This window comes from Odocoileus virginianus, unplaced genomic scaffold, assembly GCF_023699985.2.
Source record: "Odocoileus virginianus isolate 20LAN1187 ecotype Illinois unplaced genomic scaffold, Ovbor_1.2 Unplaced_Contig_38, whole genome shotgun sequence".
NCBI classification, from domain to species: Eukaryota; Metazoa; Chordata; class Mammalia; order Artiodactyla; family Cervidae; genus Odocoileus; species Odocoileus virginianus.
This window is the reverse complement of record NW_027224355.1, coordinates 1-144,179: the sequence shown is the minus strand read 5'-3', so window position 1 is coordinate 144,179 and position 144,179 is coordinate 1. Positions and strand designations below refer to the sequence as shown.

General features: G+C 41.7%; 2 protein-coding genes, 1 non-coding gene and 1 pseudogene across 7 annotated transcripts in view; 1 reads left to right on the top strand and 3 right to left on the bottom strand.

The window, feature by feature from the left end:
- The window catches only part of PPEF1 (protein phosphatase with EF-hand domain 1), a 140,443-nt gene extending 93,782 nt beyond the window's left edge, over nt 1–46,661 (top strand). For 4 of the 5 annotated variants that reach the window (XM_070464633.1, XM_020891255.2, XM_020891256.2 and 1 more), the window contains 10 exons: nt 10,562–10,728; nt 13,552–13,588; nt 14,660–14,809; nt 18,982–19,122; nt 29,114–29,299; nt 30,680–30,822; nt 38,522–38,628; nt 41,894–42,057; nt 44,869–44,953; nt 46,037–46,661. In XM_070464633.1, coding sequence (XP_070320734.1) covers nt 10,562–10,728; nt 13,552–13,588; nt 14,660–14,809; nt 18,982–19,122; nt 29,114–29,299; nt 30,680–30,822; nt 38,522–38,628; nt 41,894–42,057; nt 44,869–44,953; nt 46,037–46,245 — 1,389 coding nt within the window. In that variant the 3' untranslated portion in view covers nt 46,246–46,661. The remainder of the gene's footprint in view (nt 1–10,561; nt 10,729–13,551; nt 13,589–14,659; nt 14,810–18,981; nt 19,123–29,113; nt 29,300–30,679; nt 30,823–38,521; nt 38,629–41,893; nt 42,058–44,868; nt 44,954–46,036) is intronic. The other variant, XM_070464634.1, reaches the window with a different exon arrangement.
- Nucleotides 46,662–52,693: 6,032 nt separating this feature from the next.
- LOC110135910 (ubiquitin-conjugating enzyme E2 N-like) lies at nt 52,694–53,332 on the bottom strand (annotated as a pseudogene).
- A 1,923-nt stretch (nt 53,333–55,255) lies between these two features.
- On the bottom strand, nt 55,256–55,327 carry TRNAG-ACC (transfer RNA glycine (anticodon ACC)). Its single transcript has one exon. It is a non-coding gene; the product is annotated as a tRNA-Gly (tRNA).
- Nucleotides 55,328–93,687: 38,360 nt separating this feature from the next.
- Nucleotides 93,688–137,927, bottom strand: PHKA2 (phosphorylase kinase regulatory subunit alpha 2; the record flags this gene model as incomplete). Its single annotated transcript, XM_070464637.1, has 23 exons — nt 93,688–94,349; nt 94,710–94,910; nt 95,758–95,811; nt 97,007–97,177; nt 98,636–98,689; nt 99,747–99,776; nt 100,510–100,628; nt 104,980–105,081; nt 105,184–105,313; nt 105,398–105,476; nt 105,674–105,753; nt 106,460–106,616; nt 106,984–107,117; nt 108,059–108,147; nt 116,114–116,287; nt 117,176–117,345; nt 121,966–122,044; nt 122,302–122,446; nt 123,576–123,685; nt 124,351–124,485; nt 126,746–126,824; nt 133,232–133,339; nt 137,832–137,927. Coding segments are annotated over 23 exons (2,667 nt in total), but the record flags the coding sequence as incomplete, so codon positions are not given.
- Between the last annotated feature and the right edge of the window lie 6,252 nt (nt 137,928–144,179).

Genomic DNA, 144,179 nt, shown 5'->3' with positions numbered 1-144,179 from the left:
TGAATATTCAGGGTTGATTTCCTTTAGGATTGACTGGTTTGATCTCCTTGCAGTCCAAGGAACTCTCAAGAGTCTTCTCCAGCACCACAATTCGAAAGCATCAATTCTTTGGCATTCAGCCTTCTTTATGGTCCAGCTCTCATATCTGTACATGACTACTGGAAAAACCATAGCTTTGACTATACAACCTTTGTCAGCAAAGTGATGTCTCTGCTTTTTAATATGCTGTCTAGATTTGTCATAGCTTTTCTTCCAAGGAGCAAGCGTCTTTTAATTTCATGGCTACAGTCACCATCCATAGTGATTTTGGAGCCTAAGAAAATAAAATCAGTCAGTTTCCACTGGCATTAGTTAGGTCCTATTTTTAGACTTTATTTCCTGAAAAGGTTAATTTTAATCAGCCACTCTTGCTTAATTGAAGTGACCAATTTGGAATTCTTCATTCAGAACTGTAGCCTTGGTAAAATTACAAGACACTTTTCCTCATTGAATAGAAAGCTGGAAATTTTAGACTAAGTATTGGCAAGTTAGTTTGTTAAATTGATGCTTTAGGTGGAGACCTCCTGCAGTTGAAAGAGAGGTGCACATGGACAGAGAGAAGCTAATTACTTCTCAACCCTGTGGGTGTCATACTGATGCTGTCCGTGGGAGCCACACGGCCTTGTTTTCCTTTTCTTTCTCTCTTCCCCACCATCCTCTATCCCACCCCTTATGACCCAAATTTGCCAGCTGTGAAGGTCATTAAATATTTTCTTTTTTCTCTGTTGCTGATATTCTTCCTATTGCCACAGCAGTCAATTCTTTTCCCTTTAAAATTAAGGCAGTATGTTACATTCGGAACAGACCTCTAAATAGAGTTTGCAGACAAAATAAAAATTAAAATAATGTGGAGTTGAGGTCCAGAGATTATTTGATGTGCTTTGGGAAAATGTTCAAAAAAATTGCAGTTACTTCTAGATGTCTTATGTAAAATATATCAGTGGGAAATAGGAGTCTTTATCTCTACTCAAGTTGGGTAATTGTGGTCTGCTACTTTTCCCCCTGAAGGTCATCTGATGCTGTGTGCAGAGTTGTAGTTTACCCTGGGTTTTCTATATTTGTCAACTGTATCACCATAACATAGATGGTTTGTTGTGTATCAGCTGTGGAATAAGCCAGAGAGTTTGGTTTACTGGAACTGAGTGAAGGATGGGTTCACTCAGCAGCAGTGAGTCCTTTTTTGAAAGAAATCCAGAGAAACCTCAGTAACCAGAAGTCTAAATATCCTAGAGACCCATGTCCCAGAAGACTTAGGTCATCTTTTTATCTATTTTCCAATTCTCTTATTATTCTAAGACTAAAATGTATTTGAACTCAGACTATGTAAAGTAATACAACTAGTCCTGGACCAACAGTGCAGATCTTATACACCCAAATAAATCTTGCCTTTGCTTTCAGAGGCTCAACACTTACAGAAGTTCAGTATATATTTAGGACTCCTTTTAGAATCACTTTCAGAGACAGTGACATTTTCTACTGAATGAGCTTCATTATCACAAATCTTATTCTTTTGAAGACATGTGATTTTTTTTGAAAAGGTTAAAGCTTATTGGGTGTCAAGTGTGCTATGTAAGGTATATGGCTTAGCTGATCATTACTATTTGGGTCTTAAAATTAGGTTTGACTAAAGAAATTCACTATTCATGGTTCATAAAAGAGGTGAAATACCTATAAACAAAGTTGATTTAACTGGAGATGAATTCTACTACCAGAAAATTGGTCATCCCGGTGAAAAATAGTTTACATCTTTGTTCAAATTTTGGCTGCTGTTTTTCTCAAAATTTGATACTAAGGTTATACTGATCTTATGAGATAAATTGGAGAGATTTATATCTTTGTCTATGGTTTAGAACTTAAATCCCTTGTGCTCAAACTTGGCTATACATTGTAATCACCCAAGGAAATAGGAAAAAAAAAAACAAAAAAACAAACTACTGAGTTCCACTTCCAGAGATTTTGATGGACACCTAGGAATCATCATGTGATTCTAATATGCAGCCAAGGATGGGAATCATTAGTTGAAAGAACCTCAAAACTATTTGCTTAAAAAAAACCCACAATTATTTGCTTTTGAAAATGGAAAGAGAGCTCTACTATAAAGCCACATGCAAGTCTGTTCTCTATGTCTGCATCTCCATTGCTGCCCTGCAAATAGGTTCATCAGTACCATCTTTCTAGATTCCATATATATGCATTAATATACGATATTTGTTTTTCTCTTTCTGACTTACTTCACTCTGTATAATAGGCTCTAGGTTCATCCACCTCATTAGAACTGACTCAAATGTGTTCCTTTTTATAGCTGGAGAAAGAAAGGATGGGACAAATTGAGAGAGTAGCATGGAAACATATACATTACCATATGTAAAATAGATAGCCAGTGGGAATTTGCTGTATGACACAGGAAGCTCAAATCTGGTGCTCTGTGACCACTTGAAAGGGTGGGATGGGGTGGCAGGTGGAGGGAGGTTCAAGAGGGAGGGGACATATATATATACCTATGGCTGATTCATGTTGATGTATGGCAGAAGCCAACACAATATTGTAAAGCAATTATCTTCTAGTTAAAAATAAATAAAAAAGTAGACCAAAAAATTCTTTTAAAAATGGGAAAAAAAAAAGCTGTATGCAGACAATGCACTTTTTTAGTGTTCTACTTCTTTTGAATCAGTTTTCAGTCAGTTCAGTTCAGTTGCTCAGTTGCATCCAACTCCTTGCGACCCCGTGGACTGCAGGACACCAGGCTTCCCTGTCCACCACCAACTCACGGAGCCTACTCAAACTCATGTCCATTGAGTCGGTGATGCCATCCAACCATCTCATCCTCTGTCGTCCCCTTCTCCTCCTGCCCTCAATCTTTCCCAGAATCAGGGTCTTTTCCAATGAGTTGGTTCTTCGCATCAGGTGGCCAAAGTATTGGAGTTTCAGCTTCAGCATCAGTCCTTCCAATGAATATTCAGGACTGATTTCCTTTAGGATAGACTGGTTGGATCTCCTTGCAGTCCAAGGGACTCTCAAGAGTCTTCTCCAACACCACAGTTCAAAAGCATCAATTCTTCAGTGCTCAGCCTTCTTTATAGTCCAACTCTCACATCCATACATGACTACTGAAAAAAAGGCCATAGCTTTGACTAGATGGACCTTTGTTGGTAAAGTAATGTCTCTGCTTTTTAATATGCTGTCTAGGTTGATCATAGCTTTTCTTCCAAGGAGCAAGTGTCTTTTAATTTCATGGCTGCAGTCACCATCTGCAGTGATTTTGGAGCCCCCCAAAATAAAGTCTCTTACTGTTTCCATTGTTTCCCCATTTATTTGCCATGAAGTGATGGGACCAGATGCCATGATCTTAGTTTTCTGAATGTTGAGTTTTAAACCAACTTTTTCACTCTCCTCTTTCATGTTCATCAAGAGGCTCTTTAGTTCTTCTTCACTTTCTGCCATAAGGGTGGTGTCATCTGCATATCTGAGGTTATTGATATTTCTCCCGGCAATCTTGATTCCAGCTTGTGCTTCATCCAGTCTGGCATTTTGCATGATGTACTCTGCATATAAGTTAAATAAGCAGGGTGACAATATACAGCCTTGACGTACTCCTTTCCCGATTTGGAACCAGTCTGTTGTTCCATGTCTGTCAGTTCTAACTGTTGCTTCTTGACCTGCATACAGATTTCTCAAGAGGCAGGTCAGGTGGTCTGGTATTCCCATCTCTTTAAGAATTTTCTGCAGTTTGTTGTGATCCACACAGTCAGAGGCTTTGGCGTAGTCAATAAAGCAAAAGTAGATGTTTTTTCTGGAACTCTCTTGCTTTTTCGATGATCCAGCAGATATTGGCAATTTGATCTCTGGTTCCTCTGCCTTTTCTGAATCCAACTTGAACATCTGGAAGTTCACGGTTCATGTACTATTGAAGCCTGGCTTGGAGAATTTTGAGCATTACTTTGCTAGTGTGTGAGATGAGTGCAATTGTGCAGTAGTTTGAACATTCTTTGGCATTGCCTTTCTTTGGAATTGGAATGAAAACTGACCTTTTCCAGTCCTGTGGCCACTGCTGAGTTTTCCAGATTTGCTGGCATATTGAGTGCACTTTCACAGCATCATCTTTTAGGATTTGAAATAGCTCAGCTGGAATTCCATCACCTCCACTAGCTTTGTTCGTAGTGATGCTTCCTAAGGCCCACTTGACTTTGCATTCCAGGATGTCTGGCTCTAGGTGAGTGATCACACCATCGTGGTTATCTGGGTCATGAAGATCTTTTTTGTATAGTTCTTCTGTGTATTCTTGCCACCTCTTCTTAATATCTTCTGCTTCTGTTAGGTCCATACTGTTTCTGTCCTTTATTGTGCCCATCTTTGCATGAAATTTTCCCTTGGTATCTCTAGTTTTCTTGAAGAGATCTCTAGTCTTTCCCATTCTATTGTTTTCCTCTATTTCTTTGCATTGATCACTGAGGAAGGCTTTCTTATCTCTCCTTGCTATTCTTTGGAACTCTGCATTCAAATGGGTATATCTTTCCTTTTCTCCTTTGCCTTTAGCTTCTCTTCTTTTCTCAGCTATTTGTAAGGCCTCCTCAGACAACCATTTTGCCTTTTTGCATTTCTTTTTCTTGGGGATGGTCTTGATCACTGCCTCCTGTACAGTGTCACGAACCTCCATCCATAGTTCTTCAGGCACTATCAGATCTAATCCCTTGAATCTATTTGTCACCTCCACTGTATAATCATAAGGGATTTGATTTAGGTCATACCTGAATGGTCTAGTGGTTTTCCCTATTTTCTTCAATTTAAGTCTGAATTTGGCAATAAGGAGTTCATGATCTGAGCCACAGTCAGCTCCCGGTCTTGTTTTTGCTGACTGTGTAGAGCTTCTCCATCTTTGGCTGCAAAGAATATAATCAGTCTGATTTCAGTATTGACCATCTGGTGATGTCCATGTGTAGAGTCTTCTCTTGTGTTGTTGGAAGAGGGTGTTTGCTATGACCAGTGCATTCTCTTGGAAAAACTCTGTTAGCCTTTGCCCTGCTTCATTTTGTACTCCAAGGCCAAATTTGCCTGTTACTCCAGGTATCTCTTGACTTCCTACTTTTGCATTCCAGTCCCCTATAATGAAGAAGACATTGTTTTGGGGTGTTAGTTCTAGAAAGTCTTGTGGGTCTTCAGAGAACTGTTCAACTTCAGCTTCTTCAGCATTACTGGTCGGAGCATAGACTTGGATTACTGTGATATTGAATGGTTTGCCTTGGAAATGAACAGAGATCATTCTGTCGTTTCTGAGATTGCATCCAAGTACTGCATTTTGGACCCTTTTGTTGACGAAGGGCTACACCATTTCTTCTTAGGGATTCTTAACCACAGTAGTAGATGTAATGGTCATATGAGTTAAATTCACCCATTCCAGTTTTAGGATCAGTTTTAGTATCTTTAGTATCTTTACTAGAATCAGTTTTAGTAGCTTCTAATTTTCAAGAAAATCCTCCATTTCTCTTGATTGTCAAAGTATATTGCCACAAGTTCCAACATTATATTCTCTTTTTATATATATAATGTTAAAACTAACTTCTCTATATCTTTGCCTTTTTTCTAATCTTTAATCTTACATGTTTTTCATTATCTTTTTTTACTTATCCTTAATCAGGCTTATGATGAGTTTTATCATCAATTTTATTAGTTCTTTCAAAGAATCACTCTTTGGATTATATAGCTTTCATTTTTTTCATTTTCCATTTCATTAATTTCAGCTTTTATCTTTATCTAATTGATTTTATTTTTCTAATGTGTTAAGGTGAATATAGTCTTTCATGTGCTTCTTTAATAATGAAGGCATTTAAGACTACACATTTTTTCTTACTTTAGTTGTTACTGAGCCTTCTATCAAATTTATAATATTACTGTTAATTTCCTCTTTGATCCAATGGTTATGAAGACTATAATTTTTAATTTCCAAGGACCTTAATTCAAAAAGCTAGAATTTTTTGCATTATATTATTTGCTTCAGGTTTTATTGGATTATGATATGAGAATGTGTCCTTTGAAATGTTTATTATTTTGAATTTTTTTAGGATTTCTTTGAAATCAAGTATATGATAGATGCTCATGAAACTGCTGTGGACAAATGAAAAATTAATTGTATCTGCTATTCATAGGTTGTAGAGTTCTTCATATTTCTGTTTATTAAGTTCATTAGTTATACAGTTGATCCTTGAACAATACAAGAGTTAGTCCATGTATAAGTGATTGTTGGCCCTCCTCATCTGCAGTTCCTCTGTATCCAAAGAGTCAACCAACAATGGACCATGTAGTAGTGTAGTATTTACTACACTAAAAATTTGTGTTTAAGTGGACCCTTGCAGCTCAAACCCTCAGTGTTCAAGGGTAAACTGTACATTCAATTTTTTCCATTTGTATCTTTTTATTTTTTTTATTTTTATTTTTTTGTATCTTTTTAAATATGTGTATTATATATTTCTGTATAACAAATTACCCCAGTACTTACTGACTTAAAACTGCAAATGTTTAGTATCAGTTTCTGTGGTTCAGAAATCTGAGTACAGCTTAGCTGGGTGGTTCTGCCTGAAGGTCTCTCATGAGCTAGCAATCAAGCAGTTGGCTAGGGCTGCAGTCATTTGTAAGGTTAACTGGACCTGGTGGACCCATTTCCAAGATTGCCGACTCACATGGCTGCAGACACAGCTTTTCAGTTCCTTGCTGGCTGTTGACAGAACAGCCACATGGTCCTCTCCACAGGGTACCTGAGTGTTCTCATGACAGAGCAGTAGCTTTTCCCAGAGTGAGTGATCCAAGAGAGCAGATAGGAGGCTGCAGTCTCTTTTATGACTTAGTCTCCACAGTTGTACAACAGCACTCCTGCTTTTGTTTCTTATTCCTTCCTTAGAAGCAAATCACAAAGTCCAGCTCACATTCAGGGAGTGGTGTTAGGCTTCACCTTTTAAAAGGAGTATCAGATAATTTGTGGACATTATTTTAAACCAATAAATATGTTTGAATAATTTACTATGTGTTTTTTAAAATTTTCTTCTTGCATTTATAGTAAATATATGAAGCAAAAACTTGTTCTTTCGTTTATTGAATACAAGTTTATAAATTGAACCTTCTTCATAAAGTGGCCATTATTATGATATAATGTTGCTTTGTGATAATTTTTAGCACTTTGAATATTAAATTCCACTTTGTCAAATATTAATATTTTCATTTTTACCTTTTCTTTGTTACATTTACCTTGCTTTCAGTCTCTCTTTATTTTTTTCATGTGTATTTCTCACAAACTATAGATACTTGGAGTTTTGTGCTTTTAAGTAGTCTTTTTTTGCTGTTTTGGTGAAGTTTTTTAAATTATTGTTTTCTTTGGCATTTTTACCATGCTTTCCTATTCATTAGTTGTTATCTTCCTATTCCTGACATTTCTAATAAATGATGTATGTGTGTATACTTCCCAAATAGCTATAACTTTATTCCTTCTTCATTATCCTCTCTCTCCTCCAGTAAGGTAAATATATTTGTTTTCACACTTTCCATGTACATTCCCCATTCAGATGAGATTTGTAGAGAATTTTGCTTTTCTCCCTTTACATCCCCTACAAATCCTTAGTTTTGGTTCATGCCAGATTTTTAGTTCTTGACGATTATCAGATTTCCTTCATAATCTCTTCTGTTTCTTGAATCCTTGTTTTGTATTGGGTTGGCCAAAAAGTTCATTTAGGTTTTTCTGTTAGCTGTTTCAGAGAACACAATTTATACATTATTGCTATTGATTTATATTTAATTATGTATTGCAAGGTTTATTGTTCACAACTCTGATCTTTTCTCTTAGTCCTTCCCAGGCTTAAGGACTTTTTATTGTTACTGCTGTTATTTGGTTAAAATATGTTCTTGAGTGTTTTCCTCTGTGGGGCATGTGGATGCTAGGTTCTTTAAATGCATGTTCTTTGAATGCAGGGACTTCTATGTTTCTAACACCTAAAACTATGTCTGGTACATAACAAGCAATCAGTACACGTTCATTGAAAACAGGAGTCATGAGCTCTTTCAAACTTCAGGGTGAAGTCTCGTTTTAAACTGTAGAAAATTCCCTCTCTTATTTATGTAATTATTGCCTCTTCTCCATCTGTTCCTTTTTCCTGATTCTTGAATGCTTATTGTTGGCATATTAGTTCTCTTGGCTCTGAACTCTAATCTCTTATTCATTCCTCATGATTTCCATCATTTTGCCTTTTGCTCTTTGTGAGAGATTTTTCATCTGCTTGCTCTTTCAGGTCAGCAATGTATTTTTCAACCATTCTATCTTTTAGTTATCACTAGTCTATTGATATTTTAAATTTCAATAGCATATTTTTAATGCCAGGAATTACTGACTTTCTGTTCTTTATTTCATGATACTCTCATTTTTCAAAAAGGTGGGCCCCTGTCTCCTCCAGCACTGTTACCTCATTAGGGGATGGTACTTTAGTAGGGCTGATTGGTCTGCCTCTGTGGTTACTGGATCCTCTTAAATATGATGTTATTTCCATTTTAAATTTTCTGCTTAAGCTAGGCCAAGCTTCTCCATAGTTGGAGGCACAACAACACTTTCTGCTTCTGCATCAAGAGTGTGAGAGGAAGTCTCTGTGTTCCTAGGTGTCTCTAAATGCATGTGTTAGTATTCTTTTAGTTTCAGAGATGTGAAAGTTCTTCTGCCTTTCCTGTAAGATCCAGATCCCTCCCCCCTCAACCAAGACCACACACATGCTCTGAGACAAAGTGTCCCCTTAATCACAGAGTCTACATGTCCCCTCAGGCCTAGTTCTTCCACAGCTCTCTGCTGCTCCTTAAGCCCCCTTCAGTCCTGGACATCTCGATAAAATCTATAGCCTCCAGCATTCCTAAGACTTCACCAGGTTACTCATGGCAGCCAGGTGAAGTCTGGGGGGAGGAAGAGTATTAGAGATGCAGAATCACTCCTTTTTGCTTTATGTTTTGATGAACAATAGCCTATATTTTTATAATTGGCTCACACTATCTAAGCCCAGTGTGAATAGGTTATGTGAATTCATGTATAAGAAAATATAAAGTGGTGGGGTTGTAAAGTTAGAAATAACATGGAGGTCATAATAAAATGAATCTCTTAGTTTGTGTGGTGCTTTATAGTTTTTACACACTATAGTAAAAGCACACTGTAGTTTTTACATACTACAGTCTCATGTGAGTTCCAAAGTAGCCCTGTATGATAAGCATGGAAGTTATCATTTAACATATGAGGAAACTAGAGTTCATAATGATCAAATAACTTGCCCAGGGACACATGGGTAATAGTGGAGCTGAATTAGAGAATAAGTCTTCTGGCCCAGAACACTACACCACTGCTTGCTCTTTTCCAGTTGCCTTCAGAACATGTTTTGTTGCATAGTTACTTCTGGAATTCCCAAGTTATATGCTACAACTTGTATTTTATTTTTTCAACTATTTTTGTCATATTGATATGAACAATTTAAAATGTATATAAATACTAGGTGGTGAGTATAAAGTAATAATATTTTCTTACATAATTTGAAACCTAACAAAAGAGAAAATCGAAAATCATTTGAAAAAAATTAATATAACTAGAATATGTGAATTACTTCTCGAAGGTAACTTTTTTGAAAGAGGACATATATTAGAATATATGAGTACTTAAAATTTTCTTTTTGTAATGTATTTTTTAGACATTTGAATTATCTTACTATGCAATAAAAATGCACTCAACCATTTCTCTACCAGGCATGGTATGTTTTATCTTAGAGTTTACTAGTACAGAAGTAAAGGAAAGAATAGCTGCCATAAAGACCAGACCTTTGTCTTAATCCCAGTCCTTTTTTATGTGAACACTATATTTTAAAGTATTATGCTCAGGAGTGGTAATCAACATATTAAACAACAAATACGGCTCTGGTTGGTGAGCAGTCAAGAACACATGCCTCCAACACCTGGTGTAATTGTATCAGAGTGGACCAATGGTATATGAGCTCTGCTCACAGTTGGACAGTACCTTACACTTCCCTGAGTACTTTCATATCCTGTCTCTCATTTTTGATCTGGGATGGGGTTCTTTTTACAAATTGAGAAAATCACAGCCTCGAGAAATTAAACAGAGGGTCCCTTAGAATGAACGACTTCTGGCTCTTAGTTCAATGTTTTTCCTTCTTCTACCCAAGGAAGAGATGAAAGAATCCATTTTTAATAGGATAATTATCAGGTCCTTTCAGAGAAAACTCATAGTTTTCATGTGCAGAAGTGAGTAGGATGAACCATCCCCCCGGTGTACCTGTCCCAAGCTAATTCTTTACTTCCAAAAGGTCTCTTGCAGGAGAAGAGTGAAACCTTTCACTCTTGCCCTGGAAAAGTAAAATTGGCTTGAGTGGGTGAGCAGATTTTTCCCAGTGGAAGAACTGACTCAGCCTCTTTTCTCCATATCCACGTGAACGTTAAATACAAAACCTTACTTTTAAAAGTACATTCTTTTAACTGCTCCTTTCCCCCCCTCTTCCTTCCACAGAATGGTCTCCCCTCAGCGAGCAACCCATATGTTTTTAACGGTGATTTTGTAGATCGAGGAAAAAATTCCATGGAGATCCTAATGATCCTGTTTGTGAGTTTTCTTGTGTACCCAAATGACCTGCACTTGAACAGAGGCAACCATGAGGATTTTATGATGAATATGAGGTAACCTAGCCCTGTAGATTTCCTCTTTTGTTTCCTGTTTTGGAAGATGCTACCGTGTTTAGTTCCTAGCAGAGAGTTAGAAGTGAGTGTAGAGAAATAGGGATGAGAATCTCAAGGAAGATCTCAGTTCTTACCCCAGTTTACCTCCCTCAATCCTCTACTGTGTGAGTATAAATTGCTCTAAAATTCCCTTCCTATCTTTTCTTCCAATCCTTCCTTTTCCCTTCTATTTTGTTCTTCCTCCCATGCCCACCCTTCCCAAGCCAAATTATGTGCTTTCTAGACGTGTTAGGCCAGGTTTGGAGGTGTGGTTGAGCAGGTTTAGATGGACTCATTCTCTCGATACTCTTTTGGCTTCCCTCAGAAGTTGTCTCGGAAACTAGTACTGTGTTTTTCACTAATGTGTATATTTTTTTTATGACATGGTGATTGCTTCTGGCATAGTTGTTCATAAACATATTTGAGAACAGCTGTAACATAGCATTTCAGCTATCTGACTCACTGGAAGTTTGGGGAATAAAGATTGGTTAAGTGGTTTACCAGTTTTTGCTGTGAAAGGCACAGTAAGTGACAAATGTTCTTCTTTCCTTTCTTTCCTCCTCCTCCTCTCTTCTTTCCCTTCCTCCCCTTCTTCCTCTCCTCCTTTTGTTTCTTGTTTTATGAAAAAACAATCCAGTTTGCACTAGGGAAGTAGAAGGCATGGCATGTTAGATGCTTCAGTCCTGGGCTTTTGAGTGCCTGAATCAGAGCTCAGCAACTGATGAGTTTTCTCTTTAGGGGAGTTTTGGCACTTGGCCTGAAAACAAGAGTTTCAATTCTAACCCTCAGGTTTGGAAGAAAATGCTAAATATGAAGGAAAAAAATCCCAAGGCTATTTTCAGAGGCTATACATATATATACACAATATAGCTCAATACATATATGTAATATAGCTCAAAACATTTATTTGGGCATGCCATTTATTCTTCCATTTATTTAGCTATTCAGTTCTATTTGTTGTTGTTGCTGTTCAGTCGCTAAGTTGTCCGACTCTTTGTGACCCTATGAACTGTAGCATGCCAGGCTTCCCTGTCCTTCACCATTTCTCAGAGTTTGCTCAGACTCATGTCCATTGAGTCGGTGATGCCATCCAACCATCTTATCTCCCGTCACCCCCTTCTCCTTCTGCCCTCAATCTTTGCCAGCATCAGGGACTTTTCCAGTGAGTTACCTCTATGCATCAGGTGGCCAAAGTGTTGGAGCTTCAGCTTCAGCATCTAGTGCTGAATGGTTACTGAAAGAGACATGGCTCCTGCCCTCCTAGAATTTACATCTAGCAGGGAAGACACAAGTTGAGCAGGTTTTTCAAGTGTGATGAATTTGTAAAGAGGGAGATCCAGCCTGTCTGAGGGGTGGTTGGAAGGTTCTCCCGTAGAAATATGGCATTAGCCTGAGACCTGAAGGATGAATTAGGAAACCAAGAGAGGACCATGGCAGGAGTGGATGGGAAACAGTGTTCCACAGTGAAGACAATTTAGGCAGAGCTTGAGAAAGGACTTTTTAGACTTGAGAGAAGTTCAGAATAGGAGAAGCATAAACTGAAGAACAGGATGGTACCTGATAGGGCTGGAGACGTAAGAAATTATTGCAGAGGAATTTGAGCTTTCTTCTGAGGACAGGAGAAAATCATTGAAGAGTATTATAAAATTTGTGTTGTAAGATGCAGCAATAAGAGTAGTTTGGTGAGGGACAAGAATGGATATGGGAATGCCAGTAGGAAATATAAGAGTTGAAGAGATAGATGATGGGTTCTAACTTAGACTGGGAGATGGAGACACAAAGAAGTAGATAGATTCAAGAGGAGTTTAGGCATTTTTTAAGGCTTGGTAACATGATATGGAGGACTTGAAAGAAGAGAGAATCAAGATGACCTCCAGGTTCCTAGGTTGAATTTGCAATATCACTGATATTGGGGACATGATAAGAGCAGAAAGGTGGGCTGAGGGAGAATGATGAGTTCAGTTGGGGGTAAGCTGATTTGAGGTGCTGTTGAATAGGCAGGACTGAGTTCATTTTAGGAAACATCACTTACACTGTAGAAGCTTCACATGACATGATTTGTGTGGAAACCTGGAGTGAGTATGCTGCATTCTGACTTCACTTTGTTGGGTATATATTATTCAAGATATATTATTATACTTCAAGATATATATTATTATCTTAAGGCAAAGAAAGTATTGGGAAAAAATCTCATCATTAAATCCCTTTTAGTGACTGCTATTCAGGCATTAAACTTCCTGATACTTTTTATTAAAACCTTCAATACCATTACATGAGCTATGTCAGAGAGAGTATTAAGAACCAACTTATTACCTTCTAGGCTTTTCTTTGTTTGGTCTTTTTTCCCTCCTAATCATTCATTTACCATAAGGTATAGGATGTCTGAGAAATTCTATATAAATGAAAAGCATTCTCCCACACACCTTCCCTCAGTGGCCACAGCACACTGTGGATACTTGCAGTACTTAGACACCAGTGCCTACCACATATTTCTTAAGTTGTCTTGTATTGGTTTCATGAAAATTTATCTTCTTTTCCCAGCTATACTCTAAACTCCTTGAGGGTAGGGATGACATCATCAGCTGCCTTTGTTCTTTCCCATAGTGCCTAGCAAAGACTTGAGTAAGTAATAGTTCCAACTGAAGTCTAGTTGCTTGAGTTCTTGATACTTGTGATAGATGTTAAGGACTTGCTTTTTTGCATGACTTGACTCACGTAAGTGGGAGTTACAGGGAACTCTTTCAGCATTCAGTGACAGAGTTGAAATCCCATTGTTTTTTTCAGGTATGGCTTCACGAAAGAAATTTTACATAAATATAAGGTAAGACTCATCTACTTTTTTTTTTTACATCCTCTTTGCTGTTTATACATAGAAGTTTAAAAAAGGAAAAGCTTCAAGAAGGATGATGGGAGAATTAATCAGAATCTGGGCCAATAAAAGCACAAAAGGAAGCCCTGGCCATGGTGAAGACCTGTTTTTCTTTCTGGACTAAACCAAGCTTTTTCATTGTAACTTCTGTGTGAGTTTTAACACAGATACAAACTCTGTTATTTCAAAGATACCTGGGATTTGTTTTACTCAGGTTTGGTAAAACATGGAAATGACTGTCATGAAGGGAAAAGTTTTTACTCACAATTCCTTAGAAACTGAAGTCAGTGGTACACCACACCATATGGGGCTGCACCTCAGGGTCAGTCAGAGGCAGTGGCAAGAGTCTTTATTGTGGTTTTCTCAGGAAGAAATGGGTGAGGCAGTGTAAGCAGATGTAGAATTGGCTCATTTGAGTAATTTCAGCAGGCTCTGGGACTTACAAGCTGTCCACAGTTGCCTGGTATCTGGCTGGCCCTGGGGTGATTGGAGCAGGAAATAGTGGCCCTGGGTGTGCTGTACTCAGTTGTCTGACTCTTTGTGACCCCATGGACTGTAGCCCACCAGGCTCCTCTGTCTGTGGGATTCTCCAGGCAAGAATACTGGAGTGGGTTGCCATGCCCTCCTCCAGGGGAATCTTCCTGACCCAGGGATGGAACCCACGTCTCTCATGTCTCCTGCATTGGCAGGCTGGTTAAATCTGTAAAGGACTAGTTGGGAGGATGGGCTCTGGGTAGGTTGATTTGCATATAAAAGGCACCCCCTTTTACATACAAAAGACAACTTCTTACTATCTCTAGGAATTAACTAGTCTTGGGAGGGGCAGTCTCTTCCCCTGGGTCAGCAAGTCAAAGTATCAAAAAAAATTTAAAAGACGTGATTAATGCATGCTTGTTGGTTAGTGTGTCCATCCTGACCTAGTTTGGGTGGCATGAAAACTGTTGGTTTTTGTCCATATGTTGGGACTATTCAGTAAAATTGAAGCTATCAGAAAAACAAACTTACTCAAGCTCTTACTTACAGCTGCACGGAAAAAAAATCTTACAAATCTTGGAAGAGGTTTATACCTGGCTCCCAATTGGTACAATCATTGACAATGAAGTCCTGGTCATACATGGAGGGATATCAGAGTCCACAGACTTGAATTTACTCCACCGTTTAGAAAGAAACAAAGTAAGAAACAATGTTTGCATGAATGTCGTCTCAGAGATTTACAAAGGGATACATACCTCCTTTCATGTATTGTTTTATATAGATCCGTGTTTTAATGATTGCTGTAACTCTGAAAAAATGAGTAAAAATTTTAAGAAAATCCATGATTGCATGATAAAGAACTAAATTGACAACGTCTATATATGGAAAATATATTTTTAAAAATTCATGGTGAAAGTGGGAAAATATTGGCATTTCATAATAGTTTCTAAAAGTGAAAAATCCTGATTTTTGAAAAGTTAAAATTTCTAATTAATTAATGTTTTAAAATATACCAACATAAAGTTTACCCCTTTAACGATTTTTAAGTGTGCAGTTCAGTGGCATTAAGTACTTTCACATTATTGTGCAACCGTCACTACTGTCACCACCATCTATTTCTAAAACTTTCCATTTTCCCAAACTGAAACTACCCATTAAACACTAATTCCCAGTTCCACCTTCCCCAGCCCTTGGCAGCCACCATTCTGTGTTATAGCTCTAAGAATTTGACTCCTCTAGGAGCCTTATAGAAGTAGAATCATACAGCAGTTTGTGAATTGGTGTGATTTCCCATATATATTCCAAATGGCTCAGGATATTTTTTTGGGGGGGGGTAGTTTAATATTTTAATCCTAAGTAACGATATTCAATACAGCAGAAGCAGAGCAGGAATATGTATCGACCCTCTGAGGGAAATGGCTGTGTGGGGCCTGAAGCTCTGAGGCTTGGTGAAAGGCTTCTTTGGTGGGGCTTTGCAGAGTGACTGGAATTGCCTTCCGCATGTCAAGAGCCCAGCCAATGCCCCCAGACTAGGGGAACCACCTGGGCATGACAACCAGTGGCAGCTCTGAGCCCGGTGATCATGTGCAGTCCTAGTGAGAAACCTGAACCTTGCTCCTCAGGACTGTTAAGCAGATTCCTACCAATCTATGCAAGGGGAATCTAGAACTAGAATTTAATTTGATGTGGACATGTGATTCCTGTTCACCTTGAGTTTTCAAGAGTCCTTATACCTTTAAATACCTATGAATGATTATATTGTCGCCAACTCCTTCTCATTCTTCTAATTTCAGCTTAAACATACCCCTCCCCTGGAAAGCCCTCCATGACCTCCAGACTAGATCAGGTCCCCGTCCGTATGCTCTCAAGCCCCTTGTACCTATCCTTCATAACAGTTAGCAAAATTAAATAAGCAATTGTGGTACTATTTGTTTACCACCTTCCCCTGCTTCTCTAGTTCACTGATATAACTCCAGCACCTAAGATGTAGTCAGTATTAATGTTTGTTGAATATTTCCTAAGAGATTTAAGACTGAGGTAGGGCAAACCTAAGGTAAAACTGGATAAAAACTTTTTTTACAACTCCTTTCCTGATTCTGTACTGATTTTACATACCCCCTCCCCAGCCTCACCCAGTGATGACCATACTTCCTGGTTTACACCTGTTGTCTTGGTGTAGGTGTTAATACCACCTCCCTTTACTCTCAGAAGTATCCCAGTTGCAATAAATTTTAAGGCCACCCGAATTTAAGGTACCTTTCTTAGGATCTCAGCAAATAGTCAAGCCAATAAGATGTTTGAATCAACATGAGACAGTAATTGTTAACATAATGAGTGGATATGATTCTAGCCAAGAGCAAGGGAACATGATGTTTTTGTCAGTCAAATATTGGCAAGCGCATGGTGGGAAGGCGGCAATCCACCACCACTGGCCCTGTGACAACAGCACTAATCAGCCGTGGCAGCCACTACTAATTGATCAGATTGAAAACTTTTCCTTTCCTGAGGTTAGCCTGAGAAGCCAGTCCTCTCTCGGGCTTTTTGAGATATTAACAGCGTTTCTCTGAAATGTCCATTACTATTTCTGTGGAGACCCTAAAGTGAGAGCCACCTTAACCTACTAAACACTGTGAAGCTCTGACATCAGACAGATGTAGCTAACATTACATCTATTACATACTGCTTCTACCCCTTCCTGGCTGGGTGACTGGGTAAGGTACCAATGATTTTTAAGCCTCAGTTCCCACATCTATGCACTAAAGCTAAAAAATACCTACCATATTGGATTGCTGGGAAGATTAAATATAACCACCTAGATGAAAAATATGGCAGAGAGTAAGCTCTGAACATAAAGCTCTCTTCTCCAACTCCGTCCTCTTTTTCATGATACTTAAAACTGAGGTTTAAATTTCAGTCACCAAGAGAGACCTTGGGGAGAAATTTTGAGGCCAGAAATTTTCCCAGGATACCTCACATTTCACCCACTTCGGGGATCATTGTTCCACATACTGTTAAGACTGGCTTTAAAGGTAGAAATTTGACTTGTATGTTTTTTGTCTACCCTGCTAGAATGAAGTTGAACTGGTAGCACATGTTCTTTGTGTGAAATATAATTGAACTGTAATGAAAGTAGTAGGTTTAAGCCTTTTGGAACTCTACCAGATGAGATACAAAAACAGATTTTCAAGTTAGTTTTATAACCCCCACTTGCCCGTCTGTTTGGACCTCCAAATATAGGGATGAACATGCTTCCTGGTTCACACCTGCTGTATGATTTAGTTGTTCATGGGGGAGGGGTAGAATTGGGGGAACTCAATGACAACCTCCACTGCAGGTTCATTAAAGGTATTTTGTAAGGTGGGCAGGTTGGGAAGGGGGGATGGTGAATGCAGAGGGACAGAGAAGGAAGACTATAATACTTAAGCCTCTGGTTTAGTATTCTTCAAACTCCTTGGCAGAGGTTATGGGAAGAGATGGCTAGTAGGACCCCCAGGAGAAAATGATGATGTGGCACCCAGTAGGGACTGGGCAAAGTGTCCTGATCCCACATGGCCTTGAAAACAGAAGAGCCACAGTACTTAAGAGACTGTGTGGCTTTGTCCTGCCCGATGACCTTATCAGAAGTGAGTTGTGTAGACCTAAGTCCAGAGTGTCCTCCCAAAATACTTTGCTCTGCCTAAGACCTGGAGACATTTGCTGGGGGGGAGACAGGGAGGTAGGCTGTGAAGTGAAGTGAAGTCGCTTAGTCGTGTCTGACTCTTTGCGACCCCATGGACTGTAGCCCACCAGGCTCCTCCATCCATGGGATTCTCCAGGCGAGAATACTGGAGTGGGTTGCCATTTCCTTCTCCAGGGGATCTTCCCGACCCAGGGATCGAACCCAGGTCTCCCGCATTGCAGGCAGACGCTTTAACCTCTGAGCCATCAGGGAAGCCCAGCTCACTAATAATAGCTGAAATTGAATTCCAGCCATCTCAATGAGATAGGACCTCAGAATATGGTTTGCTTTTATTTTTGAAAAATAAAGGTAAGATTTTATATACACCTTAGTTTATAGAAGAAACTTAAGTGCCTACCTCAGAGAATTATTCATCACTGAACTAAGGCTTCCAATGTGATAGAACCATTGCTTCAAATTGTTTTGTATAAAGGTGTGGTGCTACAAAGAAACAAGTATAAAATTGCAGTCTCAAATTATGTAAGGGAACATAGAAGGGATTATAGTAATTGATGTACTATCAGAAAGACATTTTGTTTCCAGAGAAATACATCACCTTTGTTACTAGGATTAGATGTAATGTTCAGTTGTTGGCAGGTCAGACTGAGAACCCAGTGCACTTGTCAGAAGGCTTCCAAAGTTTTCAATTTATGTCCCCTTTGTGAACTTCCTTGGACATAGATGTACTTTCTCTCATTTCTCCTGGAAAACACAACAAAAAGAAAAGCAGTCATCCTCTTAAGAGGTGTTTCTGAACTCCAAGCCTATTAGTTCTCTCTTAGGTCCATGTATAGATAAAGGGTCAGAGGGAGACTAGTTTTCCCTTAGCATCTTCCATTTCCCGTCATAACGCCAAAGAACATGTCTCCACTGACATCTGTGCCTCTGGGGTCTTTCAGAAACTCTAATGGGGAACTTTCCCTGTAAGACAGTGTCTCTAGTTGAAAAATGTACAAACAGAGCTTAACAGGCTCAGTTTATAGAGATCAGTGCATCAGTAAGATGAAGGAGGTAGGTGAGATGGAACAGGTGGTCATGTATTTTCCATTGAGTTGAGGCACAATAATATAGACAAAATAGCAACTAGTGCTGAAGTTTCTACATGTAGCACACTAAGCATAGGGTTTGGCCAAAGCATGAATTTATTTTGTAGATGAGATCTGTGCTGATGCCACCAATTCCAATGGATGGAGACTGTGCTGAGAAGAAAAATAAACTGGGTACAACCAGTTTATTGGGAATCAGAACAAGTGGATCCTTTTCTGAACAATTAACAAAGCAGGAATGGGAGCAGGTAAGTAATCAGACTGTTCACTAAAGTGGCAGTGAAGATGCAGTGTAGATGATTTTGTCCCTAATGATATATAAGTGACTTACCTTTCTAAGCAGATCATATCCTTTTCTCTAAATCCATTACTATATTTAACAGCTTAATTGAAATATCATTCAAATACCATATAATTCACTCACTTAAAGTATATAATTCATTGAATTTGGTATATTCAAAATGTACAACTATCCCCACAATCTAAATTTAGAATATTTTCATCACCTGAAAAAGGAACTTCACATACCTATTACCAGTCACTTCCCATTCTCTTCCCATCCCCGCAGATTAGACATTTTGGTCTTAGTAGATTTGTCTATTCTGGACATTTATAGAAAAGGACTCATACAGTGTGTGATCTTTTGTCTCTGGCTCCTTTTACTCAGTCAGAATAAAAGATTAATGCTTTTGCTTTGAGTTTTGGTGTTGTATCTAAGAAGCCATTGCCTAACCCCAAACTGTGAAGATTTATTCCTGTGTTTTCCTCTGAAAATTTTATAGTTTCAGCTCTTACATTTAGGTGTCTGATCCATTTTGAATTAATTTTTGTGGATAGTGTGCGGTAGGTGTCCAAATTCATTTTATTGCATGTGGCTATCTAATTATCCCAGCACCATTTGTTAAAAAGACTTCCTCTCATTGAGTTTTCTTGGCACCCTTATGAAAAATCAATTGACCATAAATATGAAGGTTTATTTCTAAACTCTTGATTCTATCCAATGATCTATATGTCTATCCTTATATCAGGATGACACAGTTTTGATCAATATAGCTTTGTAGAAAGCTTTGAAACTGGAAAGTGTGAGTTCTCCAGCTTTCTTCATTTTCAAGATTGTTGTGACTATTCTGGGTCCCTTGAATTTCCATATGAATTTTAGAATCAGCTTGTCAATTTCTACCAAAAAAAAAGAGCTGGAATTTTGGTAGGGATTGCCTTGAGTTTGTGGATCAATTTAGTTACTATTGCAATCTTAACAATATTGCATCTTTAATTCCATGAATGTGTGATGTCTTTCCATTTGTTTAGATCTTTCATTTCAACAGTGCTTTGTAATAACATACATGGAAATACTTGTTAAAGTTATTCCTAATTTATTCCCAAATACTTTTGACACTATATTAAATAGAATTGTTTTCTCAATTGCATTTTGGATTGTTCATTGCTTGTATATATTGACTTTTATATACTGATCTCATGTTGTGAACCTTGATAAACTTGTTTATTTTAATGGTTTTTAGTGGATTCCCTGGGACTTTGTATTAAATATAAACAAGAACATGCTTCTTTCTTTCCAATCTGGCTACCTTTTTTTTCTTTTTCTTGCTTCATTGTCCTGTCTAGAACCTCTAATACAGTGTTGAAAAATAGAAGTGGTCAGAGTAGACATCTTTGTCTAATTCCTAATATTAGGGGGAAGCATTCAGTCTTTTCCCATTAAGTATATTAGTTGTTTGTTTATGTGTTAACTATCCCTCATCAAATTGAGGAATTTCTCTTCTGTGCCTACTTTCTTGGGTGTTTTTTTACCATGAAAGAGTGTTGGACTTTTGTCAAATGCTTTTCTGTATCTGTTAGGATGATCATGTTATTGTTTGTTCTTTATTCTACTAATGTGGTGTATTACATTGATTGATTTCAGATGTTAAACCAATCTTACATTTCTGGGATAAATCCCACTTGGTCATGGCATATAATCCATTTTATCTGTTGTTGGCTTCATTTTGCTACTTTTTGAGGATTTTTATATTTATATTCATAAAGGATATTAGTCTGTAGTTTTCTTTCTTGTGATGTCTTTGGTATTATTTTAAAATCGACCTCATAGGATGAGATAGGAAGTATTATCTCCTCTTCTATTTTGTGGAGGAGTTTGTGTGAAGGATTGATGTTAATTCTTCAAATGTGTAGTAGAATTCATCAGTGAAACCATCTGAGCCTGGGCTTTTTTCTTTGTAGGCAGTTTTAAAATGACTAATTCAGTCTTCTTTCTTGCTATAGTTCTATTCAGATTTTTTACTTCTTGAGTAGTTGTATCGTGGTATCCTTGATAGTTTGTGTCTTTCTTGAAACTTGTCCATTCATCTAGTTTATCTAATTTGTTAGCCTAAAGTTGATTGTAACATATACATATATATGAAATATATTTATTAAAAAAATATTTTGAAATTTCTTTGTTAGCGATGCATCCTTTTATTTCTGATTTTAGTAATTTGAGTCTCTTTTTGCTTGGTCAGTCTCACTAAGATTTTCTGTTTTATTGGTCTCTTCAAAGAATCAATTTTTTTTTTTTTTACTTTCTCTATTGTTTTCTGTTCTTTCCATTTATTTCTGCTTTAGTCTTTATTTTTTCCTTGCCTTCTGATTTAGATTTATTTTGGTCTTCTTTTTCTAGTTTCCTAAGGTGAAAGTGTTATTCATTTGAACTCTTTATCCTTTGCTAATGAAGCTATAGATTTCCCTGTGAGTACTGCTTTAGTTCCATCTTGTGAGTTTTGCTATGTTGTGCTTTTGTTTTCAGTCATCTCAAAGAATTTTCTAATTATACTTTTTAACATATATGTCATTTAGGAATATGTTGTTTAATTTCTGCTTATTTGTGAGTTTCTCATATTTCCTTCTCTTAATTATTCCTACTTGAATTTGTGGTTGAAGGACATACTTAGCATGATTGCAATCCTTTTAAAACTTATTGAGGCTTTTTTTTTTTTTTAATGCTCTAGCATATGGTTTGTCTTGAAAAATGCTCTGTGTGCTCTTGAGAAGAAAATGTATTCTGTTCTTATTCAGTGAAGTGTTTTATATATATGTATAATAATTGATTTGAAATACTTGTCTGCTAGTTCGGTTCAGTTCAGTCACTCAGTCGTGTTCAGCTCTTTGCCACCCCATGGACTACAGCACGCCAGGCCTCCCTGTCCATCACCTTCTCCCGGTGATGGACTCAAATTCATTTCCGTTGAGTCGGTGATGCCATCCAACCATCTCATCCTCTGTCATCCCCTTCTCCTCCTGCCTTCAATCTTTCCCAGCATCAGGGTCTTTTTAAATGAGTCAGTTCTTCCCATCAGGTGGCCAAAGTATTGGAGTTTCAGCTTCAGCATCAGTCCTTCCAATGAATATTCAGGACTGATTTCCTTTAGGATGGACTGGTTGGATCTCCTTGCAGTCCAAGGGACTCTCAAGAATCTTCTCCAACACCACAGTTCAAAAGCATCAGTTCTTCGGCGCTCAGCTTTCTTTATAGTCCAACTCTCACATCCATACATGATTACTGGAAAAACCATAGCTTTGACTAGACAGACCTTTGTTGGCAAAGTAATGTCTCTGCTTTTTAATATGCTGTCTAGGTTGGTCATAACTTTTCTTCCAAGGAGTAAGCATCTTTTAATTTCATGGCTGCAATCACCATCTGCAGTGATTTTGGAGTCCAAAAAAATAGTCTCACTGTTTCCACTGTTTCCCCATCTATTTGCCATGAAGTGATGGGACCCAGATGCCATGATCTTAGTTTTCTGAATGTTGAGTTTTAAGCCAACTTTTTCACTCTCCTCTTTCACTTTCATCAAGAGGCTCTTTAGTTCTTCTTTGCTTTCTGCCATAAGAGTGGTGTCATCTGCATATCTGAGGTTATTGATATTTCTCCCGGCAATCTTGATTCCAGCTTGTGCTTCATCCAGCCCAGCCTTTCTCATGATGTACTCTGCATGTAAGTTAAATAAGCAGGGTGACAGTATACAGCCTTGACGTACTCCTTTTCCTATTTGGAACCAGTCTGTTGTTCCATGTCCAGTTCTAACTGTTGCTTCCTGGCCTGCATACAGGTTTCTCAAGAGGCAGGTCAGGTGGTCTGGTATTCCCATCTCTTTAAGAATTTCCCACAGTTTGTTGTCTACTCTTAATCCTCAAAGGCAATTTCTATTGTCTGCTTAGTTTTCCCTGTGAATTTTTTTTTTTTTTTGCATGTGTTGTAATTTTTTGTTGAAAACTGGATATTTTAGGCAATATAGTAACTTTAATTTTTCCCATGCTCCTCTGGGGCTTGTTGTTGCTTGTTGTTTTTTTTTTTTTTGCTCATTTATTTGTTTACTGGCTTGTCGGGACTAATTTGGTGAAGTCTGTTCCTCGGTATGTAGCTTCTGATGTCATGCATCACGAGGTCCTGCCTTGGGCATGCATAGTTTCCCTGACTGCCACAGATGGTTGTAGCTTTAACTAGGCTGTCTTCAACTATCTTTTCCCCTGATTTCTCCTTTAAGCTTTGGTCCATCTGCCTCTTTTTGTATCAGACCCAGTATTAGCCTTCACTAATTGCTAGCTGATTATGCTATTGTTTTTAATAATGCCCTGAGGCTCACAAAATAGCTCCACAATCTGATTACATTAAAATTGAACTTTGCAGGAAAGACAGTGTTGACAATCTTCAAGGCTTGTTCTGGCCCTCAGAAGGTTCTTTCTCATCTGTTCGTTTCCCTGATTCTATCAATTAAACATCTAGCTGGTCTCTTCTTGCTACTAGTATTATGAAACTGCTAGCCGCCTTCTAATTGCTTACCTCCAAGAAGTCTTCATTTCTTGATTCTGTACCCTTATACCTTGATTGCTGAAAATGTTGAACTAAAATATGATTTCTGAAAATGTGATTTTTAGAAAATGTAAAACACAGTCTAATCAATAAGGAGAAGGAGAAGAGGGAGGATAGAGAGGGAGAGGGAAGAGATGGTAAGGGAGAAATAGAATTCATCACTGACTTGTGCATCCAAAATATTTAAAAGTCAGACCAAGTATAAGAGGCATCCTACAGCAAGTAGGAAAGGATGCCTTCTTAAATTTTGATATCCATAATCCAAAGAACAAAGGTTATGTTGAATAAAAAGGATGATGCCAAAAAGATTGGAGTTGCACAAGAAGAAAATCATGGCATCTGGAAGTCTGGATGAGTTAGAATTATAGAGGGATGGAGCCTTAAGAAGTGAAAGGGAGGAAACTGATGGCCATTATTCTATAATAGAACCTCCTCTCATTCCAACAACGTAGATGAGGTGTCTTACAGACTCAGTGTACATGACTGGAACTGACACAGGGTAAAATTGACCAGGATTTCATTCCCAATATTTTAATAATTTCAATTGTACCTTTAATTTTTTCCCCTCATTTGTTAGTATGTCATGGTCATGCACACTTTAGTTAGAGTTGAAATTTTCCGATTAAAAACACAGTTGTTTTATTTCTTAATATCTATGAGCTATATTGCAATAAAGATCATAGGCTGTTTGTTCCATAATCATGGAAGTGCATGATTCCTGGCAGAGGACTATAACATAAGTTTCATCTTATATTCCCTGAGATGTAGGGGGAATATGTGTACTCAAAGCTGAGTCATTGTATAGAAACAAGCGTAACCTCTTTCTTTAGGACAGATGTGTAAGAAGGAGGCCAGAAAGGTTTAAAAAATAATTTTAATTATTTATATCCTGAGTGACTCCCATCTCTTAATTTGCTTAACAAGTATTTGTTGAGTACCTACTATGTGTCAGGGACTGTTCTAAGCTTTTGAGAAAGTAAACTCAGATCTATTCCCTCATGGAGTTCATGTTCTAGGCATAGGAGCTAAATAACATAAATATATATGTATATATGAAGTCATGTTATTTATATTACATTTATAATTATATAATAGTAAGAAAATATGTTAAGTGAGACGTTCTATGGAAAAAATTAAAACTAGAACAAGGTTAGGAGAAACCATGAACTTGAGGTGTAGGGGACAGAGTTGTAATTTTAAACAGTTGCAATTTAAATTTTGTAGTCACTTGGCTAGTCACTGAATGATAGAGCAGGATTTGATCCCAGGCCTGACTTTAATGCCCAAGCTCTTTTTCTGAAGGGAAAGATGACAAGAGTGGTAGGAGGTCTCAGGAAAGAAATGAACTAGTCTAGTCTCCCCTTGTTCAACAAGGTGATAGGTAGACAGGAGTAGGCCTCTGAAGACATCCAGGTACCTGCTGGAAGGTTTGCGCTGAGCACAGCTTTTATTTATTTATTTATTTTTCTTTTTTTTTCCATTTATTTTTATTAGTTGGAGGCTAATTACAATATTGTAGTGGTTTTTGCCATACATTGACATGAATCAGCCATGGATTTACATGTGTTCCCCATCCTGATCCCCCCTCCCACCTCCCTCTCCATCCCATCCCTCTGGGTCTTCCCAATTGAGCACAGCTTTTAAAATGACATGTTCAAAAGCTGGAAGGAAGACACATAACTAACGGAACATACAGAAGTGAATCTACACTATAAGTGACTTAGAAGAGAAGCATTTCAACATATCTTTCAGAGTTAGTATCTCTCCCCAAAGCATACTTTTGGAAACAGGATTACTTAAAACTGTAGACAGGCATGGGACACTTCTTGCAGGATTTATTTTGGATTTAAGAGGTTTAAAGGCTGAGACACAAATAGAGTTTTGTTGACCAGGTCATATAAAAGTTGTCATTCAGTAAAACCTTTCCAATTTTTGGCCTGAAAATTTTCAGGAAGAGATGTTGTAAATACTCTTTCATGCCCTCACCACCCCAAAGGCCCTTGCATTTCAGAGGAGAGGGTGTTGTTGAGAAGACAGAGGAATTTGTTTCACCAGCAAAGGGCCCTTTATAGCATTCTTTGTGAGCCTCAGAATTAGATCTGTATTGTGGTCATGGACTGGGTAAACCTAGTCAAGTGGATGAATTCTGGACAAAGAAAAGAATTGCAGAATTCATTGAATGGATGATTCTAAAGAAGCTCACTTTTATAAAATTAATACCCCTTTTGACCCTTTATGACTTTGAACCAAAGAAAAGTGAATGTTACCTATATCTTCCTCATTTCGTTGAGGAGTCAGCTAAGGCCCGAGTAGGTTCCCAGGTGACACATACCTGAAGAGCTTTTCATGGCCAGTGCTTATTCTAGTTCAACAGAGTTCCAGCATATGTACATTTAATTTATGTAGATTTCAACTATATGCATCTGGCAAAAAGGAGAAAAAAGTGTAAAATTTTAGTTTCATATAATTCATATATTGTACATTATCACATATATAAAATGTTCACACATCCCTATGCTTGTATAATGTTTCGTATACAAAATCATGTATAATGTGCTTCAAGAGTAATTTAGAATGTTTTCCTGGGGTAATTTTGGCTGTAAATGGCTTGCATCTCATGTAGGAATTTAGAAGTTAATTCTCTCCTTATAAAATGCACCTCCTTGTGTTCCATGTTTTCACTTTCATTTTATTAAAGGTCAAATCATGTCTCCAAAACATGAATTCATGGTGTAAAATTCAGATATGACTCAGTTTCAAATGCAAATGTTATTTTTGTTATGAACACCAGCAAAATAAATGGATTTCATTGTATTTATTTGTAGGGTAGGGTTCTGCCCATGTTAGAATTTGATGGGGGAGAAAGGGGAATCCTGATACTACTTTTCTTTGTGTGGTTTTAATTTTCACTGAAATCAGTCATCAAAAAATCAGTCATCTTCAAGTGTTTGGGATATGCCCGGTGCAAGGTTTCTCCAGTTCTGACGAGATAGTTAGCATTCCAGAACAGTTTTTCTTTTCTCTCCACCTCACTGTCTTTCCCCTCACTTATTTCTAGCTCCCCTTCAATACCAAACCTGTAAATGGGTCAGGTTTAGTGGGACAGCCATTTCTGGTCTTTTTTTTCTTTTTTAAGATTACTTAATTTATTTTAATTGGAGGATAATTACTTTACATATTGTGGTGGTTTTTGCCATACATCGACATGAATCAGCCATGGGTGTACATGTGTCCCCCATCCTGAACCCCCTCTCCCACCTCCCTCCCCACCCCATCCCTCTGGGTTGTCCCAGAGCACTGGCTTTGAGTGCCCTGCTTCATGCATCAAACTTGCACTGGTCATCTATTTTACATATGGTAATATACATGTTTCAATGCTATTCTCTCAAATCATCCCACCCTCTTCTCCCACATAGTCCAAAAGTCTGTTCTTTACATCTGTGTCTCTTTTTGCTGCCTTGCATATAGGATCATCTAAATTCCATATATATATGTTAATATATAGTATTTGTGTTTCTCTTTATGACTTACTTCACTCTGTATAATAGGCTCCTAGTTTCATCCACCTCATTAGAACTGACTCAAATGTATTCCATTGTCTGTATGTACCACAACTTCCTTATCCATTTGTCTGCTGATGAACATCTAGGTTGCTTCCATGTCCTAGCTATTGTAAACAGTGCTGCAGTGAACATTGGGGTACATGTGTCTCTTTCAATTCTGGTTTCCTCTGTGTGTATGCCCAGCAGTGGGATTGCTGGGTCGTATGGCAGTTCTATTTCCAGTTTTTTAAGGAATCTCCACACTGTTCTCCATAGTGGCTGTACCAGTTTGCATTCCCACCAGCAGTGTAAGAGGGTTCCCTTTTCTCCACACCTTCTCTAGCATTTATTGTTTGTAGACTTTTTGATGGTGCCATTCTGACTGGTGTGAGATGGTCTTCTTTTTAAGATCTGACTTGGATTCACTGGAATAACCACACAACTTAAAATACATGCTTCTTCATGCCCTCCAAGGAAACATGTGGAAAATACAGTCTATTTGACTATGAAAAATTAGAAAATAAAGTCTGTTAGAACTTTGCAATACTTTACAAATCATCTGGCCCAAACCTCTGATTTTAAAGAAAATGAGGCCCAGAGATTTTTTTCAAGGTTGCATCAGTCAGTTCAGTCACTCAGTTGTGTCTGACTCTTTGCGACCCCATGGACTGCAGCACGCCAGGCTTCCCTGTCCATCACCAACTCCTGGAGCTTGCTCAAACTCATGTCCATCAAGTCGGTGATGCCATCCAACCATCTCATCCTCTGTCATCCCCTTCTCCTCCCACCTTCAATCTTTCCCAGCATCAGGGTCTTTTCAGATGAGTCAGTTCTTTGCATCAGGTGGCCAAAGTATTGGAGTTTCAGCTTCAGCATCAGTCCTTCAGTGAATATTCAGGACTGATTTCCTTTAGGATTGACTGGTTTGATCTCCAAGGTTGCATAGCTTTAGCTCTAAATCTAGTTTTTCACACTACTGCTGAAGCTCCCGTAGGAGATGTTTAAATAAAGAAATGTTTTATGTAGATCAGAGGTTCAAACAGGGAGCCCCCAAATTTTATGAAAAATTCTTAGAAACTTGGGTCTTCAGTCCTGAGCATCATGCAGCCTGCATTTTCTGTTTCAACTCGAAAAGGAAATATTATACTAATAACATACTTGTGGATTCAAGAGAATACATTGTGGAAACCAGTTAGTGGCTAAATATAGTGCTGAAGCTGAGAATGAACTCATCAAGGAGGGGCGGGGCAAAAAGTGAAGGCGATGCTCTAGAAGCTATTCTTGGATGAACAGTTGACTATATCTGTGATGGAGAAAGGCCTTCTCATGCTGTTTATTCAACAGGACGAAAACCAGGGCCAAAACCATAGCTGGGAGACCTAGCATATCTGTTTGAACATACTGAAAACAACAAATAAATGTGTGTTCATTGTGGGAAATGACTTTCTCCTTTGAACATGGCATTGAAGTTCTTTTTAAGAGAAAAGAGCTTGTAGATTCAGCAATTATGAAATAATGGAGATAGAATTTTTAAAATGTAGATTTTAAAAAAGTCCAAAGGCTGATTCTTCATGATTACTAAATATTGCTGTGTTGGTTACTGGGGATGAGTAGAATGGGATTGTGGTGGCTATGGGCATTGAAATTATTTTGGAAAAGATTCATGGAGGAGATGAATATGAAACAGTTTTGAAAGAGGATTAGAGTTAGGAAATGGTGAGAAATAGTAGATTTTGTGATAACTTGGGTTAATGTTTCTGGAAAAGAAGTTGAACTATAGAAAGATAAACTCTCACTTGTCAGTGACAGCCTAATCTGGTTTGTTGTTCCTAGGTTGTCGATATCCTTTGGAGTGATCCCAGAGGCAAAAGAGGCTGCTACCCAAACACGAACCGAGGAGGAGGCTGCTACTTTGGACCAGACGTCACCGCCAAGATTCTTAATAAATACCATTTGAAGATGCTTGTTAGATCTCATGAATGTAAGCCTGATGGGTATGAAATCTGCCACGATGGGAAGGTAAGCTAACAGTGTGGGTGACCTCCTCACCGACATCCCTCCCCCGAGGCCTAGTCTTTCTTTACAGGATGTGTCTGACCTCAAGGCCATGGGAAGATGTCTTCCCTAGTCCCAGAACAGAACTCCATGCTTTGGTAGGCAAGAACAGGAGACTGTCAGGTTCACAGAGGTTGTTTGAAGGAGGTTCATTGTCCCTTACCCCAAGAGATACTTGGTTTATTTCCCTGATCTTCCTAATCCCAGCGATAGAAACTGACACAGGACCCTAAGTACACACACAAAGGCTTTGTTTCATGCTGATCGCAAGACAAGTCTCCAGTAGTGGGGTGAAGAGTGTCTGTATCCTCCCAGAACACAGAAAGGTGGCAGTGAATCTCCTTTGCTCTCTTTTATTTTTGTGCTTGCCTGTGCGGGACAGAGCCACAAAACACACCACCCTTCTGTTCCCTGACTGGGGAGCTCTACCGAGTCCCTCACTGGGCGCAGTTTGGCAGCAGCCACTGAAATGGAGTGTGTTCTCCTTCTTCAGTGGTGTCTGATAGGCTAGAGAGGTAGGCCTGAGGAGCTGGTTTCTGGTCCCAAGTTGTCCTGGGGTGCCCCCCCTTTCTCTTAGTGAACAGCAGTAATTAAAAAGGAATACCAAATTTCTTGGCCTTTCCTTCTGTTTTATCACTTGCACTTTTCTTAACTCTTAATTCATTGGAGTCTCATCCTTTGCGAGATGGTAAGGCAAGTATTCTTTAGGGTTTATTTGTAATTAAAAGAGAAAAAAGCAGTGGCTTGTCTGAAGTGACTTGCACATTCGGGCAGGACTAGGTCTAAAGCAGCTTTCCTGTCACTAAGAAGTATTATGCTCCCAAGACTCCTCATCTTCCATCACACCCCCAAGACTTGTTCCTTCCCAACAGAGTGATCATGGTCCCTTATCTAGCCACTATTTCTCTGACCTTGAAGCACTGGTTTGATGGGGGCCCTGAGCCCTGTAAATCAGCCAGCTACAGACAAAAGGACTGTGATATTACACAAGTTTTATTTTGGATGCTCAAATATCATAAGGAAAGAAAAATAAAAGCTTTACCCTGCTGGAAAATCGAAATTTACAAAACTGAGCAGTAAGGAACTGAAATTGAACATAGGATTGCAAGGCCATGCACTGTGGGGATGAGTGGCTAGAAGTTAGTACTCATGGGGACAATGATTTAAAAACCTTACTTCTATTCCTGTGGATTCACAGGAAATCCCATTAGACTTTGATAATTTATACGAATTTTGAACTTCGTATGATTTTCGGTTTTTAAGAATTAAGCTGTTTCTGACTTTACTGAAGGACCTTTTGAGAACTAACTGTATGTGAACCTGACATTCTTTTTCTTTAACCAGGTTATTACTATATTTTCTGCGTCTAATTATTACGAAGAAGGTAGCAATCGAGGAGCTTACATCAGAATGAGTTATGGTACGACCCCCCGATTTTTCCAGTACCAAATAACTAGGGCAACGTGCTTCAGGCCTCTTTACCAAAGGTGTGTATACTCTAAGGAGCTTTCTGAGCTCTGGTACTGGTGACTATGTAGAACCAGTCCAGAGGGCCTAAGAGCAGGCTTGGGATTGAAGAAAACAACTTACCTGTTACTCACTGGTATAAACAAGATGAAATAATTCCAGAAACCAAGTGGTGAATGTGCTCTTCTTTGAAACCAAGAGCAGTAGTTCTAAAGCAGTCAGCATCCATGAACTGTCCCTAATTGAATGTAAGGAAAAGAAGGTGTCTGCACTTACCCAGTCCCGCAAGCTCTCGCCTTTTCTGCCCCCAGTCACAACCCAGTTGGCTCTGACCTCCTTGTCCCATCTCTACCCAAAAGTGTGTATGATGGAGTTGAGTGTGTCTCCCTGTGTGATGGCATTCATACCTTACCTTTATTTTCCCCCTTTGACATTATCTTTTTAATATTTTTGTATTCTAAAACAAATAAATTTGTTGTTAGGTGAGCTAAAACAAAGTTGTATAAAGAAAATGTTAATGATCTCTCCCAGTACTTCTCAGTAATTTTTTTCTGCAGAGGCAGCTGAAATTAATAGCCTGGAGGGGACCCTTCCACCCTCTTCTCCTTGCTCCTACAAAAATAGACGAGCAATTTCTCATTCATTGAACTTAAATGTTGAGCACCTACTATATGTCAGACACTGTTTTAGGCACAGGTGATATTGAAATAAAAAAAATAGGCAAAAGTCTTTTTCATCATCAAAGCATATCCCAGTGGAAGGAGAAAGGCACTAACAACATACATACTTTTTTTTTTTTTTTAACAAAGAGAGAATCACACTGCTCAGTCTATTCTGCAACTGACTGTTTCCCTAAAGATTATATTGTGAATATCACTCCAAGTCATACATGTAGACATAACTCATTCTTTGTAGTAGATGCAAAGTATTCTATACTATATGTATGCCATAACAATTATGGATAGCTAAATCATATTCAATTGATGGCCATCCAGATTGGTTTCAGGGTGTTGTACTTAAAAGCAGTACTGTAACAAATATTCCTCTGTGTGTATATGTGTACATACATATATATACATATTCATAAGTTTTTAGTGCTTGTTCTAAACATAAAATTTAAAATGTGGAATTTATATGTTTGAAATTTTGCTAGGTACTCCAAAAAAGTTGTAACAGTTAACAATCTGGAAAACAGCATATTAATTTCTCTACATCCTCATTAATCTCCAATTTTATTACCCTTCTTCATTTTGACAAATGGATGGATAAAAATGGTAAATCTCATTCATTTTAATTAGCATTTTTTTAGACAGCTGAGTTTATCCATCTTGTTTTTGGACATTGCATTTTCTTTTCTTTGAATTTCCTGTTTATCATATTCCCCCATTTTATATTGGACTGTTTGTCATTTTCTAATAAATTTTTAGGAATTTTTTGCATTTGAGGGATGGAGGACTTTTACAGGCATGTTGCATATATTTTGTTGATGTCTTGGTATTGCTTTAGTTCTATGAAATCACATTTTTATAATTTCATTATAACTTTTGGATTTTCACCTGTGGTAAAAAATTATCTCCATATTAATTATGTGTGTGTGTGTGTGTGTGTGTATACACATATAATTTATTTTAACAGTTTTGTTGACAGTTTACTAGGTTAAAGTATACAATCCAGTGATATTTAGTATATTTACCCCGTTGTGTAACACCACCATAATGTAATTGTTGAACGTTTGTTCCATCCTGTAAAGACAACTTGTATCCATTAGCAGTCATTCATCATTATCACCTCCCTCATCACAACTCTAGTCAACTACCAGTCTATTTTCTCTCTGTATAGATTTGCCTATTCTGGATATGTCATGTAAATGAAATTAAATAATATGTGGTCTTTGTGACTAGCGTCTTTTACTTAGCACACTGCTTTTGGGGTTCATTCACACTGTGTGCATGTGCTTATCACTTCAGTCATGTCTGACTCTTTGCGACCCCATGGACTATATAGCCTGCCAGGCTCCTCTGTTCATGGGATTCTCCAGGCAAGAATGCTGGAGTGGGTTGCCATACACTCCTCCGGGGCATTCCCTTTGTAACATGTATCAATCTTTTTTTTAATGGCTGAATAACATTTCATTGTATCAGTAGGCCTCATTTTCTTTGTCCATTTATCAGCTAATAAAAATGTGGATTAGGACTTCCTGGTGGTCCAGTGGTTGGGACTCTGAGCTCCCAATGCAGGGGGCATGGGTTTGATCCCTGGTTGGGGAACTAAGATTCCACATGCCATGTGGCCAATATATAAATAAATGAAATATTTCTTTTAAAAAGAAGAAATGTAGATTGTTTCTACTTTTTGACTACTATGAGTAATGTTTTGAACTTTGGTGGACAAGGTTTTGTTATATATTTGTTTTCATTTCTTTTGGTTATATACCTGAAAGTAGAATTACTGGATTATATAATAACTCTTATGTTTAATATTTTGAGGAGCTTGAAAGCTCTTTTCCAGGGGGATGCATGATTTTACATTCCCATCAGCAGTGTATGTGGATTCCAATTTCTCCACATAACCCTTGTTATGATCTTTTTGATTATAGCCATCTTAGTGGATGTGAGGTCTTGATTTTAATTTGTATTTCCTTACCTACCAGTAACTTTGAGGATCTTTTTGGTTCTTATTGGACATTTGTATATGGTCTTTGGAGAAATGTCTGTTTCAGATCCTTTTCCCATTTTTTTTTTTGACTGTTCCATGTGACTTATGGGATTTCAGATCCCTGACCAGGGATTGAACCCAAGCCCCATCAATGAAAGAACCAGAGTCCTAACCACTGTACTGCCAGGGAATTCCCACCTTTTTTCATTCTTAATTGAGTTATTACACTTTTTACTATTGCATTGTTAGAGTTGTTTATATATCGTATATTTATGTCACTTATTAGATATTGTGGTTATTCAGTTGCTAAGTTATATACAACTCTTTGCAACCCTAAGGGGTGCAGCATGCTAGGCTGCTCTGTCCTCCACAATCACCTGGACTTTGCTCAAACTCATGTCCTCTGAGTCGGTGATTTCATCCAGCCATCTCATCCTATGTCACCCCCCTTCTCCTCCTGTCCTCAGTCTTTCCCAGCATCAGGGTCTTTTCCAATGAGTCAGCTCTTTGCATCATGTGGCCAAAGTATTGGAGCTTCAGTTTCAGCATTAGTCCTTCCAGTTCAGGGTTGATTTCCTTTAGGATGGACTGGTTGGATCTCCTTGCAGTCCAAGGGACTCTCAAGAGTCTTCTCCAACACCACAGTTTGAAAGCATCAATTCTTCGGTGCTCAGCCTTCTTTATGGTCCAAACTCTCACATCCGTACATGACTACTGGAAAACCATAGCTTTGACTATATGGACCTTTGTCGGCAAAGTGATGTCTCTGCTTTTTAATATGCTGTCTAGGTTTGTCATAGCTTTCTTCCAAGGAGCGTCTTTTAATTTCATGGCTGCAGTCACCATCTGCAGTGATTCTGGAGCCCAAGAAAATAAAATCTGTCACTGCTTCCACTTTTCCCCCATCTATTTGCCATGAAGTGATGGGACCAGATGCCATGATCTTAGTTTTTTGAATGTTGAGTTTTAAGCCAGCTTTTTTACTCTCCTCTTTCACCCTCATCAAGAGGCTCTTTAGTTCCTCTTCACTTTCTGCCATTAAGAGTGGTATCATCTGCATATCTGAGGCTATTGATACTTCTCCTGGCAATCTTGATTCCAGCTTGTGCTTCATCCAGCCCAGCATTTTGCATGATATACTCTGCATATAAGTTAAATAAGCAGGGTGACAATATACAACCTTGTCATACTCCTTTCCCAATTTTGAACCAGTCCATTGTTTCATGTCCAGTTTCTAACTGTTGCTTTCTTGACCTGCATACAGGTTTTTCAGGAGACAGGTAAGGTGGTCTGGTATTCCCATCTCTTTAAGAATTTTCCAGTTTGTTGTGATCCACACAGTCAAAGGCTTTAGCATGGCCAGTGAAGCAGAAGTAGATGTTTTTCTGGAATTCCCTTGCTTTCTCTGTGATCCAATGAATGTTGGCAATTTGATCTCTGGTTCCTCTGCCTCTTCAAAACCCAACTTTGTGCATCTAGAAGTTCTTAGTTCACATACTACTGAAATCTAGCTTGATGGATACTGAGCTTAACCTTTCTAGCACGTGAAATGAGCGCCGTTGTCCTGTAGTTTGAACATTCCTTGACATTGCCCTTCTTTGGGATTGTAATGAAAACTGACCTTTCCCAGCCTTTGGCAGCTGCTGAGTTTTCCAAATTTACTGACATATTGAGTGTAGCACTTTCACAGCATCATCTTTTAGGATTTGAAATAGCTAACCTGGAATTCTATCACCTCTACTAGCTTTGTTTGTAGTAGTAATGCTTCCTAAGGCCCACTTGACTTCACACTCCAGGATGTCTGGTCTGGGTGAGTGACCGTACCATCGTGGTTATCTGGGTCATTAAGACCTGTTTTGTGTAGTTCTTCTGTGTATTTTTGCCACCTGTTTTTAATCTCTTCTCCTTCTGGTAGGTACTTACTGTTTCTGTTCTTTATTGTGTCTGTCTTTAGATGAAATGTTCCCTTGATATCTCCAGTTTTCTTGAAGAGATCTCTAGTCTTCCCCATTCTGTTGTTTCCCTCTATTTCTTTGCATTGTTCACTAAGAAGACCTTATTTCTCCTTGCTGTTCTCTGGAACTCTGCTTTCAGAGTTTCTTTCCCTTTCTCCCTTGCCTTTTTCTTTTCTTCTTTTCTCAGCTATTTGTAAAGCCTCCTCAGACAACCACTTTGTCCTCCCACATTTCTTATTTCTTGGGTATGGTTTTGGTCACTACCTCCTGTACAGTGTTATGAAACCTCCATCCATAGTTTTTCAGGCACTCTTGTCTACCAGATCTAATCCCTTGAATCTATTTGTCACCTCCACTGTATAATCATAAGAGATTTGATTTAGGTCATATCTGAATGGCCTAGTGGCTTTCCCTACTTTAAGTCTGAATTTTGTAATAAGGAGCTCATGATCTGAGCCACAGTCAGCTCCCAGTCTTGTTTTTGCTGACTATATAGAGCTTCTTCATCTTTGGCTGCAAAGAACATAATCAATCTGATTTCAATATTGACCATTTGATGATGTCCATGCGTAGAGTCCTCCTAGGTGTTGTTGGAAGAGGGTGTTTCCTGTGAATAGTATGTTCTTTTGACAAAACTCTGTTAGCCTTTGCCCTGCTTCATTTTGTACTCCAAGGCCAAACTTGCCTGTTACTCTGGGTAATCTCTTGACTTCCTGCTTTGCATTCCAATCCCTAGGATGAAAAGGACATCTTTTTTGGGTGTTAGTTCTAGAAGGTCTTGTAGGTCTTCATTGAACTGGTCAACTTCAGCTTTTGGCGTCAGTGGTTGGGGCATAGATTTGGATTACTGTGATGCTGAATGGTTTGCCTTGGAAATGAACTGAGATCATTCTGTTGTTTTTGAGGTTGCACCCAAGTACTGCATTTCAGACTCTTTTGTTGACTATGAGGGCTACTCCATTTCTTCTAAGGGATTCTTGCCCACAATAGTAGATATAATGGTCATCTGAATTAAATTTGCCCATTCCCGTCCATTTTAGTTCACTGATTCCTAAGATGTCAATGTTCATTCTTGCCATCTCCTGCTTGACCACATCCAATTTACCTTGATTCATGGACCTAACATTCCAGGTTCCTATGTAGTATTGTTCTTTACAGCATTGGACTTTACTTTCACCACCAGACACATCCACAACTGAGCATCATTTCTGCTTTGGCCCAGCTGCTTCATTCTTTCCTGGAGCTATTAGTAATTGCCCTCTGCTTTTCCCCAGTAGCATATTGGACACCTTCTGACCTGGGGGGCTCATCTTCTGGTGTCATATCTTTTTGCCTTTTCATACTGTTCATGGAATTCTCATGGCAATGGTTTGCCATAGCAGTGGTTTGCCATCCCCTCCTCCAGTGGACCACGTTTTGTCAGAACTCTCCACTATGACCTGTCTGTCTTGGGTGGCCCTGCACAGCGTGGCTCATAGCTTCATTGAGTTATGCAAGTCCCTTCACCACAACAAGGCTGTGATCCATGAAGGAATTTTAGATAGAAGGTTTGTAAATTGTCTCTCCTATTCTGTAGGATGTATTTTTACCTTCTTGATGTTATTATTTGCAGCACCAAAGTTTTAAATTTTGATGAAATCAAATATATCTATTTTCTCTTCTTTGCTTGTGATGATGTATGTAAGAAGATATTGCCTAACTCAGTCGTGAAAATTTATTCTATGTTTTCTTCCAATAATTTTATAAATTATCTTTATAAATTAAGCTCTTACATTTGATTTATATTTGACTCATTTTGAGTTTATTTTTGTGTGTGGTATGAGGTAGGGGTCCAACTTTATTCTTTAAAATACAGATATTTAATTGTCCCAGCAACATCAGTTAGAAAGACTATCCCTTCCCTATTTGACTGTCTTGACACACTTGTCCAAAATCAATTGACCATAAAGGTATAGGTTTATTTCTGGACTTTAAGTTGTATTCCATTGACCTATGTATCTGTCCTAATGTGAGTGACACACTGTCTTGATTAGTAAAGATTTTTTGTAAGTTTGAAATTGGGAAATGTGAGTTGAATTTGGCTCTTCTTTTTTAATTGTTTTCCATGTGAATTTTAGAATCAGCTTGTCAACTGCAAAAATGCCCACTGGGATTTTGATAGGGATTATTTTGAATCTGTAGATCAATTTGGAGCTATTGCCATTTTCTTGACTGATTGGTTCTTTTATCATTATAAAATATCCCTCTTTATCTCTAGTAATAGGTTTTGTCTTAAAATCTATTTTGTTTACTATTAATTTGGCCTCTAACTCTCTTATGGTCAGTGTGTACATGGTATACTTTTTCCTTTCAAACTCTTTGCATCTTTGAAGCTAAAGTGTGTCTCCTATAGACAACATATAGTTGTATCTTTTTTTTAAATCCAGTCTCACAATCTGTTTTTTTTTAAATTTATTTATCCATTCACCTATGATGTCATTTTTGATATGGTTGGATTTGCGTATGCCATTTTGCTTTTTTGAGGGATATGTGACTGATAACTAGTTTGTTCCTCTGTTCTTCCTTTATTGTAAATTTATTTTTGTAAATGGTCTGAGGTAGAAATTTAGCATCTAGACATTGAGTTAATTATGCTAGCCCCCGTTTTAAAAAACTGTCCTTTTCTACTGAATTTTAATACTTGCTTCATCATATATATTGTTCCCATATATAGTTAGCTGTATTTACAAAAATTCCATTATATTCTATTCAGGTATGTATCTGTCTTCTCTTGTGTCAATGCCTGCTCTTTAAGTAAGTTAAGATAAATTCGAACATCTTCTATAGCAAGTCCCTCTGTTTTCCTTCTTGTCTTGGACATTCTCATGCACTAATTGTTCATGTGAATCTTTGAAACCAAAAAGAAAACACCAGTGATAATCCTTTTAAAATTTCACAAAACATGTGCACACATACATATAAACACATTCACCACCTAATAATATGTTATGTGTGAGGTTAAGCAACTTATTTAATGTAGAATCTGGTAAGTGGCAACACAGTATATTAAAATGAAACAGAACAGAATGACTTATGTAACTTTCACCTAACAGTTATTTTCTTAACATAGGGTGAATGCTATTGAAAGTAGTGCCATCAGGATGTTAAAAGAGAGAATGATTTCACGAAAAACTGACCTCACTCGAGCTTTCCAACTTCAAGACCGCAATAAATCAGGTAAAAAAAAAAACGTAATGCTTACCATTTCTTAACATATCAGGTTCTATACACATTCATTTTCTTTGCTGTCTTAAAAGTTCAGTTTTCTACTTTTACCAGTGAAGGATGATAGAGATAAAATATAATCCATTATATGCTTGGAAAAAAGCATATTTTTCCTTTTCAATAAGCATCTTTCAACTTAACAGCAACAACCCTAAATTAGACTTCAGTTCTGGTAGTATGTTAGACTAGATACTCTGGAAAGTTCTCCTGTTAAGAGACAGCTAGATTCTAGAGGGTGCAGGATTTTAATGCATTTACCAGCCTCACAGTAATTAAAATAAATCTCTAGCCTATGTTTCCTCTCCCTGCTAGTGGATTTTTGAAGCTGCATGTTGGAGCATGGAGCAGCAAGCAAGCATTATAGGCTCGATTGTCTTGGGCGCAAATGCTAATATTGTTGTAGCAGTCAATCTTGGGATTAACTGTAGGATAGTAGAAAAGATGAGTAAGCTGAATTTGAGACTTCCAACATTAAGGCTAGATCCTCAAAGTGACCAGAGTAAGCCTAGGTCTGTAGTGCCCTGACTCCTAGCAAGCAAATGCAAATGCATGTTCATGGGAATTGTCCCTAATTTGTGCCACTAATATATCCAGAGAGTGAGATCAATTAATATGAGGTCGCAACCAAAGATCCCCAAACAAACAAGGAGAGCATGAGTGAGAGTCGGCAGAAACAATAAGCAACAGATTAGTTTCCCGAGGATATCATATATTGGGATTATCAAATGCAAAGTAAAAATTACTAGGAAAGAAAATGTCTAAAAAAAAAAAAAAGAAAATGTCTAAAGAAATGAAAAATGGAGTCACAAGTATGCATTTTAAAATGATTTAAAGAACCATTTTTATTTTATATAGATATAAAAATAACTTGTTAAAAAACATAACAAGTGGGTTAAATACAAGATTAGATATTGCTAAAAAAATTAGAAAGATTAAGAATAAAATGTTTAACATACATCTAATCAGGGTCCCAGGAAGAGAGACTGTAAGAGAGAATATATTTTGCGTGATAATGGCTGAGACTTTTCCAGAATTGTTGAAAGAACTCATACTCACAGGTAAAGAGGAACAGTGATTCTCAAATAGGATAAATAAAATCAAATTCACACCTACACACACTTGTGGTGAAACTGCAGCACACCAACAGCAAAAAGAAAATCTTAGAAGCAAGCAGAGGAAACACACATTGCTCAAGAGACAACAGTTAGAGTGACATCAGCCTTCTCAAAAGTTACGACAGAAGCCAGTAGACAGTGGAATCATTTGTACAGGTAGTCCCCAATTTATGGTGGTTTGACTTACGAGTTTTTGACTTTAAAACTGTATGAAAGCCATATGCGTTGAGGAGAAACATATTTTGAATTTTGACCTTTTCCCAGACGAGCAATATATATAGTATGATGCTCTCTCATGCTGGGTGGTAGCATTGAACCACAGTTCCCAGCCATCCAGGTGATCACAAAGGTAAACAACTGATACATTTACAACTATCCCGTACTCATACAGCCATTCTATTTTTCACTTTCAGTACATTATTCAATAAATTACATGAGATAGTCAACACTTTATTATAAAATAGGCTTTGTATTAGATGATTTTGCCCAACTCTAGGTTAATGTGTTTTGAGCACATTAAGGTAGGCTAGGCTAAGCTATGTTGTTCAGTAGGTTAAATGTGTTAAACGCATTTTTTACTTATGATATCTTTGACTAATTATAGGTTTATTGGGCTATGACCTCATTTTAAGTCTAGAAAGATCTATATAAAACATTAGAAACAAACAAAGTGGGAACAACTCTACTAATATCAGACAAAGTAGACTTCAAGGAGATACACATTACTAGAACTATAAAGAGATATTTTATAATAATAAAATACTCAGTTTTCTAATTGAATCCATTTTAAATGTGCATGTACCTATTTTTGTAGTCTCCCTAAAAACTATGTAAAACAGAAATGGACTGAACAAGTAGAAGTTGAAAAATCTACTGTCACAGTGGGAGATTTTAACACTCTTCTCTCAGGAACTGAAAGTGTAAACAGACAAAAGTTTAACAAACTTTCCCTAAAAGACATATGTCAAATTCTATCCAGCATTGCAGAATATACATTCTTGTCAAGCATAAATGGAACATTTACGTTTGACCATTAAGTGGAACATAAAGCAAATCTCTACAAATTTTGTATTGGAAACATATAGAATAAATTATCTGACATAGTGAAATTAGCTACAACTTATATTACATAAGGTAGCTAGAAAATCCCCTTGGGTTTGGAAATGAGGAATACACTTCTAAATAACCTTTGTCCTTAGCAGGTAAGTGTGTGGTGAATGGTCTTGGTGGGGGTATCAAATGACTACTCTTTCTTGAAAGCAGTTTGGCAAAATATATCAGAAGCCTTAAAATGTACATACCTTTAGATATAGCAATTCTACTTCTAGGAATGATCCTAAGAAAATAATGGAATAATTTCACAGCCATTAAAAGAATGATGGAGGTTTATGTTTACTAACATAGATGCATATCCATGATTGTAAGTAAAGAATCAGGTTAGAATATCTGTTTATTGTGTATGTGTGTGTTGCCATATGTAATACACATATATGAAACATGGTACAATGTATATTTGGCTTTAAGAAATATAAAATATTGAAAAAAAAGAAATATAAAATATTGTACCTTTATATATATATCCATGTTTATATACATAGAAAAACAGTACAAATAGTAATGTTTTCTGTTTACTGAAAATCCTTTCAAATGAACATATCTTTAATAATCAGAAAGCAAAAGTATATTTTGAAAAACTACATGTAATATTAGAGGATGAAAGGATATTACCTAAGAAAATGAGACATGAGCGATATGCTCAAATGTTAAAAGTAATCTTATCTTTTATATCCTTTTGTGTTTTCAAATCTTCTATTATAATTATACCTTACTTTGTTAGTAAGAAAAAGGGAAAAATATCTAGCATACCCAAATTCTGATTGCTTACCCATAACAGTAAGGAAAAGATCCATGGAACCCCTAAGGCTTTCTTTAGTTAATCTTCCCTCAGAACTGTGGGCTCTGGTAGACAGATGATAAAGGGTAGCAGAGGCACCCAGGCCTCAAAACCCAGACTGTCTGCTTGCTCCATTGGTGAGGTTGCATTTTTAAAAAATCAACTTATCAACTAATTATATGGGCTTTGTTGTTGTTGTTGTTGTTAGGAAAACTTTCTATGGGCCAGTGGGCTTTTTCAATGGAGAATGTTTTGGGGCTGAACTTACCATGGAGATCACTGAGTTCTCATCTTGTAACCACAGACAAAGATGGAAATATTGACTACATGTCTGGCTTCCAGGATGTCCACATTCAGAAACCTGTGAAAGAGGTAAGTGAAACAGCACCAGTTAAAACCTTGCTGGCACCGAATATCCCCTGGACAACTTATGATTTCCTTAGTTCTTTGAAAAGTTGGGAGAGGAATTGGCTAGTGGATGGGCATGGCAATCTTAGGAAAAGAGCTAAGGGTGGTGTTCCAGGTACGTTGTGATCTGTTCAGGAAATCTGTGTGTTGTAAGGATAGCCAAAATGAGAAGAGATGAAAAAGTTTCTGCAAGCAAATCTCTGTCAAATATGTGATTCTTGTCTTAAGTGCTGTTCAGCAGAAGAACAGATATGAAATCTGTCTTTCATGTAATACACTTTTTAAAACACTCAACACACTCCTATTAACTGCCGGTAAGTATAGATACCAAGAAACACAATTAGAGATACCAAGGGAACATTTCGGGCATAGATAGGCACAATAAAGGACAGAAACAGTATGGACCTAACAGAAGCAGAAGATATTAAGAAAGGTGGCAAGAATACACAGAAGAACTATACAAAAAAGATCTTAATGACCTGGATAACCACAGTGGTGTGATCACTCACCTAGAACCAGACATCCTGGAGTGTGAAGTCAAGTGGGCCTTAGGAAGCATCACTATGAACAAAGCTAATGGAGGTGATGGAATTCCAGCTGAGCTATTTCAAATCCTAAAAGATGATGCTGTTAAAGTGCTGCACTCAATATGCCAGCAAATTTGGAAAACTCAGCAGTGGCCACAGGACTGGAAAAAGTCAGTTTTCATTCCAATCCCAAAGAAGGGCAATGCCAAAGAATGTTCAAACTACCACACAATTGCACTCATTTCACATGCTAGCAAAGTAATGCTCAAAATCCTTCAAGCTAGGCTTCAACAGTATGTGAACCAAGAACTTCCAGATGTACAAGCTGGATTTAGAAAAGGCAGAGGAACCAGAGATCAAATTGCCAACATCCATTGGATCATAGAAAAAGCAAGAGAATTCCAGAAAAACATCTACTTCTGCTTCATTGACTATGCTAAAGCCTTTGTGTGGATCACAACAAACTGTGGAAAATTCTTCAAGAGATGGGAATACCAGACCACCTTACCTGCCTCCTGAGAAACCTGTATGCAGGTCAAGAAGCAACAGTTAGAACTGGACATGGAACAATGGACTGGTTCAAAATTGGGAAAGGAGTATGTCAAGGCTGTATATTGTCACCTTGCTTATTTAACTTCTATGCAGAGTACATCATGAGAAATGCTGGGCTGGATGAAGCACAAGCTAGAATCAAGATTGTCAGGAGAAATAGCAATAACCTCAGATATGCAGATGATACCACCCTTATGGCAGAAAGCAAAGAGGAATCAAAGAGCCTCTTGATGAAGGTGAAAGAGAGTGAAAAAGCTGGCTTAAAACTCAACATTCAGAAAACTAAGGTCATGGCATCCGGTCCCATCACTTCATGACAAATAGATGGGGAAACAATGGAAACAGTGAGAGACTTTACTTTCTTGGGCTCCAAAATCACTGTGACTGCAGCCATGAAATTAAAAGATGCTTGCTCCTTGGAAAAAAGCTATGACAAACAGATAGTGTATTAAAAAGCAGAGACATCACTTTGCTGACAAAGGTCCATCTAGTCAAAGCTATGGCTTTTTCAGTAGTCATGTACGGATGTGAGAGTTGGACCATAAAGAAGGCTGAGTGCAAAAGAATTGATGCCTTCAAACTGTGGTGCTGGAGAAGACTCTTGAGAGTCCCTTGGACAGCAAGGAGATCAAACCAGTCAATCCTAAAGGAAATCAACCCTGAATATTCATTGGAAGGACTGATGCTGAAGCTCCAATACTTTGGCCACCTGATGTGAAGAGCCAACTCATTGGAAAAGACCCTGATGCTGGGAAAGATTGAAGGCAGGAGGAGAAGGGGATGACAGAGGATGAGATGGTTGGATGGCATCACTGATTCAATGGACATGAGTTTGAGCAAACTCCAGGAGATGGTGAAGGACAGGGAAGCCTGGTGTGCTGCAGTCCATGGGGTTGCAAAGAGTTGGACACAACTGAGCGACTGAACAACAACAACAAAGTATAGACTTACTGATATGATATCTTATACATTAAGAATTTTAAAATTTAGAATTTCTTATTAAAATGGGAATACCCCAGGGAGAATTGTCAGACCTTTGGTACTTATCAGCAACTACAATATTGGGCTGAAAGTGAGCTGATGGGATCTAGGACTGGGGTGATTGTTTGCAGGGGAGATGAAAAGTTGATCAGAGAAAAGGAAGTAAATGTGCACATGGGAAGCTAAAATATCCACAGGAAGGAGACTTTTGGCATCACTTGAGAGACAGTTTACCATGGTGACTAAGCTCATAGGCCTTGGCTTCAGGCCAAGATTTAAATCCCACTTACTAATTATGTGAACCTTCAGAAACTAACTTTACCTGTTTGTCTTCCAGTCTGTAAAATGGGCACAATAATAGTTGTGTTCCTTGGGCCTATTGTTGAGGACTGAATGAAATAATCCATAGACACTCTCAATGCAGAGACTGGCAAACAGGTGCTATCAGTAAATATTGGCTATTGTTATTTACTCCTTCCAGATTCACTTTGGACCATCCCCTGAGGAACACAGGCTGCAGACACTACAGAACCCAAGAGCATGGTCTTTTATCTGATTTAAAAGGGTTGGGTCTCCAAGGATGGCTTGCCTTCTCAAATTTCTATCTAAATCACATACTATGAATTGGTGACCATGTTGTGTGTTTGTTACTTTTACTAAAATTGATCTGTTATTAATTCTATATGTTTTAACACTTAGACAATCTTTATTTTAGGTTCAGTCTACTCTAATTGAAACAGTGTACAGATACCGATCTGACCTGCAAATCATCTTTAATATCATTGACTCTGATCACTCAGGTAAATTTGCTTTGATTGGTTCAGTAGTAGAAAGCAAAGGCTAGTCTGTTTATTTGAAACCAGAACTCTGTTTTCATCTAATGCATTCTTCATCCAAACTTGATTTAACTCAGGGAAGAGGGAGAGCATGGGGATAAACTCATGTTTAATATTACTGTTTTTTTTAGTTTGGCCACAAACTCTCTATTCAAATCCATATGGTACAGGCTTATGTATCCATTAGTCAGATAAGACCAGCTCCTTTTATAAATCACCAGCACAGATGAAAAAAGAATTAACTGTCCATTTAAAAATCATAATTATTCCTAGCAATAAAAATCATTCCTAGAATTCTGATTCTGTTTTTTGGACTGAGGACTATGAAAACTCATTTTCTGCTTAGGTTTGATGCACAATTATTTATTTTCAAGCTTTAAAAAATATCATCAGATAATCCTCAACTGCAGAGAGCATTAAATACCAAAAAATCATTAATCAAAACACAAAAGTAAGTTACTGCCTATAGAAAATGGTGGAGCCATTGTTTACAATCCTCTTATTGAGTCTCAGGGCTAATTTTCCCTTTCCTTTGATGTAGCTCTCCTCTCTACCCTCCTTCCATGTCCCTTGCACTTAGGTTTTAGATCTTGTAATTTCTACATTACATGTATTAGTACCACAGTCTGCAGTCCCCTCCCCCACCTTTGGTTCACTGTTTACTCATTCCAGCTTTAGAATAATCTCAGGATTACTTGGTAATTTAAACTGGCATATTGTTTCTTACATTTACAATCTTACTTTTCCATTTCCTTCAGTTTCTCAACAGCCAGGCATTTTTGTTGTTGCTTAGTCAATAAGTCATGTTCGACTCTTTTGCAACCCATGGACTGTTGCCTGCCAGGCTCCTCTGTCCATGGGATTTCCCAGGCAAGAATACTGGAGTTGTCATTTCTTCTCCAGGGGATCTTCCTGACTCAGGGATCGAACTCATGTGTCCTGCATTGCAGGCGAATTCATGACCACTGGGCCCCCTGGGGAACCCCACCCCTCCCTAGGATGGGTCTTAAAAATGAATATTCACAGCCTTCTCCTATATTCTTTCAGGCTTGATCTCCATGGAAGAATTTCGTTGCATGTGGAAACTTTTCAAAAGTCACTACAGTGTCCATATTGATGATTCCCAGTTTGATGAGCTCGCTGAAAGGATGGACTTAAACAAAGATGGAAGCATTGACTTTAATGAGTTTTTAAAGGCTTTCTATGTAGTGCATAAATTTGACAAGTTGAACAAGTCAGACAACAAGCTTGCATAACAAGAATTAGGGCTTTCCCTCCTTGAAATAGTTGGCCCAAATCTCTGACACAGTCCTTACCATGACCCTTGAAATCCATACTCATCAGTAGAGAGGAGTAGACCCCAATTTATGCCATAAGCAGATGTACAATGTGGGTATTATAAGTCCCTAATAAGTTGTTGTTGGTAAGGCTAGGTTAAATGTCAGCTTATAGAATTTGACTCCAGTAGTGGGAGTCCCACATTGTCAAGTAGAAACTGAATTTGAGCCTAATGTTGGTCTCTTGGATGCCACCTAACCAGGAGACCTGAGCAGTTTGGAAACATTGAAAAGAACCCACAGAACACCAGAGAAAGCACAGCATCTGTGAATGGCTGAGGGATGGGAGGAGGAATACCAGACTATTAATGCAATAAAGTGTTTCCATCTTTAAACTGTAATCTTCTTTGGAGATACCGTAAACCGGTGATTTTCTGTTGTGGGAGAACCACACTTCAGGGATGGGGGCCATATCAAAATCTTGGGGGAGGCTGTTGGAGTGTATTGTTTGAAAAAGCATAATTCTTCTTGTCTATTAGACAAGTGAATACATCCATATGGAACCCTATAATTAATATAGTTTGACACCTTCATTGGTAAGATAGGGCTTGGTTGTACATACATTGTGAGGTTTATTCTGCCATTCTGGTATCAAACATAAGAGATTTCTACTAAAGGTGAGTACATGTTTCATTTTTCTCTAAGTTTGGGAACTTCAGGATCTATCAGTATGCCAGATTAGATATCAATATGCCTGCCTGCTACACACACCAGAAATAATGGATCACGTGTAACAATTATCTTTTAGAAATGCATTGCTGAGCTGGCAGGTAAGTAAAAAAAAACCCCAAAGGCAAGGGGAAAAACAGAGCATAATTAAATTGCTATTATATGATATTATTACTATGGTTTAAGCAATATTAGCTTTATTTAACAATATTATATTTGGTCAGGATAGACTTTAGAAAAGAATATCATTTGGATAAAAAGGTCATTGTTGCTTAGTTGCTCAGTCATGTCCAACTCTTTGCGACCCCATGGACTGTAACCTGCCAGGCTCCTCTGTCCATGGTATTTCCCAGGCAAGAATACTGGAGTGGGTTGCCATTTCCTCTCCCCAAAGGTCATTACTGAATGCTAAAAGGAATGATTCACCAGGAAGATATAATAGTTATAAAATTATGCATCTAAAAACATAGAATTTTAAAGCTGATAGTGCAAAAATTGACATAACTACTGGGAGAAATTGATAGAGGGAGATTTTTAATATACCTCTGTCAGTAATTGATCACTTGCATAAAAAACTTGTTTATAGAAGATTGGACAACCGAATTAATTTACCTGATTATGTGTATATGTATTCTGCAATCAGTTTTAGAGAATACACATTATTTTCAAGCTCATATGGAACATTTATAAAAACTGGTCATGTATTAGACCACAAAACATATCTCAAACACTAAGCAATTAATAACAAAGATACTACATTTTCTGATCATGATGCATGATTTTCCTAGGGAAAAAAAGAATTTGCTACAGCTAATTCAAGAGCAATAGTAGAGTCTGAAGAAACACATAACCATTAAAGAACGTGTCAATTTGACTAGGCTGAACTACAGTTCTCAGAATTCCCTTTCTTGCATGTTTCTGTTTAAGGTGGACCACGGTGGAGATTCTTAAGAGATTTGGAAGGCAAAGAGAAGCGGCAGCCATGGTGTAGCTCCTATCCGCTATTGCTGAACTGCTGATTCACCTTGTTGGTGTGAAGCAGCAGCTAGGCCTGCAATTGCTCTGTGTTCCCCTGGATCCCATCAGCTGCTCTTGTTCCTGGGACCACTATGTGGGTTTAGCTGCAGGATGGGTACCTGGGCCAGGTGTGTGTGATCAGTGCCATGATGCAACTTCTGGGCCAGGTGTGTGTTTAGCTCCGTGATGAAGTTCCTCAGGCCCAGTGTGTGTTTAGCACCATGATGGAGGGCCCTGGCTTCTTCAGGATGCCAGGTTCTTGTGCGGTGCCAGCTTGGGCCTCTGGGTTTGAGCCTGCCCCAGATCTGCCCTGCCTGCCTACCCTGTGGACGTCGAGCTCCAGAATCAGGTATGTTGTCAACAGCCCTACAGAGCCTGCTTAACCAGCTCCCACATTTGTATAAGCCATGTCTACACACACACACCCCACACACACACACACCCCCACACACACACCCCCACACACACCCACACCCACCCACCATTGTTAACAGCCCTACAGAGCCTCCTTAATCAGCTCCCACATTTGTATAAGCCATGTCTACACACACACACCCCACACACACACACCCCCCCCCACACACACACACCCCCACACACACCCACACACACACACCCACACACCCACACACCCACACCCACCCACCATTGTTAACAGCCCTACAGAGCCTGCTTAACCAGCTCCCACATTTGTATAAGCCATGTCTACACAAACACACACACACCCATCCACCCACCCACCCCCCTCCCTCACTGGTTTGGCCTCTGAACTCTGATACAGAATTTGGTACTGAGAGTGGTTCCAGAAAAATAATTTTTGAAAAAAAAAAAGAGTACTCTGTGTATAAGCTGACGTGTGCTGAGCTTCTGCTGCATTATCTCACATGAAAATCCACTTCTCATCCTGGAATAGTTGTTTTAAGAAATATCTAATCTCTGGCAGTACCAGTTGAGTCTTTTTTTGTTTTTTCCTGAATGTCATTTGGTTATTTATTTGCAGGTTTCTTTCTACAACTTTCATTTTCTCCCTTGGGCTTCTAATCTCTGGGATTAATTGTATGCCTTTATTGGAAATTTTACCTTAAAAATGTCCTCTGATTTTACTAAACGTTATTGTTTAATGTTGCAGATTTATGCTTGACAAGAGTTGTGCTTAACTACAATTCAGTTTTACAAAGTATGTGTGTGTATATGTTATACAATTAATATAGAGTTGTGAAATATCTCATTATAAATTTATATTTCTTAATTACAAATGAAATTGAGCATCTTTTCATTAGTTAGTTGGTTAGTCTGTTTTCTTTTAAGAAAATGCTTATTCTTATCCTTTGCTTGTGTTTCTAATATCTATTTATCTTTTTCTTATTGATTTCTAAAACCCTTCATGGTACTAATCCTCTGTGGGGTTTTTTTTTGGTTTGTTTTTTTCACATGCTTCATAATCTTTATTTTTGAATTTCCTCAGTGTATACTGTTATATTCACAATATATTAGAATTCATAAAATTATATTTTAATAGAAATTGGAAAAATGTGGTTTGGGTGTCTTAGATACCAGCATCTTGGTATCAGAGGAAGAGTTTGGTTAATTTAAATATGTGATTTTAAAGTGGTCATCTTGTTACCAAAAGGTGGGGTCCAGCTGCTCGCCTCTCAAAAACTGATAAACAGGTGGGGTTGCTGGAAAGGAAAGTTTGCTTTATTTCAAGTGCCTGCAACTAGGGTGGGGGGCAGGACAGGAGATTGAACACCTATCCAAAGGCCAGCTCACCACCCCCACCCCTGCCCCCAACAAGCAGCAGGTAAGAGCTTTGACAGACAGAAGGAGGGTTCATGAAGAAACAGTACAGTCAACTCTGACAGTCATCTTCAAATTGGTCAATTCAGTTCAGTCGCTCAGTCGTGTCCAATTCTGTGACCCCATGGACCGCAGCACGCCAGGCTTCCCTGTCCATCACCAACTCCCAGAACCTACTCAAACTCATGCCCATCATGTCGGTGATGCCATCCAACTATCTCATCCTCTGTCGTCCCCTTCTGCTCCTGCCTTCAATCTTTCCCAGCATCAGGGTCTTTTCAAATGAGTCAGTTATTCGCATCAGGTGGCCAAAGTATTGGAGTTTCAGCTTCAGCATCAGCACCTTCAATGAATATTCAGGACTGATTTCCTTTAGGATTGACTGGTTGGATCTCCTTGCAGTCCAAGAGACTCTCAAGAGTCTTCTCCAACACCACAGTTCAAAAGCATCAGTTCTTCGGCACTCAGCTTTCTTTATGGTCCAACTCTCATATCCATACATGACTACTGGAAAAACCATAGCTTTGACTAGATGGACCTTTGTTGGCAAAGTAATGTCTCTGCTTTTTAATATGCTGTCTAGGTTGGTCATAGCTTTCCTTCCAAGGAGCAAGCATCTTTTAATTTCATGGCTGCAGTCACCATCTGCAGTGATTTTAAAGCCCCAAGAAAGAAAGTCTCTCACCGTTTCCCTTGTTTCCCCATGAAGTGATGGGACCAGATGCCATGATCTTAGTTTTCTGAATGTTGTTTTAAGCCAACTTTTTCACTCTCCTCTTTTACTTTCATCAAGAGGCTCTTTAGTTCTTCTTTGCTTTCTGCCATAAGGGTGGTGTCATCTGGCATATCTGAGGTTATTGATATTTCTCCCGGCAATCTTGATTCCAGCTTGTGCTTCATCCAGCCTGGCATTTCACATGATGTACTCTGCATATAAGTTAAATAAGCAGGGTGACAATATAAGGCTTATAAATAAGCCTTGACATACTCCGAACCAAACTGTTATTTCTTGACCTGCATACAGATTTCTCAGGAGGCAGGTCAGGTGGTCTGGTATTTGCATCTTTTTAAGAATTTTCTGCAGTTTGTTGTGATCCACACAGTCAGAGGCTTTGGTGTAGTCAATAAAGCAAAACTAGATGGCAAAAGTAGATATTTTTCTGGAACCCTCTTGCTTTTTTGATGATCCAGAGGTTGTTGGCAATTTGATCTCTGGTTCCTTTTCTAAATCCAGCTTGAACATCTGGAAGTTCACGGTTCATGTACTGTTGAAGCCTGGCTTGGAGAATTTTGAGCATTACTTTGCTAGTGTGTGAGATGAGTGCAATTGTGCAGTAGTTTGAAGCATTCTTTGGCATTGCCTTTCTTTGGGATTGGAATGAAAACTGACCTTTTCCAGTCCTGTGGCCACTACTGAGTTTTCCAGATTTGCTGGCATATTGAGTGCAGCACTTTCACAGCATCATCTTTTAGAATTTGAAATATCTCAACTGGAATTCCATCACCTCAGATTAGTCATCAGTGGTTTAACCAGCGTCATCTTCATTGTTTTAAGTACAGTTGACCTTCAGTTCCAGGCTCAGTTTGTTTGCATTTCTTTAAGGCCAGTTCTCAGAATTGTGGCCCCTTATGTCATGAGTATAGTCTGGTCATCATGTAGTTAACTTCTCCACCTGGGGTTTCAGTATCTGTAAGACACCTCACAGGATATGGCTCAGAATATTATCTATAGCCCTTGAGAAAGAACTAAAGGTCCTTGACTATGCTTAATGACTACATTATTATTATTTGATCTCCTTTGACTGTTTTCAGAAGAGAACAGAACATTTCTCTGATTAAATTTAGTCCTTGGCTTAAGTTTTTCCATAAATAAAAAGCAGGCAGAGGACGCAGGGGCACGGACCAAAAGGTCCCATTCTGTTTCAATCTGATTGCAAAAATCAACCTTCAAAAGTGTTCTGTGGAGTGAATAACTGTCCCTTAGATGTGCCTGTGACCTCCATGGGTCACATACTCTTTATCTGATTCAAGCTTTTGATAAACATTTGGTGTAGTGACATCAAAATAATATGCTCTTAGAAGTGTCTTGAATACACATTATACATTGCTGATTGAGTAGTACTAATCCTATGTTCTTGATTTGAGAAGCAGATAACTTATTCCAGTCTGTGACTTGATTTTTCACTTTCTGATATATTGATGTTTTCAAGCAAAAGTTTTCCTTTATTTTGTAGAATGTTCCATCAGTTTTCATTTTTAAATAGAATTGTCACACTGTAACCATGAAATAAACACAATAAACTGTACAAAGGCAAAAGTAGTATAAGTAAAATAACAAAAAATATTTTACTAAAAAGTAAGATTTACAAAAGATTTCAGAAAAGCCATACAAAGTGGTTACAAGCTTTTTCTTGAAGAGGATTCTACACTTGACAGCAGAGTCACAGTGTTATTAGTGAGGACTGTGATGTTTGTTTACTGTTCCCATTTTGGTTCAAACAATCAAGTTTGTCCATCTACAGTGTCTGAATAAAGTTAGACTTGGCTAGAGAGCATATTCTAAAAAGAACTGGTTAGCTGCTTTTAACCAATGCAGTTAGATCACCATAAAAAGGGCAGGCTGTGGTCTCTGGGGTCACAGAGAGTCAGACATAACTGAAGTGAGCATGCATGCAGAAAGGGGGAAAGGAGTCCATAAAATTAAAACTATCTCCCCACACCAAAAAAATAACAAAAACACCCACACCCCTGCAGCTAACCCTGACAATTTCCTTCATTTTCAGTGCTTTATATTTAAACCGTGATGGGGGAAATAAATAAAACCAGAGCAGGGCCCTGCTTTTAAAAGTGTGTCAACAGTTTTGATGATACTTCTAGCCTCTGCTCATGCTTTACAACAGTGAATCAGGACAAGACATAGATTTGCTAATGTGCATTTAATCACCAAAGGGTTGAAGATGTCTGGGTTTTTATTCTGTAATGTTTCTAAGACTGTATCCATTAAATGCAAACAAAAAAGGAAGTCTTGGCAAAACAGAAGTGATGCACACTTGGTGATTGGGTCAATGTAAATGCTATTCATGGCATATATAGTCCATGCTCTCTAGCTGTATCTGTGGCTTGGGCTTTGTTGGTCTTCTACTGATCTGCTACGTCATTTGCTAGTGAATCATCTGGATTGGGAGCACTTAACAAAGCCTGGATCGATAGCAGAACTGTGCGGATCTGCAGTGCTGGGGACCACTTATTTCAAAATATCTAAACATATTCTTCCCAACTTGTCTACATTAGGATGATAAATTTTGGTCATGAAACGTACTTTAGGGGCTGCCATTGGGTATTCTTCTGGAAGGAATAGTTCAAGTTTAAAAGTCCCTCCCTCAAAGGGGGAATCCTGAGGGCCGGCAATGACCACATGAAAATAACGGGCGTTGCTCTCATCTGGTTCTGCTTTAATGCCAGGAACTGGTTCTGCCAGCAGACTCTGGGTTTCCTTGATAACCCTGCGGGGCAGCCTAGCCATCTTGTCAGATCCCGAGTTTGGCCTCTGGTCTTGAAGCAGAAGTTTTAAATTTCAGTTTATTTTAATTTATCCAGTTTGTCAGTCTTTTCCTTTATAACTTGTGCTTTTTGCATCTTGTCAAAAACCAAAAATATCCTTTCCAACTCTGGAAATATAAAGATACAGCAGATCCACAGTAGATCCTTATTATTTGCAGATTCTGTATTTGTTAATTTACCTACTCTCTCAAAATCTGTGTGTAACCCAAAAGTAATGTTTATGGTGGTCACATGCAAAAGGAGCAATTATTTGGGGTTGTCCGTGTTCCCAGCTGTGGTGGGACAAGGTGATGGTCTGCCTTCTTGTGTCGCTCTCATGCTATAAACAAGTCACCTCTTTGAGGTATATTTAGTGCTGTGTTTTTTTAATTTGTGTGCTTTTTGCTGGTTATCTTGCTATTTAAAATAGCCCCAAATATAGTGCTGAAGTGCTATCTAGTTTTCCCGAGTGCAAGAAGGTTGTGAGGTGCCTTAAGAAGAAAATACATGTATTAGATAAGGTTTGCTCAGGCCTGAGTTACAATGCTGCCGTGAGTTCAGTGTTAAGGAATCAACTAAATATATCACATGAGGTGTCCTTAAACAGAAGCACACTCAAAACAAGGTGACATTAGTGATTGACAGAAATGTGTGACCATAGGCTCGCCAGGACCAAACTCTGTATTTCCTGGAGGAGTAAACTTCAGTATTCACTAATTCATTATATAGCGATTATGTAACTAGGCAAATAAGATCAACTGTATTCTCTAGAAGTTTCTTATATTCTCAAAAAGTTCCCTAATTTCATAGAGTTTAGTTCTATTCTTAGGATTTGATTGTTTCCTTTTTGGTTTTCAGTCATTTTATGTGTATTTCCTTTATAACCACTTTCTGTTTCTCTCCCGCTGTATTTGGAGTTCATGGGGTAGAATTGTTTGTTTCTTGTACGTGCAGACTAGGACAGGTTGGATTGTTCACTCAGGGGCTTTGGCATTTTTTTATTGTGAACTCATTATTAACAGGGCTTATATATATAGACCCCTCCCCCCCCCTCCCCTGGGAAAATCTCATGGTATTTGGGATATAGAAGTATCTCTTCAGAGAAGTTTTTTTTTTTTGGCTTCTGCTTTGTGTCCCAGGAATATCACTGCTTGAGGAATAATTCTACCATGGCTTTTTCGTCTGGAGTTTCTGAACTATGTGGGTAGAGTAAAAGCAATGTGAATTGTTGTCCTGTGGTTTTGAATTCTCAGAGAGCTTTTCTCCACCCCACCCCCCCCCAAGCCCTGTGTCCTGTGGTCTCTGTCGTTTTTAAATCCTTACATAAATAGAATAGTCTTTTGAGGGTCTTGGCTTTACAGAAAGTTCTCATTTCCAATTCTAACCTCCCAAAGCTTCATTTGCTACCCCTCTGTGGGAATTAACACCATGCTAGAGACAAATACCCCCTATTTAAGCACTCACCCCTGTGCTTTTTCACTTCCATCTTTGTTTTTGGCACCGGGGGATTTGCTTTTATTTTTTGTGATTTTCTAGGCAAGAGTACTGGAGTGGGTTGCCATTTCCTTCTCCAGGGGATCTTCCCAACCCAGGGATCGAACCTGGGTCTCCCACATTGTGGGCAGACGCTTTACCATCTGAGCCACCAGGGAATCCCTTTCACTCAGTACTTCTAGGTAAATATAAGAATCTTTAGATTGTCCACCATAATGCTGGAAGCTAGTAATTAGACATTTTGTATCCACTGCTATTTGTTAATAATCTTGAAAGAAAGTGAAAGTGAAGTCACTCAGTCCTGTCTGACTCTTTGCGACCCCATGGACTGTAGCCCACCAGGCTCTTCCATCCATGGGATTTTCCAGGCAAGAATACTGGAGTGGGTTGCCATTTCCTTCTCCAGGAGATTTTCCCAACCCAGGGATTGAACCCGGATCTTCTGCATGGTAGGCAAACACTTTACCGTCTGAGCCACCCGGGAAGTCCTAAAAATCTTGAAACTTCATATTTTTACCTGGACAGTGTTCATAATAAGCGATGGTGCTTGAATTATGCAATATGTATTATTTACTGGGTCTTAGTTTTTAAACTCTGGTAGAACTATTTCTAAATAAATAAATTTCTTCTTTACTGTTTTTTTTTAAACATAAATGGGATCATATTGTACACTTTTTAAAAAACAGGGGCACATTTTTTTGTCCTTCCACCTTTCCTCCTCTAACATAAGCAAGGGCCTAACCTCCTTTCTCTGTCACTCAGGGAAGCCATGTTAACCTACTATATGGTCTTCCATATTTTTATTTATCCCATATCGACCAATATAGGGGGCTTGGCAGATGGTGGTGGTGAAGAATCCTCCTGCTAATGCAGGAGACATGGGTTGGATCCCTGGGTCAGGAAGATCCTCTGGAGAAGAAAATAGAAACCTAATCTAGTATTCTTGCTGGGAAATCCCATGCACAGAGAAGCCTGGCAGGCTACAGTCCATGGGGTCGCAAAGAGTTGGATACGACTGGGAATACACACACGCAGACCTATATAGAGCTATATATGTCATCAGATATACATATATTTATATATACAGTAACATATAATCATATATGCTGTATAAAAATGGTATTTTAGTATTTATTATTTTCTGCATTCTGCATTTCTCAACCAATAACATCTAGTTGAGATCCCTGTAAACTGTAATGGCTGTAATTCTTTTTCTTTTTGAATGTACAAATCATGAGTGTACTGCTTGGTGAATTTCCACAGTGAATACACCCATGTAACCAGCACCCAAATCAAGAAACAGTACACTACCAGTGTCCCAGAATCCCCCTCACACTTCCTTCTATATACCCCACTCTACCCCCACCTGGCACTAACCATTATCCTGACTTGGAACAGCACAGATTTTCTTTTAAGACTGTTTTATGCTTTATATAAATGGAACCTTTCAGTACATACTCCTTTTCAATGACATATTTATGATATTCAGAATGTATGGAGTTATGATTTGTTCTTGCTGATTACTGTATGATTTCCTGTTGTGTGAATATATTGGAATTTATCCATTCTACTGCTGATAGGCTTTACGGTTATTATGGACAGTGCTGCCATGAATGTTTTTGATCATTAATTTATTTTTCTTCTTATTCTTACTAATTTATTATAGTTCAGTGCTATGAAAGTGGCTTCCCAGGTGGCACTAATGGTAAAGAACCTGCCTGCCAATGCAGGAGATGTAAGAGATGTGGGTTCAATCCCTGGGTTGGGAAGATCCCCTGGAGAAGGGCATAGCAACCCACTCCAGTATTCTTGCCTGGAGAATCCTTATGGACAGAGGAGCCTGGTAGGCTATAGTCCATAGGGTCACAAAGAGTCAGACATGACTGAAGCAACTTAGCACACATGCACACTATGAAGGATCACCCTTTATTTAGCCATCCTGCTTTTTAATAGGTGTTTACTTTGTTTCCAGCTCTTGACCACTCAGATAAAGCTGCAATAAATATTGAATGTATGTACCTATGTAGGAGTACTAATCCACCCCTCCTAAAGGGATGCTGCCAGAAGTCGAATTGCCGGTTAATATAGTAATTGCTTTTTGTTAAAGGCTGTTGCTGTATTGTTGTTGTCTAGTCATTAAGTTGTGTCCAACTCTTTTGCAACATTGGCTTCCAGAAAGTCTTTGACAGTGCCATTTCCCTCAGCAGTGTATGAAAATTCTCTTTTCCTCATCTCTACTAGCATTAGATATTACAGTTCTATGTTTTATGAATCTGAGTATAAAATGACATCACATAAGTACTTTAATTTATATTCCCCAACTACTAAAGAATTTGAGCAACTTTTCATGTGTTCTGGCTTGCTCTTCTGTGAATTGTATATTCACGTTTTGGGGGGCTTACTTTTCTTTGGGGCTCTTCATTCTTGTTTTACTTTTTTAAATTTTTTCTCTTCATCCTTTTCTTATCAATTTGTAAGATATTTTTGTATAGTACAGAAATTAAACTTTTGTCATTTGTGTTACAAATTCTTATCCATATCTATTGTCTTTTGACTTTGTTCATATACCTTTGCCATAAAAAAGGTTTTTATATTTTAAGTAGTAAATCTATCCATCTTTGGTCTTATAACCTCTAAACTTGCAGAAGGTCTTTCCAATCTCTCTAGATGGTACATTTACTCTATTGGATTTTCTTGCCAAGGTTTTAATTTTTAGCATTTAAGTCTTTACATCCAGGAGTTTATGCTTACATATATATGTGGTCTATTTGTATATTCTTCCATATGGATACCTTGTTATTCCATCCTCATTTATTGAATAACCCTTGTTTTTCCTGCTGAATTGAATGACCACACTTGTATACTAATCTCTTGAATATACTGGTATTTAACTCCAGATTGTCTAGATGTTACCGTTAGTTAATCTCTTTTTATACTAATATTATGTTGACCTAATTTTTGTGACATTATAGAATCCCCTGATATCTGTAAGGCAAGTCACATTTCACTGTTCTTTTTTCATAGTTGTTTAGCTATTATCAGACAATTATTTCTCTATATGGACTTTAAGTTAGTCTTATACAATTCTAAGAAAAGCCCTATTATGATTCTAATTGAAGTGAAATTTATATATCACATTTGGGAAATTTTACATTTTTAATGATTCTAAATATTCCTGTCTCAGAACAGTTGTAACTTTCTATTTTTTCATAAATAGTTTTCTTTCTTTTAATAGGATATTTTAAGTTTGTTTTTATGAGTCTAATGTTTCTTATATTAAATATATTCCTAAATATTTTCATTTTTGGCCACTATTATAAATGAAAATTTTATCCCCATTTGCATTTCTAGGTACTTATTGTTAGAGTAAAAAAAATTCAATGTATTATTGGAATATATCTGATATCCAACCTTCTTACCAAATATTATTATTAATTTAAAAGGTTTTTTAATAGTATCTCTTAGGTTTTGGGTGTAGACAGTTACAGTATCAACAAAGAGATCTGATTTATATATTTTTGCTCAAGGCTACCAGAGATAGGAAGCAAAAATACAGAATGCCAAGTTAAATATAATTTCAGATAAACAGTGAGTAATTTTTTAGAATAATTATGTCTGGAAATATATATTGCATGGGACATAGTTATCCTCAAGGTGTATTCATTGTTAATTAGAAATTCAAATTTAATTGGATGTTCAGTATTTTTTGGCAAGCCTACTTTTTTCCCAAAGATTATACCTGTTTTATTTTCTTTACATACTGCATTTGATGACGCTTCTAAGACAGTGATTCCGATCCCAGGCTGCATTAACATCAACCAGGAAGTTTTTTAAAAAGTTCTAGTGCCAGACTTCTATGGTCATAGATTGAATTGGTATATATTTCGGGAAAGCTTTCCAGATGATTCTTTATGGGCATCCAGGGTTGAGAACCACTACAGCCCTAAAACAGTGTTAAATAATAATGGTATTAGTGTGCATCCCTGTCTCCTCCTTGATTTTAATTAAATATTTTCAGTGTTTTGACATTTGAGATAATTTTTATTGTTGGTTTTTAAATAAATATCCTTAGTTTTCATGTATTCCTAGTTTCCTTCAAGTTTTTATTAGGAATGGCTGGTTTTATTTTTATTGTATTTATTTGACTGCAATGGGTCTTGGTTGCCACACACAGGGTCTTTGTTGCATCATGCAGGATCTTTTCGGTGCAGCGCACAGACTCTAGTTGTGGCACATGGGCTTAGCTGCATTATGGCATGTGGGATCTTCCTGAACCAGCGATCGAGCCCACGTCCTCTGCATTGGCAGGCGGATTTCTAAGCTCTGGACCACCAGGGAAGTCCCCTGGATATGGCCGCTTTTAGCATTTATCAATATGCTTATATTTTCTTTCTCAGTTTATTGATACAAAGACTCGTATTGATAGGTTCCTTCATATTGAAACACTTTGTGATTTTTAAAATTTCATATCTAAGTCTATTTGCTAGTCTGTTTTTAGAATTTGTATCTATATTTATAAATGAATTTGAGGTTGAGAATTTGTTGTTCTTGAAATTACCTTTGTCTGGTTTTGGTATTTAAGGTATGCTGGCTTTGTAAAATGAATTGGTAAACCTTATCTTAAAAAATTTTTTTTTCATTTCTTTATACTTTAAATTATGAAAGTATGACTCGGGAAAACAGAACAAAGTTACATATAGTTCCACTATATATTACAATTATTTTTAAGTAGATAAATTAAGATTTTTAGTTGGAGTTTCAATATCAAACTCTCAAAAATTAATAGACAGAAAAGTAGAAGGATATATAGACCTGAAAAGCATTGTGAACCAATTCAACATAATTAAGATTTATACAATTTTCACACAACAGCAGGGTACAAATTCTGTTCAAGTTCCCATAGACTATAAACCAGGAGACACTGAAACATATCCAGGGACATAAAACAAGGTGCAAAAATTTCATTATCTAAAGGTACTGAAATCATACAGAGTCTGTTCTCTTATCACTGTGAAATTATGTTAGAAATCAATATAAAAAGATACTTGAATATAACCCACTTAATTTTCAAGTGCTGTGTGACATTTACCAAGAGAAATCTTTGACTTAGCCATTGAAAGCCTTGGTAAAGTTAAAAAACTGAAAAAAAAAAAGAAAGAAACCACAGAGGATGATTGCAGAGAAGAAAGCATTTATTTATTTATTTTGTAGGGTGCAAATTCTATTCAAGTTCCCATAGACTGTAAACTAGGAGACACTGGAACATATCCAGGGACATAAAACAAGGTGCAAAAATTTCACTGGTCTAAAGGTATTGAAATCATACAGAGTCTGTTCTCTTATCACTGTGGAATTATGTTAGAAATCAATATCAAAAGATATTTGAAAATAACCCACATATTTTCAAGTGCAATGTGACATTTACCAAGAGAGATCTTCAACTTAGCCATCAAAAGCCTCAATAAAGTTAGACTGAAAAAAACACAGAGGGTGATTGCAGAGAAGAAAGCATTTAAATGAGAAATTAGTATCAAAATGAGAAATTAATATTAAAGATACTTTAAACAAAATCCCATGTATTTGGAAATTAAATGTCCACTTTTAAATGATGGGTGTATCTAAGAAGCCATAACAAGGAAAATTAGAAAATAATTGTAACAGAATAAAAATGAAAAGAGAATTTATCAGAATTCATTGCATGCATCTGAAGCTGCTCATGCAACTAAATACAATACGGAAATAATGGATGCTAGTATAAAATATTGTGAAATTAGGACAAAATTTTTATTTTAGTTAATAATACATCACACGTTAATTTCTTGTGTTTTTTTTTTTACAACATAGTATTTCTTTATATTCTCAGAATTGGATTAGAAGTTTCAAGCCTCATTCAAATTTTTTTAAAAAAAAATCACTAAGATAATAAGCTTTCTAGACTTTTAGCAGTAATACTAGATGCCAGAATAAATGGAACTATATCAAAGTTTTGAGTGAATATAAATTAGAAATCTAGCATTCTATTCATACTTAGTCAAACAAGTGGAACCAAAATGTCAAATTTTTTAGGTAGGCAAAAATTCATAAGTTTTCTAAAATATATATATTTATACATACTATATATATATATATACAAAAGCTTTTCTACTATGCTTGATAAAGGCTTGAGAAAGAACAATAATAAAAACAAGAAGGATAAATGGAAAAACAAACTGAAATGAGAGCACTGAATATGAAATAGAAAAAGTGAAACAAAGTAGATAAAAGTAAAATATCATATAGTCTAGTTGTTTTTAAACATGGTTGCTCATTAGACTCACATCTGGATGGAGCTTTGGAGGAAAAAAAAAATACCTGGGCATTTGTGTTCTTTTCAAAAAGTTCCAAGATAATTCTAATGTGCATGTGGATTTTAAAAAGTGATTACAGGTTTTTCTATTAAATGGTAGTTTTAGTGATACAGAATTCTAATGTTAATATTTTCTGTTGCCCCATAATGATACAGTGGTATTAAAATGAATAATAGTTGCATAATCACAGTAGTTGGAGAAGGGCATGGCAACCCACTCCAGTATTCTTGCCTGGAGAATCCCATGGACAGAGAGGCCTGGCGGGCTACTTGCATGGGTTTGCAGAGTCGGACATGGCTGAGTGACTAAACAACAACAAATCACAATAGTAAAAGATGGTTTATCAGTTTTCACAGTCAATAGCCAGACAAAAATAAAAGATAATTGCAAGCCATAATGGAAACGTGATTAACCTAACAATATAAAATAATTATATACAATTTGGGAGGTTACGGAGAGTTATGTGGTAAGTAGAAGTGAATACATGCACATGTTTTCATCCACCCAGCCAGTCTGTGTCCTTTGGTTGGTGCATTTAATCCATTTATATTTAAGGTAATTATCAATATATATGATCCTATTACCATTTTCTTAATTTTGGGGGTTTGTTTTTTGTAAATCTTTTTCTTCTCGTGTTTCCTGCCTAGAGAAGTCCCTTTAGCATTTGTTATAACAAAGCTGGTTTGATGGTGCTGAATTCTCTTAACTTTTGCTTGTCTGGAAAGCTTTTGATTTCTCTGTCAAATCTGAATGAGAGTCTTGCTGGGTAGAGTATTCTTGGTTGTAGGTTCTTCCCTTTCATCACTTTAAATATATTGTGCCATTCCCTTCTGGCTTGTAGAGTTTCTATTGAGAAATCAGCTGATAACCTTATGGGAGTTCCCTTGTATGTTATTTGTCATTTTTCCCTTGTTGCTTTTAATATTTTATCTTTGTCTTTAATTTTTGTCAGTTTGATTACTGTGTGTCTTGGTGTGTTCCTCCTTGGGTTTATCCTGCCTGGGACTCTCTGTGCTTCCTGGACTTGGTTGATTATTTCCTTTCCCATGTTAGGGAAGTTTTCAGCTATTATCTCTTCAAATATTTTCTCAGGTCCTTTCTCTCTCTCTCCTTCTGGGACCCCTATAATGCAAATGTTGGTGCATTTAATGTCTCAGAGATCTCTTATGTTGTCTTCATTTTTTTTCATTTTTTTTTCTATATTCTGTTTTGTGGCAGTGATTTCCACCATTCTGTCTTCCAGGTCATTTATCCATTCTTCTGCCTCAGTTATTCTGCTATTGATTCCTTCTAGTGTATTGTTCATCTCTGTTTGTTTGTTCTTTAGTTCTTCTAGGTCTTTGGTAAACATTTCTTGCATCTTCTCCATTCTTTTTCTGAGATCCTGGATCATCTTCACTATCATTATTCTGAATTCTTTTTCTGAAAGGTTGCCTATCTCCACTTCATTTAGTTGTTTTTCTGGGGTTTTATCTTGTCCCTTCATCTGGGACATAACTTTCTGCCTTTTCATTTTGATTAACTTTCTGTGATGTGCTTTTCACTCTGGCGGCTGCAGGATTGTGGTTCTTCTTGCTTCTTCTGTCTGCCCTCTGGTGGATGAGGCTAAGAGGCTTGTGTAAGCTTCCTGATGGGAGGGACTGGCAGTGGGAAAAACTGGGTCTTGCTCTGGTGGGCAGGGCCATGCTCAGTAAAACTTTAATCCAATTGTCTGCTGATGGGTGGGGCTGTGCTTCCTCCCTGTTAGTTGTTTGGCCTGAGGCGACCCAGCCCTGGGGTCTACAGGGTGTATGATCGGGTTAATGGCAACCTCCAAGAGGGCTCACCCCAAGGACACCTCCCAGGACTGGTGCGCTCCCATCCTCATGGTGAGCCACTGTCCACCCAGACCTCTGCAGGAGAAGCTCCAGCGCTAGTATGTAGGTCTGGTTCCGTCTCCTATGGGGTCACTGCTCCTTTCCTCTGGGTCTTGGCGCAGGCAGGGTCTGGTTTGTACCCCCTTGAGACTGGAGTCTCTGACCCCCGTCACCCTCCCTGTCCTGTGGAAGTGCTATAATCAAATCCTGCTGGCCTCAGAGTCAGACTGCCTGGGGATTCTCAGTCCCTTTGTCCAGTCCCCAGGCTGGGAAGCCAGATGTGGGGTTCAGAATCTTCACAACAGTGAGACATCTTCTATGGTATTGTTGTTCTCCAGTTTGTGGGTCACCCACCTGGCCAGTATGGGATTTGATTTTATTGTGATTGTGCCACTCTTACCATCTAATTGAGGTTTCTCCTTTGTCTTTGGACTTGCGAAAACTTTGTTTGATGGATTCCAGCGTCCTCCTATTTGATGGTGGTTTCGACAACTAGTTGTGATTTTGGTGCTCTTGCAGGAGGAGATGAGTGCTTGTTCTTCTCTGCCATCCTGAACCAATCTCCCTTTTCTTTTTTTCCTACTGCCTAAAATAGTTAAATCTTTGCTACTCAAAGTGGAGTCCATGGACCGATAGCATCTGTCTCATCTGGGAACTGGTTAGAAATGCAGAGTCTTGGGTCCAGTGGACCTACTGGATTCAAATCTGCATTTTGATAGGAGCCACACATCATTTGTGTATGCATTCAGTTAGAGAGAAGCAGGTACAAAGAACAGCAGATCCATTTTTCTCCCAAACTCATCTGTGGGTCTGTGTGGTCTTGCTGCATTTTTCATGGTGGACAGCTACTCTCCTTTCCAACCTCATCCATGGTAATTGATCTTAATAGGTTGATCTATTTTGCTGGCTCCTTCAGGATGGACTGGTTGGATCTCCTTGCAGTCCAAGGGACTCTCAAGAGTCTTCTCCAACACCATAGTTCAAAAGCATCAGTTTTTTGGCACTCAGCTTTCTTCACAGTCCAACTCTCACATCCATACATGACCACTGGAAAAACCACAGCCTTGACCAGATGGACCTTTGTTGGCAAAGTAATGTCTCTGCTTTTTAATATGCTATCTAGGTTGGTCATAACTTTCCTTCCAAGGAGTAAGCGTCTTTTAATTTCATGGCTGCAATCACCATCTGCAGTGATTTTGGAGCTCAAAAAATAAAGTCTGACACTGTTTCCACTGTCTCCCCATCTATTTCCCATGAGGTGATGGGACCAGATGCCATGATCTTAGTTTTCTGAATGTTGAGCTTTAAGCCAACTTTTTCACTCTCCTCTTTCACTTTCATCAAGAGGCTTTTTAGTTCCTCTTCACTTTCTGCCATAAGGGTGGTGTCATCTGCATATCTGAGGTTATTGATATTTCTCCCGGCAATCTTGATTCCAGCTTGTGCTTCTTCCAGCCCAGTGTTTCTCATGATGTACTCTGCATATAAGTTAAATAAGCAGGGTGACAATATACAGCCTTGATGTACTCCTTTTCCTATTTGGAACCAGTCTGTTGTTCCATGTCCCATTCTAGCTGTTGCTTCCTGGCCTGCATACAGGTTTCTCAAGAGGCAGGTTGGATGGTCTGGTGTTGCCATCTCCTTCAGAATTTTCTGCAGTTTATTGTGATCCACACAGTTGAAGGCTTTGGCATAGTCAATAAAGCAGAAATAGATGTTTTTCTGGAACTCTCTTGCTTTTTCGATGATCCAGTGGATATTGGCAATTTGATCTCTGGTTCCTCTGCCTTTTCTAAAACCAGCTTGAACATCTGGAAGTTCTTGGTTCACGTATTGCTGAAGCCTGGCTTGGAGAATTTTGAGCATTACCTTACTAGCGTGTGAGATGAGTGCAATTGTGCAGTAGCTTGAGCATTCTTTGGGATTGCCTTTCTTAGGGATTGGAATGAAAACGGACCTTTTCCAGTCCTGTGGCCACTGCTGGGTTTTCCAAATTTGCTGGCTTATTGAGTGCAGCACTTTCACAGCATCATCTTTCAGGATTTGAAATAGCTCAACTGGAATTCCATCACATCCACTAGCTTTGTTCGTAGTGATGCTTCCTAAGGCCCACTTGACTTCACATTCCAGGATGTCTGGCTCTAGGTGAGTGATCACACCATCGTGATTATCTGGGTCATGAAGATCTTTTTTGTACAGTTCTTCTGTGTATTCTTTTTTTTCCCCCAATTTATTTTTATTAGTTGGAGGCTAATTACTTTACAGTGTTGTAGTGGTTTTTGTCATACATTGACATGAATCAGCCATGGATTTACATGTATTCCCCATCCCGATCCCCCCTCCCACCTCCCTCCCCACCCCATCCCTCTGGGTCTTCCCAGTGCACCATCTTCTGTGTATTCTTGCCACTTCTTCTTAATATCTTCTGCTTCTGTTAGGTCCATACCATTTTTTTGAGCCCATTTTGCATGAAATATTCCCTTGGTATCTTTAATTTTCTTGAAGAGATCTCTAGTTTTTCCCATTCTGTTGTTTACCTCTATTTCTTTGCATTGATCGCTGAGGAAGGCTTTCTTATCTCTCCTGGTTATTCTTTGACAGAATGTGGTCCACTGGAGAAGGGAATGGCAAACCACGTCAGTATTCTTGCCTTGAGAACCCCATGAACAGTATGAGAAGGCAAAATGATAGGATACTGAAAGAGGAACTCCCCAGGTCAGTAGGTGCCCAGTATGCTACTGGAGATCAGTGGAGAAATAACTCCAGAAAGAATGAAGGGATGGAGCCAAAGCAAAAACAATACCCAGTTGTGGATGGGACTGGTGATAGAAGCAAGGTCCAATGCTGTAAAGAGCAATATTGCATAGGAACCTGGAATGTTAGGTCCATGAATCAAGGCAAATTGGAAGTGGTCAAACAGGAGATGGCAAGAGTGAATGTTGACATTCTAGGAATCAGCGAACTAAAATGGACTGGAATGGGTGAATTTAACTCAGATGACTGTTATATCTACTACTGTGGGCAAGAATCCCTTAGAAGAAATGGAGTAGCCATCATAGTCAACAAAAGAGTCTGAAATGCAGTACTTGGATGCAATCTCAAAAACGACAGAATGATCTCTGTTCGTTTCCAAGGCAAACCATTCAATATCACGGTAATCCAAGCCTGTGCCCCAACCAGTAATGCTGAAGAAGCTGAAGTTGAATGGTTCTATGAAGACCTACAAGACCTTTTAGAACTAACACCCAAAAAAGATGTCCTTTTCATTATAGGGGACTGGAATGCAAAAGTAGGAAGTCAAGAAACACCTGGAGTAACAGGCAAATTTGGCCTTGGAGTATGGAATGAAGCAGGGCAAAGGCTAATAGAGTTTTGCCAAGAGAACGCACTGGTCATAGCAAACACCCTCTTCCAACAACACAAGAGAAGACTCTACACATGGACATCACCAGATGGCCAACACCGAAATCAGATTGATTATATTCTTTGCAGCCAAAGATGGAGAAGCTCTATACAGTCAGCAAAAACAAGACCGGGAGCTGACTGTGGCTCAGATCATGAACTCCTTATTGCCAAATTCAGACTTAAACTGAAGAAAGTAGGGATAACCACTGGACCATTCAGGTATGACCTAAATCAAATCCCTTATGACTATACAGTGGAAGTGAGAAGTAGATTTAAGGGACTAGATCTGATAGACAGAGTGCCTGATGAACTGTGGATGGAGGTTCATGACATTGTACAGGAGACAGGGATCAAGACCATCCCCATGGAAGAGAAATGCAAAAAGGCAAAATGGTTGTCTGAGGAGGCCTTTACAAATAGCTGTGAAATGAAGAGAAGCGAAAAGCAAAGGAGAAAAGGAAAGATATTCCCATTTGAATGCTTTGGGTAGTTTACTCATTTTCACTATATTGATTCTTCCAATCCATGAACATGGTATATTTCCCCATCTATTTGTGTCATCTTTGATTTCTTTCATCAGTGTTTTATAGTTTTCTATATATAGGTCTTTTGTTTCTTTAGGTAAATTTATTCCTAGTATTTTATTCTTTTCATTGCAATGGTGAATGGGATTGTTTCCTTAATTTCTCTTTCTGTTTTATTATTATTGTATAGAATACAGGGATTTCTGTGTATTAATTTTATATCTGGCAACTTTACTGTATTCATTGATTAGCTCTAGTAATTTTCTGGTGATATATTTATAGTTTTCTATGTAGAGGATCATTTCATCTGCAAACAAGGAGTGTCTTACTTCTTCTTTTCCAATCTGGATTCCTTTTATTTCTTTTTCTTCTCTGATTGCTGTGGCTAGGACTTCCAAAACTACATTGAATAGTAGTGGTGAGAGTGGACACCCTTGTCTTGTTCCTGATTTTAGAGGAAATGCTTTCAATTTTTCAACATTGAGGATAATGTTTGCTGTGGGTTTGTCATATATGGCTTAATTTTCTCCTTACCTTTGCTCTTCCTGCTTTCTTCTTTTTTGTATTTCTGTGATATGTTTTTAGCATTTTATTTTCAATGCTTGTCATTTTATTTTATGTTTTTCCTCTAAGTGGCATATACCTGCATTTTTAACTCTGTCTTTTATTGGGTGAATTCAGTGTAATTAACTTTGGTGAACTGTTAGACTAGATGTTACTTTACTCATCTTTCTTTGTGTTTATTTATTAAATTGTTCTATTCTTTTTTCTAATTTAAGTTGCCACTCATTACATTTTCCCCCTTATTGATATCTACTATGGATAAATAGACTGTTACAAAGAAATTTCTTTCTTTCTTTTTGGTTGTGCTGGGTCTTTGTTGATTTGTGTGGGCTTTTCTCTAGTTGGAGTGAGGCTTCTCCTGTTGTGGAGCACGGGCTCTAGGATGCTCAGGCTTTAGTAGTTGCAACTCTTGGGCTTCTGAATGCAGTCTGATTAGTTGTGGCTCACTGACTCAGTTACCCCACGGCATGTGGGCTCTTCCTGGACAGGGATTGAACCAGTGTCCCTTGCATTGCAAGGTAGATTCTTAACCCCTGGACCACTAGGGAAGCCTGGTAACTAGACTTTTAATGGAACTTACAGGTGTATAAGTTTTGTCTTATTTTTAACTCTTTTACAGAGTTTGAAGTGACAAGTAGCAGAGATAAATTCCATATGATGTCCTTTTGACTCTAATCCAAGTGATCTTTCCACAATACCAGAGATTTAGAGCAAAGCCAAGAATTTGTAACTGAGTAAACATGGCTTATGCTTAGGTCAGCTTAGAGTCAGGGTCTGTTCCTCTCTCTTAGGGTACATTTGTGAGGTATGTGCATGTCTAATGAGTGAGAACTGAGCATCCTGCATGGGAAGGGTGGCTCCACAGGCTTGATACGAACTGCAGGCCTGTTGGCTGTGTTCTCCAGGAGGATCCTTAGGAAGGCTCTGGATTTCCTCCCTTGTAGAAGTACTCCCTGAGACCCTGAGCATCTTAGGGCAGGGCAGAGCTTTGGCTTGTATGTCTAAAGGTCTCAGAAGGTGATATTCTGGGCCCTATATTGCTTTGGGTTGTCAGCAAGGGGTGAGGGCCCCAAGTTATCAGAGTGGGTAGTCTGCTTTGGGCATAGGCCGGAGGCCCTGACCCCAGCAGCCGCTATTAGGTCCCTTCCTCTTCTTCAGCACTGTCACCTCCTTGGGTCCTTACCCAACCATTATCCCCAGGGGGCGGGCCTAGACTGCCATGGTGGAATTGGAGCCTGTGGCTCCCCTCCTGGGGTCTCTGGACCTCTTGGGAGGGCAGTCATCATAACAGGAGTCCATGAGATGTTGTCATTTTATAAAGCCTTCCCGAGACTGTTCTTGGAGCTCTGATAAGTCATCTTGGGCCAGTAAAAATGTCACATTTCTTTGCTTTTGGCAGGAATCCCAGCTCCTCAGCTTGGGAACACTATTTATTTCTTGCTGCATAGAAACTCCATTTGGCCATTATGTTGGTCTCCAATTAATAAATTAGAGGAGAACAAATTAATTTATCACTTGCAGCATGGTAGATAATATCTTTCAAAGCATAGGGAACATGAGGTACATGTTGGGTCTCAGTGGATGAAACAGCTCTTCATTCAAAAGCGCCCAGGGAATCCACAGAGCGGGGCACCCTCCCTCCCTGGCCCTGAGGCCCCTGTGTTTGGTATGAGGATCCGAATGAGGTGACAGTGCTAGAACTTGCAGCCTGAATGTGAGGTGAGTGATGAGGGTTGTTGCCTCATGGTGAGAGGACTCTGCCCCCAGCCTGGTGTGGCTCAAAGCAGCAGATAGTCCCTCTTTGCCTGGTGCACTGCAAATCTCCCAGCAGGCACAACCTACTTCCCTCTCCAACAGAGTCAGTGTAGCAGGGCCCTCAGGGAGCGCGGGGAAGAGCACCTGTTGGGGAGTCAGAAGGGGGCTCTGCCGCATTTGGTTGCTCACATTTGTGAGATGCATTTCCTCACCTGCAGCCATGTTGGCCGGGTAGGATGCAGGACAGGCCTGCGGGCTCCCCAGTCTGTGCATCCTGCCTCTGCCAGGCTTCTGACCTGTGGCCGTCTGTACGGCCTGGGTGGCCCTGCTCCCGGGTCCTGGCAGTGCCCCCAGGTCCACTGCTCATGGTGGTGTTGAAAGGTCACACATTAGCATTTCCGCTAAGCACTTCACGCATATTACCTCATGAATCTCTACAGCCACCCTAGAGGGAAATATTACTCCCATCACTACTATTGCATAGACACAGAGATGAAGCCAGTCACCTCGGGTCGCGCAGTGAGTCAGTGGTGGGTGGAAAGGGCCGCGAGGCACCTGCTGGGCCTGGGCTGTGGGGGCGGCGGGTCTGAATGTGCTCACCAGGCTGCACTGAGTGCTACCTGTTCTGGAGGCGCTGTGAACCAAAACCTGCTCGAGGACCTGGCAAGTTTGTTTTAACCTGGAGTTTCAACCTCTTGAGAAACTTCACTTTAAGCAATTGAAATGTTAACACTTGTCGAAATGGCCAGATTTCCCCTCTCTTTCTTTCCTGGTGGCCCGGGACATCCACCCCTGGGGTGGGTCTGCTGTCCTTCCTGGCTGCCCAGTTGGACCCTTAGCAGGCTTGAGGCTTTCCCCAAATGAGGGGGAATCAATGCGAGGGATCTGTCAGGGGATCCTGAGCCAAAGTATAAAGACCCCAAATAACCCTAATATAAATGGGGATTCTGAAGCTGTGTGATGCACTTCCACATCATGACTCATGCTCAGCCAAGGTTTCCGTGAACAATATGTTCACAGTCTGATTTAATTATAGCCTCCCCTCCCTGCTGCCTCGCTAAGTCTCCAGTGCTCACCCCAGCTCCCCCCCCCCCCCCCCGCCGCCCCACCCAACCTGCTGGCCCGAGTGCTGAAATGGTTTTCCACAGGGGCCATGTGTCATCTCCCGCACGGCTGGCAGCTCTTGAGGGGACATGGGCAAGGAGGATGGCTCCTCCAAGAAGCCTGCAAAGCTTTGTGCAGGGTTTGCATCTCTGGCTTCCCTTTCATGCAGAGCCTGGAGTTGAGATTCGCAAGTGTTGGAGCGGAGGTGTCTGGGGTGATCGATGGAGGGAGAGAAACAGGATTTAGACAAAACTCCCTCGCGCTGGGGTAGTGGGAAACCCAAGGCTGCCTGCCGCGTGTGGTGCCTTCCAGCTGCTGCCCCCTCCTCCCCCCACTTGGCTCTGGAGCTTCTGCCTTGGAAGGGGATCAGCTCACACAAGGGGATGAGCCCCCCCACCCCAGTTACATCTTCGATAGCAGACAAAACCAGTAGTTCCCCTACCCCTGCAAAGTGGGAAAGCAATAGGCTGTATTTCAGTGGAAAATGGAACATCTGCCTCCACTGCTGAGCATTCGACATAATTCACATGAACTGGCAAACAGCCGTCTGTTTCTTAAGTAACTAATGGTGGCAGAGGGACCTGATACCGGGGCCTCATTGTTGCCTGATAAAACACAGAGTACCTGATTAAGTCTGAATCCCAGACAACAAATAATTTTTTAATATAAGCATGTCCCAGATATTAGCCTGGGGCATGTGTGTACTGAAAATTGATCCATTGTTTACCTGAAGTTCAAATTTAACTGCCATTCTGGGCTTTTATTTGCTAACTTAACAACCCTACTCAGCCTTTGCAGTCGCACAATTTCTGCCCCTCTGTCCCTCTGCCACTAAGGAGCTCTGAAACTGGGAAAAATGACTTGAGCATTTGGAGCTTCTATTTCTCTTCATGAAAAATGAAAGTAAGAGCAGCGAGGATGGTGCAGGTGAAAGAAAAGCTGAGCGCCTGGCATGCACAGGTTGGGGAAGCACAGGAGCACAGTGCCATTCACATCCCCGTCACCAGGGCACCTGTGTGCCACCCCCTCATACCTCCCCACTCCGTCACTAAATACAGCTGCTTGCCTGTCCTGTCCCCTGAAGTGCCCCAGGCTGATGGAAGTCCCCACCTCCCACCTGCAGCAGCCAGGCACTTGACTTTAGGAGATGCCTGAATGATGTTTCCAAGGTCTCTATGGCCTGTCCCCTGGTCCTTTTAGCTTCAGGCTAACACTACCCTCTCAGGAATCCTCCCTTCATTAGTTTTTATCAGGGAAGGTCCAGACAGAATCCTCAGGGGCTCCTGGTTCCTGTCAGAATCAGGAGCTGATCTCAGCTGCTCTGTTTGCCCAGCAGTGGCTCACTTTCCCTGTCTCCTCACCTGCTCAGCAGTGTCAGCTCTGTCTGTCCCCTAGATTGTGTGGAAGAACAGTGATGTTGGTTGCCAACTCCGTACCTGTTCTGCCACCTTCTTTTCTCCAGTCGACCTGCTCGCATCATTGGTCGGGTATGGCCTGCTCCTATTTATTTAATTATTTAGCTAGTTATTTTTAACCATAAGCACATGCAAACCCACTACCCCAAACAAAAGTCAGGACCCCGACACTAACTAAAACCTCGTCACATGGTCCTCAACCCCATCCCATGCCCATCTCACCAGCTGACAGAATCTTAAGAAGCCCAAATGCTTTGTTCCTCTCTCTTTTGCTTTTCTAAGGTTTAATATGCATCTGTTCCTAAAATGTGTGTGTGTGTGTGTGTTGAATTTTTTAAGAAGGGTGTCATGCTGTTTGTAGTCTTTTGGACATCCTGCTATTTTGTGAAGATTCATTTATGTCGCTGCATCACACATTCATTCACTTGGAATCCTTTCATTCATTCTGAATCCTTTCATTCATTCTGAATCCCTCTGAAAATCCCACCACAAGAAGCTATTCTTACGACAGGCAGGTGAAGCCCTTGCAGGCATCTGCCTTCATGATGAGTGAAATTGTTGAATTTGCTAGTATCCTTTATTATCTTTTTATTCACATTTAGTTTTTCTGTACTCATGTCCCCCTGTTAATAATACTTTTATGTTTCTTCTCTTGTGCAAACTAGATGAACGTTTAACTATTTCATTGTCGTTCAGTTTCTCAGCATGTGTGACTCTTTGCAACCCCACGGACTGCAGCATGCCAGGCTTCCCTGTCTATCTACCAATTCCCGGAGCAAGCTCAAGTAAACTCATGTCCATCAAGTTGGTGATGCCATCCAACCATCTCATCCTCTGTCGTCCCCTTCTCCTCTTGCCCTCAATCTTTCCCAGCATCAGGGTCTTTTCCAATGAGTCAGCTCTTTGCATCAGGTGGCCAAAATATTGGAGCTTCAGCTTTAGCATCAGTCCTTCCAATGAATATTCAGGGTTGATTTCCTTTAGGATTGACTGGTTTGATCTCCTTGCTGTCCAAGGGACTCTCAAGAGTCTTCTCCAGCACCACAGTTCGAAAGCATCAATTCTTTGGTGCTCAGCCTTCTTTATGGTCCAGCTCTCACATCCATACATGACTACTGGAAAAACCATAGCTTTGACTATACAGACCTTTGTTGGCAAAGTGATGTCTCTGCTTTTTAATATGCTGTCTAGGTTTGTCATAGCTTTCCTTCCAAGGAGCAAGTGTCTTTTAATTTCATGGCTGCAGTCACCATCCGCAGTGATTTTGGAGCCCAAGAAAATAAAATCTGTCACTGTTTCATTGTTTCCCCATCTATTTGCCATGAAGTGATGGGACCAGATGCCATGACTCTTAGTTTTTTGAATGTTGAGTTTTAAGCCAGCTTTTTCACTCTCCTCTTTCACCTTCATCAAGAAGCTCTTTAGTTCCTCTTCATTTTCTGCCATTAGAGTGGTATCATCTGAAGTTGTTGATATTTCTCCCCAGCAATCTTGATACCAGCTTGTGATTCATCCAACCGGCATTTCACATGATGTACTCTGTCGGCATAGATGTTAAAAAGCAGGGTGACAATATACAGCCTTGATGTACTCCTTTCCAATTTTGAACCAGTCTGTTGTTCCATGTCCAGTTCTAATTGTTGTTTCTTGTCCTGCATACAGGTTTCTCAGAAGACAGGTAAGGTGGTCTGGTACTCCCATCTCTTTAGAAAATTTTTTACAGCTTATTGTGATCCACACAATCAAAGGCTTTAGTATAGTCAGTGAAGCAGAAGTAGACTTTTTTTTTTGGAATTCCCTTGCTTTTTCTATGATCCAACGAATGTTGGCAATTTGATATCTGGTTCCTCTGCCTTTTCTAAATCTGGCTTGTACATCTGGAAGTTCTTGGATTTGATTTAGGTCATACCTGAATGGTCTAGTGGTTTTCCCTACTTTTTTCAATTTAAGCCTGAATTTTACAATAAGGAGTTCATGATCTGAGCCACAGTCAGCTCCAGGTCTTGTTTTTGCTGACTGTATAGAGCTTCTCCATCTTTAGCTGCAAAGAATATAATCAGTCTGATTTTGGTATTGACCATCTGGTGATGTCCATGTGTAGAGTCATTCTCTTGTGTTGTTGGAAAAGGGTTTTTGCTATGACCAGTGCATTTTCTTGGCAAAACTCTGTTAGCCTTTGCCTTACTTCATTTTGTACTCCAATGCCAGACTTGCCTTGGAGTCTGGATAACTCTGGGTAGCCCCTGACTTCCTACTTTTGCATTCCAGTCCCCTATGGTGAAAAGAACATCTTTTTGGGGGGTGTTAGTTCTAGAAGGTCTTGTAGGTCTTCACAGAACCATTCAACTTCAGTTTCTTCAGCATTAGTGGTTGGGGCATAGACTTAGATTACTGTGATGTTTGAATGGTTTGCCCTGGAAATGAACTGAGGTCATTCTGAAGTTTTTGAGATTGCACACAAGCTGAGCTTCCCTTGTAGCTCAGTCGGTAAAGAATCTGCCTGCAGTGCAGGAGACCTGGGTTCGATCCCTGGGTTGGGAAGATGCCCTGGAGAAGGAAATGGCAACCCACTCCAGTATCCTTGCCTGGAAAATCTCATGGACAGAGGAGCCTGGTGGGCTGCAGTCCATGGGGTCGCAGAGTCGGGCACGACTGAGCGACTAACACTACTGCATTTCGGACTCTCTTGTTGACTATGAGGGCTACTCCATTTCTTCTAAGGGATTCTTGCCCACAGTAGTAGATATAATGGTCATCTGAATTAAATTTGCCCATTCCTGTCCATTTTAGTTCACTGATTCCTAAAATGTTGATGTTCACTCTTGCCATCTCCTGCTTGACCATGTCCAATTTACCTTGATTCGTGGACCTAACATTCCAGGTTCCTATGCAGTATTGTTCTTTACCAAAGCAGAAACAATGCTCAGTTGTGGATGTGTCTGGTGGTGAATGTAAAGTCCAATGCTGTAAAGAACAATATTGCATAATAACCTGTTTTGTTACTTTTCCTAAAAAGATTGCTTTTGGCTTTGTTGATCTTTTTGCGTATTGATATTGTTGTCTTCTGTTTCAGTAATCTGTACTTATTATCTTTGGTTTTTCATTCTCTAATTTCTTAAAATGGAAACTAGCTCATCAATCTTGATGTTCTTTTCTTTTCTTTTTTTTTTTTCTTTTTTTCTTTGGCTGTGCTGGGTCTTAGTTGCAGCATGAGAACTCTTAGTTGTGGTATGTGGGATCTAGTTCCCTGACCAGGGATCGAACCCAGGCCCCTGCATTGGGAGCATGGAGTCTTAGCCACTGGACCACCAAGGAAGTCCTTCATTTTTTCTTTTGAATTGGAGTGTAATTGCTCTACAGTGTTAGTTTTTGCTGTACAACAAAGTGAATCAACCATAGGTATACATATATCCCATCCCTCTTGAACCTTCCTTCCTTCCCTCCGTCCATCCCACCCCTCTTGGTCATCACAGAGCACCAAGCTGAGCTCCCTGTGCTATACAGCAGCTTCCCACTGAGCTATCTGTTTTACACATGGCAGTGTATGTATGTCAGTGCTACTCTCTCAGTTCATCCCACACTCTCCTTCCCCCATGTGTCCACAGTCTGTTCTCTACATTTGCATCTCTATTCCTGCCCTGCAAATAGGTTCATCAGTACCATTTTTCTAGATTCCACATATATGCATTAATATGATATTTGTTTTTCTCTTTCTGACTTCACTCTGTATGACAGACTCTAGGTTCATCCACATCACTACAAATGACCCAGTTTCATTCCTTTTTATGGCTGAGTAATATTCCATTGTATATATGTACCACATCTTCTTTATCCATTCATCTGTCAGTGGACATTTAGGTTGCTTCCATGTTCTGGCTATTGTAAATAGTGCTGCAATGAACATTGGGGTACATGTGTCTTTTTGAATTGTGGTTTTCTCAGGGTATATACCCAGTATTTGCTGGGTCATATGGTAGTTCTATTTTTAGTTTTTTAAGAAACCTCCATACTGTTCTCCATAGTGGCTGTATCAGTTTACATTCCCATCAACAGTGCGGAGAGTTCCCTTTTTTCCACATCCTCTCCAGCATTTGTTGGTTGTAGACATTTTATTGATGGTCATCTGACCAGTGAGAGGTGATACCTCACTGTGGTTTTGATTTGCATTTCTCTAATAATTTGTGATATTGAGCATTTTTTCATGTGTTTGTTAGCCATCTGTATATCTTCTTTGGAGAAATGTCTGTTTAGGTCTTCTGCCCACTTTTTGATTGGGTTGTTTGTTTTTTGGTACTGAGCTGCATGAGCTGCTTATAGATTTTGCAGATTAACCCTTTGTCTGTTGTTTTGTTGGCAAATATTTTGTACCATTCTGAGGGTTATCTTTTCATCTTGTTTGTGGTTTCCTTTGCTGTGCAAAGCTTTTAAGTTTAATTAGGTTCCATTTATTTTTGTTTTATTTTCATTACTCTAGGAGGTGGATCAAAAAGGATCTTACTGTGATTTATGTTAGAGTGTTCTGTCTGTGTTTTCTTGAGGTTTTCATATTTTCTAACACAGGTATTTAGGTTATACATTTCACTCAAAGCATTGTTTTTTCTGTATGTCACAAGATTTGATATGCACCATTTTCATTTACTTCTGAATATTTTGAAGCTGTCATTTGAATTCCTCTTTTGCCTGTGAGTTACTTCCACTTTTAAAAGATTTGTAAATGTCTTGGGATTATTTACATTTTTAAAGGTCAAGGATTGTGGTCTTTATAGTTATTATAAAATATTGGCTATATTTCCTGTGCTGTACAATATATCCTTGTAGCTTATTTCTTATTTTTTTCTTTGTGGCGGGTCTTCATTGCTGCGTGTGGGCTTTGTCGACTCTTTGCTGTGCATGGCTTCTCACTGTAGTGGTCTCGCGCGCCATGGAGCATGGACTCTAGGGCACTTGGTCTTCAGTAGTTGCAGCACCTGGGCTCACTAGTTGTGGCTTACAAGCCTAGAGTGCTGGTTCATTAGGTGGTGGTGCATGAACTTAGTTGCCCTGCAGCACAGCACATGGGATCTTCCTGGACCAGGGATCAAACCAGAGTCCCCTGCATTGCAAGACAGACTCCCAACCACTGAATCATCAGTGAAGCCTATTTTTTTTATACATAGTACTTGATGCCTCTTCATTGCTTATCCCATCTTGGCCCTCCCCCTTCCCTCTCCCTACTAGTAACCACTAATTACTTCTCTATATTTGTGAGTCTCTGTTTTTTTATATAGATTTATTTTATTTTTTAGATTCCACATATAAATGATAACATACAGTATTTGTCTCTTTCAGTCGAACTTATTTCACTAAGCATAATGCTCTCTAGGTTCTTCCATACTATTGCAAATGGCAGAAGTCCATTCTTTTTATAGCTGAGTAGTATTCCATTGTGTGTGTGTGTGTGTATTTACCACATCTTTACCCATTCATCTGTTAATGGAAACTTGGGTTGCTTCCGTATCTTGACTATTGTAAATAATGCTCCTTAGAACATTGGGGTGCATGTATTTTTTTGAATTAATGTTTCATTTTCTTTGAATGTATACCCAGGAGTGGGATGGGCATGGGATGGGGTGGAGAACCACGTGACAAGGATCACATCATGGTTCTATTTTTAGTTTCTTTGAAGAACTTCCATACTGTTTTCCACAATGTCTGTACCAACTGATGTTCCTATCAACAGTGTACAAGGGTTCCCTTTTCTCTACATCCTTGCCAACATTTGTTATTTGTGGTTTTTTAATCTTTATTTTTTATTGGAGTATAGTTGCTTTACAATGTGTGTTAGTTTCAGGAGTACAGCAAAGTGAATCAGCTATACATATACATATCCTTTTTCAGATTCTTTTCCCATATAGGTTATTACAGAGTACTGAGTAGAGTTCCCTGTATCTGTGTTCTTTTTGATGATAGCCATTCTCACAGGTATGAGGTGGTATCTCATTGTGATTTTGATTTGCATTTCTCTGATAGCAATGTTGAGCATCTTTTCATGTGCCTGTTGGTCATCTGTATGTCTTTTTTGGAAAAATGTCTATTTAGGTCTTCTGCCCATTTTTGAATTTTTTTTAATATTGAGTTATATCAGCTGTTTATGTATTTTGGATATTAACCTCTTACTGGTCATATCATTTGCAAATATTTTCTCTCATTTAGCAGATTGTCTTCTTATTTGGTTGATGATTTCTTTTGCTGTGCCAAAGGTTTTAAGTTCAATTTGGTCTCACTTGTTCATTTTTGTTTTTGTTTCCTTTGCCTTACAAAACAGATCCCAAAATATATTGTTACAATTTATGTCAGAGTGTTCTGCCTATGTTTTCTTCTGGAAGTTTTATGTTTTCTGGTCTTATATTTAGGTCTTTCCATTTTAAATTTCTGGTCTTAGCCATTTTAAATTTATTTATATATATGGTATAAGAAAATGTTCTATTTTCCTTCTTTTACATGTTGCTGTCCAATTATCCCAATACCATGTTTTTTAATTTTTTAATTAATTTATTTTAATTGGAAGATAATTGCTTTACAATAATGTGTTGGTTTCTGCCCAACATCAGCATGAATCAGCTATAGGTATGTATATGTGTCCTCCCTCTGGAACCTCCCTCCCACCTGCCACCCAATCCCACCCCTCTGGGTTGTCACAGAGCACCAGGTTGAGCTCCCTGTGTCATACAGCAAATTCCTACTGGCTCTCTGTTTTATCTATGGTAATGTATATGTTTCAATGCCACTCTCTCCATTTGTCCCACCCTCTTCTTCCCCTGCTGTGTCCACAAGTTCTCTATGTCTGCATCTCTATTCCTTACCCTGCAAATAGGTTCATCAGTGCCATCTTTCTAGATTCCATATGTATGCATTAATACTGTTGTTATTCTTCAGTCGCTCAGTTGTGTCCGACTCTTTGCGACCCCATGAACTGCAGCACGCCAGGCTTCCCTGTCCTTCACCAACTCCTGGAGCTTGCTCAAACTCATGTCCATCAAGTCAGTGATGCCATCCAGCCATCTCATCCTGTTGTCCCCTTCTCCTCCTGCCTTCTATCTTTCCCAGCATCAGGGTCTTTTCCAATGAGTTAGCTCTTAGATCAGGTGACCAAAGTATTAGAGCTTCAGCATCAGTCCTTCCAATGAATATTCAGGATTGATTTCCTTTAGGATTGACTGGTTTGATCTCCTTGCAGTCCAAGGCACTCTCAAGAGTCTTCTCCAACACCACAGTTCAAAAGCATCAGTTTTTTGGCACTCAGCCTTCTTTATGGTCCAACTCTCACATCCATACCTGACTACTGGAAAACCATAACTTTGACTATATGGACAGACTTTGTTGGCAAAGTAATGTCTCTGCTTTTTAATATGCTGTCTAGGTTTAGTATAGCTTTCCTTCCAAGGAGCGTCTTTTAATTTCATGGCTGTAGTCACCATCTGCAGTGATTTTGGAGTCCAAGAAAATAAAGTCTGTCACTGTTTCCATTGTTTTCCCATCTATTTGCCATGAAGTGATGGGACTGGATGCCATGATCTTCGTTTTTTGAATGTTGAGTTTTAAGCCAGCTTTTTCACTCTCCTCTTTCACCTTCATCAAGAGGCTCTTTAGTTCCTCTTTGCTTTCTGCCATAAGGGTGGTGTCATCTGCATATCTGAGGTTATTGCTATTTCTCCTGGAAATCTTGATTCCAACTTGTGCTTCATCCAGTCTGGCATTTCGCATGATGTACTCTGCATATAAGTTAAATAAGCAGGGTGACAATATACAGCCTTGACGTACTCCTTTCCCAATTTGGAACCAGTCTGTTGTTCCATGTCTGGTTCTAACTGTTGCTGTTCTTGACCTGCATACAGATTTCTCAGGAGGCAGGTAAGGTGGTCTGGTATTCCCATCTCTTTAAGAATTTTCCAGTTTGTTGTGATCCACACAGTCAAAGGCTTTAGCATAGTCAATGAAGCAGAAGTAGATGTTTTTCTGGAATTTCTTGCTTTTTCTATGATCCAACAGATGTTGGCAATTTGATCTCTGGTTCCTCTGTCTTTTCTAAATCCAGCTTGAACATCTGCAAGTTCTCAGTTCATGTACTGTTGAAGCCTGGCTTGGAGAATTTTGAGCATTACTTTGCTAGCATGTGAAATGAGTGCAGTTGTGCAGTAGTTTGAACATTCTTCGGCATTGCCTTTCTTTGGGATTGGAATGAAAACTGACATTTTCCAGTCCTGTGGCCATTGCTGAATTTTCCAAATTTGCTGGCATATTGAGTGCAGCACTTTAACAGCATCATCTTTTAGGATTTGAAATAGTTCAGCTGGAATTCCATCACCTCCACTAACTTTGTATATGTACATATTTGTATATATTTTTATATATGTACATAGCTTTGTATATATAATGTATATAATGCATTAATACATGATTTTTGTTTTTCTCTTTCTGACTTACTTCACTCTGTATAACAGGCTCTAGGTTCATCCATCTCACTAGAACTGACTCAAATTCATTCCTTTTTATGGCTGAGTAATATTCCACATATGTACACATCTTCTTTATCCATTCATCTGTTGATGGACATCTAGGTTGCTTCCATGTTCTGGCTATTATAAACAGTGCTGCGATGAACATTGGGGTACATGCATCTTTCAGTTTTGGTTTCTCCAGGGTATATGCTTAGAAGTGGTATTGCTGGGTCATATGGTGGTTTTTATTCCTAGTTTTTTAAGGAATCTCCATACTGTTCTCCGTAGTGGTTTTATCAGTTTATATTCACACCACCAGTACAAGGGGTTCCCTTTTCTCCACATCCTCTTCAGCATTTATTGTTTATAGATTTTTGTGTGTCTGTGTGTTGCAATAGAATTTCATAGAAAAGCCTAGACCATGGTCATTGCATCTTCTGAATTCTGAAATAAAGAAATAACCTAATAGTCCAAACTGTGACCATTCTGCTAGGGACCACCTATCCTTTCTCCTGTTCCCAGCAGGCACCATTTTCAATCCTGCTTATTGGAGACCATGGATGAAATTGTTGTTTAGTTGCTAAGTCGTGTCCAACTCTTTTGCAGCCCTGTGAATTGTAGCCCACTAGGCTCCTCTGTCCATGAAATTTTGCAGGCCAAGACTACTGGGGTAGGTTGCCATTTCCTTCTCCAGATAGATTTTCTGGTGATAGCCTCTCTGACTGGTGTGACATGATACCTCATTATAGTTTGGATTTGCATTTATCTAATCATAAGCAATGTTAAGCCTTTTTCCATGTGTTTATTAGCCATCTGTATGTCTTCTTTGGAGAAATGTCTATTTAGGTCTTCTGCCCATTTTTTAATTGGGTTGTTTGTTTTTCTGATATTGAGCTGCATGCATACATGTGCATGCTAAGTTGCTTTAGTTGTGTCTGACTTTTTGCAACACCATGGACTATAGCCCACCAGGCTCCTCTGTCCCTGGGATTCTCCAGACAAGAATACTGTACTGAGTTGCCATACTCTCTTCCAGGGGGATCTTCCCGACCCAGGGATCAAACCTGAGTCTCTTACATCTCTGCATTGGCAGGCAGGTTCTTTATCACTAGTGCTACCTGGGAAGCCTGCTGTATGAGTTGCTTTTATTAATAGATTTTGGAGATTAATCCTTTGTCAGTTGTTTTGTTGGTAAATACTTCCTACCATTCTGAGGGTTCTCTTTTCATCTTATTTATGGTTTCCTTTGCTGTGCAAAAGTTTTAAGTTTAATTAGGTCCCACTTATTTTTGTTTTTATTTCCATTACTCTAGGAGGTGGGTCATAGAGGATCTTGCTGTGATTTATGTCATAGAGTGTTCTGCCTATGTTTTCCTCTAAGAGTTTTATAGTTTCTGGTCTTACATTTAGGTCTCTAATCCATTTTGAGTTTATCTCTGTGTATGGTGTTAGAAAGTGTTCTAATTTCATTCTTTTACATGTAGCTGTCCAGTTTTCCCAGCACCACTTAACTGAAGAGACTACCTTTTCTCCATTGTATATTGTTGCCTCCTTTGTCAAAGATAAGGTGCCCTTAGGTGTGTGGGTTTATCTTTGGGCATTCTGTCTTGTTCCATTGGTATATATGTTTTTGTGCCAGTACCATCCTGTCTTGATGACTGTAGCTTTGTAGTATGGTCTGAAGTCAGGAAGGTTGATTCCTCCAGCTCCATTCTTCTTTCTCAAGATTGCTGTGGCTATATGAGTATTTTGTGTTCCCATACGAATTGTGAAATTTTTTCAGTTCTGTGAAAAATGCCATTGGTAATTTGATAGGGATTGCATTGAATCTGTAGATTGCTTTGGGTAGTATAGTCATTTTCACAATATTGATTCTTCCAATCCAAGAACATGGTATATCTCTCCATCTGTTTGTGTTGTCTTTGATTTCTTTCATCAGTGTCTTATAGTTTTCTGCATACAGGTCTTTTGTCTCCTTAGGTAGATTTATTCCTAGGTATTTTATTCTTTTGGTTGCAATAGTGAATGGGACTAATTCCTTAATATTTCTTTCTGATTTTTCATCTTAGTGTATAGGAATGCAAGAGATTTCTGTGTATTGATTTTGTATCCTACAACTTTACAGAATTCACTGATTAGCTCTAGAAATTTTCTGATCCTATCTTTAGGGTTTTCTATCTATAGTATCATGTTGTCTGCAATCAGTGAAAGTTTTATTTTTTCTTTTCCAATCTGGATTCCTTTTTTCTTTTTCTTCTCTGATTGCCATGGCTAGGACTTCCAAAACTATGTTGAATAATAGTGGCAAGAGTGGGCACCCTCTTCTTGTTCTGATCTTAGAAAATGCTTTCAGTTTTCACCATTGAGAATGTTTGCTGTGGGTTTGTCATATATAGCCTTTATTATGTTGACGTAATTTCCTTCTCTGCCCATTTTATGAAAAGTTTTTATGATAAATGGGTGCTGAATTTTGTCAAAAGCTTTATCTGCATCTATTGAGATTATCATGGTTTTATCTTTTAACTTGTTAGTATGGTGTATCACATTAATTTGCATATATTGAAGAATGTTTGCATCCCTGGGATAAAGTCCACTTGATCATGATGTATGATCTTTTTAATGTGTTGTTGGATTCTGTTTGCTAAAAGTTTGTTGAGGAATTTTGCATCTATGTTCATCAGTGATATTGGCCTGTAATTTTCTTTTTTTGTGATGTCTTTGGTTTTGGTATCAGGGTGATGGTGGCCTCATAGAATGAGTTTGGAAGTATTCCTTCCTCTGCAATTTTTTGGAAGAGTTCAAGGATAGGCATCAGCCCTTCTCTAAACATTTGCTAGAGTTCACCTATGAAGCCATTATGACCCTGGGCTTTTGTTTTTTGGGAGGTTTTTGAGCACAGTTTTGATTTCAGTGTTTGTAATTGCCTTGTTCATAATTTATATTTCTTCATGGTTCAGTCTTGGAAGGTTGAACTTTTCTAAGAATCTGTCCATTTCTTCCAGGTTGTCTATTTTATTGGCATATAGTTGCTCGTAATAGTCTCTTATGATCCTTTGCATTTCTGTGTTGTCTGTTGTAACTTCTTCTTTCTCATTTCTTATTTTGTTTGATTCTTCTCCCTTTTTTTCTTGATGAGTCTGGCTAATGGTTTGTCAATTTTGTTTATCTTTCAAAGAACCAGCTTTTAGTTTTATTGATCTTTGCTATTGTTTCCTTCATTTATTTTTCATTTATTTCTGCTTTGATCTTTATGATTTCTTTCCTTCCCCTAACTTTAGGGTTTTTTTCTTCTTCTTTTTCCAGTTGCTTTAGGCCAACATCACTTTTTGAAGAGACTGTCTTTTCTCCTTTATATATTCTTGCCTCATTTATCCTAGATTTATCCTAGATTAATTGGTTGTAAGTGTATGGGCTTATTTATTGACTCTCTATTCTGTTCCATTGACCTATGTATCTGTTTTTGTGCCTATATCATACTCTTTTGATGACTAGTTTTGTAGTGTAGGGAAGTCAGGGAGCCTGATTCCTCCAGCTTTTTTTTTTATTAGTGTTTTTCTTAATGGCTTAGTATATAATCAAAATTTTAATGCTCCACATGTTCATGGAGACCCCAGTGTGTATTCTCACTGTTCTATCAACTTGTCTATCTGTCCCTCTTATTAAGGTTAATTGTATCATTCAGTTTTCTGTCCTTGATGATATTTTGTTACGCTCAGCTTGTCAGTAGTCAGATATATGTTGAAATTTCACACTAGGAAGATTGATTTATTGATTCCTCCTTGTAGTTCTATCAATGGTTCCTTTATATATTTTGGAGTTCCTAATATTTTGTTGGGTATATACATGTTTAACATGGTAATATCTTCTTGATGAATTTGCTCTTTTATCATCACATAGTCACCTTTTTCATCCTTAATACTTTCATTTTTTGTACTGAAATCTATTTTACCTGACACGAGCACAGTGATACCAGCTCTCTTTCTGTTAATATTTGCCTAACATGTCCTTTTTCATCCTTTTCCTTTAAACCTTTAGTGTCCATATGCTTAATAAAGAGCACATATCTCTCTGTAGTAACCTGATTTGTCAACATTTGTCTTTTAACTGGTGAGTCTGGAACATTTGATCATGATTCTCTTGTAGATTTTTTTCTAACACCTTCACTTGTATTGTGGTTTGTCTCATCTTGTCTATGTTTCTCTGCTTTAACCTACCATGTGGGGAAGTGGAAGATAAGGGAGATGGTTTCAGTTTCAGGCCAGGCTCAAGGTTGCCCATCCAGCAGCCATCCTCCTCCTTCCTTGTTAATAGGACCCAAGTTTGTGTTGGGCATTTGACAGGTTATGTTTCAGAAAATGACTCCTTCCCTCAGGGCCACAAATGCTTGTTTATTCTACAGTACACTATCTCTAAAGCTATCCTGTTAATCTTATCATCTTTGCCAGTGATCAGTCTAAAACAGGCATATGACTCAGTTCTGGCCAATTAAAATTATGGGAAAGTCTGTGAGGAGGCTTGTGGGAAAGATTTCCCTGCCTGGAATTGGTTGAGGGAGAGAGAAAGAGGGTGGGAAAGAGAGAGACTGACTCAAGAGGAAAGCCCTGCCCCTCGCTTCTTGGTTGGGATGTTGTCTTTTAAGTGTGTGGTGCTTAGTGCTGTGGCAGCTGTCTTGTAACCATGAGAAGAGGAAGCAACACATTCTGAGGATGATAGAAAAGGAAGATAGGAAGGGCATGGATCATTCATGACATTGTTGAGCCACTGAACCAACCCTGCAACCTCCTGGCTCCAGACTTCTTGTTAATGAGGTGATGATTATTATTTAAGCCACTGATAGCTGGGTAGTCTATGATGTATAGCTGAAAGTACCCTGAGAGATTACGGAGGAATCTGTCCACTCGTACCTTCCTGACTTTTATTTTGCTTGTTCTATTTTTTAAAAATATTTATGTATTTATTTGGCTGCACTGGGTCTTAGTTGTGACATGCAGGATCTTCAGTCTTCCTTGTGGCATGCGAACTCTTAGTTGTGGCATGTGGGATCTAGTTCCCTGACCAGGGATCAAACCCAGGGCCCCCTGCATTGGGAGTGTGGAGTCTTAGCCAGTGGACCACCAGGGAAGTCCTTGTCCTGCCTTTTAGAGTTCTGGGAACAGACAGGTCTTCAGAGGACACTGCCTGCGCACCCTAGCGCCAGTCCATACTTAAGCAGAAGACATGACAGGTAGGGATTGAAGGCCTTTTACTCTCCTATCTCTTTTCGCCTTTAGCTCCGCATCACACTGTCAAGCTCAGAGGCTGAAAATTCCACAAGTTATTGTTTTCACTGAGGCTAAAATGTGACTTGTGAAAGGTAAATACCCCTGAAAGGGCTGGGAATGACCAATGACCATCAAGGCTTATTTCCTCTAACGCTCACTTCTGCAACATGGACCCTCTCAGAGGAAACACGAGATTGGCTGGAGTGAGGACAGTGGGGGAGAGAAGGGATTTGGGGGCTGATTTTACACATGAATTTATTGAACGTTTGCTAGTTCCCAAGAGCTGTATCCTCACTATCTGATTTTTTAGAAAAAAATCAAACTTTTACTTAATACTTACTGTGGTACCAAGTGATATCCAAGCACTGTAAGAAGTAATGCATTTAATCCTTGTAACAATCATAGAAGATGAGGGTGCTCTCATAAGGCTCACTTCTCAGAGTTGGACCAGGCACACGGGTGCCACCAGCTCAGAGGTGGGGCTCTGAACCATCCCCGAGCCAGGCATCTCTCATAGTCTTGGCAAAGCAACACCATGTCCTGCCAGCTCCCTGGCTTAGCCCCAAAGTGCCAACCCCCCTCCCTGCCTCTATTTGCCCTGCTCACTTGGTCCACAGCAGAGAGCCCTGCTCAGGGCGGAGCAGGGGGCAGTGACCTCTGTAGAGTATGAGTGACACCTGAATTGGGCTTAACCCAAGCTTTGCCGACTTACAGTCCTGATGGATCTTCTTTTAAAAAGTTTTTAATTCCTATTATCTAATTTTTAATGGTCCTTTGAATCCTTTCATGAGGAAAGGTGGCTCAGTGGAAGGACTTGCTGTCCACAGGCACACAGCTAAAAAGCTTGTCTGAGTTGACAGTCCGCATTCAAAGGCACTGGGCTGCCTCCCATGGGGACTGAGAGTCTGCAGGCCTTGGTGGGGGACTCCAGGGGGGAGGTGCGTAAGCCACTGTCTACTGAGTGTGCCAGTGGCTTACACGCATTATCATATGACATTATTATGTATACATGAAGATGATTATTACATACATTTCCCTTCTAATCTCTGGAACTTCCCAGTGAGGACAGTTTACATAATCCCCAGTGAGAAGAACACTGAGAGGCACCAAGAGACTGTACAATCCATGGATGCCCAGCTCCAAGCAGCAATGTGGGGATTTGACTTTTTGCCTGACTGACCCCAGAGCTCCTGGTGGAGAAAGAGCCAGGGGCACAGGATGCAGTCAAGCCAGATTTTATGCCTTAAGACAACTGCTGCCTCCATCTCCCAATTTTGTCAAAGGCCACCATGTGGTCAAGGTCTCTCAGGTGGCAGGGTCCACATTAAAACAGATACTCTAAATAAGAGCTTTGCAGTTTCCAAAGCACTAACCATGATTCTTCCGAATTGGAATGGATGCTTGGAGAAAGTGGAGCAGGCCGTGGCCTCTTGGCTTTAGCTGGGGAGCTAAGGGCCACCAGGCCTATTGTGGGCCATGCCTAGAGCACTGTCAGTGTAGCCCCGAGCTCTTTGCCCACTGGAGGCCTGTCTGGCATTCACCCCTCCAGGCGCGACTGATTCTGAAGTTGGCCGGAAGGTATCTGTGTTGCCTCTTTGCAAGATTTGGATCATCCTAGGCTGCAGTAGGCTTTTAATCCCTATATGCTAAACCAAGAATTCCCTTCCCCTGCAGTAGTTCGCTCCATACCTGCTATCCAAATTTTATGTAATCCAAGAAAACGTGAGGCTGTGTTCTGAGAGGTTTGTAAAGGAAACACAGTATTTGCCCAAATCTAGGTAAACATGGAGTCTTGAAAACCAGGCTTTAGTCCTGACCTAATGTGGGAGAATTTATGAAATTCACAAGCCTCTTGTGCCTCAGTTTCCTCAACTGTAAAATCTTGGTGCTGAGAATGGTCATCTAAGTAAGCAGATGTACAGCGATAAAGTGTGTTCTTTACTAATGTCTGAGGGGTGTGCTACTTGAGCAGATGTTGGGTTTAAATCTCTGCCACCTTCCTCCATTTTTCCAATACACCCGAGGCTTACCAGATGTCACACCCACAGAGGACAGAGTCACTTATTCCAGAGAGGACTCACAGCCAATCCTACTGGCCTCATGTATTCCCACTGCTATTTGCAGTCTTTACCCTGCCCCCCACCACATGTTCCCCTGACCACCACCTCCCAGCTCCCTTCCTCCCGAGGATGACTCACTACATTTCTTGCTTGCTTGCTCCATTGTGCTGTTTTTAGATTCAGAAAAAGAAATGTGTCAAATTTAAAACAGCATAGCACAGCTATTTAAAGTTCAGAGCATGAAGCCTTTAAGAGCCTGGAAGGCCTTGGCCCCCAATTTTCCTCGTGCTTTCTAAGGCCCGACCTGAAAGGCAGCTGGGCACTTGCAGATGGTAGAGACGAGGTTTGATGTCCCCTGGGGTGCAGACTGGGAGAATCTTCTGCCAGGGTGGGGAGAGCAGGAGACTGCGAGCCTCAGGGAGAGCCCCAGGGACAAGGTCCAGCCTGATTCCCTTGGTGGCCCCTTGCTGCAGGACTCGCACCCTTGGCACAGGAAATGTGGCAGTGGTGGATGATGGTTGGGTGCACGTGTGTACATTTGCTCAAAAATGGTCTAAGGGCCACACAGGGTTTTAAGTCTGAGGGGGAGGAGGCTTGAGGAAGGGGGCAAGAATAGTTTCCCTCTGTTCAGTCATTTGTTTACCTCTATTTTCCAGCTCCAGGAGGAGCCTGTGTGCTTCCCAAGAGGAGTGGAAGGAAGCACAACTGTCCTGGGCACTTGCCTCCTTCCTCTCACCTTCCCCATCCCAGTCTCTCCAAACCTGCTGTAAAATGAAACCCTTCTCCCCTCTGCCCTCACATGTCCCTTCTCTGGAAAGGTGGGCATTCCTCTGTCCCAGCCCCCCAGTGACTTGGGGCCAAAGTCCAGGCTCCAACACTCCACAGTGCCGTTCTGCACCCTCTGGCCCCCCTCCTAGTCCAGAAACGTGGTGAGTGCACTCCTGCCTTCAAGACCTTTGCAACTGGCTTGTTCCCTGACCTGGCACATTTTTTTCCCTCAGTAGAATGTTCCAGCCCTCATTTCCTCCACGTCTCTGACCAAACTGTACCTTATCAGAGGTCTTCTCTGCTCATCCATAGGGCAGTCCCCATTGCCCCCAGGCCTCCTTGCCCTCTTTGCTTCAATCTGGTCCAGCCTCTTGTCATCCTGACACAGTATGCGTGTTTGCTCATTGGTTTATTGTCTGGGCCAGGACAGGAAGGAGGACTCTCCGCCCCACTGGCCAAGCTCCATGGAGACAGAGATGGGCTTGGTCTTGAGCCCTCCCCTAATCCCCGTGATCCCGCCAGGGTTTGGCCAGCTGTAGGCCAAGGTCCAGTACTGATCGGTAGATGACATCCGTACACCCTTGACAAGCTCTTGCCCCGTCACCCAGAACATTTCCCTGACAGCTATCTTACTCATCCTTGACCCGCGCAGGGAGGGAGGCCCGCGACACCCAGGAGAGCATTCAGGGCTGCCCTCTCGTCCTCCTCTGGCGTCTTTGAGAAAACAGGGTCGTCCTGGTGAAGGGTGGCAAGTGTGTTCTGCAGAGTCTCCGCCGGCACCATGCTCAGAGTGAACCTTTGCTCTGCGCTCTGATTTGACCCCTCTCCCTGCTAACCTGCTTGTTTTGTCTCTTGCTTTTAACTAGGCTATGCCAGAGCCTGCCAAGCACAGCGCCGGCCACATAAACGTGGGCTGACAGCACAGAAGCATGGGGTAGGTGGGTGTGTGATCACTGCAGCCCACGTCAGCTCGCTGCTTTGGGGGTGAAAAGCCCAGAATCCTTTCTGGAGCCTCAGGCTCCAGTGCTCTGTGCGCCACCAAAGCCGGCTGGGCCGTTTTCACTCCAGATGGAGCTCTGTGGTTAATAAGGGAGAGAGCACTGGGCAGCAGCTGGTGCTGAGGGAGGGAGAGGAGTGCGAGGCCGACTCACCTCCATGCCTTAGCTCCCTGGAGCCCAGGAGACAGTGGCTTAGACGCTTGCAAGAACTGGGGGGTGGCTGCTCGGTGACAGCTGGGGGAATTTATGCACACTGTCAGGATACAGGCTTACACTTCGAATGAGTTCCAACTCTTTATTTTTAAATCCCCCAGCTGGCTGAAGACTTAGAAGGAATGATGAGACAATTATTTGCATCTTGTCCCAGGCGGGCTGTCACTCAGAGTCCAGGAAAAGGCAGGTGTGCCAGGAGCTTTGCTACACTCCTTGGAAGCTGAGTGACAGCAGGTGGTCTGCTGGGCAGTCCAGGTAGCAGCAGCGACCCTGCCTCTGACTCAGTAACATTTCTGCTAGAGAGAACCTGGGACTGGCCCAGCTTGAGTGAAGGGCAGGGCTGTGGGCTGCCTGCTGTGCACACCCTCTTCACTCTTGCCGCCCAAGCCTCAAAAAGGCACCCCCTGGGGGAGCACCTGTCCTTCTCTGGACAGAGGCATATGAGCCGAGGGTCCTGGCTGTAGTGGACACTTAGTTTTAGATGCTTAACATGTGAACCACCTTCCTGGGTCTGGGGGTAGCTCTCCCCCATTATGAAGCCAGCTCCACCAACCTCCCACCCCAGCTAATGGAACACACCTGCTAGATTCTGAGTTGACCACTAGTGACGGTGTGAAATCTAGTCTGGAGACCGGCAGCAGCCTCAATATTTAGTTTCTGAAAGAGTGGAGGTGGTGGTTCTAGTGACAGCGGTTGGCTTTGGGGGCATCTGTGGTGCAAGTCACAGGGTGTGAGCACGGAGAGGACTGGGGAGTCACCAAGTCTGGTGATCATGTGACTTAGCCCATATCCTTTAAGACACATGTTTCCTACCCAGCTAGAGTTGCTAATTTCAACTAAAAACTCTGACACAGTGGTGAGTGGTGACACAGAGACCATGAGAGAACAAAGCCAGTGACTAAGAATTCTCCTCGGCAAGTGTGCCCTCTTGGGTTTGTAGCTGGAAAGGTCTTCCAAAAAGGAAGGTATAACCATTGCCCCACGCCCAGTTTAGATGGAGCTCGGGGCTGTGCCCTTTGTGAAGCCTGTCTCGCCAGTCACCAGCCGTAGGCATCTGGCAGCCACCCTGCTGAGAGGTGGTCCTGTCCTGGAGCATGGGAGGCTTGACAGTGTGCCTCCTTAGGTCTTCTCAAACACGACTGGCATCTTTTCCTACTTGCTGCACCAGTCCAGTGATAACTGCCCCCAGTAAGTGCCTTCTTGAGCAATTCGTTTTTCATGATAGTTGACATACTACAACAAGGCAGAGAGGTGAATCGTGACTTTAGAGTTCATTGGTTCCAATGATTCCTGTCCTTCTAAGAAGGCATTTTTGCCAAAATTGCACATATGCTCCTTAAAAACATATACAATTATTTTCTGACAGAATTTTCCCATCTCTCAAACCATCAAACCCTGTGTGCATTTGGTTTGAAAATAGTCTTTCTTGCAGTTTCAGGTGGTCTTGTTCCTTAGAAGTGTCTTGGTAACTTGAGGATATGGCTTTTCCTAAACAGCTTTGAGGGAACAGGGGGACCCCAGGCTCTAAGAAGGTGGCAGTGTGGCTATACTGTCCCCTCGCCAGCAGAGCTATCAGTGTCCCAAGTCCGGGAGAACAGAAGGCATTATGAGAACATGCAAAGTGCAGAAGTGTACAGAACAGATGGCAGGGGCTTCAAAAGCGTAAGAATCACCTTGAAAGATAATGGCACTGAGGGAGGGGGCGGGAGGCTTTTGTACCTTTTGACACGGAAGCAGGGGAGACAAAAGTGATTTGCCAGACTTGCGTGTAAGTCAATAGAACTGAGATGCTCTGCCATAATTTACATCAAGGCAGGCCCGGCTGCCTGTCTTCTTGTCCAGAAATAAGTGGTATCAATCAACTGACAAACTGTTTCTCTTGCCTCCTGATCTTTTTGGTACATAAGGAGCATTTAACATCCTCTCTATCCAGGCAGTCATTGTGTAATGATCTCTCCTTCCATTCCCCGCACCTCAGAAGAGTTGCCGATGCTCTGACTGACCTCCGGACCAACATGGCCTGGGAGTCACCAGCTTGACTGGAGAGCCTCGCAGCTCCCCCAGCCCAGCCACTGGGCATATCTGGCTTCAGGGGAGCAGCTGCCATTCCCTCCCACTGAGCCCTGCCGCCAGATGGGGAGACTGAGGCCCACAGAGGCTAAACAATGGCCCATGTCATGGGGCTGCCGGTGGTGATGCTGGCTGGGGAGGCTAGTCCATCTGACTCAGAGACGGAGCCTTCCATGTTACTGGGGTCCCCTGGGTCAGGGCCAGAGCGAGCAGCAGGTGGGCAGCCAGCTGCTTTTTGACTGATGATGTGACAAATGTTTGTCACAGAACCTGCTAAACCCCAGCCGTGGCAAAGGTCTAAGCTTGGGTTCTCTGCTCTGAGGAGGGAGAGAGGAAAGAGTACCCCTGCCCCACTGCAACCACTGCCACTGAGTGTGGAGAACAAGCCCCCCAGGCACCCGGGCTCCTGGTGTGGGAACCTGTCCACTGAGGCCAGGATGGTAGCAGGACAGGCCTCTCCCATCCCCCTCCAACATCTGTTCCCCTTCTTGGTGGCGTGGGCCTCAGCTGCTTGTGAAAGGGATCAAGCTTCAGAAGCCTGTTCTTTGAAGCTGACAGCTTGATGCCTGTGGAAATGCAGTACTATTTCAGGATTTCATTTGAAAGAGGTTTCAAAAGAGTGAATCGAAGGCTCGGTTGAATTGCTTATTATGGCTCTTCTCCCGGCCGCGTCTCAGTTGGTGAGCCCAAACACAGCATCTGCGGCTTTGCACGTCATCCACAGGCAGGTGATGGTTCTAAATTAGCACCTGGCTCATTCTGGAAGGCTGTAACTCTTCCCGAGTCTTTGCCTGAGAGGCGACCGGGCCTTTAGCAGCTTGTACCTTTACATTCTCCGTGTTTGAAATGATCCACCAGGGAGCTTATCTGGTCAATGACATGAGTCTTGTTTATGTTAAGCATGTGCTTAGTTGCTCAGTCATGTTTGACTCTTTGCAACCCCATGGACTGTAGCCTGCCAGGCTCCTCTGTCCATGGGATTCTCCAGGCAAGAATACTGGAGTGGGTTGCTATGCCCTCCTCCAGGGGATCTTCCAGGGATTGAAACCAAGTCTGCCGTGTTGCAGGCGGATTCTTTACAGACTGAGCCACCAGGGAAACATGTGTTAAAGACACCAAAAATAAAGGCTATGAAATGTGGGGCTTGTGACCTCTCCCCCATGGACCCTTTGAGACAAAAGGGAGCAAACAGGCTTCCAAGGAAAGAGGTGGCAGAGAGAGGAAGGCTCTGGGCACCACGGCAGCTCAGGGGGGCACAGCCCCACCTACCCACACCGTCTGTGGGATCTGCCGCACCAACGGCAGGCCGCTGGGTGGTACCACCTTCCTGTCTCTCACCTTATCCTCCCCTGTCCCACTGCCCCCACCCTGAGTGCTGAGTCATGTCTCCTGTATTTTTGTATTTCCACACCTGACACAGCTTCCCACATGTGCCGATGAATGATGGAAGGAACCACCTAGTAAGCTGTGGAGAAAGGTTTCACATACTTGCTTCTTGGCGCTCATGGTCTCCAGACACCTGAAGGCCTCACGGTGAAAGTGCTGCTGGGAGAAAGGCCTGAGCCCAGCCTGGCTCTGCCACAGGGGGAGCACTGTTTCTGAGCACATCTCGCATTTCTGTGGCATTGGATGCTGCAGACTCACGACATGGCTCCCCCAAAACACAGGGTCGTGCTGCTCCCTGCTGGCCATCACCCCATGTGGGAGGGTGGAGGTGGGGGCAGAGGCCTATGCACACAGACTCCCTGCCTACACCAGCCCCCAAACAACAGTTGGCCCAGCTATAAGAAGAGTTGGCTCCTCCTCTGCCTTTTTTTCTTCTTGGTTAGATTGAAAGATGTGGGATTTTTCACAAGGCAGGAGAAACCCCTAATTCATGGGTGGCCAAGATAAAATCCTTGAAGACCATGAGCCAAAGTGAAGTGGGAGCAGTTTTCTAAATCTGGGTGAGAGAACTGTCACACGAAGATAGCCATGCCCATAGGACAAGATGCTGAGAAAGCCAGCTAGGCACGAGAAAACCAGGCCCCACAGAAAGAGCTGTTCTATTCAGTAAACAATTTGACCCACAGACAGACCATACTCTGTTAAGATGTTCCCTTTGTTAAGGTTTGCAGCTGCTGGAAGGATCTTTCCATGTTGAAGATGTGTCACTAGCTCATGGAACCTGTTCGGGAACTCCGCGAGAGCTGATTTAAGCTGCCTTTTCACTTCACTCTGCACTCAACAGAGACCCACTTCTAATCTGTCCTCAGACTCCAGGAGACCAGATGCTGTGACAAAAGTTTCAGTGAGATGAGTGTAGACGATGACCCCCCACCCCTCCCCAGTGCTCCTCAGGGGAGCACAGAAGTCAGCGGCCCTTTCTGGGGTTTGGATGTCTACTGCTTTCAAGTGTGTCACTATCATCCCCTCCCTGCCAGGGATTCTGACAGGCAAGACTTTGGGGAAAGCACAGGGGATCTTGGGGAACACAAGGAAGTGCCCACGAGAAAGAGACAGACTGAGCACCGAGGCCCTACTGCATCTGGCAACCTGAATTGGGCAGCAGTTCCTGCAAATGAGAAGCCACCGCCTTCGTTAGGTAGGTCATCGTCCCATAAGCCCCACTTGGAGCGCTGTCGTAAAAGAAATGGCAGATGCCTGTGGCTTGGTCTTTTTCCAGCGTGTCCATGGCTCCAGTCGACACCTGTAGCAGGAAAAAAAGGCAGAGGCAATGTGTGAGCAGAGCCGGCGCTCCCATCTGAACATGGGCAGTGCAACACTGATTCTAGAATGAGAGGATGGCTTCTCCTAGCTGGACTTTGGTTTACACGGGGCCAGACATGTGTTGGCTCTAAAACCTATACTGAAGGGGGCCTGTCCATCTCCAAAGGTCAAGATTTCCCAGCGGCCACAAACCATTTTCAAACCAAATGGTTGACATTTTTCACCATCTGTCAGGACATTTTTTGTTTAAGAACGACCTCTCCTACTGGATACAGGATCTCCAGCTTCGAGAGAGGTGAATGGCAGCCAACCCAGCTATACTGCCTCTGGGCACGCCCACCTGGTCCTGTAGGAACAGCTGGTTGGCCATGTGCACAATCTGGTCCACGTGGATGATGCCCCCGATGCTGTTCATCTCTGTGTCTGAGAGCAGTGTCAGCACCATGATGGCTTCCACCAGCAGCTGCCGGTACTCGGGTTGTGGCACTCGGTTCAGCACTGACTCAACGTGGACAGCAAACTTGATCTCCTGCGGGGTCATCTGCCAAGGGACCAGCAGAGATGGGTCAGGAGCGAGCAGAGGACAGACAGCCCTGTCACCCATGCCGCCGACAGCACCCACTGACTCAGAGGGCTATCTTGCTGGCCACTTGGCTAATCCTGCTCACAGGAATCCTCTGAAGCAGGAGGCTGAGAGCCAGCCAGCCCTGTCCTAGCATTAGTCACCTATCCCGAGGGACTGTGACCTCTAGCAACCCGACCATGTCTTGTTTTTTTTTCTTTCTTCATTATTCTTTGTGTCATATAGCATGGTGCCTTCGGTAGGGTAAAAATTAAAACATCAATTTTTTAAAGAATGAACAGGGGTAAAGAAACCAGGGAAGATGACTGTTGTCAGAGGAGGCTGCTATGGGTCCAGGGAACTCTTCCCTTACCAGAGTTTTCAGGAGCGATCTAGAGATCTGGAGAGTCCAGATATGCTGTTTCTGGGGGGAAGGAGGAAAGGTGATGCTAATGTGGGAAAAAACTGTAAAACTTGAGGGTTAAGTGTTGAGAAAGATGCACATGTGCTATGTCGCTTCAGTCGTGTCTGTGACCCCATGGACTGTAGCCCCCCAGGTTCCTCTGTCCATGGGATTCTCCAGGCAGGAATACTAGAGTGGGTTGCCATTTCCTCCTTTAAGGTATCTTCCTGACCCAGGGATTGAACCTGTGTCTCTTGCATTGCCAGGCAGGTTCTTTACCACTACTATCACCTGGGAAGCCCTGAGATAGGGCTTGCAAAAGGCCTGTATCTATGTAATGAGCTTGAAAGAAGGGTGAGTGGAAAGAGTCCAAGAAATTGCACTCGGTGAAAACTCACAGCATGTATGTTTTTCCCATCATACCTCTTGCGTGGTCGAGGACGGGAGCACGTAACCGTCAATGGACAGACCATGGCACTGGAGGCAGAACACATTGCACATGTCAGAACCTGATTAAAAAGTGTGCATACACACTCACGTTGCGCTGCCCTGGAAGCCAGCGCGAGGACTGGAACACGCCAGACTGTGAGAGTTATTTTTAGAGAGCTTGTTCTCACTGCCCACAAGCTGTGTTTTCGATGGAACAGTTCTAAGGAGCCGGCAGGCGTTGTTCAGATCTCACACGAACAACGCCCCAGGGACCTGCTGGGTTGTCCTCTGTGGGAGCTCCGAGTTTCACTCAGCAGCCCAGTCCTGGCAGCTGAGAGGCCCCCTTTGGTGCCAGAGCAAGGGAGATGTGCATGGTTCCTGCTGGCAGAGTGATTCTTCTATGCCTTCGCAGGCATCTATTTTTGAGGTTTCTATAATAAGCACCAATCACAAAAGACTAGAGCACATGCACAGACACGCACACGCACACTTGTGTATATAAATAACAAGTGCTGGCTCTGTACAAAGTGCCGCTCTTTCATAATAAAAGCAGCTTGGTATCAGGCCAGCAGGAGCCCGGATGGAAGCATGCGAGGCCCCAGAAGAGTGGGAAGGTCTTCTAGGAACCACTGGAGGCCTCTGCTCCCATGTGGGCACCAAAGTCACCTAAGAGGACAGGGCACCTTGGGCCTCCTGTGCCCAAGCTTTGACGGAGACCTCACAGGGAGCAGAATGCAGAAGACTGGGGAGGGGGTGTTGTGCGCCCTCTTTGGGGTGACTTTTCTCTCCTGGCCTCTCCTACTGTGAAATAAGCTAACAAAAATAACTGAGGAAAAAAAAATCAGTCCTGCCTGTGTGGTTCTTGGTTTGCATAGAAGCTTCTGATGGAGGCCAACAGTCCCTTTGGCAGGACACTGGCACACTCCAGGGCTGAGGAGGGAGAAAGTAGCTGCAGGGACCAAGGTGCGTGGCTGTTGCAGGTCGGCCACGTTATAGCATTTTATCCTGAGCCTTCCTGGCCTTCTTTGCCTCTTGCCTACCTTCAGACTTTGCTATGTTCAGAAAATGGGTCAGGGGTGGTGCCACACAGCCTGGGCCGCCACTTTATAACTGGTTCGGTTTCCAGCCAGCATTTCTCAACCAGGGGTACTTGGCCCCCGAGGGGACACTTGTCAGCACCTGGGGACATTTGGGTGGTCACACTGGGTGGTGGGGGGTGATGCAGCTCAGCAGCCAGGCTCACCTTCTGAAGGATCTTCCACACCTTCTGATAGAATCCCACGGGGACCCTGTTGATGGCGCCGTCCAGCCTTCTCCTGCGCAGCCACTGGCCCTGCCGTTCCCCCCAGCCCATGTGCTGCCCGCCCGAGTCTGATGACGATGTGCCCGTGGGTGAGGACGGGGTGCTGGACCTCTGCAAGACAGAAGGGCGTGGCTTTCAGAAGCCTCAGGAGGGCTGCCTGGGGACTAGTCAGAAACACCAGCTGGCTTTACCGGTTTGGTGACCCAGCTTCTTCCCTGCACTCCTCCAGCCACCAACGGGGGTGCACCGGCAGAGGCCCCAGGCCCAGCAGAGAGGCCCAGCAGGTCAGGGGGTGGGCTCTGGGGGGGTAAGAACCCCAACTCCACACAAGCAGCGGAGCACAGGCGGGCACCCTGAGTGCAGACGCGGGCAGCCCTGCAGCCCAGGGAGAACAAGGCCATGGGGACTGCGTTCCTCCTGCGGAGCCTGGAGTGTGGTGGTCACCGCGCTGCAGGGCTGGGGCCACCGGAATACAACACCCAGCGCTGGGCGAGGCTCTGAGTCCCAGGAGGAAGGCCTCAGACCATGGTGTGTCCACCTTCCTCTTCAGTGGCTTTCTATTCTGTTCTCAGCATGGGGCTTTCTCCTCATTCGGGGCAATGACTGCTCAGAGCTGGGGTACCATCTCCTCCTCACCTCCTCCCAGAGACTGGATTTATTCTGGCCTCTGCGAGGGAAGCGCTGGGGCAGGGCCAGCAGTTCGGCTTCTGCCTTGGGAGCCACAGGCCCGCCCACGACTGTGGAGGCCGCGGAAGAGGCTCCAGGGGCCTGAGGTCTGAACGGGGCTCCCTGGGTGCAGCCTCCCTGTGGCCAAGCGCACGTCCACTCTGCCAGCGGCCTCCCAGTCAGGGATGGAATAACCTTCATCCTTACACATGATCTGAGTTCCAGACTATCTGGCAGTTTTCCTTTCTTGGTGTGCAACCTCAAATTTAAACCTCCGCAGGGCTGGAGGCTTCTCGGAGCACACGTTTTGACTTCATCAGATCTTATTTTGAAAAGGCTGTTAGGCTGGGTTATTCCACTGGGCTCATTACTGCCATTTAAATACGGCAATAATTAGAGACAAATAAAAGTACTTACAGCCATACTCATCAGTGACTCAGCTGGTTTTCTCCCTCTAGTTTTGGGAGGAAGATTCAGACTTGCCTGTGCAATCAGAACATTTCCTCCAGCTTATCTGGGGCCTCCAGGCAAGTGGGGCCACAGCATTTACAAAGTGCCCATCAGCTCGTGCGGGCAGTGGTTCACCCCCGTGGCTCAATAGAAAGATGCATAACCACTGTCCCGAAGGTTCCAGAAGCTCCTGGGGATTGGTGAGAAGAGCGTTGCTCGCTCACAGCACACTGAGGAGCCTAAGCAGAGAACTCAAGATGGAAAAACAAAGCTCTCAGTTCCACAATTCTGCTTGCTCTCTAGCCTCTCCTCTGTCATGGTGACAGTGCCATGCTAACACTTAAACCTGTTCACAGCTTGGGGAGGGAGGGGAGGAGGTGGGGGGAGCAAGAGAAGGGCAAGGAGAGGATGCGGACACCACAAACGAGGAGGAGGCAAGGACGCATGGTTTACCGCAGACTTGGAGGAGTGTGCGCTGCTGGATGCGGCCTGGCTCACAGATATGAGCTACAAAACAGAAAGAGTCCACTCAGTCATGTGCACTGACACCAGAGGATGCATGCAGAGAGAAGGAGCACAGAACAGCCTCGAAAACAGCCGAGGAAGCAAGACGTGGAGGATGCAGGCGGCAGAAGTTCTCAGTCACCCCCGAGGCAGACGGCCCACGGTGCAGGGGCAGAGCTCCGCTTTCTCTGAGTGTGGAGCCTCCCCATGTCTAGTCAATGTGGAGGTGGCTTGTCAAGTTAGGATACAACTTATTTTCCAAAGTCACAGCCTCAAGATGCTAATCTTTTATGTTAATTTTGGAAAGAGAATAATGTATTTCCTTGATGTAAGTGGCCAAATACAATACTTATATTGGCTAACTGAACCTAAACCCATGCAAGAGAAACAGTGATCATTCTGTCCCCATAATAAGCAACAACAGCATTAAACAGACGGAAGGAAGCCCCCAGATTCAGCTCCAGTCAACTACCATCAGGATGTGGGCAACCAGAGGGACGGTGCCACCGAGTGGCTGGCACAGGAAGACGTTTGAAAAGTCTGTTCCTTACTTGGAAAGAGCATAGATTCCAATGAGAGGGCACATGTGTTTTTCCCTGGGACTGAACAGGGAATCTGCACATCAGTAGAGACTCTGTGCTCTCTCAGTCACAGAAACAGGAAATTGTTAGGAATGGTTCTCCAGTATTTTTTCTATTGCTATAATCAGTGACCACAATCTACTTGTCCCTATTCAGTTCTGTTTTTTGAATAGATACTCCTGCAGAGGCAGAACCCATCTCCATCCATCTGTTTCACAAAGTATCCTATGAAACCCAAGAGTTTGATAAATGGATTTTTTTCCTCAAGGCATGGGGCAAGGTCACTTCTCTTGCTTTCAAGTCCAGCGCTTGGCCTGTCCCAAGGGATGCCTGCCACAGCCTGTGGAGTCACCTCCACCCAAGCCTGTTCGATGGGCAGAACTGTGGCTTGAGACTCTGTACTCACAGCCTCACTTCCAACATTCAAGCCAGAAAGAACATGAAGCACAGTAAAGGAGGAAAGAAGACAGATGTTTCACCTGTTCATCAGCACTAAACCGCCTAGTCATCTGAAAGCAAAAATACATCAGAAAATAAAAACCAGTTTCAAATCAAGGCTGCCTTACTACTTGTATCACCCTCTAGAACATCCAAGGAAGTGTTGGTCCACCTTCAGGGTGTAACCATTAGTGCCTCATGGGCTCAATCTACTGAGGCCACATTTGAAATGGAGAAAATCCCAGCGCATTTCTCACTGCAGGTCACAATCAGCAGGAAACTACTTCCTACTGTAGATCACTGTCAAGTCCTAGCATAGTACCCAACCCATTAGGACTGAAAGGCTGTTGACTTGCAGTCCTGTGGGATCAGTCGAGAAGGAATTTATTATGAATTAAAGGTGAGCACCAAAAAGACACACCTATAGATGGTGGAAAATAAGGATATCATGCGCATTCCAGTCTTTCTACACTCCTTCATTTCACTGTTGCACTTGAAGGACACATTGGATGGAGAGAGGATTCAGTGACCTTTTGCAATGGCTGCGGTCCTCTTGAAAGACTGGTTCTTGTCAAGAGGCAAACATGGGGCGGGCTATTTTCCAGAATGCTCACCTAACATGGTTAATGCTAAAGATGAGTGCGTGTGGGTGCACATGAGCGGCTCTGGATGTCTGAGCACGGGAGGGATCTCTCATCCTTTACCACACGGGCTGTGGTCTGCATGCCCGGGGCTTCTATCATGTTCTCAGTTGAGCCCAGACAGGAAGACCACTTCTTTCCTGGCACCGAGAGCTCTTCTTACCTGTTTCATCTCACTCCTCAGCCTGTTGATGCCACTTCTCTCGGTTTTGGTGACTCCAGTGTGGCCCACCTCGTGGATGGAGACAGCAGGGCTGGGTGTGGAGGAATGAATGGGCCGCACTGCAAGGGAAACACACAAGGGGTCTGTAGAAATCATATCGCGTCTGCCCTCAGAGGGACACATGCATGTGCTTGTTTTTTTCTCTCTCTCTCCCCCACTCAGCTGTGCACTCCCATTTCCAGGACATGGAGCAGGGCCTGCGATACAGCATGGGCTCAGTATGCATTTGAGTGAATGGGTGACATAGTGAACATGACTTAAGGAGCATGCAAGAAACACTGAGTGACCAGAAAGCCCTTCAGTGATTTATGTTTTTTAAAATAACTTTTTATGTCTCCAAATGTACCCCTTCCTTGTCGAAACCTGCGCCCACCCAATAAAGGTCCAGCCTTGGGGCAAGAAAGGGAAGAACAAGCCAACTAAAGGTGAAGACACAGCAGCAGCCATCCCAGAAGGGGCAGGGGGGCTCCACCCTGCTGCAGTGGCCTGTCCGTGGCCTTGCCCCACTCACTGGTGCTCCACGCTGTGTGCACAGTGATCATTCTAAAGGGTACACGGGGGACCATGTCACTGCCCACTCAGACTCCTTTCAGGCCTAGCCCAGTCTTCAGGATAAAGCCTCCCAAGGACACATGAAGCCCCACCGAGTGGAACCTACCCGCCCCACGCAGCTGTCCCCTCCGAGGCAGTCCCTCAGTGCTGGGTGTTGCACCAGTGGCTCCCTCCCATCCCAGAGGAGTAGAGACAAATAAGGAGCCCAAGGACAGCAGAGAGGGAGGACCCACGAAGAGTAGCCGGAGTGGGAGGAGGGACACGGGGAGAGTGGAAAACAGAAGCCAAAGGGGCCTGTTTGTACTGGGCATTAGCTGAAAACATTAATCTCAGACACCTCAGGATTTAATAAAAATTGAGTTTTCTTATTTATAAAAATTCAACAGTTACAGGTAGGGCCACATAAACTGAAGAATTATAAAGGACAATTAACAAATGTTATATGCAAAAAGACAGGACCTCTTCTGGCCTTGCTTGCAATTTGACATATGTATGGTTTCAGACGACATTAGTCTGTTCCTAGTTTCATAAGCTTCTATAGCTTTATATCTAGTAGCAATTTTTCAGTAATTATCTGTGTCAAACCACGTATATTATTTTGATGAGCAGAACACATTAAATATTTATCTTATATATTTACATTTCAAGGATTGTGCATTTGAAAGGACTGAAAATTACTTTTGGAAAAGGATCCTGAGCGTTCCTCCTTCAGGAAAGGAGAAAAACCACCAAAACACATCTGATTGCACGATGCTGACTTTGTTTGCCTGCTGGCACCCACTCTAAAGAAAAAGATCTGAAGTACCCAATGTCCTTATTAAATAAAAAGAATGACAGCCCACACTGCATTTCTTTGGCTTGATGAAATAAATTCACCAATGTGTCTGCAAATCAGTTCACTTTATTGTGAGGAGGATAAATGATAATTGCCTCAATTATAATTAGGGAGCATTTGAGAACAGAATTCCATCAGGACTTGGGTGATTGTATTTCCTAACACTGGAGACAGGGAAAAAGGGAGGTACAGAGAAAAAGGGTACAGAGAAAAAGGGAGAGAGCAAGATGAGGATGAAGCAAACTCAGCAAGGTGTTGTGAGGCTGCAGAGTGCTGTTCTCCGGGCCTACAAAGGGTAACGGGGGTCTGGTTGAAAACTCATCCACACTAAAGGTGGAGCACTCGGGTGCTGCAAAGACAGCCCTCATGTGCGGACCCCCTGGTCACCTCACCCCTTTCTAAGCCCCGTACACAAGAGGGAGGCCAGGGTGCGGAGGGGTGTACCATGTCCACATGCTCCCATGGCTCTCCCCAGCAGCTCACCAGAGGGTCACAGAGCCCTCCAAGTTGCAATGTTAAACCTAGGACTCTTGTCAATGTCAGTGAAGTAGTAACCTTACACCCAAACTGTATGTCCCGAATCAATGATTACTGATGACGTTTGTATAGAAGCAGTTCTAGGCAGCGCTGGATACGTCAGTCAAGCCTTCAGTGACCCCCTCCCCACAGAGGAAAGAAAGCTGAAAGGCAGGGGTTAGCACACTTCAGAGGTGACCCACTGTCTGTCTCCGCACAGTCTATGAGGTAAGAATGACTTTGTATATTGTTGGGGGAAAAAAACAAATGAATAGTATCTTTGTTGTTGTTTAGTTGCAAAGTTGTGTCCAACTCTTTGTGACCCCATGACTGTAGCCCACCAGGCTCCTCTGTCCCTGGGATTTCCCAGGCAAGAATACTGGAGTGGGTTACCATTTCCTTCTCTAAAATAGTATCTTAGGATACATGCAATGATATGAAATTCAAGTTTTGCTGTCCAGGATTGTTTTTTGGCACCCGGCTTCTCTTTGCTGACATGTGGTCTGTGTCTGTGTTCAGGATGTGACAGCCAAGCTGAGGCCTGTGACCAAATGGAGCCTGACTGGTTCCCTCTGGCCTTTCACAGGCTGTGTTTGCTGACCTCTGGTCTAGAGGAGGACAGAGCTTAGAAAGGGCTTGGTAAGAGAAAGTAGTGTATCACAAAAGGAAACTCTGGTGGAGGGAGAGGTGGGAAAGAGGCACTTATGGAGTTGGGGGGCAGTGTTGAAGTGGAGTTTATAATGACCTATGCCCAGCATTTGCCTGTGTTGTTGTCTGGCATTTGAAAACATGGTCAGATAGGAAAAAAATAGTTGGGGAGTTGAGAGAGATGCTGTCAAATGGAGGCAGAAAGGCTGGCTGAGGAAGGCATGGAAGGAAGAAGATAACTACTCTGACTGCAGGGCTGGTGGGCACTGCCTAAGTTCTCTGATGTTAGGAGGTAAAGACTCAAGAGTCTGTCCTAGAAGACAGGGAGGGCCCAATGTTAATAAAAACCCTCCTTAAAGGAGGCACAGAGATTGTAGCTACTACTTTGTGACCAGACGGGAGCCCAGGTATGAAGGTAGGTATACTGCTTCCCCAGTGGATGCATCTTCAGCAGCTGCTCATCCCGGGAGGTCCTAGACCAAGTGCTGCTTCTCTCTTTTTGTTTTTTAGCAGTTGGTTCCAGCAAATGGTGGCAGAGCTATGTGCACAGGGCCAGGGGTGAGGGGCACAGTCAATGGGACCTATGCAGCCTCCAGTGGGGCGGAGATGGCCACATGTGGGACCAGGGAGGAGTAGCAGCCTGAACAAACCAGCCCTGAGAAGAGGGGCACAGCCTGGCGGGAAGGGGAGGCTGGAGCTTGGAGAAGGGAGAGGATGCTGCTACGGAGAGCTGACAAGGGCCAGATGGGGAAAGGCCTCAGGTGACAGGACCACGGGGGACAGCCAGCTCTCCAGTGCTGTGGGGGCTGGCCTGGAGGGAGGGAGGCAAGGTCAGTTCCTGGTGAGAGAGAGAGGGGAGCAGAACCAGGCTCCAGTGAAGAGTGAGCACGGAAGGAGGCTGCACTGCGACAGGATGACAGGTAGGTACACTCTGGAATATGTTAAACCCACAACATTTTTGAAACAGCCTTTTCAAAAGCTCTCTGAAAATTGGCAGTCCAAGCAGGTCAGGAAGAAAGGAAAGCAAAATGATTTTGTTTCTGGTGGAATCACCTATGGCAACACGTGGGTCAGTGCGCTGAGGCCTCTTCCTGCAGCTGTCACAGCTATGCATCTTATAGATGAAAAACAAACCAAGACTAGAGGGAAATGAGCATTCGATCAGGCTCACTGTGCACTAAGCTCGTGTTCATGGTATTGTAAATGTAGTAAAGGTGAATCTAATACTTTTTAGTAATTTCAAAGGATCATGAAACGATCCTGGTTCCTTTTGAGAAAGGGCTTCCTGTAGCAACAGATGTTCTACAGTCCATCTATTATGTAAAATAAAGGGAATTTAGTACAGAGTTCTAATTCAGTGGCCTGTGAAAGCATCCAGACACCCTGGTAAGTGTGGAACTGAGGTTCACAAGGCCCTGTCACCAGCTAGCTCTGTGACCTTGGACAAGGGAGAGCTGTCTTAGCTAGCCACATCCTTCCTAAGAGGGAATTGCAAAGTTCCAAGTCTTCCCTTGTTGCTGCTGTGGTCTACTAACTGCACCCCAGAAGTTCAGTCTTTGGAGAAATGTGTTCTCATTTCTCCCAGGGGTTGTACTGGTTGGTGATGATTTTTCTCCTTGTTCATCTTCCTTATTTGTGGTGAGAGTGGTCTGGCTGCATTAGGTTTCTCTGCAGTGCCCCCAAACCAACAGGAGTAAAGGAGATGCCCATGGACATCAGGCAATATGGTAATTCTCATGCAATTGTGAGATTCATTTGTATTTGCATAGGCAGGGATGTGTTAGAGTTAGGTATAGGAGGAAGGAAGTGGGGGTGAGGATTAATGAGAAAGGAAAGGAAACAAAGAAAGACTAACTTACTGCTTCTTTCAACACCAAATTCTTTGCCACTTAAGATGTGGTGCAGGAGATTTTTCATATCAAAAGGGCTGAGGTTCATCAAACTTTCAGAAGCTTCTTCTCCTGAAAACAAACATGTTAAGTTTTCCCAGATACAAGACTGGTGGCAGGAAAAGGGAGAGTTGGGTGAACTCAAGCAGTGCGAGCCGCCCTTGAGAATCCCACCTGAACAGTTCAGGCTCCGCGCCAGCTCCGTGGCCATCACCTGAATGATCAGTCCAATTCGGAGCCGGAGCATCTCCACGAAGAGGCTGGGCTGCGCCCTGACGTACATCGCCAGGTACACCACGATCTCCTGACACAGACACATGACGAGACGGGGTTTCAGAGGCTGAGTGGTAGCGGACATGCCCCTGCTGCCCAGAGACGGCCCACTGACCTGTGTGAGCACGGCGATGCTAATGTCCTGCCCGCTGGCTTCATAGATGAGCTTCGTGAGTTCCTCAGGGGGAAGAGGCCTAGGAAACAACAGCGGCACAGAAACACCATGGATGATGCCTATGAGCACCTTTAGCCCTCCGTGGAAGAGCCTCATTTTCCAGGTGGCAGGGCTCAAGCGACAGGATCTCTTACAAGACTTTTCCTGAATGGTAGATGGTGCTGAGGTATCCTCCCCACCCCGAACCCGAGTCCCCCCCACAAGCTGAAGACTTACGCAGAGATGGTCTTCTCCCGGGGTTCTGGGGGCAGGCCCACTGTGAGCTGCTTCTGGTGTGACAGCAGGTCTGTGCAGGCCTGCATGGTCAGGGAGAAGGTGAGGGGGAGAAAGATCAGCAAAGCTGGTGGGGAAGGGTCGCTGCCAATAAATTTTTCTTTATAAACTTGACCTATGCTGCCATTTATTTGAAAATTCATATACAGACTCTAGGCTAAGCAGCCCAGGCTGAGTTGGGTCCCTGTGGTCTTTGTGTTCCCAGAATGTGGCCCCAGGCCTGACTCTGCAGGGCCTAGCCGTGAGTCCTAAGTCTTAAAACACCGATGTTAAGACTTAATGACCATATTATAGTCCTAAATTGCCAGTTTCCCCATTATTCACATATAATAAATACTATAATAATAACCTTGAGTGTTATAGAAAGCAGTTCTGGAATTAGCAGGGCCTCGGGGTTAAAATATCCCTGATGACTGTGCTACAGATATGCAGAAATAAGAGCGTTCTGGTTAGGAGGGTGCTGGACCACAGAGCATTTTCATTTTATTTCTTGGTAAATCCTTTTCTGCAGCTAAGAAGCAACAAAACTAATCAGTCTGAATTTCAACTGCTCTGTCCACCTTCCAAGAGCTGTGGGAGATCAGGAGACAAATACCCGCTCCATCTGTGTATTAAATACTGTGTTTCCTTTACAAATACAAGGTGCTTGCCTCCAGCTCTCCTAATAGGAAGAGAGCATGGGGCTAGAAGGGATAGACAGCCAGCCCGCACACACGCAGTGGCTCTGACCTCAGCCAGGACCTCCACTTTCTTCCGGAGAAGGCCGGAGATGTAGCGGATCAGACCCCACTCCTGGTTCAAGCCGGCCTTCCCATAGAGCTCGCTGAGGAGGTTGTGAACAGTGACCCCGTGCTGTCCAGAGAGATTTGTGTCCCAGCTGGGACCCCTGTCAAGAGATGGAAAACCCTCCAAGTATGGCCCAGAACGTTGAGAAGCCAGATTCTCTCGCAGTGGCGCTCACCTGGCAGGGAAGGGAATGCACCAGTGGGCATCGTGCCAAGTGCTTGGGCCCTCCCATGGCCTGTGAGCCTCACTTGGGCCACGGGACCATGTTGTCTTCTGTCCATTTGAAACAGAAGCCTGACATCAGGAAACGGTGAGATCCTGGCTTCAGCCAGTCTTCTCATTTCAGCAGGCACAGAAGGCAATGGAGTCTGGGTACTCTGGGTGACTACAACCATAATGCAGCTGGCTGCCAGGCCTAAGCCACGGAGAAGAGAGAAAGCTGGACCTCGCCAAGATCCTGCACTTACTTTATCACATACAGAATGTATAGAATGTCTGCTTGGTCCTGTAGGTTCGAACAGTCTTTCAACTGCTCAACCAGCTTCTCACAGTCCACGTCACCACGGTCATCTCTGGGAAACTGGAAGTCATCTTCAGGGGCCTGTCCATACAAAAGACAAAAAGCAGGGCTCAGGGGCTGGGCATGCACTTAGAGAAGATGAGAAAGTGACACACCAACCCGGTCTTGGCACTCTGCTGCTGTGCCATTCTCCAGGTTTTCATGGGATCTTTGGTGACTTTTTTTTTTTCCTCCGGTGAATCACTATGTCAGTCATTGTCTACAAGAGACTGAACAGGTTAAAATCTGTGTAAATTTTATTTATGTGAAAGTCAAAAATGGGCAAAACCAACCCTGGTGTTAGAAGTTACCTGTGGAGGGAGAGGCCAGGTGGGGCACCAAAGGTGCTTGTCCCTCACATGGGTCTGTTGGCTTGGTGATAATTCACTTAGCCCTATGCTTATATTTTATATACTTTTTATATGTTAAACTTCAATAGAATATTTTTTGAAGGCAAAACACAAAATGAGTTTTAAACAACATAAAATTGTGGTTAAAATAGTCTCCAAAAGATGCAGAATCTTTCTGATAAAAGCAAAGGAGATTTGGAATAAAGTAACAAATTATGGGAACTAGTGGGGAATATTCTGAGAGTTTCTTCTCCAGAGGAATCTTTTTCAGGTTTCCTGCCCTGCTCTGAAAGCAACCCAGCCTTGGCTGGTAGTCCCAGAGAGGCCAGGATTGGTAGCAAGTTGCCGCGTTTCCTTTGGGTGGCACAGATTCTGGTGAGTGGCAGAATGTCAGGAGCCTTCTCCATGCCAACATATAAAGGTCTGGGTCAAATTCAATGTACAGACAGACATAAACCACAATCCAGACACCAAAGTGGGTGCACATGAAAACCCAGCTTCTAGCCCTACAAGTCCTATATATCAAGAAATATGGTCTTTCTTTTGAGGTAAACCATTTAACAAGAGCTCCTGGGACTACACCAGCACAAAAGAACATTATACTTCTTGAAAAAGTGATCCCAAATACTTTACCTTTTTTAGGAATGGCTGAGGAGAATCAACGAGATTCAGCGATTTACGGTGGGCACTTAGAACTTTAGTTGGCAAAGCCATGGGAACAACTAGAGAAAAAAGAATAAAGAGCTCCTCTGAGCAGGAGAAAGGATAAAAAAAAATTTTTCAAGAGCTAAGGTGGCTACTCCTTATTCAATACAAACCAAATAAGGAATGATTAGTTAAATTTCAAAAAGAATTTTTCATGTAGCTAGATCATGTGCTAAATGTGGAAACAAGCAATGAACAGGACAGAGATCTTGGCTTAAGAAATATATTTTCACTTTTCTCTCTTAGAATTCAGGGGAAACTACACAGCAAGTAGGAGTGGAAGGGGCCTTAGAAATAAATGATCAACTCTGACTTCTTTTTCGTTCAGATGGGGAAACTGAAACCCAGAGACAGTAGACCATTTGTCCAAGGTCCTGTCCACTACTGTGTGTCCCTTTGCCACTGTAGGGTGTTAGTGCTTCTGTTTTATAACCACCTTTATTTACTTTGAGGGGAGCCTACACCACACAGCCTGTGGGATCTTAGTTCCCTGACCAGGGACTGAACCCAGGCCCTAGGCAGTGAAAGCGCTGAGTCCTAACCCCTAGACCACCAGGGAAATCCTCTTTTAACCACCTTTAGATGTTATCATTGAGGGGCTTCCCTGGTGGCTCAGACATTAAAGAATCTACCTACAGTGCAATGGCTCAGATGGTAAAGAATCTGCCTGCACTGTAGAAGACCCAGTTTCAAGCCCTGGGTTGGGAAGATTCCCAGGAGGAAGAAATGGCAACCCATTCCACTATTCTTGCCTGAGAAATCCCATGGACAGAGGAGCCTGGTGGGCTACAGTATGTGGATCGCAAAAGAGTCAGACACTACTTAGTGACTAAACAACAATGAGATGTTATTATCAATATTTAGTTATTAAGCTGTCTTTTTCTGCCAGGTTATATTGTATCATCTATAGAAAATGAGTTTTCAAGGTAAAGATGTGGTATATTTAAAAGGCATTTATAGACCTCCAGGTTATACTACTGAATTAAACATAAGTTTTAATTTTACTTTCTCTTAAACCCCCAATAACAGTACAAAAATAATTAAAAAAAAAAAAGGCAAATCCTAAAAACTAGGGAAGCTGAGCAGAAAACAATAATAGAGTTGGAAAGCTAATGGACAAAAGACAATTGGTTTAGTAGACCCAAGGCAACCAAACCCCAAGATTACAGTGGGGAAAACAAGCACCAGTCAAATTTCTACCAGAGAATCCTCAGAAGTCTAAGGAGCTTGCTGCACCATGGACCTCTAGTACCTGGGGGTCCAGAGAGGGTATCCAAAAGAAGGAAGACAGAGAAGAAGCTGTGTGAGAAGCAGTGAGCTCCCTAGATACCTTCTGCAACTCCACATACCATGGCAACAGCCTTGCTCACCGATAGAAGACTAAAGGGTCTCTCTGAAGAGAGTATAAAGAGGGTGGTATGTGCGTCTCTGGAGGGAGTGCTGACCCACGTTTCTGAAGGGATGGCTAAATGCCTTGGGGGAATAAGTGACTGTATAGGTAATCAGACCTTTACCACTTAAAAAGGACATTGTGAAGGAAGATTGTAGAACATCTCTGGGAAATCTGGCCTGCCTACACCCATCAACAACAGGCCCTACTCACAGGCTTGGAGGTTCTCATGCCTGAGCAGATAACCAAGGGACACCCAGCACTGGAGGAAAGACTAATGTGAAAGACAGAGACCAAAAACAACAGGAAACATTGACTTGGGGGAAATGGGAGACCATTTAGGTAGAAGAAAATGTAAAAACAAAACCAAAAATCTCTGCCATTAACTTTATTAGAGTCATAAAAATTGTACTGCATGCATGAGACAAGAAGAGATACAATTCAGAGAATAGAGATTTAAACCGTGACAGCAAAATAGGAAAAAGTCAATTGAGCAGGTGGAACAAAAAGTTCAAACAATTGTCCTCAGAACCGAGCAAAAGACAGAGAAATGAAAGACAAGAGAGAAATGATAAAAGACTTCTCCAGGAGGTCAATAATAGAATCACAAAGTACAAGAGAGACAGGACAGAGAAAATGTAAGGAAGGAAATGAATCAAGAAATTATCAGAACAACTGTACAGGACTGAAAAACACACATTTCCAGATAGACAAGATCCACTGGGCAGCCAACACAGCAGATGAAAATACACCCAGAACAAGGAACCCCCACTGAAATTTCAGAACCTGAGAGTAAAGAAAAACCTAAAAACTTTGAAAGAGAGGAACAGTTTAAAGGATCAAAAATCAGAATGGGTTCAGATTTATCAACAGCAACCCTGACAGCAAGAGGACAATGAAGGGAGGCTTTCAAAATTATCAAAGAAAATTTATTTCAATCTAGAATTCTATGCCCAGCCAAACTCTCATATGGATAGGGAAAATCTGTAGCTAAGAGAACACACTTGTCATAGCAAATACCCTCTTCCAACAACACAAGAGGTAACTCTACACATGACATCACCAGATGGTCTATAGCAAAATCAGATTGATTATATTCTTTGCAGCAAAGATGGAGAAGCTCTATAGTCAGTAAAAACAAGACCAAGAGCTGACTGTGGCTCAGATCATGAGCTCCTTATTGCAAAATTCAGACTTAAATTGAAGAAAGTAAGGAAAACCACTAGACCATTCAGGTATGACCTAAATCAAATCCCTGATGATTATACACAGAAGTGACAGATTCAAGGGATTAGATCTGATAGAGTGCCTGAAGAACTATGGAATGGAGGTTTGTAACACTGTACAAGAGGCAGTGATCAAAACCATCCCCAAGAAAAAGAAATGCAACAAGGCAAAATGGTTGTCTGAGGAGGCCTTACAAATAGCTGAGAAAAGAAGAGACATGAAAGGCAAAGGAGAAAAGGAAAGATATACCCATCTGAATGTAGAGTTCCAAAGAATAGCAAGGAGAGATAAGAAAGCCTTCTTAAGTGAACAGTGCAAAGAAATAGAGGAAAACAATAGAATGGGAAAGACTAGAGATCTCTTCAAGAAAATTAGAGATACCAAGGGAACATTTCATGCAAAGATGGGCACAATAAAGGACAGAAACAGTAAGGCCCTAACAGAAGCAGAAGAGGTGGCAAGAATACACAGAACTGTACAAAAAAGGTCTTAATAACTCAGATAACCATGATGGTGTAGTCACTCACCTAGAGCCAGACATCCTGCCTGGAGTTGTGAGGTCAAGTGGGCCTTAAGAAGCATTACTATGAACAAAGCTGGTGGAGGTGATGGAATTCCAGCTGAACTATTTCAAATCCTAAAAGATGATGCTATTAAAGTGCTGCACTCAATATGCCAGCAAATTTGGAAAACTCAGCAGTGGCCACAGGACTGGAAAAGGTCAGTCTTCATTCCAATCCCAAAGAAGGGCAATGCCAAAGAATGTTCAAACTACTGCACAACTGTGCTCATTTCACATGCTAGCAAAATCCTTCAAGCTAGGCTTCAACAGTACATGAACTGAGAACTTCCAGATGTACAAGCTGGATTTAGAAAAGGCAGAGGAACCAGAGATCAAATTGCCAACATCTGTTGGATCATAGAGAAAGCGAAGGAAATTCCAGAAAAACATCTACTTCTGCTTCATTGACTACACTAAAGCCTTTGACTGTGTGGATCACAACAAACTGGAAAATTCTTAAAGAGATGGGAGTACCAGACCACCTTACCTGCCTCCTGAGAAACCTGTATGCAGGTCAAGAAGCAACAGTTAGAACCAGACATGGAACAATGGACTGGTTCAAAATTGGGAAAGGAGTACATCAAGGCTGTATATTGTCACCCTGCTTATTTAACTTCTATGCAGAGTACATCATGCGAAATGTTGGGCTGGATGAGGCTCAAGCTGGAATCAAGATAGCCAGGAGAAATATCAGCAACCTCAGATATGCAGGTGATACCACTCTAATGGCAGAGAGTGAAGAGGAACTAAAGAGCCTCTTGATGAGGGTGAAAGAGGAGAGTGAAAAAGCTGGCTTAAAACTCAACATTCAAAAAACTAAGATCATGGCATCTGGTCCCATCACTTCATGGCAAATAGATGGGGGAAAAATGGAAACAGTGACAGGCTTTATTTTCCTGGGCTCCAAAATCACTGCAGACAGTGACTGCAGTCATGAAATTAAAAGACGCTTGCTCCTTGGAAGAAAGCTATGACAAACCTAGACAGTATATTAAAAGCAGAGACATCACTTTGCCGACAAAGGTCCATATAGTCAAAGCTATGGTTTTTCCAGTAGTCATGTACAGATGTGAGAGCTGGACCATAAAGAAGGCTGAGTGCTGAAGAATTGATGCTTTTGAACTGTGGTGCTGGAGAAGATTCTTGAGAGTCCCTTGGACAGCAAGGAGATCAAACCAGTCAATCCTAAAGGAAATCAACCCTGAATATTCATTGGAAGGACTGATGCTAAAGCTGAAGCTCCAATACTTTGGCCATCTGATGCAAAGAGCCGACTCATTGGAAAAGACCCTGATGCTGGGAAAGATTGAAGGCAGGAGAAGGGGGCCACAGAGAATGGGATGTTGGATGGCATCATTGACTCATTGGACATGAGTTTGAGCAAACTCCGGGAGACAGTGAAGGACAGGGAAGCCTGGCGTGCTGCAGTCCATGGGGTTGTAAAGAGTTGGACACAACTTAGTGAATGAACAATAGTCTTCAGACAAACTCCGGAAGACAGTGAAGGACAGGGAAGCCTGGCATGCTGCAGTCCATGGGGTTGCAAAGAGCTGGACACAACTTAGTGACTGAACAACAGTTTTCAGACTTGAAAGGTCTCAACAATTTTACCTGACATAAACTGTTTCCCAGGGAACTACTGGATGTCCTCCACCAAATAAGACAGTAAGCTAACCAAGAGGAAAAGCTGAGATACATAAAATAGGAGAGCCAAGAAGGAATTCTCCAGTATGATGGTGAAGGAAGATTTCAGGATAAAATCTACATCCTGGGGACTTCTCTGGAGGTCCAGTGGTTAAGACTCCACACCCATTGCAGGGGGCATGGGTTCAATCCCTGGCTGGGGAACTAAGATCCTACATGCCACATGCAGCCAATTGGAAATAAAAAATCTACATCCTGGACACAGAGGGCAGCCAGGCCAAAATGGTCAGTGAACTTCAGAAACATGCACGCTGAGGGCTACCATCATTGGGCCCTGTTCCAGTGAAACTATTGAAACTATTCTAGAATGTATTCCACCAAAGGAATAAATTGAGAAGGGAGAATATGCCAGAATCAAGAACCAGCGAACCCAACTGAAGAGATAAACAAAGGAGATTCCAAGGATTATAATAAAGAAGAGACCCAGGATGCCAGGTATGCAAAAGGCCTAGAGAGCAATCAGTCAGACAGTAGGAGACTTTTGGACTATAAGCAGTGGGACCATGAGTTTCATACATATGCTTGACCTTGTGGAAGTTTCTATTGTGTGGCCACTGGAGGGAAGTTAAGCTAATTACAAGGGCAACTATTATTTTTAGAAAAAAATGAAAAGCAAAAATGATAATGTAGTATACTACAATACTGAGTTGGGAATAATATTTATATACATACAGAGACAGAAATAGTGAATGCTGATTTAACTAAACCTTAATACAATTGCATGGACAGGTTAGAGGAAGTGAAGCAGAGGAGTGGTGATTTAAGACAGGTGAATTCCTCACCTGCATAAGAGAAAGGTCACAGATACTGAATAAACATGATGCATCAAAGACAGCAGTTCAGTTCAGTGCTCAGTTGTGTTCAACTCTTTGCAACCCCGTGAACTGCAGCATGCCAGGCCTCCCTGTCCATCACCAACTCCCGGAGTTTACCCAAACTCATGTCCATTGAGTTGGTGATGCCATCCAACCATCTCATCCTCTGTCATCTCCTTCTCCTCCTGCCCTCAGTCTTTCCCAGCATCAGGGTCTTTTCAAATGAGTCAGCTCTTCACATCAGGTGGCCAAAGTATTGGAGTTTCAGCTTCAACATCAGTCCTTCCAATGAACACCCAGGACTGATCTCCTTTAGGATGGACTGGTTGGATCTCCTTGCAGTCCAAACGGGACTCAAGAGTCTTCTCCAACACCACAGTTCAAAAGCATCAATTCTTCGGTGCTCAGCTTTCTTTATAGTCCAACTCTCACATCCACACATGACTACTGAAAAAACCACAGCTTTGACTAGATGGACCTTTGTTGACAAAGTAATGTCTCTGCTTTTTAATATGCTGTCTAGGTTGGTCATAACTTTCCTTCCAAGGAGTAAGTGTCTTTTAATTTCATGGCTGCAATCACCATCTGCAGTGATTTTGGAGCCCAAAAAATAAAGTCAGCCACTGTTTCCCCATCTATTTCCCATGAAGTGATGGGACCAGATGCCATGATCTTAGTTTTCTGAATGTTGAGCTTTAAGCCAACTTTTTCACTCTCCTCTTTCACTTTCATCAAGAGGCTCTTTAGTTCCTCTTCACTTTCTGCCATAAGGGTGGTGTCATCTGCATATCTGAAGTTATTGATATTTCTCCCGGCAATCTTAATTCCAGCTTGTGCTTCTTCTAGCCCAGCGTTTCTCATGATGTACTCTGCATAGAAGTTAAATAAGCAGGGTGACAATATACAGCCTTGATGTACTCCTTTTCCTATTTGGAACCAGTCTGTTGTTCCATGTCCAGTTCTAACTGTTGCTTCCTGACCTGCATACAGGTTTCTCAAGAGGCAGGTCAGGTGGTCTGATATTCCCATCTCTTGAAGAATTTTCCACAGTTTATTGTGATCCACACAGTCAAAGGCTTTGGTGTAGTCAATAAAGCAGAAATAGATGTTTTTCTGGAACTCTCTTGCTTTTTCGATGGTCCAGTGGATGTTGGCAATATGATCTCTGGTTCCTCTGTCTTTTCTAAAACCAGCTTGAATATCTGGAAGTTCACGATTCACGTATTGCTGAAGCCTGGCTTGGGGAATTTTGAGCATTACTTCACTAGTGTGTGAGATGAGTGCAACTGTGCGGTAGTTTGAGCATTCTTTGGCATTGCCTTTCTTTGGGATTGGAATGAAAACTGACCTTTTCCAGTCCTGTGGCCACTGCTGAGTTTTCCAAATTTGCTGACATATTGAGTGCAGCACTTTCACAGCATCATCTTTTAGGATTTGAAATAGCTCAACTGGAATTCCATCACCTCCACTAGCTTTGTTTGTAGTGATGCTTCCTAAGGCCCACTTGACTTCACATTCCAGGATATCTGGCTCTAGGTGAGTGATCACACCATCATGATTATCTGGGTCATGAAGATCTTTTTTGTATAGTTCTTCTGTGTATTCTTGACACCTCTTCTTAATCTCTTCTGCTTCTGTTAGGTCCATACAATTTCTGTCCTTTATTGAGCCCATCTTTGCATGAAATGTTCCCTTGGTATCTCTAATTTTCTTGAAGAGATCTCTAGTCTTTCCCATTCTATTGTTTTCCTCTATTTCTTTGCACTGTTCACTTAAGAAGGCTTTCTTATCTCTCCTTGCTATTCTTTGGAACTCTGCATTCAGATGGATATATCTTTCCCTTTTCTCCTTTGCTTTTTGCTTCTCTTCTTTTCTCAGCTATTTGTAAGGCCTCCTCAGGCAACCATTTTGCTTTTTGGCATTTCTTTTTCTTGGGGATGGTCTTGATCCCTGTCTCCTGTACAGTGTCACAAACCTCCATTCATAGTTCATCAGGCACTCTGTCTATCAGATCTAGTCCCTTAAATCTATTTCTCACTTCCACTGTATACTCATAAGGGATTTGATTTAGGTCATTCAAATACATAAATATGAAAAGAAACAACTAAGAGTTGAAAAGTGGTTGCCTCTTAGTAGAACGACTGGGGGAAGTGAGGAGGAGAAAGGTGAGGCAGTAAACAGCTACACTTTGTTGCCTTTAGGATCCTTTGACTTGTACATTATGCTCCCACATTACTTTCATAAAAGAAGTTATTTTAGTAGGCAGAGAAAAGTTAATAACATACATGGAATTTCCAAACCCTTTGCTTTCGCCATCACGGAAAGTATATCCCGAGTGGAATGGATAGCACTGAAAACATGGCTGTCCTCTGTCTTCTTACAGAGAGGTGGCAGATAGCACTTCGAGGATGTGCTTTGCAGAAGGTGGTTGATATACTGGTCAAGCTCGTCTTGGCTTTCTGTAATTACACAGGTAAGAAAAAGAGCCAATGAAAACAAGCTGCAGAAACAACCTAAATGCATAAAAGTGAATATGTGTAGCTGCAGGTACTGAACAGATTTAGTGGAAGACAACATTTTGATATAAATACTTGACCTCCACTCTGCCTCTAGAAAGGAAGAGATTTACATAGATGATGCATGTGTTTATAAAGTTATTGTTTGGAAAAACTTCATTCTAAAGAAAGAAAAATACAGGTCAAGATGGTGTTTACATCACATCATCCCAGGATGAGCTGAATATGTAGACAATCTGAGGGCCAGCAGTCAACATCCAATCTTTTGGTTTTCATTTGTTCTGAATGAGCTACACATTATGGAACACCCCACAGACCCAATCCCAAGTCCTATCTAGAAGTGAAAAACAGGTCACTTCAACCCCAAACCTTGCTCAGTTTGAGAAATATTATATACATAGGATTTTATCACTTACATCCAATCGAGCCAAGACCATTCTATCACTCCTTTGAAAATTCAGGAACTGTGTTTCTTTATATTTTGTGAAAAGTCTCCATTCCTAAAACTCTTTGTCCCTCTAGGTTTAAAAAAAAAGCCTCACTTTTGCAGTTTAGGTTTTTAAACTGGCAACCCACTCCAGTATTCTTGCCTGGAGAATCCCATGGACAGAGGAGCCTGGTGGGCTACAGTCCATGAGATCACAAAGAGTCTGACATGACTGAGCAACTAACACTTTCTTTTATTCATTTTAATATGTCAAAGTTTCTGAAGACTTTTTTGTTGTATTAGTTACCAATCATTTTCTGTGCTTGAGTTTTAGGGCAACTTTATCACAATGCCAAGGTTTAAATAAATTCAGGGACTGCCTGCAAAGGCATTCCAAGCCGTACCTTGATTATAGGTGTCTTCCAAATATCCTCCCAGGTGTGAATCACTATCAGGACTGAAGCTTCCTTCACTGGCATCATCAAACAACTTCTCATCACAGTCTGGATCCAGGAAGGTCAGATACGTGTAGAAAGAGGTGGTGAGAAATTCCGAAAGACTCCCTAATTTTACTCTGCCAAGGAGACACTATGTTAGAGATATAGGTAGATGTGGACAAACTTCCATGATGAATCATCAAGAGACAATTTTCAATAACTAGGTGGAGCTTCTGCCAGAATCCATAAATACGTCACTCGCAGATTGCCCCATACAAGTAGTCAGCCAAGAAATGAAAATGAAAATTCAATAGCAAGTATGAAGTGGAAGCACATAGCATATTAAAAGCCAAAAAGAATCATACTGATTTCTTACTCCTAAACCCAACACAAATAGAAATCCATTTTACTGAACCAACCAAAGTTTTACAAAACATATTGAGAGAACCACTTTTAAACAAAGCCAACCCTTGAGGATTTTTTGCCCTAAAACAACTAGACCAGAACAAAACCACAAGAAATGATTCTCTGGGTGCCCTAGTGCTAGCTTTTATGAGTCCCTGTCACACAAGGCCTGGGGAGGAGAGTGGGGGTAAATGTTGGGAGAGTCACTGCTCAGAGCAAAGTGCTCTCTAGAAGGAATGTGATGAGCAGGCCACCCCCAGAAGGGGACACTGGCCCAGAGTCGCCCTATCATCAGTCTGGGAAAAGTTCCACAGAACCTCTGGGAGCAGGGTTTGGCAGTATGGGGTTCTGCTACAAAGGCAGCATTCTCCAAGTTCTTGCTTCCCAAGCCTGGGATGTCTACCCTACAGAAAGCCAGCCAGCACAATGTGCTTCTTAAAATGCTAGATCTGGAGGCAGAAAACTATAGGCTGCTTCAGAGCTATCAGGGTCAGATTATGACTGGTTTAAATGGCTTAGTTGGAGAAGAGTAAACAGAAGCAGGCAATGCAAATGAATTCACAAGTGTGTGAGCCTCAAGAAGGCAAGAAGCGCTGCCTGAGGGTGAGAAAAGCCTTCTAATCGAGTAAAGGTGAAAGTGAAAGTCACTTAGTCCTGTCCCACTCTTTGGGACCCCATGGATTATACAGTCCATGGAATTCTCCAGGCCAGAATACTGGAGTGGGTAGCCTTTCCCTTCTCCAGGGGATCTTCCCAACCCAGGGAACAAACCCAGGTCTCCCATATTGCAGGTGGATTCTTACCAGCTGAGCCACAAGGGAAGCCCAAGAATACTGGAGTGGGTAGCCTATCTCTTCTTCAGTGGATCTTCCTGATGCAGGAATGGAAAATGGAACCGAGGTCTCCAGTGCAAAGAAACAGAGGAAAACAATAGAATGGGAAAGACTAGAGATCTCTTCAAGAAAACCAGAGATACCAAGAGAACATTTCATGCAGTGATAAGCACAATAAAGGGCAGAAACAGTAGAACCTAACAGAAGTAGAAGAGATTAAGAAGAGGTGACAAGAATACACAGAACTGTACAAAAAAAGGTCTTAATGACCCAGAAAACAATGATGGTATCGGTCACTCATCTAGGATCAGACATCCTGCCTGGAGTTGTGAGGTCAAGTGGGCCTTAGGAAGCATCACTACAAACAAAGCTAGTGGAGGTGACAGAATTCCAGCTGAGCTATTTCAAATCCTAAAAGATGATGCTGTGAAAGTGCTGCACTCAATATGTCAGCAAATTTGGAAAACTCAGCAGTGGCCACAGGACTGGAAAAGGTCAGTTTTCATTCCAATCCCAAAGAAGGGCAATGCCAAAGAATGTTCAAACTACCACACAATTGTGCTCATTTCACATGCTAGCAAGGTCATGCTCAAAATCCTTCAAGCTAGGCTTCAACAGTACATGAACTGAGAACTTCCAGATGTTCAAGCTGGATTTAGAAAAGGCAGAGGAACCAGAGATCAAATTGCCAACATCTGTTGGATCACAGAAAAAAACAAGAGAATTCTAGAAAAACATGTACCTTTGCTTCACTGATTACGCTAAAGCCTTTGACTGTGTGGATCACAACAAACTGTGGAAAATTCTTAAGAGATGGGAATACCAGACCACCTTACCTGTCTCCTGAGAAAACTGTATGCAGGTCAAGAAGCAACAGTTAGAACTGGACATGGAACAATGGACTGGTTCCAAATTGGGAAAGGAGTACGTCAAGGTTGTATATTGTCACCCTGCTTATTTAACTTCTATGCAGAGTACATCATGTGAAATGCCAGGCTGGATGAAGCACAAGCTGGAATCAAGACTGCCGGGAGAAATATCAATAACCTCAGATACGCAGATGACACCACCCTTATGGCAGAAAGTGAAGAAGAACTAAAGAGCCTCTTGATGAGGGTGAAAGAAGAGTGAAAAAGCTGGCTTAAAACTCAACATTCAAAAAACTAAGATCATGGCATTGGGTCCATCACTTCATGGCAAATAGATGGGGAAACAATGGAAACAGTGACAGACTTTGTTATTTTCTTGGGGCTCCAAAATCACTGCAGATGGTGACTGCAGCCATGAAATTAAAAGATGCTTGCTCCTTGGAAGAAAAGCTATGACCAACCTAGACAGCATATTAAAAAGCAGAGACATCACTTTGCTGACAAAGGTCCATATAGTCAAAGCTATGGTTTTTCCAGTAGTCACGTATGGATGTGAGAGCTGGACCATAAAGAAGGCTGAGCACCTAAGAATTGATGCTTTCGAACTGTGGTGCTGGAAGACTCTTAAGAGTCCCTTGGACTGCAAGGAGATCCAACCAGTCCACCCTAAAGGAAATCAGTCCTGAGTATTCATTGGAAGGACTGATGCTGAAGCTGAAGCTCCAATACTTTGGCCACCTGATGTGAAGAGCCAACTCACTGGAAAAGATCCTGATGCTGGGAAAGATTGAAGGCAGGAGGAGAAGGAGATGACAGAGGATGAGATGGTTGGATGGCATCACCGACTTGATGGACATGAGTTTGAGCAAGCTCTGGGAGATGGTAAAGGACAGGGAAGCCTGGTGTGCTGCAGTCCATGGGGTTGCAAGGAGTCAGACACAACTTAGCAACTGAACAACAACCAGGTGGGTCCAGAGGATAGAGTCTGGCATGTACAGTGAGTTCAGTTTTTCAAATACCCTCAGACTTAAAAAAGAGCCAAAATGAGATTCAACTTTAATTATTAATTACTTAGTAGGAATCGTGGAGCCTAGGCATCCCTCTTTCTTTCCATGGATCTGTGAATTGTTTGCCATACTCTGTAAACAGAAGCCACTCTCAATTCCTGTAAGCCTCCATCCAGCTCAACCTGGTGGTTAAAGCCCAGTTTCTGTATTCACATGGCGCTTTGGCATCTACTCATCTTGTGTCCCTGGCTCAAGCCTACAGATCCTTGCATACAAAATAGGAATATTTGCTCGAGACAAAGTAAAGGACATGAGATGACACATAAAGAGACAAAGAATACACTGCATGCCCAAACAATTGTACACAGTATCCTTTTGACGATGATAAGATTTCAGAAAAAGAATTCATTTTGGAAAACAGTCAATTATGGGTGTGTGGTACTGTCTCTCGGTTATGACACCATATGCCAGGTGGTAACTTATCCAAGCTGGAGATGAAATGTACACAAGTGGATGCCAACTGCAGTCACGGTGCCAGCCCTGGGATGTTGACAGCAGAATGGTGAGGAGGACCTCGCTGACACTCATGAGACAGGCCAGGAGAAGCCTGGAGCAAGGGCCACTTCAGTGTACAGCAAACCCCACAGCAAGTTCAGTGAGCAGAGGTGCCAACCCCGGCGCTTAGAAATAATGTGGTGGCTCAACCCAGTGGACATCGGGCTAAGTGAGACCAACCAGTCACAAAAAAGGCAAACACTGGACGAGGCCACTTAGGAGAGACACCTAGAGACAGAAAGCAGACCGTGGTTGTCAGGGCCAGGGGCGGGGCAGGTGGACAGTGGTTTCAGGGGTAGAGTTTCAGTTTTACAAGATGAAAAGAACTCTAAGAGCCTGGTTGCAAACAATGTGAATGTACTTAATGCAACCGAATTGTACACTTAAAATGGTTTAGGTGGCAAATTTTATATTACATATAGTTTACTATTTAAAAAAATTACCATGGCAGCAGGGTCCCTGGCATGGGAGGATGTGAGAAGAAAGGCAAACTTCAATTCCCAAACACTTCTAGCAACTGGCATTCCATCAGGGACCCAATGGCAGCCTCCCCGACCTCAGGAAAGGCCACATGTGACTTGAGCTGACTGCACGGTGAGGTTCTCCTGGGGCCCTTCTGGCATATTCCAGGAGTTTCACAGAGATCAGGACACAGAGGCTACAGAGAAATCCTCTACCTTGTGACAGGGGTGTCCCTGGGAGGTGAGCCCCTTATCCCTTAAAGTGATTTGATTACTGAGTACCTGCCAGCCCCAAGGCACTGGGGGTTTGCTAGCCCACCTTTGAGCAGAAAAATTCCACATTCCACATATGCATCTCAAGGGGGCCACTTTGGAGAGACTTGATTCGTTCACAGCTCTATGCTCCAGGCCTCCTGGTGCCCATAAAAGCTTCACAAACACCCACCAAATACTGCTTAGAGATAATTCCAGTTTCATATGGGTGACCGGATTAGATATTTTAACTTCCTTTTTACTCTAAAGCTCCACACTTCTATGTTCAGCAGTGGATATGGAAAATAGGGGAAGGGCAGTAAAAGGCTTTAAGAAAGGTCAATGTTACTATTCTAGAAAAAAATCACAAATTACCTAGCTCCTCCAAAATATCCATCCTCTAGTTTGCGAATTGTAGCAAGAACGGCAGAATGAATATCTGAGCCATCATTTGCTAAAAAGAAAAAAAAAACAGATGAATTAGTTCACTTCATCTGGGAATACTTTGTTTGGGTATGTACTAAAACGTGTTCATTAACACCAACCAATTAAAATATATATAGCGTAGGAGATTCCCAACCTCAGAAACCTAACTGCTCAGAACCCTCTTTGGTACCTAGCTCTGTCCATGGGACTCATTTTAAACATTTGGCAAAGATTAAAGACTACCTAGGGGACATGAGTCAGGGCAGATCACGTTCATGGACTTACTGAGCATGGTATGTGTGATGGGGAAGGTTAGCGTGGGTCTGCCCGTCATCCGCCAGCAGGTGCACAGGTAGGCCAGCTCAATCCTCAGCATCTCCACGATCATCTCATTGTCCAGGGCCAGGTAGAAGTGATGCTGGTCAGTGAACTGCAAGTCACAACAGGCCAGGTTCACCACTGTCCTGCCTTCCCCTCCACACCACCTCAGCTGTCATTCATTGCAGCACTAATCTTTGGATTTTGTTTCCAGAGAAGAGACTCAACCCTGGTTCCATCGTGGGGCTTTCCTTGTGACCACACCCATTGATCTGCCCCAGCCTGGAGCTAGGGCTCCATTAGTGCTAAGCATGGGAGGAAAGGGCACTCGGCTAGGTCTATTTATGGCTCCTCACATGGGGATTTAAGGACCTAGCCCAGCAAGTGCTGTCCCTGAAAGGAAATCAGTAACTCCTTAATTCCAGTTGCAGTCCAGGGCTGCTGAGCTCAGAGATGCTTTCCTAGTGGGGCCAATGAAAGCAGGTGAGACATGGAGACTGTTTACCTGACTGACGGCCTGGTTAATGTGAACTATGGGCACTGTTGTGTTGTGTCCAGGAAAATCATACTGCTGCCCTGGCCTCTGGACCCATACACACTCCGCTCTGGTATAAAATTCATTATGAAGGGAAATAACTCCCAAGATTTGAGCAAGCAGCACAGGCTGGATGAGAAAGAGCAACTTGAGGTGACTGACCCATGAGCCCATGGCCAACTATGTGCCCAAGCAGTTGGGGGGCTGTGCCTCCTGCTAACAAACTGATCTCTCAGTTGGCCTTTCTAGCTGCTGAATGGATGAAAAAGGCTTCATCTGCATTCCACAGGGCTAGTTTCCTTTGGAAACAACAACTCTAAAGAAAAGACCCATAAGCAGTGTATTCAGAATCTCATCAAGGGAGCTGGGGCCTGAAAACTCAGACTCCCCGTGTGGGAGTCCACTGACAGACCCTGCTGACAAGCTGAGAGAGTGTTAGGGGCATGAGGGCTCTAAGTACCATGCACTAGCCAATTTGTAAAGTGTGTGCATTTCATACTGGAAGTGATGGCATACTCAGAGCTAAGCAGCATTTACTGAGCACCTACCATGAGTAAATGACTGTATTAGGTCTTGGATGTCATCCTTTGTCTGTATTTGAACACTTGCATGCACACCCTGCTGCATTCAAAGTAGCTCGCCAGAGAGAAAAAGAGAGCTTAATAAACAAATGCTTGTTGCTTTGCTACTGGCCTGCTCTTCTCACCTGGGGCGTGAAAGTAAAGATCTGGTTCCTAATCACATATAGTTTAGATGTCCCAAGGACACCAATGTGCCGATACGGTCGCCCACTCAATCTCATATTCTTATTCCGTCCTATGTAGAAAGTAAAAGAGAAATTCAAGTTAGAGTAGGCACAGTGACATCTAATCCAAGTGATTCTGCCTAAGCCTGAACTTATTGATATGTTAAATAACTCACTCTAGGGTTTGGTTTTTCCAATACTGTTATCCTTCTTTGGGACAAGGATGAATTAAGAAAAGAATCCCACTCCCTTCTTTTCATGCATATATAAGAACACCACCCAGTAAAACATCTATATGGAATAAAACTATTAAGAGGAGTTTATTGTTTACTTTTTATTTATTTAGTATGGAACCACGATCCTAAACTGTCAGATTTGAGATAAAGAGAACACGCCTCCCATTTTAATGGGTAAATGAGCATTTTTTAGACCATGGAAAAAATTTAGAAACATTATCAAGATGCAAATGACTGCTTCAGTTGTGAATTTCCAAAGATGGCTCCTTATTTTACCACATATCTGACAAATCACTGGCCACCTGTGGTGACATCTCCTGAACAGACATGAGAAGAATGTGCTTATCCAGTCATTCCTCTTCACATCAAACAATCAAACCATCTACTTTGGTGCTTCGCCCAACTCTTTAGAATTTACACATACCACAGTCTCCTCCAGACCTCAAACCTAGAACCAAGATGCAACCTCCCCAAAACACTTGCTATTTCCCCAAACCTACCAAGCTTGGCATATATGTGACTAAGGATGCGGCCTGGCTGGACTCGGATTGGATGAATGTCAGTGATACTCTGAACGTTGACCCCATGTTTCCTCAGCAGCTCCTTAATGTGGTTGTTTTCTGCCAGAACAGTCACTGTGAACAAGAACGTAGTGCCTGCATTAGATGGTGGCCGTTGTCCCCTCACAGACACTTGCTGTTGTCTGCTCCTGTCTCTGATCTGTCATATACACATCAGCAGGCTTGCCACAGGCTGGGAGGTTTTGAAATGGACAGCACTTGTCCTGTCGCTCTTCCCAGTTCTCTCTGGCCTCATCTCCCTTCAACACCTACAATGTATATTTAACAAGTGCCCTCAATGTACAAGACAGTCTGAGACCTGTAGAAATGGCTTACAACAGGTCACAAGCCAAGTTACCAATCTCAAGTGATGTCCTGCCTCTCTGACTGATGGGGATGAGCTTTATACACTCAGGAGAGAAGGAAGGGTGGACCTAGCAGTGGGCTGGTGGTAGTGGGGCAGCCTGGCCCACCAGGAAGCAGAGCACACGGACCTCGCTGGTGGGCAAGAGCCACCCCAGAGGTGGATCGCACACCCCAATGGGCCGGGCTGGGGCCCATCTCCAGGGAGTAAGGCTAGGCATCTGGCTTTCTGGGATGCCTGGGATGTGGGGTTTCAGGTGGGCTCAGGCCCCCATTCCTGCTGTACCAGTACTGCTGGCTTTTAAGAGAAGGGACCATACATTGACAAAGGGAGGGAGTGTCAGGGAAAGGGCTAGAGAAAGGGAGCTCTGGCCATACAGAGAGTAGCCGCTGCCGGGTTCAGCTGCGAGGAGCCTGCCAGGAACTGGAGCAGCTTGGGGCGGTGCTGAGGCCAGAGGAAAGACTTCTTTACTGCTGATGTAGCCCCCTGAGCCCTACCACTGAACCCTGAGGCCAGCAACTCCTGAAGCTATGATACCTACAAATGCGGCTGAGACCTTGTATTTATATAGCACATGAGACTTCTCCAAAGTATGTTAATACCCACAACCTCATCTGAGCCTCACAACAAGGCCCTGAGGGGAACCTGCAGTTACAGCCGAGCAGAGATGGGAAGGTAAGCCCTGGGCCCCAGCATGGGGACATTGGTCACGCAGGAGTGGGCCAGCAGCTGCCCTTCACATCTGTCTCTCTGGAAGCTTCCAACACCATGCAGAGGTCCACACGGATCAGAGCCACACAGCGGTCACTGTGTGGGAATGACTCTTTCAGAGGAGACCTGTGAGCCTGCTGATATGACAGAGCTGCACGCAGAGAAGTTTCTGAGACTGGACTTCCTGTTCCTCCAGGCCACAATCTCTGATATTTTCTACTCTGTTTTCTTCTGTTGCATTAAAAAAAAAAAAAAAAAAGGTGCTCAGGCTCCGTCAAGCTGTTCCAGCCCACAATTGGAAGAGCAGCCTTGTGGACTGAAGGGATCACTTGGCAGCATGTGCTCCAGTGACAGGCAGAGACGGTGGGGTCAGCTGTGGGTTCCTCATGTGTAAGAGGGGGATGATAACAATGATCATCACAGTTTCTACCTCGTCAGGATGCTGTGATGGTTGGGCGTGTCTTGGCAGGCCTGGGACACAGCAGTGACCGGTGATGACCTGCACACGACCTCTGCTGTAACCCAGGCAAGCGCAGTGAAATGCGTCCGTGGCCACAGACAGGGTTCCCTTTCATTTTCTCAATAATTGCTTTTGCTATATTGAGTGTGTGTGTATCAAGCAACACAGAAGCTACAAAAATAAGGCTACTGTCCTTAAGAAATGTACAGTGTACAATAGACATGACGCGCTGATACTAGCTGGTGTAGATGTAGCTCTCTGAGGCGTGTGCACTCCTGAGGAGTCCCTCCTGGGGGGGAGAGTAGGGAGACAGCACCGGTCGTGAGAGCCTGAGGCACAGAGAGGGGAAGTCACGGGGTGGTCAGAGCCAGCACTGCAGCAGTGGTCGGGCTGGCCCTGTACTTCTGTGGAAGTGCCAGCTGGAGAGGAGGGGAGGCAGGTGAGAACATGGACCAGCGGCTCTGGAAAGAAGTCAGACCTCCAAGGGATGAATGAGTGAACTCTCACCTGGGTTTTGAGTTTTCAGCAAGGTCATATTCTACTTTTTAAAGGACAGCAGTTATAAAAAATGATGCCCAATGAATCACTTGTGCCCCAGTTGCAATCAAGGTTTAGATTCAAGAAAACTGCTAGCTAGAAACCAACTCTGAGATTAGGAGCTGCTGAGTTATAGAACGTACTTCACAGAATTGATATATGCTAAAGTATATCCATACACAGTCTTTAAAAAAATTAAATGTGCTGTAAAAATCACATTGGTTTTACAAAGTTAAATATGAATAGGAAACACACTCACAAACCTTGTACGACGACATCAGGTTTGACTGAAGTGGAAAATCTTCTGTTCAAGGGATCAATTTCACCAGCGGCAAGGAATCCCTAGGAAAATAGGAGCATTAACGCCATGATACACTGATAAAAGTTCACCTTAAACCTAACTTTGGAAATAAAATATCTGGAGGCTCAAGATTTTCAGTATTTTAGTCCTTTATATTTTTCCAAAGCAATTGCTTTTCTTGAACATATTGTACATTATAGCATTTAGAAGGCACTCTATCGTGTTTACAGCAGCCAGCTCTCCAGGGCTAGTCAAACACACCAACCTTGTGTGAGTGTGAAGAATAAGGGTAACTTGTGCTCCCTGATCCTCACTCCGCACCAGGTACAGTGCTGAGCTCTGTACACGCACTGCCACACAGTCCTCCTAACAGGTAGGCACCACCATTCATGCCACCTTACTGGGTGTTTTGGCCTGAGAAACCAATGCAGTGAGAAACTGGGAAACCAAGGCACTGAGCTCAGGATGAGGGGCAGAGTGAGGACTTGGCCCAGAGCTGACTGTCCTGAAACAAAAAAACTCCCCTCCCTGCTGGCACAGTACTCTCTGAATGTGGCTCTCCTCACACGACCTATGAATGACAGGTACCCTAAGACAGGGGACCAAGGTGTTCTGGGAGTCCTGAGGACAAGGTGGACCTCATGCAGGGCCTACATGAGGGCCTTCACTCTGGGAGGAGGAAACAAAAGCAGAGGGATTTGTTCCCGACCTCACTGATACAGAAATCAGAGCTGGACCATATTAGAGATGATCAAACCCAACCTCTTCACTCTAAAGATGAGGAAACTAAAACAAACAAACAAAAAACTACATTTAAGCAAAAGTTATACAACATTTAAAAAGTAAATAAATAAAGATAAAGAGAGTGAAGTTAAGAGACCTGCCCAAGGTTACAGAGGTGGTCAGAGGCAGGGTTGGCTTTCCAAAGGAGATATATGAATTTTTCCTACTCATAAAGAAAAAAGTGTTAGCTCTTCTCTAAATTTTTGGTAGAATTCAGCTGTGAAGCCATCTGGTCCTGGGCTTTTGTTTCCTGGAAGATTTCTGATTACAGTTTCGATTTCCTTGCTTGTGATGGGTCTGTTAAGATCTTCTATTTCTTTCTGGTTCAGTTTTGGAAAGTTATACTTTTCTAAGAATTTGTCCATTTCTTCCAAGTTGTCCATTTTATTGGCATAGAGCTGCTGGTAGTAGTCTCTTATGATCCTTTGTATTTCAGTGTTGTCTGTCATGATCTCTCCATTTTCATTTCTAATTTTGTTAATTTGGTTCTTCTCCCTTTGTTTCTTAATGAGTCTTGCTAACGGTTTGTCAATTTTATTTTTTAAAAAAACCAGCTTTTAAGCTTTGTTGATTTGTGCTATGGTCTCTTTTGTTTCTTTTGCATTTATTTCTGCCCTAATTTTTAAGATTTCTTTCCTTCTACTAACCCTGGGGTTCTTCATTTCTTCTTCCTCTAGTTTCTTTAGGTGTAGAGTTAGGTTATTTATTTGACTTTTTTCTTGTTTCTTGAGGTAGGCCTGTAATGCTATGAATCTTCCCCTTAGCACTGCTTTTACAGTGTCCCATAGGTTTTGGGTTGTTGTGTTATCATTTTCATTCATTTCTATGCATATTTTGATTTCTTTTTTGATTTCTTCCATGATTTGTTGGTTATTCAGAAGCGTGTTGTTTAGCCTCCATATGTTTGAATTTTTAATAATTTTTTTCCTGTAATTGAGATCTAATCTTACTGCACTGTGGTCAGAAAAGATGACTGGAATGATTTCAATTTTTTTTAATTTACCAAGGCTAGATTTATGGCCCAGGATGTGATCTATTCTGGAGAAGGTTCTGTGTGCACTTGAGAAAAAGGTGAAGTTGATTGTTTTGGGGTGAAATGTCCTATAGATATCAATTAGGTCTAGCTGGTCCATTGTGTCATTTAAAGTTTGTGTTTCTTTGTTAATTTTCTGTTTAGTTGATCTATCCATAGTTGTGAGTGGGGTATTAAAGTCTCCCACTATTATTGTGTTACTATTAATTTCCTCTTTCATACTCGTTAGCATTTGCCTTACATATTGTGGTGCTCCTATGTTGGGTGCATATATAATTGTTATATCTTCTTCTTGGATTGATCCTTTGATCATTATGTAGTGTCCTTCTTTGTCTCTTTTCACAGCCTTTATTTTAAAGTCTATTTTATCTGATATGAGTATTGCGACTCCTGCTTTCTTTTGGTCTCCATTTGCGTGAAATATTTTTTTCCAGCCCTTCACTTTTAGTCTGTATGTGTCCCTTGTTTTGAGGTGGGTCTCTTGTAGACAGCATATATAGGGGTCTTGCTTTTGTATCCATTCAGCCAGCCTTTGTCTTTTGGTTGGGGCATTCAACCCATTTACATTTAAGGTAATTATTGATAGGTATGGTCCTGTTGCCATTTACTTTGTTGTTTTGGGTTCGCATTTATACAACCTTTCTGTGTTTCCTGTCTAGAGAAGATCCTTTAGCATTTGTTGAAGAGCTGGTTTGGTGGTGCTGAATTCTCTCAGCTTTTGCTTGTCTGTAAAGCTTTTGAATTCTCCTTCATATCTGAATGAGATCCTTGCTGGGTACAGTAACCTAGGTTGTAGGATATTCTCTTTCATTACTTGAAGTATGTCCTGCCATTCCCTTCTGGCCTGAAGGGTTTCTATTGATAGATCAGCTGTTATCCTTATGGGAATCCCTTTGTGTGTTATTTGTTTCTCCCTTGCTCCTTTTAATATTTGTTCTTTGTGTTTGATCTTTGTTAATTTGATTAATATGTGTCTTGGGGTGTTTCGCCTTGGGTTTATCCTGTTTGGGACTCTCTGGGTTTCTTGGACTTGGGTGGCTATTTCCTTCCCCATTTTAGGGAAGTTTTCAGCTATTATCTCCTCGAGTATTTTCTCATGGCCTTTCTTTTTGTCTTTTTTCTTCTGGGACTCCTATGATTCGAATGACACCTATCTACTCAAAGTCTTCCAGAAAATTGCAGAAGAAGGTAAACTTCCAAACTCATTCTATGAGGCCACCATCACCCTAATACCAAAACCAGACAAGGATGCCACAAAAAAAGAAAACTACAGGCCAATATCACTGATGAACATAGATGCAAAAATCCTTAACAAAATTCTAGCAAACAGAATCCAACAACATATTAAAAAATCATACATCATGACCAAGTGGGCTTTATCCCAGGAATGCAAGGATTCTTTAATATCCGCAAATCAACCAATGTAATACACCAAATTAACAAATTGAAAGATAAAAACCATATGATTATCTCAACAGATGCAGGAAAAGCCTTTGACAAAATTCAACATCCTTTTATGATTAAAACTCTCCAGAAAGTAGGAATAGAAGGAACATACCTCAACATAATAAAAGCTATATATGAAAAACCCACAGCAAGCATTACCCTGAAATCAGGAACAAGACAACGGTGCCCACTCTCACTACTACTATTCAACATAGTTTTGGAAGTTTTGGCCACAGCAATCAGAGCAGAAAAAGAAGTAAAAGGAATCCAGATAGGAAAAGAAGTGAAACTCTTGCTGTTTGCAGATGACATGATCCTCTACATAGAAAACCCTAAAGACTCTACCAGAAAATTACTAGAGCTAATCAACAAATATAGTAAAGTTGCAGGATATAAAATTAACACACAGAAACCCCTTGCATTCCTATACACTAACAATGAGAAAACAGAAAGAGAAATTAAGGAAACAATACCATTCACCATTGCAACAAAAAGAATAAAATACTTAGGAGTATATCTACCTAAAGAAACAAAAGACCCATACATAGAAAACTATAAAACACTGATGAAAGAAATCAAAGAGGACACAAACAGATGGAGAAACATACCATGTTCATGGATTGGAAGAATCAATATTGTCAAAATGGCTATACTACCCAAAGCAATCTATAGATTCAATGCAATCCCTATCAAGCTACCAACGGTATTTTTCACAGAACTAGAACAAATAATTTCACAATTTGTATGGAAATACAAAAGACCTCGAATAGCCAAAGCAATCTTGAGAAAGAAGAATGGAACTGGAGGAATCAACCTGCCTGACTTCAGACTATACTACAAAGCTACAGTCATCAAGACAGTATGGTACTGGCACAAAGACAGAAATATAGATCAATGGAACAGAATAGAAAGCCCAGAGATAAATCCACGAACCTATGGACACCTTATCTTCGACAAAGGAGGCAAGGATATACAATGGAAAAAAGACAACCTCTTTAACAAGGGGTGCTGGGAAAACAGGTCAACCACTTGTAAAAGAATGAAACTAGAACACTTTCTAACACCATACACAAAAATAAACTCAAAATGGATTAAAGATCTAAATGTAAGACCAGAAACTATAAAACTCCTAGAGGAGAACATAGGCAAAACACTCTCTGACATAAATCACAGCAGGATCCTCTATGACCCACCTCCAGAATATTGGAAATAAAAGCAAAAATAAACAAATGGGACCTAATTAAACTTAAAAGCTTCTGTACAACAAAGGAAACTATGAGCAAGGTGAAAAGACAGCCCTCAGATTGGGAGAAAAATAATAGCAAACAAAGCAACAGACAAAGGTCTAATCTCAAAAATATACAAGCAACTCCTGCAGCTCAATTCCAGAAAAATAAGCAACCCAATAAAAAAATGGGCCAAAGAACTCAACAGACATTTCTCCAAAGAAGACATACAGATGGCTAACAAACACATGAAAAGATGCTCAACATCACTCATTATCAGAGAAATGCAAATCAAAACCACAATGAGGTACCATTACATGCCAGTCAGGATGGCTGCTATCCAAAAGTCTACAAGCAATAAATGCTGGAGAGGGTGTGGAGAAAAGGGAACCCTCTTACACTGTTGGTGGGGAATGCAAATTAGTACAGCCACTATGGAAAACAGTGTGGAGATTTCTTAAAAAGCTGGAAATAGAACTGCCATATGACCCAGCAATCCCACTTCTGGGCATTCACACCAAGGAAACCAGATCTGAAAGAGACACGTGCACCCCAATGTTCATCGCAGCACTGTTTATAGTAGCCAGGACATGGAAGCAACCCAGATGCCCATCAGCAGACGAATGGATGAGGAAGCTGTGGTACATATACACCATGGAATATTACTCAGCCATTAAAAAGAATTCATTTGAATCAGTTCTAATGAGATGGATGAAACTGGAGCCCATTATACAGAGTGAAGTAAGCCAGAAAGATAAAGACCAATACAGTATACTAACGCATATATATGGAATTTAGAAAGATGGTAACGATAACCCTATATGCAAAACAGAAAAAGAGACACAGATGTACAGAACAGAATTTTGGACTCTGTGGGAGAAGGCGAGGGTGGGATGTTTCGAGAGAACAACATCGAAACATGTATATTATCTAGGGTGAAACAGATCACCAGCCCAGGCTGGATGCATGAGACAAGTGCTCAGGCCTGGTGCACTGGGAAGACCCAGAGGAATCGGGTGGAGAGGGAGGTGGGAGGGGGGATTGGGATGGGGAATACATGTAAATCCATGGCTGATTCATGTCAATGTATGACAAAAACCACTACAATGTAAAAAAAATTTTTTTAAAAAGTGTAAGACACAGCTTCCACCCCCAAGCACATGTCCATTACATTGCGGAGATGATCATATCCATGAAACTACTACTCCATCTCAGCACCTAAGGGCCACTTGCACTGTGACAGCTTTACCTGGGTCTTCTCTCACATACCAGGAACTCCAGTGACATCCAACCCACTGCTCCCCAGGCTTCCCCCACCCCTGCACCCCTCCCCAGGAGTCCAGACACCCAGCTAAGCAGGATTCTCCCAGGAATGAGGAGCCAAGTGATAAAAAGCACTCACACTTAGGACTGTTGCAAAAAGATTTGTATTTTTAAAACTAAGCCTAGGGGTAAAAAGACGTTTCATAAGAAGGAATGAGTCAGAGGCAGCAGGGGTATTATAGCCTGAGGGACCATCTAACACAAAATTCACTACAGAAAACCAGCCACTGCCCCTTCCTGTAGAGAGCACTGGAGAGTCAAGACCATGTTCAGAAGCTTCCCAAACCCTGTGTCTCTCACACATGTGTGGACCTTTGGCTGAGAAGTTTCCAACCTCCTCCTGACTATCCACTCACCCACGTTCTAGCCACAGATGGGAAATGCTAGCGGGAAGGGGTGTTGGGGAAGAGACAGGGAGTGCTTGGCTTGCAGGTGACTCTGAAATGGTTTACCGTAAGGGTGGACCCAAGTCCAGGCCTCCAGCCTCAGAGCCAACCCCAATCAGTTGACTTTACGGCCATGAAGATGCAAAGGATATTCACAGCCACACTGAACAGAGAGCACCTGTGCTCCTCCAGGGTCCCTTGAACTTCCAATCAGATGGTATTCCAGGCAGTGAAGCCCCCAAGTCCCTTACCTCTGCCAACAGGGAGCTGAGGATATACAAGGACTGACCCCACAGATGGGGCACCTTCCCCAGGGGAACTCTATCCACTGTGTGAGGATTCTTATACTCTTCATCCACCTGGCAAAGAGAGGAAAACCCCAAGTCAGAACATCAGAAGATAAAACAGCCAGTGGCACTGTACATGGGGAGCGCACAGAGGATTTAAAAGTGCCACTCATTTGATCCTCCAGACTAATTCTGTGCAAGAGCTGGGACAGGGAGGCCAGGAAAACTGAGGCCCCGTGGGGGCCACGTGGCTAAAAGCAGCAGAGGTGGGACTCCAGCCCAGGCCTGGTTCCAGCAATGCTCTGCGCACAAGCACACTGATGGCAAAAGACAGAGAGACTCTGGAAGTCAGGCCTGCCTTCTTTAAGCACAGCTCTGGACGACAAGAAATTTCAGATCTCATGGTATGTTTGGCTGTATTATGGGCACAATAATCTAAAACATCAGCCAACAGCCATCGCAGTGTAGTTCTGGACGCTATGTCAGCTTTCTATCTTGCTCTCCTCAGGTGTTCAGGAACTCTGTGTGCCTATGCAAGAAAATTACCAGAAGGTGGCGCTATTTATTGAGGAAAAACAATTATACTATTCAGCTTAGTCAATCGTGTCCAACTCTTTGCAACCCCATGGACTGCAGCACGCCAGGCTTCCCTGTCCATCACCAACTCCCAGAGCTTGCTCAAACTCATGTCCATCGAGTCGGTGATGCCATCCAACCATCTCATCCTCTGTCGTCCCCTTCTCCTCCCGCCTTCAATCTTTCCCAGCATCAGGGTCTTTTTAGATCACTCATTTTCCATCAGGGACTCAAAATGCTGAATCCATTGGGGGCTTTTGACTCATTAATACAAGCTACAGTTCTCGCTGACAGGCAGTGCTGGCTACATGTTGTTAAAGTCAGTCTGCAACCTTCTCTGTTGTCAAGTCCATGCTAACCTTTGGGTCTTTGATCATTACAATGTTCGTTGGTTGGGGGTTGGAGAATTTCCTTCTCCAGAAAACATAAACCAGTTGAAGGAAACAGAAAACACATCTTCCTCCAAAGGAAAAACTCACATCATTAGGCAAGTTATTCTCTGCTTGTGGATTAATAACATCAGTGATGTTAATATGAAACTGAAAGTGAAAGTTGCTCAGTTGTGTCCAACTCTTTGCAACCCCATGGACTACACAGTCCATGGAATTCTCCAGGCCAGAATACTGGAGTGAGTAGCCTTTCCCTTCTCCAGGGGATCTTCCCAACCCAGGAATGGACAATGGAACCAGGGTATCCTGCACTGCAGGCGGATTCTTTACCATCTGAGCCACCAGGGAAGCCCAAGAATACTGGAGTGGGTAGCTTTTCCCTTCTCCAGGGGATCTTCCCAACCCAGGGATTAAACCCAGGTCTCCCACATTGCAGGTGGATTCTTTACCAGCTGAGCCACCAGGGAAGCCCAAGAACACTGGAGTGGGTAGCCTATCCCTTTTCCAGTGGATCTTCCCAACCCAGGAATTGAACTGGGGTCTCCTGCATTGCAGGCAGATTCTTTACCAACTGAGCTATCAGGGAAGCCCATGTGAATATATTCGGTAAATTTTAAAAAATTTGCTGTAGGAAACTAAGACAAACTTAAGCTTGTCAACCGAACAAAATTAAATGTTACGAGTAATCAAATAGGATAAAAATTGGAGGGAGATTCTCCAAAACATTGCAGTGTAAGATTAGAGAGAAATATTTTCTTTCTATAGAATGTTGAATGTTCTGCAGTTTGCAGGATTACTTTTACAGTAAGATGATAGGTTAAAACTTTTTGAAATGTAAGTAGTGTTAAGAAAGACTGCACAGATCTGGAATGGGAACAGGTCGATGCAAAGAACAGAAGACAGCTCAGTTCTGCCCTTCTTCCACCTTCAGCTAGCTCCTGCCTCCCCGTGTCTCCCTCTCTCCACTTCAGTCCTTCCATCAGCTTGCAGGTCCTCTAATGCATCAAGCCTTTGTCGCCAGCACGGCACTCTGGTATCTGCCCTCAGACCGTGTACTTGCTCCTCCCACCTCCCTAGCTTGCAAGCTGGCAGAGGGAGAGCTGGCATCATGACCCCTCTGTGCCCCAGTACGTAGTGTGCTTCCGACCCAGGGCAGCTGCTCCAAGCACGTCTGCTGCGCACGCTTGCCTGAGTCTCAAGCTGTCCAATGGAGGACCCGTTGGTCGGTGGTGCCTTGCAGATGTATGTCCAGCTGTGGAAATGAGCGATGCTGGAACCCAGACCAGATGTTGCCTTGGCCCAGGGCTGTGGCTGCTCCAAGAATGAGGCCCTTTTTCTAATCTGCACAAAGGTGCCATAGGGGTCTGGGTGGCCCTGTCTGTAGCAGTCTCTCCATATTACTGATGGGATGGGTGAACCTTCCCAGCTGTCCTCTGGAAGCAACCAATACAAACTGTGCTCAAAAGAATATTCAAAATCAGTGCCTAGCTGATATGTAAATACACTGGATTAAATGAGGACGCTGAAATGACAAGTACAAGCATGGAAGTCAGATGAGAAAAAGTTGCAGAGTAACCCTTTACACCCTGCAGCCAGAACTGTTAATATTCACCAGAAAGAAAAGCATGTAACACCTAGCATTTACTACAGTCAGGAAATGTACCTTTTAGTGGAACACGGATGGATGGTTATTCTCTACCATAAAACAGGTAAAATACCCTTGAAGCTATTCAGTTTCCCTTGCTCTGCTTCCAGGTTCCAAATTACCTCCCATGACTAATTTAGTCTTGTCAAGTACCTCAGTACTGGAAAAGGGGCAACCTGAACATACAATTGCTAGGAAATAACTACCCAGCCCCCACTGTCAGCTGCACCCAGACCCCCAACAACACAACCACATCACACATAATCAAATGAATACATTTGCAGGAAATCTAGGCCTTGAACACTCAGAAAGAAAACAGCCCCTGCATGCTCCATGGTTTGATCTGTACAATGATGGACTCTCCATCCCCCTGAAAATGCACCACGCATTGGGAAGCAGGGTGCGGTTGTCAGGAGGCCCTGAACTGGGGTCTAATTCCAAGCAGAGCCCAGTGCTGTCTGAGCTCTGACAGATTCCACAGCCTCTTTGAACTGAGGCAGATAATTTCCAAGGCCTTTACTAGTCCCCTGACCATGTGCTTGTGGGCCTGATTCAACCACAAACTCCTAGACCCAAGCTGCTATGTGACCACAGGGTTACACTCCAGTGCAGGCCCTGTCAGCTGGGGGAGGAACCTTGCTCTCTGAAGTCTCTTCTGCCCTGAAATGTCTTAATGAAGCTTTAAAGCAAGAGGAACATTCAAAAGAGAATAAGCCTTGAAATGAGGATTCTTCTCTGCTTAACATGAGATATGTAGAGGGAAATCTTCCCATTAAGATATATTGATCCATCATGACCCAATTTAGGAAAGTGAATAGAACTAAACTACCTTTGGGCATCTTCCTGGAACTGGCCAGTTTCTCTCTTCCTGATACAGAATGGCTTCTAAGTGATCACTCAAGCTCTAGCACAGGAACTGTGTGACTGAAAGGAAGATTCTGAACTACCCCTGTACAGGCAGACCTCTGTTCCAAACCACTGCAATAAAATGAATATAAATGGAGTCACACGAAATTTTTGGTTACCCACTGCATAAAAAATTATGTTCACACTATACCACCATATACCAAGGTCTGTCTTGGTGGCTCAGATGGTAAAGAATCCATCTGCAATGCAGAAGACCTGGGTTTGATCCTGGGTTGGGAAAATCCCCTGGAGAAGGGAATGGCAACCCATTTCAGTATTCTTGCCTGGAGAATTCCATGGACTGAGGAGCCTGGCAGGCTATAGTCCATGGGGTCACAAAGAGTCGGACATGACTGAGCGACTTAACACTTTCACATACTGTAATCTATTAAGTGTACAACAGCATTATGTCTAAAAGAAATGTACCTATCTTAAAAATACTTTACTGCTAAAAAATACTAACCATCACCTGAACCTTCATCAAGTTCACGAGTAGTAACATTAAAGATCACTGATCACACATCACCATAACAAATAATGAAAAAGTTTGAAACGTGGGAATTACCAAAATGTGACAGAGACATGAAATGAACAAATACTATTGGAAAAAACTCAATGAAGGCTTGCCACAAACCTTCAATTTGTAAAAGTGAGAAAAAAAAAGCAAAGTTACCTGCAAAGTGGCAGTAAAGCAAGGTATGCCTATACATCTCTCCCTCTCTCCCAGGGAGATTCTGTCTGGTTTCTTTTTCCACGGAAATGTGTAACAATATGGTGCCCAACAGTGTTCTGTGATTTTAGGGCCTGCTTGGTCTTGAGCTTGGAAGAGGGACAGGTACCCTCTGAAGGTCCTCAACTAACACCTCCCTTGGGCAACCTCCAGGTCAAGCATGGCTCCAAATCCGTAACTTCTGTGATAAACAGCAATGCTACCCAAGACTCAAGAAACCACTTCTGGAGAAAAAGTGTTAGGTCTGAAAGAGGAATGAAAAATACCAAATGGCCAAGCCCAACTCGCTTCCTTCTAGATAATCAAGTACATGGTTACCTTGTCAGGCGGGATGGCATAGAGTTCGGGCAACAAGTGGACCCCGTTCTTGCCTCTGATCAGTATCCCCTCCAGGGCTTCACGGTATTCTTGGACCTAGAAAACAGCACCATGACCCAATGGGGTGAAACAACAGTACAAGACAGGAAAACAGCTCTCTGGGCAACAAACAGATTAGAAGTAGCACAAAGGGCTAAGAAATGCACAAACACCTCCAGCTCACAGAGTGTAAGAGGAGCCTGGACTGTTGCTGATATCAAATGTTAGGAGGAGTGAAAAGCAACTGGTCTTCTATGTGTTGTTTTTCAATCATGATTTAAATAGTCCACTCTTAACTTCTCACATAGTTAAATTTTGTCTCATCAGCTAGACTACAAGGTTTTTGGAGTGGAGGCCAGATCTTAAGCAGTGCATCCTATTTCCACCTGTTGGTAGTTTTCTATTGGAAAAAGCGCTCAAACTTGCTCAAGAAATGTTTGCTGAATGAATCAGATGTGAAGAAAAGGAAATGTGTGTACTATGATCCATGTACCCCAATACTTAGGATGTACCACTCAGTAAAAGCTGTTAATGTAAACGTTTCTATTAAATTTAAAAAGCAGTGATAAAAACCTATGCATTAAAAGGGAAATGGCAAGGAAAAAACCCTTAACCAGCCACCTAGCTATTTAACACATTTCATCTTTGGAGAGTTAATCAAATGCCTTTCAGATCTCATGTTCTTTTCTTCTGAAATTTATGGACAGCAAAGCAAGATGGGGTGCATCACTTTTAAAATGAGTGGAAGGGACAGCATGTGGGCTAAGAATAATAAATCCTGTGAGACCTACAAATCAGGTACTAAGCACAGGATTTTCTGTCTCCTTAGCCTTTCGTTTCTGGTAACTGTCAAATTTGTTCGTAATTGAAATTCCAACTCAATCTTTTTGAGATCTGTCAGTCCTGGGGTAAAAAGACAGAAAACATAAGACCTAAGATAATCACTAAAGCGTAAAAGTCAACAAAGAGGGAATTTAGTATTTCAAGCTTACGGCCACTTCTGTAACACTTCAGCATTCAACAGAGGCAGCTCTCAAAAACTAAAATGAATCTCAGATTGTGTATCCTACACCAGAACACGTGACTGAGCAGATTAAAACCCAGCAAGATGTTTGAGCTCCTCGGTCACATAAACTTCATGAGAACAGCTCTTTTCTGCTCACCAAAGTATGCGTGGCCACAAATGCCAAACAGAGTTTTACTCAGCAATGAAAAGAACGAATCTGAGTCAGCTGTGGTTAAGTAGGTGAACCTAGAGCCTCTTATACAGAGTGAAGTCAGAAAGAGAATAAATAGGAGGGAGGAGCCAAGATGGCGGAGGAATAGGACGGAGAGACCACTTTCTCTCCTACAAATTCATCGAAAGAACATTTGAATGCTGAGCAAATTTCACAAAACAACTTCTGATCGCTAGCAGAGGACATCAGGCGCCCAGAAAAGCAGCCCATTGTCTTCGAAGGGAGGTAGGACAAAATATAAATGATAATAAGGGAGTCAAAAGAGCTACGGACAGAGACCCGTCCCGGGAAGGGAGTCTTAATAGAGGAAGTTTCCAATCACCAGGAAACCCTCTCACTGGCGGGACTGGGGGAAGTTTTCGGCATTCTAACTGGGAGGAAAAATTAAACAAGGCCCACAGATTACGTGCCTAAAAGCAACTCCCAGCAGAAAAGTACCCCAGACGCCCGTACCCGCCAGCAACAAGCGGGGCGGAACGGAGAGGAGCGGGCGGCATTGCTTAGGGTAAGGACCGGCCTGAAGACCCTGAGAGCAATCGGAGGGAGCTTTTTTAAACTGTGGGATAGCAAGGGACAAAATTAACTGGCCCGAACACACTGCCGGTGGTTCGCAAAACAAAGGGACTGAGAATCTCCAGAGAAGAGCCGGCCCATCCCCGCTGGAGGTAGGAGGCAGGGGGGAGGGGAAAAAGGCAAACTCAGCCCCTGAGAAGCCACCCCCTCCCACACTGCAAACAGGCCTCCGGGTTCTAGCTAAAGACTTCCTGAGACCCGACTGGCGGCGCGTGCTGGGGCCGCGGAGGGAAAAAGTGCGCCGTACCCGGGGAGATTGCGCCCAAGCCTCTGGCTGCCTGGGCCGCTCGACGCGGAGGGAAAAGGCGTGCTGCACCCGGGAGAGTACGCCCAAGCCTCTGGCTGCCTGAACCGCTCAGGCCGGGGAAGGCACAAAACGCAGGAGCAACCGAATCTGCGCTTTTGTGGAGTACCCGAAAACTGGAACCGCACTCAACGCAGGGCCTGCTCCATATAGAGCAGTCGGGAGCCTGAGCAGTGTAGACGGGGAAAGCACTGAATCCCGTGAGCGGGGAAAACCCAGTGTGGCCGGAACACGGTGAGCGCTATCCACACAGAGCGGTATCTGTCTGCAGCGCCCCGCCCTCCCCGTAGCAGGACTAAACTGAACTAGCGAACCTAAATAAGAGATCACCTCCGCCCGCCTGTGTCAGGGTGGAAATTAGACACCAAAGAGACGGCAAACAGAAACCAAATAAACAAAGGGAACCACTTCAGAAAGGACCGGTGCAACAGATTAAAATCCCTGAAGGTAACACTGACTACACGGGAAGGGGCCTACAGATATCGAGAAGTGTAAGCTGGAAAGAGGAGCTATCTGAAATTGAACTGAACCTACGCTGACCGCAACAACTCCAGAGAAATTCCTAGATATATATGTACATATTTTTTTTTAATTTAAAAAAAAATTTTTTTTTCTTTCCTTTTTTTTTAAATTTTTTATTTTTTCTCTTTTATTTTCTTTTATAATTCCCTATTACTCCCCCATTACTCCTCAACTTTCATTTTCATATATTTTTACGATTTTTTTAATTAGGGAAAAAAATTTTTTTTCTTTTTTTTTCTTTTTCTTGTTTTTCTCTCCTATTTCCTTTTAAAGTCCTCTAATACTCCTCTATTATTCCTTAACTTTCATTTTCATTTCACTATAACCTTGCCAAAAAAAACAAAGAGAGAGAGAGAGAGAAACCCTATTTTTAAACCGAACCTCAAATACAGTTCTAAATTTTTTGGGTGTTTTTGTTTTTGCTTTTAAATATTGTATTTCAAAGAGTCTAACCTCTACACTAGATTTTCAATCTTTGTTTTTCAGTAGTATGTGATATAAATTTTGGTCATTTAAGAATCCAATATTCAGTTCCCATTTCTATTCAGGAGTGTGGTGATACTCTCCCACTTTTGACTCTCTGTTTTCTACCTCAGAACACCTCTATTTCCTCCATTCCCCTTCTCTTCCCAATCCAACTCTGTGAATCTTTGTGGGTGTCTGGGCTACGGAGAACACTTTGGGAACAGATAACTGTGTAGATCTGTCTCTCTCCTCTTGAGTCCCCTTTTTCTCCTCCTGCTCACCTCTATCTCCTTCCTCCCTCTCCTATTCTTCATGTAACTCTGTGAACCTCTCTGGTTGTCTCTCACGGTGGAGAATCTTTTCACCATTAATCTAGAAGTTTTATTATCAGTGCTGTATAGTTGGAGAAGCCTTGAGACTATTGGAAGAATAAAACTGAAATCCAGAGGCAGGAGACTTGAGCCCAAATCCTAAGAAAACCAGAAATCTCCTGACTACACGGAACATTAAGGAATAAGAGACCATCCAAAAGCTTCCATACCTGCACCAAAACCAACCACCACCCAAGAGCCAATAAGCTCCAGGACAAGACATACCACGCAAATTCTTTAGCAACGCAGGAACATAGACCTGAGTGTCAACATACAGGCTCTCCAAAGTCACACCTAACACAGAGACCCATCGCAAAACTCATTACTGGACACTCCATTGCACTCCAGAGAGAAGAAATCCAATTCCACGCACCAGAATGCTGACACAAGCTTCCCTAACCAGGAAACCTTGACAAACCAATCGTCCAACCCCACCCACTGGGTGAAACCTCCACAATAAAAAGGAACCTCAGACCACAAGAATACAGAAAGCCCACTCCAGACACAGCAATCTAAACAAGATGAAAAGGCAGAGAAATACCCAACAGCTAAAGGAACATGAAAAAAGCCCACCAAGTCAAACAAAAGAGGAGGAAATAGGGAATCTACCTGAAAAAGAATTTAGAATAATGATAATAAAAATGATCCAAAATCTTGAAAACAAAATGGAGTTACAAATAAATAGCCTGGAGACAAAGATTGAGAAGATGTAAGAAATGTTTAACAAGGACCTAGAAGAAATAAAAAAAAATCAATTAAAAATTAATAATGAAATAAATGAGATCAAAAACACTCTGGAGGGAACCATGAGTAGAATAACAGAGACAGAAGATAGGATAAGTGAGTTAGAAGATAAAATGGTGGAAATAAATGAAGCAGAGAGGAAAAATGAAAAAAGAATCAAAAGAAATGAGGACAACCTCAGGGACCTCTGGGACAATGTGAAACGCCCCAACTTTCGAAGCATAGGAGTCCCAGAAGAAGAAGACAAAAAGAAAGGCCATGAGAAGATACTCGAGGAGATAATAGCTGAAAACTTCCCTAAAATGGGGAAGGAAATAGCCAACCAAGTCCAAGAAACCCAGAGAGTCCCAAACAGGATAAACCCAAGGCGAAACACCCCAAGACACATATTAATCAAATTAACAAAGATCAAACACAAAGAACAAATATTAAAAGCAGCAAGGGAGAAACAACAAATAACACACAAAGGGATTCCCATAAGGATAACAGCTGATCTATCAATAGAAACCCTTCAGGCCAGAAGGGAATGGCAGGACATACTTAAAGTAATGAAAGAGAATAACCTACAACCTAGATTACTCTACCCAGCAAGGATCTCATTCAGATATGAAGGAGAACTCAAAAGCTTTACAGACAAGCAAAAGCTGAGAGAATTCAGCACCACCAAACCAGCTCTTCAACAAATACTAAAGGATCTTCTCTAGACAGGAAACACAGAAAGGTGGTATAAACGTGAACCCCAAACAACAAAATAAATGGCAACGGGACCATACCTATCAATAATTACCTTAAATGTAAATGGGTTGAATGCCCCAACCAAAAGACAAAGGCTGGCTGAATGGATACAAAAGCAAGACCCCTATATATGCTGTCTACAAGAGACCCACCTCAAAACAAGGGACACATACAGACTAAAAGTGAAGGGCTGGAAAAAAATATTCCATGCAAACGGAGACCAAAAGAAAGCAGGAGTCGCAATACTCATATCAGATAAAATAGACTTTCAAATTAAGTCTGTGAAAAGAGACAAAGATGGACACTACATAATGATCAAAGGATCAATCCAAGAAGAAGATATAACAATTATAAATATATATGCACCCAACATAGGAGCACCGCAATATGTAAGGCAAATGCTAATGAGTATGAAAGAGGAAATTAATAGTAACACAATAATAGTAGGAGACTTTAATACCCCACTCACAACTATGGATAGATCAACTAAACAGAAAATGAACAAGGAAACACAAACTTTAACGGACACAATGGACCAGCTAGACCTAATTGACATCTATAGGACGTTTCACCCCAAAACAATCAACTTCACCTTTTTCTCAAGTGCACACGGAACCTTCTCCAGAATAGATCACATCCTGGGCCATAAATCTAGTCTTGGTAAATTCAAAAAGATTGAAATCATTCCAGTCATCTTTTCTGACCACAGTGCAGTAAGATTAGATCTCAATTACAGGAAAAAAATTATTAAAAATTCAAACATATGGAGGCTAAACAACACGCTTCTGAATAACCAACAAATCATAGAAGAAATCAAAAAAGAAATCAAAATATGCATAGAAATGAATGAAAATGAAAACACAACAACACAAAACCTATGGGACACTGGTAAAAGCAGTGCTAAGGGGAAGATTCATCATACAGGCCTACACTCAAGAAACAAGAAAAGTCAAATAAATAAACCTAACTCTACACCTAAGCAACTAGGGAAGATGAAATGAAGGAACACTCCAGGGTTAGTGAGAAAGGAAAGAAATCTAAAATTAGGCAGAAATAAAATGAAAGAAACTAAAGAGATCCTAAGCAAAAATAACAAAGCTAAAAGCTGGTTTTTTGAAAAAATAAACAAAAATTGACAAACCCAATAGCACAGACTCATTAAAAACTAAGGGAGAAGAACCAAGTTAACAAAATTAGAAATGAAAATGGAGAGATCACAACAGACAACACTGCAATACAAAGGATCATAAAGACTACAAACCAGCAGCTCTATGCAAATAAAATGAAACAACTTGGAAGAAATGACAAGTTCTTAGAGAAGTATAACTTTCCAAAACTGAACCAGAAAGAAATAGAA